The sequence below is a fragment of the Mustela putorius genome, unplaced genomic scaffold (assembly GCF_011764305.1).
Source record: "Mustela putorius furo isolate JIRA1106 unplaced genomic scaffold, ASM1176430v1.1 tig00003834_pilon_pilon_pilon, whole genome shotgun sequence".
NCBI lineage: Eukaryota > Metazoa > Chordata > Mammalia > Carnivora > Mustelidae > Mustela > Mustela putorius.
The window spans coordinates 136,822,625-136,962,143 of NW_025421987.1; the positions used below are offsets into that span (position 1 = coordinate 136,822,625).

A 139,519-nucleotide genomic window follows, 5' to 3' on the forward strand; every position below is an offset into this window, starting at 1 on the left:
ACCTTTAATTTCTCCTCCTTCAAAGCCAATTTATAATTCTCCATTTTTAGGTTCTTCATGGCAAATAGGTCCGTTCCCGTGGCTGCTGAGGAAAGTTGGGGCGGTGTGGGGGTGTCTGTCGAAACCTCCCATATTCAGTACTCATTCTTTGGGCCTCTTCGTTATGCCTGCTTGGACCTCTGGAGGTGGCCGCCCAGAGAGCAGCCCAAATCATGGTTTAAGGCCCAGAGCTGGAGTTGGATTGCTCCCTCGGTTCAAAAAGCAGCTCTCTGTCTGCCAGCACTATACGCACACAACGGTTTTTAGATGCTTTAACCTCACCAGAGAGCCACTGCCCAGAAAAACAAACAGCATTAGCTAGAGCTAGAGAAGCACTACCTCGGCTTCACCACCTGCCCTTGGCTAAAGAGGAAGGGGCGGGACATCCGCCCTGCCCGAGACACTTCCGGAAGTGACGTAGGAGTGTCAACATGCAAGATGGCGGCCCATCACCGGCAGAACACGGCAGGGCGGAGGAAAGTGCAGGTATGGGAGTCCCGCTCCTCGACCTCCAGGGTGTGGCCTGCGGCCCCGAGCCCACCTGCAGCAAGGAGATGCCTCGGGCCGCGGTCGTTCAGGGTAGCGGCTTGGGGCGAGCGGGACAGGGCGCGGCCGGCGGCGAGGGGTGGGGCCGCGGCGCTAACGGCTTGAGGAAGGGGCGGGGGGCGGTTGACTGGGCCCTCCTGGCCCAGTCCCGGGACTCTGGGGTGCGCGGTTTGGAGCTCAGCCCTGTAAGACTCTAGCTGTCTCGTAGGCTTGGGCTTGCTGGATCTGGAAGGGCTTGTTTCCCACCCACCTGGCTCCCTCTTCCCTTGCTTTTCATCAAAACGCTTTGCCCTATCCTGTCTGAGCCGAGGCCTGCGGGCACTTCCTCGGCGGGCGGCTGCGGAATAGGCCTGTGCGGGGGCGTGGCGGGGCAGCGGGGCGCAGATGACCCTGAGGGGTTTCTGGGGAGGATTCTGCACTTGGGAGCCCTCTGCCTTTTTATGTTTTTGTTTTTGCGGAAGGTTTGTTTCTGCTCAGGTGGAAACGACGTGGAAGTGTGCAGGTGTTAGTGGGAAATTATCATTTTTCTTCATTTCTTCATCTTCATAGTGCATCCTCAATTTTTTTTTCCCGTTTCTAATGATTTATTATTCAGGGTTAAAGAGTTATCTGACCCTTTCGTGTGTTCTTTATGCCTTCGTGAATGCACTCTTATTTTGGGTACAATTAAGAGTTACCGCTCTCTATTATTTTCAGCTGTACAAGGAGTAGAAGGCCCTATGGCAAGTGTTTGACTACAGGTATATTGTATATAGGAGTGACGGTTTCTGCGCTTATTCATTAAACGTTTACTGAGCACTTAATTTAGTCCTAAAGATGTGCAAAAAATTGAGACAGTATGGGACATAAGTAATACCCAAGATCTCTTTATGAACTACGTTATATGTAGTTCTGCAGATTGAAAGCGATTGTTTAATAGGTAAATAGGACAAAGTGATCCTTTAGGAAGGTAACCCCAGCAGTCGCTGTAGGCCATTGTCTTCTGGGCAGTTCACTTACTTGTTTTATTTGTCTCATTGATTCACTACAATGACCTGAGTATTCACTAGATGTCTCTGAGTGATGTCTCTGAATTGAGTGAAATTAATGAGAATCTAAAATAACTTACCTTGTTAGGTGATTTTTTAAGTGCATCAGTAACAGGATTTAAGTAACCCCAGCATTCAAGCTAGGTGGGTGAAAATGTGTGCTGTGGACTAAAATGTAACTCAAAATTGTCTTAATTGTGTTCTAGACACTAGAGTGGTACACTTCTTAGGGTAGTGAGGCGAGTTAATCAGGCATCTGTTTCTTGCATTTAAATGTAAAAGGCCATTTAAAAGTATAAGATGAAGAAATAAAAATTCGCCACAATGTGTGTGGAAAAATTGAGTCTTTTAATAAGCTGAATGTGAGTCATCGCATGCTGAATGAGGGAGATAATTCATTCTTTGCCGGTCATAATACAAAACTACAGTTTGGGGTTCAGCACTTATTTATCTTGTTCTTGATAGGTCTAGCAGTCAGATTGGTGAAGTAACCTGAAACTATTTCCTATAAAGAGCTCAAAAGAAGGAAGATTAGCCTGCTGAAGAGAAGATTTAGTGAATCTTGTTAGTTGCTTTCAGAATTTGTCCCCAAGATATAGAACCAATGTGAGAAGCTACAGAGATTGTATCTCATTGTGAGGGAGAACTTTTGTTTTTGGCAGTGTTTTTCAAACTATTCTCTGAGCACTTTTGGCATGTTGGGCTGCATGATTCTTTATTCTTTACTGGGGGTGGGGGGCGGTCCTATGCATTATAAGTTGTTTGCATTATCTTGGCTTCTGTCTACTAGATGTTAGCATCCCTCCAGTGTTGACAACCAAAATTAACTAGATACTTTGAAATGTTCGTGGGAGGTTGAAAACCAGTGTTCTATATCTCTTTGTGCATGTGTACCCAATTTACTTGATTATTTTTAAATTCTGAACAAAATCATAGTATTTGTTGTTCAGTGTCCTGCTGTTTGGCAAAATTTTAAATAACATTCCCATTGACCCAGCAATTCCAAATCTAAAAAATTGTCTTACAAAAGTGCAAATGAGGGGCGGCTGGGTGGCTCAGTTGGTTTAAGTGTCTGCTCAGATCAGGATCCCAGGGTCCTGGGATTGAGCCTTGCTTCGGGGCTCCGGGAATCTGCTTCTCTCCCTCCCTCTTTCTCTCTCTCTCTCTCTTTCTCTCTCCCTCCCTCTTTATCTCTCTCTCTCTCCCTCCCTCCCTCCCTCTCTCTCCCAGTGCTCCTACCCTGGCTCATGTTTCTCTGGCTCTTTAATTAATTAATTTAAATTAATTTTTAAAATTTTAAATAGTTTAATTTTTTAAAAAGTTTAATTCTTAAAAAAACAGCTTTCTCTAGTTGTGCAAGAGTGTTTATTTTAAGAATGCTGTTATTGTGAAAAAACTCAATGTCCATCAGTAGTCACTTAGCAGATAAATACACTTACCTAGTGGATTAATTTGCAGTTGTTAAAAAGATAAGCTTGATCCATATTATTAAAAAGGAAAGATGTCCAGAAGTCAGAAAAGCAAGTCAACATAACATAGTCCCATTTCCACAAAGGAAATAATGTGTTTTAAACGTCTGGAAGGCTATTAACAGTGATTATCTCTAGTATTAGGTTATGTGATTATGGATAAGACAGGAAATGGGATATCTTTTATTTTAAAATATATGTTAATATATATTTTCGAGCTTTTTACAAAATTTTTGTTTTTATGAATAAAATCTCTCCATTTTGGAAAAAGTGTATATGCCTACCTAAAGATTTTTGCTTCTTGGCTGTCTTGTAGCAAGAGGCAGTAGCCCTGAGCTTCATTATTAAGTTGTAGGCCAAAAAGAACCCTTGAGACTTATAATACTGATAAATAACCAGTGGAGAGGGGTCCAAACATTACTGCTTATTAATTATAGACATAATGAAGAATGAACACATGTCCTACCATCTTCGACTTCTAAGCAGCCTGAAGGTGAGTATGAGGGGGAGGGTGGATTTGTGATTGGCAGAAACATGATCAGACAGTCAAATGTATGAATTCAGATATATGATGCAGATTTTTTCCTGATAATCAAGGTACCAAGCAAGTATTTTCATTCCCTGGTGGTCCCTTACTGTTATTATTTTCTGACAACTAGAGTCTATTGGTTGATTCATACTCTTTTTCTCTCACTCTCCCACTTCCTCCCTCTCCCTCTCTCTCTCTCTCCATCACAATGGACTCTTCCCTCATTTGCTTCAGAATTCTTGAAATGAGGTTATCAGTGCTCATCCTATTCAGGAGCAGCAACCATGCCCTAGTATCCAGTGATGTTTTAAGTATATACATACAGGATTCTTTTCCTTGGAAATGACCCCCAAATCCAACTTAACCAGGCTCACATAATAAAAGACATGTGTTGGCTCAGGTAAATGAAATATCAAGAGGTAATGCTGGTTTCATGCAAATCTTGACTCTAACCTAAGAAATGTTGTAATGTCAGCTTTACCATTGCGCTGCTGCTGAGTTCTTTTCCATTCCCCAAATCCCAGCTCTAAGCCTTCACTCTATTGGAGGGGGGTGAGGGGGCAGGAATGGGCTGTCCCATCCCAGTTCTTCTGTCCTTTCACACAGTGTTCAAGGCTACAGTCTCTTAAGTAGCTCCTGTAAATTTTCTTCTAGGATTTGCTTGCCTTGAGGAGAAGAAATGGGGAATGCATGGAGAGGCAGCCAACAAAGGTTTCTTCTATCAGTACTTACCTTTTTTCTCTGCCAAATATTTAGTTATTCCAGATTTATTCAGAACTCAGTGTGGGTCTTTATTTTTGATTTTGAGTCCCAGTTTTGGGTTGGTTGTTTAATCTTTGAGACTTTTTTTTTTTAAAGGAAGTAAAGTGATGCCAAATCCTGACTTCTCAAGGAAAGACCTTTACAAATTAGCTGTATGTCCAAGATGAATTACTTTTTATGTAGGATGGGTAGTAGAACAAATTATAACAATGTGACAGCCATTGGAACAGAGGTCAGTAAACTTTTTCTCTAAGGGGTCAGATGGTAAGTATTTTAGGCCTTGCAGGCCATTTTACTGCATTATAACTACTCAACTCTGCCATTATAATGTGAAAGCAGCCATAGACAACACCTAGATGAATAGATGTGGCTGTGTTCCAATAAAAAGTTTGTTTACAGAAACAGGCTTTAGCCCGGATTAGGACCATGGGTAGTTTTTTACTAACCCCTAGAGGAGTTTTACCAACACGCCCTGACTACAAGTCACGCTAGAAGATGTCCTATTTTTATCTGCAAGAGTGCTTTTTAGAATAGTTTTGAAAATTGGCACTCTTGAAACTAGGTACAAGAAGGAAGTAATGGGCCACAGAATTGAACAGGGAAAACAGATGTGGGAATTACTGCTATCTGGCTAATTTTTCTTGGCCAGATTTAGTCTGATTTAACCTGATACCTGGAAGTAGCCTTACACTAAAAAACTGTGTGATTCCACTTATAGAATGTTATAGAATAGACAGAATTAATCTGTTTTGAAAAAAGTCAGATCTAGGTTGCCTCGGAATGGGGTGTAGAGGTTGGGAAGCAGAGGAGGACACATTTTAGGGTGGTAATAATGTTCTTTATGTCTTGGGTAGGGGTTTGTATTAAACAGATCCATACATTTGTTAGAAGTATCTGTATACACATAAGATTTCTACTTTTCATTATATGTAAATTTTACCTTAAAAGAAAGCTGTTTTTTAAAAAAGCCACAAATAAATAATGAACTTTAGATGATGATATACAAGTTGAAGTATTTAGGGGGAAGTGGTATTGATGTGCAACTTATTTTGAAAGGCATTGAAAGTAATAGATCAAGTGGTTGGATGGGTATGAGATAAACAAATACAGTGTTAATTGTAGAATAGATGTGGGTATACAGACATTTCCATGTAACTCTTTCAACTTTGAAATTTTTGTAATATAATGTTGGATGAAAATAAGCTTTAAATGTTAAAAAATGGTTAGTGATAAGCAGCAGCAGGAGGGGGAAGTGAAATTTTAAGTGTGGTGGCCAGAAAAGGATTTGCTGAGAAGTTGACTCTTGAGTAAGGATCTGAAGGAAATGAGATTGCCATGATTGCCATCTGGAAGAACATTCCAGTGAGAACATCAGATGTAAAAGTCCTGATTGGGAATGTACCTGGCTTATTTGTGGAATGCTAATGAATCCTTTGTGGCTAGTATGGAGTCAGTGAGGAAAGAGGAGCAGGAGATGAAATCAGAGAGCCAGATCTTTTAGAGCCCTATAGGTCATAGGAAGGGCTTTGGCTTTTGCTCTTGAATGAGATGGAAAGCAATTGGTGAACTTGGAGCAGAGGAATATATACAATATATGCATGTTTTAATAGGACCAGCCTGGCTGCTGTATTTAGAACAAAATGAAGATGAGCAAGGGCAGAGCAGGGGGACAGTAACTATTTAAGAAATCCAGATAATAGTGCTCCATGAAGGGTGGTGAGAAGAAGTTACATTTTGGAAGACTAGACTCACTGACAGGATGTGAGATGAGACAAACTGAAGTAGTGCTGGCGCCAAGGTTTTTGGCCTGAGTGACTGAAAGAACGGAGTTGCCATTAATGCCCATCAGTGAGAGAGACTACAGGAAAAGCTAGTTTGGAGAGGAGTGTTGGTTTGGACAATGCCACAATTAAGATGCCTGTTAGACATCCAAGTCAGGGCACACTGTTGGAGAGTAGGGGGTGGAGCAGGCTGGAGAAATAGCCCAAAGTCTTCTTTTGTGAGCCTGAAATGCTTTATTTGTCTTTTAAGGTGTTTATTTATTTATTTGGCGGAGAGAGAACGCAAATAAGCGGGGGGGGGGGCGGGGGGGCAGACAGGCAGAGGGAGAGGGAGAAGCAGGCTCCCAGCTGAGCAGGGGGCCCAATGGGGGCTTGATCCCAGGCTCACTCCTACGACTCTAGGATCATGACTGAGCCCAAGGCAGCTGCTTAACGGATTGAACTACCCAGGCACCCCAAGCCTGAAATGCTTTGAAGTATCCCTTGTTTGCTTAAAAAGTTTGTGAATTTTGTACTTATTCCGTGATATAGCATATTTGTTTTCATATAAAAAATTGCCACTGTGATTGGCAGAATTCCCCCTGCCCCCCAGCAAATGCCCATGCCTATTCCTTGGAAGTTGTGAATATGTTATATTGCATGATAAAAAGAACTTCACAGATGTAATTAAGGTTACCGACCTTAATGGGGGATTATCCTGGATTATCCCAGTAGACCCAATTTAATCATGTGAACTCTTAAATGCAGAGTGTATTCTCACAGTGGACACAGAAGTCAGAGAGATTTGAGTCACTAAAGGGACCCTCTGTAGGAGAGGGCACAAAGAAAGTAGGAGAATGACTGCATGCAGCCTATAGGAGCAAAGATGGACCCCTGGCTGACAGCCAGCAAGGAAACAGGACCTTCAACTTCTCTTAAACAGCCAGCAAGGAAACATACGGCTTGAATGAGCTTGGAGGCCAACTCTCCTAGAGCCTCTGAGAAGGAACACAGACCCACCAGTCAACTCTTGTCCATATTGGCCTTGTGAGAGCAGAGGACCCACCCTAGCTCAGTATGGACTTCTGACCTTCAGAATTGTGAAATAATAAATGGGAGTTGTTTGAAGCCACTAAATTTGTGGTAATTTATTATGTCAGCAGCAGAAAACTAATCTGATTATCATGAAATTAATCAAGGATAGTTTTTCTCCTGATTGCCGCTACCCTCCTGCATATTACCAATAATTCAGGGCTATTTAAACTTGAAATGCAGAGACAGATCACATGAAATTTAGTGGATCGTCCCCATTATCTGATTTCTTTATTTTGGGTCCCAGATAATTGTTGGAGAAATTAATCAAACAGTGCTTACTAAGCCAGTTACAAATACTTAAGAGTGTAACCTAACTGGATAATTGCTGCTGGGGCACTACCATATTCTTTTCCTTGTTCGTCCCTTTACATGTTTCTTCTAAAATGCATAGCTCCTACCAAAGGTCTGGCTTCCCATCCCTTGCAGAGCTCTTAAAGTACCCTCTGCTCTTCCCCATGCCCCCACTTTTTAAGCAATTTTAAATGGTCAGATATGACTCTTCATCTCTGCATTTGCCTATACCCTTGACTGTCTAAATAAGGTTTTTCCAGGACTTTGCTCACTCATTCATTACTACCATCTCCAGCACCTTCTGCTTTTCTTTTTCCTTTTCTTCCATCTCTTCTGCCTTCAAAGCTTACCTACATCTTGGGGTGGGGTTGGGGGAGGTGGGGAGTGGCAGCAGATTTCACTTAACTTGCTATGACTTCTTTTATATTCTTTCCACGCTAGAATGAAAGCTCCAGGGCTACCTGGGTGGCTCAGTTGGTTAAGGGTCTGCCTTCAGCTGAGGTCATGATCTAAAGGGTCTTAGGATCAAGCCACGTGTCAGGCTCCCAGCTTAATTAGGAGGCTGCTTCTCCCTCTCCTTCTGCTCCTCCACCCTGCTCCTGTGCACACTCTCCCTGTCTCTCTGTCTCTCTCTCTCAAATAAAGAAATGTCTTAAAAAATAAATAAAAGATTGAAAGCTCCAGGAAGCCTTCTATGCTCACTCACAAAATCCTCAGTGTTTAGAATTGAGCCTAGACACTGGTGGATGCTTCATCAATATTTGTTGAAAGAACTGCATCCTGTTTTTCTTTTATCTACAGCCATTTATTTTATTTTATTTACTTATTTGAGGGAGAGAGTGAGAGAGGACACAGAGGAAGAGGGAAAAGCAGACTCCCCTGCCAAGCAGGGATCCCAGTGCGGGGCTTGATCCCAAGACCCTGGGATTATGACCTGAGTGGAAGGCAGATACTTAACTGACTGAACCTCCCAGGTGCCCCAATTTTTTTTTTTAAAAGATTTTATGTATTTATCTGACAGAGATCACAAGGAGGCAGAGAGGCAGGCAGAGAGAAAAAGAGGGAAGCAGGCTCCCCACTGAGCAGAGAGCCCAATGCGGGGCTCAATCCCAGGACCCTGGGATCATAACCTGAGCCTAAGGCAGAGGCTTTAACCTACTGAGCCACCCAGGCGCCCCCAGGTGCCCCAGTTTTTTTTCTTTAACAATACGTTTTTAGAGGCACCAGGTTGGCTCAGTCGGGTAAGTGTCCAGCTTTTGATTTCAGCTCAGGTCATAATTTCAGGGTTGTGAGATCAGACCCCTCACTGGGCTCCAGGTTGGGTGTAGAACCTGCTTGGGATTCTCTCTCTTCCTTTCCCTCTGCCCCTCCCCCCACCCTTGTGCGCTCTCTCTCTCTCAAACTAAGTTCTTAATGTGATATGTCTTAGAATATACCAGCATATACAATTCATTTTTTTTTGAAGATTTTATTTATTTGAAAGAGCATGCACATGAGAGACGACACAAGCAGGGGTTGCAGCAGAGGGAGAGGGAGAAGCAGGCCCCTGGCTGAGCAGGGAGCCCGACATAGTGGTGGATCCCAGGACACTGGGATCATGACCTGAGCCGAAGGCAGGTGCCCAGCCAACTGAACCACCCAGGCACCCCTCATTTTCATTCTTTGATGACCACTTAGAATGGATAATTTATCTAGTTATTTCCTTTTTGAAGATACTATTGTTGTTTTGTCCATCATACTAAAATTTACTAAAAAAAATTCATAACAGTTAAAAAATAATAAAGGAAGTCTTACAAAAGTAAACAAAAGGACAAAGATCCATAATATAGAATGCATAAAAGATGTAGGATCATTTTGGAAGTTCCAGCATCTGATCAATGGGGGTTTGAGAAGGAGCAGAGAAACCAGATTATTAGTGACATCATACAAGAAAGTTTTCGAGAGCTGAAGTGCCACAATCTTGTAGATTGAAAGGGCTTTCTTAGTGCATGGCAAAATTGATAAAAGGACCAAAAAATAAATAAGTAAAGCAGCAAAAAAATAGAGAAGATCCTAAACACTTAGGAGTGAGGAGAGTGGGCAGGTGGCAGTACAGGTAACAATGAAAATGAGATCACTTTAGAATGAAATGAAACAGAATGCCATTGAATTCAGTAACAATGCTGCATGCTGGATTGGAAGTTGGAGCCGGGGCTTCCAGAAGCAAGAGGGGTTTTTCTACATGGACTTCTTCACCCTGCCAAATCAAATGTAGAGGTAAAGACCTTTTTAGGCTTGTAAGGACTAAAATCACCTCCCATGCAGCTTTTACTGTGTTAGTTTCTTAAGGTGCTGGGAATGGGCTTCAGCAAAACTGGAGAGTGAAGACAGAAGAAAGGAGACATTGTAACTCAGGAAACAATGGCTTGAACCCAGCCTACCCTAGAAGAGCAGTAAAGGAAAGCATCCAAGGTGCCAGCTGTGCCAGCGGACAGAGAGGGCAGGTAGCCTGGGCCAGAGTGAGGGGATGTGTGTTTCTGAGAGATTTCTGGGTAAAGCGGGGTGATCTGGGCCTTTGCTCTAATATCTAACATGGTGCTGCAATGACAGGGAGTTGAAATTAAAGTAGAGGAAAGCACTGAAGAAGGGCAGAAAGGGAGAACAAGCTGTCTTGGTTCTGATGGCTTTCCAGTGTCTGATTCATGCAACAATATTTATTGTGTCTTTTATGTGCCAGACACTATAATGAGGTACAGTGATAGAAGGCACAAGGCTGACAAGTTCCTTACCCTCTTGAAGCTTTTATTCTAAAGGAGAAGATACAACAAAAAAAGAGAAATACAGAGAGTGGTAAGAACCATGCAAGAAATAAATAGGGTAAGTGATGGAGGAAGGAGATCAGGGGATGCCTTTCAGAAGAGGTGACTTTTCTGCTAAGATCTGAAGGGCCAGGATGAGCCAGACCAGATAAAAGCCGGGGGAGGGTATTCCTTGGGGGTTTATAGAGATGGGGGATGTTCTTGGCACAGGGAACAGTTCATACTGAAGCCCTGGTATGGGTGGGCTTGATGTGTTTGAGGAACAGAACAGAGTTTGGGGTAACTCTCATGAAAGAAGCCGAGGGGAATGAGTTTGAAGTGAGTGTGAAGATGCAGGATCCAAAGCATGTGAGGAGTTTGGACTCTTAATGCTGTGAAAAACCTTTGGAAGATTGCAGCAGAGAAGTGTCATGATTTTATTTTTTAAAATGTCATATTTTTAAATATTTTTATAGTCATGACCATATTTCCTGCCCTTGGGCCCTTGTATCTTTATGTTAAATACCCTCTCTTTCTCGCTCTTTTTAATTTAAGCTGATTTGAGTAAATATCTATTACAGTTACTTGTACCCAAAAGACTAGGTCAAAAACAACAGTTTAGTTTTTGTGCATAAAGCCCTGGCCCTTTTTGTTCTTTATTTATGTGTTTGTTGGCATTTTCTTTTCTTTTGAAAAAGTATCCTCTTCATGATCTATATTCTTCTGTCTGTTAGAGAGTTTGATGACTTCTTATTGTTTTGTATGGACTCTGTAGGTTCTCAAGAGTAAACGTTTGTCTTTCATATATATTTCATTATTTTCCCAGTTAGATGTTTGCCTTTTCACCTTGCTCATCTTATTTTTTTGGCATTCAGAGTTTGGTTTGGTTTTGGTTTTTCCCCTCTAAATAACAACAGCATTATTGAGATAAAATTTGTGAACTCACCCTGTTGAAGTATAGGATCCAGGGTTCCTTTGTAAATTCATAGTGTTGCACATTGATCACCTTATTCAGAGCCTTTTGTCACCCCAGAAAGAAACCTTATATCCATTAGTATTCACCCCCATTTTCTGTCCTCCAAGTCCCTGGCAACCACTAGTGCACTTTCTCTTTCTGTAGATTTACCTTTTCTGAACATTTCGTGGAAATAGACTCCTAAAATAGGTGGCCTTTTGTAACTGGTCTCTTTAACTTAGCATGATGTTTTTAAGATTCTGTCAGTGTTTGAGCCTCTGTCAGTACTTCACTGCTTTTTTGGCTGAATAAGATTCCATTGCACAGATATACCACATTTTGTCTATCTTTTCATCAGTTGGTGGGCATCTGAGTTTTTTCCACTTCTTGGCTGTTGTGAATAATGCTGCTTGAGCAGTTGTATATGTATGGAAGGTTTTGACTTGTGTTGGTCAGAGAAGCATTGGTCTTTTTCTTTGAAAAGATTACCATTTCTTGTCATATCAGCAGAACCTTCTCTATGTAGAGATTGTACTTATTTGCCTGTCTTTTTAAAGTATTTTTATGATTAAATTGTTAAATTTCGATCTTTAGTTCATATGCAGTTTCATTTTGGTTTAAGATTTAGAGAAAGGATATAACTTTTCCCAGTGGAATCACTAGATACTCCTAGACAATTTATTAAAGAGGTTCTCGTGCCTTCATTGATTTGAAACACTACGTTTATATCAAAATTAAGAATTTGCAATAGGAAAATACGTGTCCAAATTTTGTTTTATTCTAGTAATCCTTTTACTCCATTGTAATTCTCATAGCTTTACCTTTTAAGATCTTTAAAGACTATCCTTTTGTTTTTAAAAAATGAGTGGGTATTTTCTAGACAGTGTACTGTATGTGTTTTGTCGGCTTCTAGAAAATCTGGTAGGATTCTAACCAAAGTTGGATTAAATTCACAAATTTAGGAAAGAATTATTAATTTTGAATCTCTTGTGCTATAATATGGCACATCTCCTTTATTCAAATTGTTCTTTTTTGTACCTTGTGCTGTTGATTATGTATCTTCCTCACAAAATATGTTTTTTAGTACTTATTCTTGTTCTCATTGTAAGTCATATCATCCCCCCGCCCCCCAAGTTTTTTCTTAACTAGTTACTTTGTTAGATTAGATACATTTGCCTTCAGGCACCTAGGTGGCTCAGTGGGTTAAGTTTCTCCCTTTGGCTCACATCATGATCCAGGGTCCTGGGATTGAGCCCCAAGTTGGACTCCCTGCTCAGCTGAGGGTCATCTTCTCCCTCTCCCTCTTCCCCTGCTTGTTCTTTCTTGCTCACTATCTCTGTCTCTCTCCATTGAATAAATAAAATCTTTAAAAAAAAAAAGAAAAGAAAGAAAGAAACATTTTGCTTTGGGCTGCCTTTTTATTGCTTATAATTGCTTTTGGTTGATTCTCTTGGGTTTTCACATGGAGCAGAGCAGACAGGTTACCAACAGCAAAGTAGAGGAAAACACATTGAAGGAAACGTTTAGCATATTACAGGAACACAAAACTTCATTTTGTGTAGCAAGTCGGTTGAGGCCTTTTTGAGGAAGCATCATTTAAATACATGTAAAGACTGCAAATGAGTGGGGAGGAAGAGCTTCCACACAGAGGAACCAGTGAGTGCGATGGTCTGGAGGCACAGTGTGCCAGAATGGTGCAAAGATGAGTGACAGGAGAAGAGGCCAGTCAAGGAGTTCAGATCAAATCCTGAGTTGAGAGTAAGTAGCTAAAGAGGTTTAGAGCAGAGGTAAGATACATTCTAGTTTACATTAGTAAAAAATGGCCCAGCTGTTTTGTGGAAAATGGATTCAAGACAGCCAAGAGTGGGGAGGAGTCTGGTTAGGAAGCAGTTGTAGTAAGTTAGGTTTATACCTACTAGTCCTGGACTAGGCTATTATGAATGTCATTCTTATCCACTTCTCAGTATTTCAGTCTCTACAGAATAAAATGACATTTTTATAGGGTTGAAAAATAAGTTTTTTATTGGAAAACATGGGATTTTGGATTTCACATTGGCAACTAGTAGACTGCGTTTTATTATTGCATGTCTGGTGACTTCATAAAAAGCAAATCTGGACGTATTTATCAGGTATCCTATGTTATTCGAGATGAAGTGGAGAAGTACAACAGAAATGGAGTCAATGCCCTGCAGCTGGATCCAGCACTGAACAGACTTTTCACGGCCGGCCGAGACTCAATCATAAGAATATGGAGTGTCAATCAGCACAAGGTAAGGCAGGGAGTGCGTTTTACATTTTAAATCTGTACTCAGTAAACGTCAGTCTGTCTGATATGGCACCTTTCACAGTTTCACATTTAATCTCTGAGCAGTGACTTTGGTACGCTGCAACCAGAATTCTGTAAGCCTCTGAGAAAACACCCCTAGAGGAATATTCAGAACTGCTTTAGCTAAAGTGGGGACCCTGTAAACTAGGTATGTGATAAGAGCTCTCTGGTACAAAGCAACAAAGATTGGTTTGGTAAGGAGGATTACTTTGAGCAATTTATTTTCCGGTTTTAAGTATGTTCCCCAAAAGGTTCTTGGCAGCCCTTTACAGTGCTTTAAAAAAAAAAAAGAGGGGCGCCTGGGTGGCTCAGTGGGTTAAGCCTCTGCCTTCGGCCCAGGTCATGATCCCAGAGTCCTGGGATCGAGCCCCGCATCAGGCTCTCTGCTCAGCAGGGAGCCTGGTTCCCCCTCCCTCTCTGCCTGCCTCTCTGCCTACTTCTGATCTCTGTCTGTCAAATAAATAAATTTAAAAAAAAAAAAAAAAAGAAAAAGTTGGATATGCTTTTTTTACATTTATAATTAATCTGGAACTTTTGATTTCTTTCTTTAAAAGTGATTAGGATGCCAAAAAAATCCTTAGGGCCTTATTAGATAATAAAAGGTTGATATAAAAATACAAAGACAACATGGTCAACTTCTTCAAGAGATTTCTTAAACAGGGAAAGGACTTCAATCTATGTAAAAAATTAATCCCCAGTCAAATGGAAAGGCACTCTTTTTATATTTTCTTTGAATGCCTGTATTGTGAATGAATAGGAAGGAAGATTCAGGGAAGGAGAAAGAGCATTTACTGAGCTCCTAGGCATGTACCAGATATACTCTGAGCCCTTTCCTCTCCAGTGTGGTTTTCTCACAACAGCCCTTCAAGGCAGCTGGTATGATTCATTTTCATGGATGAGAAGACGGGCTCAGAGAAACCCATGGTTAAATAGCTGGTAGGTGACAGAATTAGATCCCAGTCTAACTTCAGAACCCTGGTGCTTGACCTTGTAGTTTTAAAAGCCTGTGTCTTTCTAACAATCTGTGGACGTCTGATGTTCAGTCTGAAAAAGAGCCATTACTCCGCACAGTTGCTGGATAATGTTTCTTCAGATGGACTTCGGTCAAGTCGGCTTTAAATTTTTTAGCCAGTGGAAATAGTGGTGGCCAAGTATCAGAAACTAAGAATACGGGGGAGGAGTCAAGATGGCGGAGAAGTAGCAGGCTGAGACTACTTCAGCTAGCCGGAGATCAGCTAGATAGCTTATCTAAAGATTGCAAACACCTGCAAATCCATCGGCAGATCGAAGAGAAGAAGAACAGCAATTCTGGAAACAGAAAAACAACCACTTTCTGAAAGGTAGGACTGGCGGAGAAGTGAATCCAAAGCGACGGGAAGATAGACCCCGGGGAGAGGGGCCGGCTCCCGGCAAGCGGCGGAGCAACGGAGGAGCAAAATCAGGACTTTTAAAAGTCTGTTCCGCTGAGGGACATCGCTCCAGAGGCTAAACCGGGGCGAAGCCCACACGGGGTCAGCGTGGCCTCAGGTCCCGCAGGGTCACAGAAGGATCGGGGGTGTCTGAGTGTTGCAGAGCTTGCGCGAATTGGAACTGGAAAGCCGGCTACAGAGACAGAGCCGACAGTAAGCTCGCAGCTCGGTGTTACCTTGAACCGGTTGCAGGCTCGGAGAGCTCGGAGCGCGGCCGGAGATCAGGCAGACGGGAGTAACTGGGCGCTGTTCTCTGAGGGTGCACTGAGGAGTGGGGCCCCGGGCTCTCGGCTCCTCCGGGCCGGAGACCAGGAGGCCGCCATTTGTATTCCCATCCTCCGGAACTCTACGGAAAGCGCTCAGGGAACAAAAGCTCCTGAAAGCAAACCCTAGCAGAATACTCAGCCCGGCCCCTGGTAAGGGCGGTGCAATTTCGCCTGGGGCAAAGACACTTGAGAATCACTACACCAGGCCCCTCCCCCAGAAGATCAAACAAGAAATCCAGCCAAGACCAAGTTCACCTATGAAGAAGTGCGGTTTCAATACCAAGGAGAGCAGCAGAATTCCAGAGAAGGAGAAAGCAAAGCACAGAACTCAAGGCTTTCTCCCTGTAATTTTTCTTTTCTTTTTTTTTTTTCCCTGTGATTTTTTTTTAGTCTTGCAGTTAATTTAATTTTTTTTTTCATTTTTTTTCTCTTCTTCTGCTAAAATTTTTTTTAAACTTACCTTTTTCTAACGTTTTATAACTAGTTTATCTAATATATATATTTTTTCCTTTTCATATTCTTCTTTATTCGTTTTCCTTTTTTAAATTCTTTTCTTTTTTTTTCTTTTTCCTTTTTTTTTTTTTCTTTCTTACTTTTTGAACCTCTTTTTATCCCCTTTCTCCCCCCTCACGATTTGGGATCTCTTCTGATTTGGTTAAACCATATTTTCTTGGGGTTGTTGCCACACTTTTAGTATTTTACTTGCTCTTTCATATACTCTTATCTGGACAAAATGACAAGGCGGAAAAATTCACCACAAAAAAAAGAACAAGAGGCAGTACCGAAGGCTAGGGACCTAATCAATACAGACATTGGTAATATGTCAGATCTAGAATTCACAATGACAATTCTCAAGGTTCTAGCCAGGCTCGAAAAAGGCATGGAAGATATTAGAGAAACCCTCTCGGGAGATATAAAAGGCCTTTCTGGAGAAATAAAAGAACTAAAATCTAACCAAGTTGAAATAAAAAAAGTGCAATAAAAAATGGAGGCTCTCACTGCTAGGATAAATGAGGCAGAAGAAAGAATTAGTGATATAGAAGACCAAATGACAGAGAATAAAGAAGCTGAGCAAAAGAGGGACAAACAGCTACTGGACCACGAGGGGAGAATTCGAGAGATAAGTGACACCATAAGACGAAACAACATTAGAATAATTGGGATTCCAGAAGAAGAAGAAAGAGAGAGGGGAGCAGAAGGTATACTGGAGAGAATTATTGGGGAGAATTTCCCCAATATGGCAAAGGGAATGAGCATCAAAATTCAGGAGGTTCAGAGAATGCCCCTCAAAATCAATAAGAATAGGCCCACACCCCGTCACCATATAGTAAAATTTACAAGTCTTAGTGACAAAGAGAAAATCCTGAAAGCAGCCCGGGAAAAGAGGTCTGTAACATACAATGGTAAAAATATTAGATTGGCAGCTGACTTATCCACAGATACCTGGCAGGCCAGAAAGAGCTGGCATGATATTTTCAGAGCACTAAACGAGAAAAACATGCAGCCAAGAATACGATATCCAGCTAGGCTATCATTGAAAATAGAAGGAGAGATTAAAAGCTTCCAGGACAAACAAAAACTGAAAGAATTTGCAAACACCAAACCAGCTCTACAGGAAATCTTGAAAGGGGTCCTCTAAGCAAAGAGAGAGCCTACAAGTGGTAGATCAGTAAGGAACAGAGACCATATACAGTAACAGTCACCTTACAGGCAATACAATGGCACTAAATTCATATCTCTCAATAGTTACCCTGAATGTTAATGGACTAAATGCCCCAATCAAAAGACACAGGGTATCAGAATGGATAAAAAAACAAAACCCATCTACATGTTGCCTCCAAGAAACTCATTTTAAGCCCGAAGACACCTCCAGATTTAAAGTGAGGGGGTGGAAAAGAATTTACCATGCTAATGGACATCAAAAGAAAGCAGGAGTGGCAATCCTTATATCAGATCAACTAGATTTTAAGCCAAAGACTATAATAAGAGATGAGGAAGGACACTATATCATACTCAAAGGGTCTGTCCAACAAGAAGATCTAACAATTTTAAATATCTATGCCCTCAACGTGGAAGCAGCCAACTATATAAACCAATTAATAACAAAATCAAAGAAACACATCAACAATAATACAATAATAGTAGGGGACTTTAACACTCCCCTCACTGAAATGGACAGATGATCCAAGCAAAAGATCAGCAAGGAAATAAAGGCCTTAAACGACACACTGGACCAGATGGACATCACAGATATATTCAGAACATTTCATCCCAAAGCAACAGAATACACATTCTTCTCTAGTGCACATGGAACATTCTCCAGAATAGATCACATCCTTGGTCCTAAATCAGGACTCAACCGGTATCAAAAGATTGGGATCATTCCCTGCATATTTTCAGACCACAATGCTCTGAAGCTAGAACTCAACCACAAGAGGAAGTTTGGAAAGAACCCAAATACATGGAGACTAAACAGCATCCTTCTAAAGAATGAATGGGTCAACCGGGAAATTAAAGAAGAATTGAAAAAAATCATGGAAACAAATGATAATGAAAATACAATGGTTCAAAATCTGTGGGACACAACAAAGGCAGTCCTGAGAGGAAAATATATAGCGGTACAAGCCTTCCTCAAGAAACAAAAAGGTCTCAGGTACACAACCTAACGCTACACATAAAGGAGCTGGAGAAAGAACAAGAAAGAAACCCTAAGCCCAGCAGGAGAATAGAAATCATAAAGATCAGAGCAGAAATCAATGAAATAGAAACCAAAAAGACAATAGAGCAAATCAATGAAACTAGGAGCTGGTTCTTTGAAAGAATTAATAAAATTGATAAACCCCTGGCCCGACTTATCAAAAAGAAAAGAGAAAGGACCCAAATAAATAAAATCATGAATGAAAGAGGAGAGATCACAACTAACACCAAAGAAATACAAACTATTATAAGAACATACTATGAGCAACTCTACGCCAACAAATTTGACAATCTGGAAGAAATGGATGCATTCCTAGAAACATATAAACTACCACAACTGAACCAGGAAGAAGTAGAAAGCCTGAACAGACCCATAACCAGTAAGGAGATTGAAACAGTCATTAAAAATCTCCAAACAAACAAAAGCCCAGGGCCAGACGGCTTCCTGGGGGAATTCTACCAAACATTTAAAGAAGAACTAATTCCTATTCTCCTGAAACTGTTCCAAAAAATAGAAATGGAAGGAAAACTTCCAAACTCATTTTATGAGGCCAGCATCACCTTGATCCCAAAACCAGACAAGGATCCCATCAAAAAAGAGAGCTATAGACCAATATCCTTGATGAACACAGATGCGAAAATTCTCACCAAAATACTAGCCAATAGGATTCAACAGTACATTAAAATGATTATTCACCACAACCAAGTGGGATTTATTCCAGGGCTGCAAAGTTGGTTCAACATCCGCAAATCAGTCAATGTGATACAATACATCAATAAAAGAAAGAACAAGAACCATATGATACTCTCAATAGATGCTGAAAAAGCATTTGACAAAGTACAGCATCCCTTCCTGATCAAAACTCTTCAAAGTGTAGGGATAGAAGGCACATACCTCAATATCATCAAAGCCATCTATGAAAAACCCACCACAAATATCATTCTCAATGGAGAAAAACTGAAAGCTTTTCCACTAAGGTCAGGAACACGGCAGGGATGTCCATTATCACCACTGCTATTCAACATAGTACTAGAGGTCCTAGCCTCAGCAATCAGACAACAAAAGGAAATTAAAGGCATCCAAATCGGCAAAGAAGAAGCCAAATTATCACTCTTCGCAGATGATATGATATGTGGAAAACCCAAAAGACTCCACTCCAAAACTGCTAGAACTTATACAGGAATTCAGTAAAGTGTCAGGATATAAAATCAATGCACAGAAATCAGTTGCATTTCTCTACACCAACAACAAGACAGAAGAAAGAGAAATTAAGGAGTCCATCCCATTTACAATTGCATCCCAAACCATAAGATACCTAGGAATAAACCTAACCAAAGAGGCACAGAATCTATACTCAGAAAACTATAAAGTACTCATGAAAGAAATTGAGGAAGACACAAAGAAATGGAAAAAAGTTCCATGCTCCTGGATTGGAAGAATAAATATTGTGAAAATGTCTATGCTACCTAAAGCAGTATACACATTTAATGCAATTCCTATCAAAGTACCATCCATCTTTTTCAAAGAAATGGAACAAATAATTCTAAAATTTATATGGAACCAGAAAAGACCTCGAATAGCCAAAGGGATATTGAGAAAGAAAGCCAAAGTTGGTGGCATCACAATTCTGGACTTCAAGCTCTATTACAAAGCTGTCATCATCAAGACAGCATGGTACTGGCACAAAAACAGACACATAGATCAATGGAACAGAATAGAGAGCCCAGAAATAGACCCTCAACTCTATGGTCAACTAATCTTTGACAAAGCAGGAAAGAATGTCCAATGGAAAAAAGACAGTCTCTTCAATAAATGGTGCTGGGAAAATTGGACAGCCACATGCAGAAAAATGAAATTGGACCATTTCCTTATACCACACACAAAAGTAGACTCTAAATGGATGAACGACCTCAATGTGCTAAAGGAATCCATCAAAATCCTTAAGGAGAACACAGGCAGCAACCTCTTCGACCTCAGCCGCAGCAACATCTTCCTAGGAACATCGCCAAAGGCAAGGGAAGCAAGGGCAAAAATGAAGTATTGGGATTTCATCAAGATCAAAAGCTTTTGCACAGCAAAGGAAACAGTTAACAAAATCAAAAGACAACTGACAGAATGGGAGAAGATATTTGCAAACGACATATCAGATAAAGGACTAGTGTCCAAAATCTATAAAGAACTTAGCAAACTCAACACCCAAAGAACAAATAATCTAATCAAGATATGGGCAGAGGACATGAACAGACATTTCTGCAAAGAAGACATCCACATGGTCAACAGACACATGAAAAAGTGCTCCATATCACTCGGCATCAGGGAAATACAAATCAAAACCACAATGAGATATCACCTCACACCAGTCAGAATGGCTAAAATCAACAAGTCAGGAAATGAAAGATGCTGGCGAGGATGCGGAGAAAGGGGAACCCTCCTACACTGTTGGTGGGAATGCAAGCTGGTGCAGCCACTCTGGAAAACAGCATGGAGGTTCTTCAAAATGTTGAAAATAGAATTGCCCTATGACCCAGCAATTGTACTACTGGGTATTTACCCTAAAGATACAAACGTAGTCATCCAAAGGGGCCCGTGCACCGGAATGTTTATAGCAGCAATGTCCACAATAGCCAAACTATGGAAAGAACCTAGATGTCCATCAACAGATGAATGGATCAAGAAGAGGTGGTATATATACACAATGGAATACTATGCAGCCATCAAAAGAAATGAAATCTTGCCATTTGCGACAACATGGATGGAACTAGAGCGTATCATGCTTAGCGAAATAAGCAGAGAAAGACAACTATCATATGATCTCCCTGATATGAGGAAGTGGTGATGCAACATGGGGGCTTAAGTGGGTAGGAGAAGAATCAATGAAACAAGATGGGATTGGGAGGGAGACAAACCATAAGTGACTCTTAATCTTACAAAACAAACTGAGGGTTGCTGGGGGAGGGGGGTTGCGAGAAGAGGGGGTGGGATTATGGACATTGGGGAGGGTATGTGCTTTGGTGAGTGCTGTGATGTGTGTAAACCTGGCGATTCACAGACCTGTACCCCTGGGGATAAAAATACATGTTTATAAAAAAATAAAAAATTAAAAAAAAAAAGAAAGAAACTAAGAATACTGTGGCTTTGAAATACTTGTTCGAACTCATGTTTGAATTGGAATATCACTTTCCTGGAAATTGATAGTATTTCAAATACATTAAGGAAAATAGTCGCAAGAACTTAAGCCTCAGAGAATCTAGCAAGCTACCTGTCCTGCCCTTAGAAATCTTTTTTCCAGTCTTCATTTCATGATAAGCCTATGTAGCATCATTTCTCAAATAAATCTGTAGAGAGCTGTTCTTTTCACCCTTGAAGAGTCTTGAACTTGCCTGTGTTTGGTATCGGATGTAACTAAATGCTTTAAAAGGCCTCTCCTGGTATTTAAGCCAAGAGAGAAGAATGGAAGAATCTCAAGTTACTGAATTGAAACAGTGGCACAGGTAATACTCCTTTAACTTTGGGCTTCTGGTTCTTCTCTGAACTGCTATAGATATCATGAGGAAAACATTTAATTCGGAAGGTAAAAACCTTAGTAGGAGTTTAAGAGCGAAAATATTCATCTCCCTCTACAGTCAGGCTGGGCTTCTCAATATTCTTGTCGGCCGCCTGATCGTTTCTGGGTCTGCTCTGAGCCATTGCCACCCCCAATCCAAATCCCTCCAGCCTGAAGATCTGCTCACATGCTATCCTTCCTAGGAAACCCCTGCCTGCAGCACTCTGTGTCATATGCAGTGTCTCACCCAGATCTTGTTGCTTTTGCTAACTTAAGGCGTAAGAATCAAGCATTTGTTTTAGAAACCTAGGCTTTCTTCAGTAATGAAATTTCTGAAACAAAACCTCACTTTACGTCTGTTACATGGAAGCACCAAATGTTTGATGAAATTCTACCCTGAGGGCACCTGAGTGGCTTAGTCAGTTAAACATGGGGACTGTTTGATTTGGGCTCAGATCATGATCTCAGGGTTGTGAGATCAAGCCCTGCACTGGGCTCTGCACTATGCAATGGAGCCTGCTTAAGACTCTCTCTCTGCCCTTCCCCATCTGCTCAGCTCAGTGTGCATTCTCTCTCTTAAGTAAATTCATTCATTCATTCTACTCTGAATTCACTTGTCAGTTTTAAGACCTGAGAGCAATGTGTCACATTAATTGAAGAAAGTAAACATACATATAAATTGTAATATATTTCATCCTCTAAAGTAAACTAATGATTTTCTTAACAATTTTTCTTTTAATTTTAGCAAGATCCATATATAGCATCTATGGAACACCATACTGATTGGGTAAACGACATTGTACTTTGTTGTAATGGGAAAACATGTAAGTACTTCTTCGGATTATTGGGCTTCTAGAAGTTTTTTATTCAATTTGATATGCTTTTCATTTTTTTTGTACTTTTTAATTGAAATTTGACATATATACAGAAAAGCACACACACCTTGAGAACCCAGCTTCGTAAGTTTATGGGTGAACACCCATGTCTACATACAGATTACCAGAAGCTCCCTTGGACTGTCCTTTTAATCACTCCCTTATGCCCAAAGCTAACTGCTTTCCTGTCTTCTGAGCACTGTAGATTAATTTTTCCTGCATTTGGATTATATATAAATAGACTGATAGCAATATGTATTCTTTTAGCCTTATTAATGTGTCTTTTGTTCATGTTATGGTACAATCCATTTCTTGGTTTTGCAGTCTGTGTTAGAGAAATTTTTCTCAATCAGATTAGTTGCTCCTTCAAGTGGAACATTAAAAAAAGGTTTCCCTGCCTCGTTTAAAAAATATTTGAGGGGGACTGGGTGGTTAAGCATCTGCCGTCAGCTCAGGTCATGATCCCAGGGTCCTGGGATTAAGCCCCGTGTCAGGATCCCCGCTCAGCAGAAAGTCTGCTTCTCCCTCTGTCCCTCCCCCTGTTCGTGCTCTCTGTCTCTCTCAAATAAAAACAAAATCTTAATAAATAAATAAGTAAATATTTGAGACAAAATACAGTAGGTTCTAGGAGGAGCTTTTTGGTGTGTGTGTGTGTACATTGGTTTCCAAGTATGTTGCATTATTTTAAGTCTTTAAAATGGTGAAAAGTCTTACTACTCAGGTTTGTTTATTCTTTGCCTCTTCTAGTAATATCTGCTTCTTCTGATACGACAGTGAAAGTGTGGAATGCACATAAGGGATTTTGCATGTCAACACTAAGGACACATAAGGTAAAACAACAAATGTAATTTTCAGTGTCTCTCGTATAATACTGAGATCTCACTACTTTATGTGGCTCCTTTCCTTACTGATCTAGTAGATCATTGTATGTGTGTTCTGTTACAGGATTATGTAAAGGCCTTAGCATATGCCAAGGATAAAGAACTGGTAGCTTCGGCTGGGTTGGACAGACAAATATTCCTTTGGGATGTGAATACTTTAACAGCACTGACTGCCTCAAATAACACTGTCACAAGTAAGGTGTTTGAAAAAAATTTCTTGAATTCAAGTTGACATAAAGAATGGTTTATGAAACGTCTTTGATAGGTTTGCATCGAGACAGTGGTTCATATTTTGAGAATACTTCTACCTACGGTGTTCTAACCCCCAAGAGTATGTTTGAACAACAACAAGCTAATTCCTCACTACAGTCTAAAAATGGTAACTTCTTCAGGTGTAACCTGGTTATTTTTGTTACAAGTGCATGTCCTGGCTCCCTAGGTAAAGTGTAGGTTCCTGCAGGGCAAAGGAATCTGTCTTATCGTCACTTTGTACCTCGCACAGCATTGCCTGACCCAAAGCTGCAGTCTCAGCAGATACTGTTGATAGAGGTGGTGATTACTTGACAAAGTAGGCAGTTTCTGACTCTTAGAAGTATCACTCTGTCTTTTGAGCCCTTGAGTTGATGGAGTTGATGGCTAAGGTGAAGAACAGGCCTCCAGTACCGATTTTAGGGGACCCTTTCAGAGCCACTCTACACATTCCAGCCGATTTCAGGAGTTCAGAGGGGTTGGGTGCCTCCGGAGGCAATTCACAGACATTCAGAGCTGTTTTTTTTTTTTTTTAAAGATTTTATTTATTCATTTGACAGAGAGATCACAAGTAGGCAGAGAGAGAGAGGAGGAAGCAGGCTCCCCGCTGAGCAGAGAGCCCGACGTGGGACTCGATCCCAGGACCTTGAGATCATGACCTGAGCCAAAGGCAGTGGCTTAACCCACTGAGCCACCCAGGCGCCCCCAGAGCTGGTTAATAATAGCATGGGTTTCTCATCAGCTAAGAAGAGATCTCAGATTACCAGATCAGACCCAAACAAGTCTAGATTTGAAACTCATCCTCACAGCTGGCTCAACCTACTAGAGTCCTCTAGGCCAGGTGGCAGAATGGACACTTAGGAGCACCTTATTGGCTAACCCTGGCCTGGAAAGTCTGTGTTCAGGATCTGAGCTATCGAGATCCCTACATATAGGTCCAATTTGTTGTGGCTGTGGAATTCTTACACTGACATAGCTAAAACAGTTGTAAGATAATCTAGGATGTGCCAGGAAGGGCATGTTAAGAGACTGATGTTTATAATTTCTTGAATATTGTTCTGCCCTTTTCCCCAGGAAATATGCAAAACTGTAAACACTACCCTCCCTTTGTTCTCCTTGATTTTTCACCAGTGCATCAGTGTAGTGATTCAGCACCTGGTCCCTGCTGGGGACTGTCATGACAGATCATTTAGTTTTCTCTAGATGGAGGGTCTGCCTCAAAGAGACAGTGACAAGAGGGAACGAAGCAAAAGAAGTCGGAATTGTCCCAATGTCAGAGACCAGGAGTAACAGATTCTGCAGTAGATACATCTTGCTTAGAATTGTTTAGAGAGATTACCACACAGGTTGATTTATGATAGAAATCTGAGAGCTAACATTTATTGAATACTTACTACACTAATTTTCTAAATATGTGCTTATATTAACTACTTCACTCTTAAGTCCTCAGTATGTTTATTTACTTCTTATTGAAAATTAGGATCAAATTGTATAGACAATTTATATGCAACTTTTTTCACCTCAGTAAAACTTAGATCTGAATCAAAGACTGTGAGCATGATTCTTGCTACACATTGCCTAATGTCCTTCCAAGAGTTGTACCAAACAAGTTGTACTTACCCCACAACTAATGTATGAGAGTACCATTGTACTATTTTTGAGAACTGTTAGCTCATTGAAAATCTAAATTGGTAGGTGAAAATAATGTTTTTTGTTTTGATTTGTGTTTCCTTGAAAATTATGAGTTTGGACATATTTTTCATATTTATTAGCATATGTGTATCTATGAAAATACATAGATACTTAAATAAATAAAATATTTACGTCGATAGTTTTTAAATAGCAGTGCAATTTAGTTTGGCAAATAATTATTGAGCACCATACTCAAATCTAGAAATGATGTAAATTTTGATAAAAGTCTTGTTTAGAATGACCTCCATCATAGCTAGATTTCTTTTCCTTAGAGCACTCGCAAAGATAAGATTTTCTTTTTTTTTTATTATTTATTTTCTCACCATAGCACATATTCTTCCCGACGTCCATCGCCCAACCACCCCATCCTCCAGTAACCCCTCCAGTAACCCTCAGTTAAGATTTAAGATTTTCTAAACCAAATAATTAAACTTAAAATTTTTGCTGACTAGCTGCCGAACAGCTGATGATTTTGTTAACATTTGCTTCGTTTATCCCTAATAGCTTCTTCTTTAAGTGGGAACAAAGATTCCATTTATAGCCTGGCAATGAATCAACTGGGAACAATCATTGTGTCAGGGTCCACTGAGAAGGTAAGGGGGAGCTTAACCGGGTATATTTTAACACTGGAAAACAAAGACGCCAAAATAATTTGATCTGTGTAATTACTAAATATATAGACCATGGTTTTGCCTGGTGGGTGCTAAAGGAAGGGTTTTATTTGAACAAACAAGAATGTAACTATATAATTACTGTCGTGTGTGGTGATGGGGGCAGGGTGGATGAGTGAGGGAGGCCTATTTGTGTTTTGACATTAGAAAAGCTTCCTCCTACTTGAGAAGATGGGGCCTCAGCCAGTGTCTTTGGAGACCAATATTTCCTTCTCAGAATGTAAAGGTTGTCATTTGACTTCTAAATCATTTATCATTGAAATTTGTTCATGGATATACACAGGTTGTATGATATTTTGTTCAAATACACAGGTTTTAAGGGTATGGGATCCAAGAACGTGTGCAAAACTAATGAAGCTGAAAGGACACACCGACAATGTCAAAGCATTGCTGTTGAACAGAGATGGCACACAGGTACGTACATACACGTTTACCTAAGGACTTTGTCCAGAATTCCGGGCACCAGAAATGTCCCACTTTCTTGCCTAGGTTGATCTCAACCCAAAGCCACACATAAACTTTTAAAACCTTAAAATACTCAATTGTATATAATAGTAATCCACATTTTGAAATTACTCTGTTTGCATCACTTCTAAATAAAGGCCAAACAAAAAGTTCTCCTGGGGGCGAGAGAACTGTGGTATACTTTTAAAACCTTAAAATAATCAATTGTATATAATAGTAATCCACATTTTGAAATTACTCTGTTTGCATCACTTCTAAATAAAGGCCAAACAAAAAGTTCTCCCGGGGGCGCCTGGGTGGCTCAGTGGGTTAAGCCGCTGCCTTTGGCTCAGATCATGATCTCAGGGTCCTGGGATCGAGTCCCACATCCGGCTCTCTGCTCAGCAGAGAGCCTGCTTCCCTCTCTCTCTCTGCCTGCCTCTCTGTGTACTTGTGATCTCTCTCTGTCAAATAAATAAAATCTTAAAAAAAAAAAATTCCCTCAGAATAATACTTACATCAACAAGTATATGCAGTTATGATGTATATAGGACAAAACAATTTAAAATGTTACTTTGTATAAAGCAAAAGGAAGTTTTGGTATTGAATGCTTTGTGCTAGTGAATTAAGGAAAGATTTGCTGACGGTGGGTCTGACTTTGGGCAAATCCTGTCATTTGACTGTAGATACAGTGTATAAGTTTAGTCACCTGTCGTAATACTTAAGAGTCAGCACTTCAAAGGAAAACATCTTGGTAATTTTTGAATATGTACTGATACTCTAGTATTTTGTTAGGTGTGTAATTCTGTTTGTTCTGTAGCAGTGGGAAAATGATCTTTCATCGATGTAGATGATAAAAACAAAAACTGAGCACCATTTTCAGTTAAGACCTAACACTACCCTATACCTCTGCCTCCCCCAGCCATTTTTTCTCATGGGCCAGGGAGAAGCCCAGAGCTAACTGGGATTGATTGTGAGCAGATTAGGAAAGGGAGAGTAGGGAGGTGGCATGATGAGAGGTGCCATCACTTGGAAATTACATCATAGGAGCTGCCTCACACATGGACTAGAGAAACCTTTGTCTCCAGAGGTGAGAGAGAGGTTTGGAAAACTAGCCCAAACCAGGAACTCATCTTCAGAACCAGGCAAAGATAGGCTTGAAGGTGCCCATGGAGGTCTTTGGAGATGCAGAAGGATCTAGATGTTAATGTACTTTTTGGTGTGGCCTAGAGGAGAAAATTTCATGTTACTTGTCCTTAGTTTACTCATCTGCAAAGTAGGGACCATAACATTTGTTTGTATGGTTGTGAGAAGATTACAAATAGTAAATATATTCTTGTCTATAGGCCATGGCATTTTCTAGCATTGTTGAGTTCCTTTCCAGCCCCATTTTCTTAAGAATCTAAGAAGTCGGGGCACCTGGTGGCTCAGTGGGTTAAGCCACTGCCTTCGGCTCAGGTCATGATCTCAGGGTTCTGGGATCAAGTCCCGCATTGGGCTCTCTGCTCGTCAGGGAGCCTGCTTCCTCCTCTCTCTCTCTCTGCCTGCCTCTCTGCCTACTTGTGATCTCTCTCTCTGTCAAATAAATAAATAAATAAATCTTTAAAAAAAAAAAAAAAAAAGAATCTAAGAAGCCCAGATGGGTCAGCTCCTCACTGTTTGCAGTGTAGCTGTTGGGCTACACCTGAGATGGCTGCCCCTGCCTTGTTCTGTGAGGTTCGTTCAGGGTTTGACTGTGTCTTGTGGTCTTCATGGGACTGAAATGGGACTGTGGGCAAGATGGTTTTCAGTAGGAGGCTAATGGGCTCGGCAGACTTTCTAAAGCTCCTCCTGCTGCTATACTCCTTGCCTTGTTTCCTATCTATATAGTCATGAATGTGCTTTTTAGGTAGCACGTATGGTTACAGATGCACTTCATGTGAAGTAAGCTCCACTTACTGTAAGCAGACCATTGGAAATGCTGCCCTTGAGTGGTAGAGCACATAATTATGCAGATACCAGCCTCCTTGAGTTCCTCCTCCATCCATTTTCCTTCTTGGCAGTAGAGGTGAAATATAAACTTAACCACCAACTACACATCACACTTAGGGAATTGATCAACAAAATAGCAATAACAACTACTTGTTCAAGTCAAAGGAGAAGAAAGAATCCTTTGACTACTGATTCTCAAACTCTTGTAATATATGAGAGAGATAGATAGTTGCAGGACAAGAGCACGTACTGCATCCCACAGAGTTGCCCTGCAAGTTTCTAATGAAGGATCTCTGGTGGCATCAGGAGTCGAGAACTTGTGATAAGATATGCATAATAGGCCAGTGAATCCCATCGACATCCCCATTTGTTCTGTTGTTTATTTAGCAAATCTTACTATTTGAGGACTGTCGCCACTATAGTTGTTTTGAATAGTGCCAATATTATTGGGCTGAGCCACCTGACATTTCAGCCCTTGTACTTGCTAAGGCAGTTGCTTAAGAAACTGGGACAGTCTTCTGTCTTGGTTTGAGTCAGTGGCATTCTTCTGTGTCCCTCACAGAAGAATGATAGGTTCTTGATAGGTTCAATGATAGGTTTTCCTATCATTGAAGTTTTGCCAAACCTGGCTTAAAGTCTAGGGGTGTTTAAGCGTCAAGCCACTCCTTCCCCCAGCTTACCTTATGCACTTTGTTGCTGACTGTTGACAGTTACAATTGCATATGCATTCCAGAAACACTTGTGTTGGTCAGCAGCAGCCTGGCCTCAGTATACTGGTTCCCCCTCGTTTCTGTTGGTAAAAGCACAAAAACCTGATCAGGGCTGTAGACTCTGCCCCTAGGTCTAATGTAGTAGAACCATTCAGGTCCTTCTGTCCTAGTCCCAAGAATTACTTTCTAGTGACAGGGTCTTCACATTTATCCAGTGAAAGAGTGGAGGTTGTGGGAAATGTATGATGATTACTCTAGCTCCTACAAGGTAGCAGGCACTAGAATTCCTATAAAATAGGCATATCCTTCAACTATACTACCAAATGCTGCAAAGAAGTTGGCCAGCATTGTACTTTTATTTTTTTAAATTTTATTTATTTATTTGACAGAGAAAGAGACAGTGAGAGAGAAAACACAAGCAGGGGGAGTGGGAGAGGGAGAAGTAGGCTCCCTGCTGAGCAGAGAGCCTGATGTGGGGCTCAGTCCCAGGACCCTGGAATCATGACCTGAGCTGAAGGCAGATGGTTAACGACTGAGCCACCCAGGCGCCTCAAGCATTGTACTTTAAAAGTAATTGTTGTCTCCTTAGGGGCCTACTTTTTAGTGGTCTTAGATTACAGTTGCCATCAGAGATTATTTTGTGTTCAGTATCAGAGTTGATACAGCTCTGTTCCCTCATCTGCTTTTAGCTGTACGTTTAGGTTTGGGATTTACCTCTTCCCTACTACAAGTTGCCTGGGCTACTAGGACTTAGCTTTCCTTATCCTAAAGTTGTCAGACCTTACTCTCTGGAGATACATAGCCTAGATCTGAGTGATTAAAGCTACACCAACAAGGGCATCTGGGTGGTGCAATTGTTAAGGATCTGCCTTTGGTTCAGGTCATGATCCCAAAGTCCTGGGGTCAAGCCCTGCATCCAGTCCTGCATCACACCCTACATCTAGCCCAGCATCAGGCTCCCTACTTGGCAAGAAGCCTGCTTCTTCCTCTCCTACTACACCTGCTTGTGTTTCCTCTCACTGTCTTTCTGTCAAATAAATATATAAATAAATTTTTAAAAATAAATAAAGCTACACTAACAGCTTTGCCACCTCAGAGTAGCAGTTCTTCTTGGATGGGGGAGCCCCTCCTTGGCCTCTCTCCATCAGATTGCATGGGTCCTCCCACAGGTATGTCAGAGGTCTGCTTGTAACTTCCTCCAGACAGTTTCCTTGTTGGTTAGGCTCTTGGTTGCCTTGTCAACCAATTGGAGTAAGGAATTAAACCACTGATGCCCCTGGCAGTTTATGGGGGAGCTTCCTAGTGGGTGTTCATATAATTAAACATGTCCAGAGTTCTAAAGGCCCCTTCCTGTCACAGGGCACGCCAATAAATCCTAATATTCTTGAAGTCCTCATCTATTCAGACACTTTTTAAGTCTCCAAGCCCACAACTATCTTTTCTTCTTTGAAGCTCTTTGCCTTCTTAATTTCTTACACCAGCACCAGCAGTTGCTTTTTCTTGACACCATTTTTTTCCCCCAAAGAAGCAAGTTTTTATTCTCTTTTGCAAATCACCACAGTAACTGATAGTGAACCCCAGGCATGCGAAATATGAATGTGGTGTGGCCAGTTCAGCCTCTTTCTATCAGAGTCACAGTGTGCTCAGCCCTACTTTATGTGCCAGCATCTTCTATGTAGTTGATGCTCCTGAGCCTTCAGAAAGTGTCAGAATTGCTGTTGTTAACTCTGAATGCTGAAGGTCCATATTTTATATTAATGTTGAACTTGAGGCTCAGATGGGAAGTATGCAAGATCACAAAGAGTGAGTGATAAGCCTGAAACTAGATTTTGCTTCTTATTAATGGAATTAGTGACTCTTATTAATGGAATGTCAAGAGACCTTATTAATGGAATTAATGATTCTTATTAATGGAATATCAGAGACCTGGCAGGCCATTAGGAATCCATTGCCATGAGGGAGAGGTGAGACAGAAGTGTGACCTAGGGCTCCAAAAGGCCTTTTAGCGTAGTGCAAAGGTTGTCAACCTTAGTGTACCAGAATGACCTGGAAAGCTATCAAAACACATATTGATAGACCCTGCCAGAGTTTTTGCTTCATCAGGTTTAGAATCTGCCTCATTAGCTTTGGAATCAGACCAGGTATCTGCATTTTTAAAAAGTTCCCTGGGGATGCTGATTCTGCATGTGGCCAGGTAGGAGAGGACAGAGGCAGTTTTGCTCAAAAAGTTTCCTCTGCTTTAGCATGCACTGTTGCCTTTGGTCATTTCAGCCTGTGGTGCATGCTTATCAGAGGTCTTCATCAGAGGCAGAAATACGGGTTGTTAGATGTGGGTGTTTGACACTATAGAGTCAAGAGAGGCACCAACTGCAGAGCACAGCAAAGCAGGAACTTTTCTGGTTGGAACTTATTCTAACTTCAACTTTCTTCGTTTTCAGTGCCTTTCTGGCAGTTCTGATGGGACCATTCGCCTTTGGTCCCTTGGCCAGCAGAGATGTATAGCAACGTATCGAGTCCATGATGAAGGTGTTTGGGCTCTGCAAGTCAATGATGCCTTCACACATGTGTATTCTGGAGGAAGGGACAGAAAAATTTACTGTACAGACCTAAGAAACCCTGACATTCGGCTACTAATTTGTGAAGAAAAAGCACCAGTTCTCAAGGTATATCCCATATTTTAGTTGAGTGGTTAAGATTGTTACATGTACTAGCAATCTGGCAAAATCTGTATGAAAACATGAATCAGCTGTGGATTTGTAAAAACAAGTATTTTAATTTTCGTTAGTCACTTACAGAAGAAATTGTGACTTCTTCTGTACCTCAGTGACATGTAGCTGTCCCACTGGCGAATCCTAGTGCGATTGGCCCACATTGCTCCTGAGCTCAGTTGGCCTTCCTAACCTGTCCTTAGTGGAGGGATGTGACAAGTTCAGGTATCTATGAGCAGATAACAGGAAAGCACAAGTATGTCCACTGCCCAAGAAGGAGGATGTGGAAGAGTTGCTCCAGAAGAGAGAACAAGCCAGTTCATACTTCAAACCGTGACTGCCTCAAAGTAGTCCTGATTGCCAATCAGTCAGGGTGAAAGGGTACTCCAGAAGCCGTCCACATTGACACCTGCTGAAAGTGATGCCTGGACTGCAAAATGGTCTTGTCATCGTATGACAAGTTGCTCAGTTTCCCTGATAATCTCAGAACTACACGTTAAAACCATAGTAAAGAGATTTCCAGATTTAAAATGGAGGCGTAAGGACAGCACTACTTCCTTCTCACAGAAGTCATCCAAAAACAAGAAAAGCAAGAAACAGAACTGCGGATACCCATGGAACTAAAAGACCCCTGAAACTCAGACCACAGTATAAAAGGAAGGGCTGAAAAAAGGAATAGAGATCGAATGAGACCATTGAGGCGGTGCTTGTGGCCTAGGAGCGCACACATCCTGGCCGAGTATAGCTCTTCAACATAGGTGTCGCCCCTGGAGGACAAAACCAGTAATCTAGGGAAGCAGGGGAGTTGATGCTGAAATCAAGAGCCTGTGCAGGAAGCAGGCTGCTGGGGCCAACAACAGGGAGAAGAGACACTGCATGTGAGTCCTGCAGCTGCCAGCATCTCTTGGCTGTGGAGAAAAAGGTGCAAAAACTTAGTGGTGCCATAACTGTGCGTTAGAAGAAATATCACTTTGAAATAAAGAGGATTCCTACTTGCTAGGAGTCTACCTATCCCACTACTCCCAACCTTCAATTCCTGGCACAAGAAGAATAGTGGATGACTGACCATAGAGTGATTTCATGTGCATGCTGTCTATATGCATGGGTGTAGGGACATATTTCTGTGTGTTCTATTTTAAAAATACAGAAGGTACACAGTACAGAGATATACTATTCTTAGGTGAGGGAGGTGAATTATGTGGGTACTTGTCACTTTTGCTATGTTGGGATTTTTTTTGCTACAAACATTTTCAAAGAGAAAAGGAGACCTACTTCCTTGTTACTAAAAAAAAAAAAAAATACAAAATACAAGAGTAACAAAAACAAAATTATGGTAAGTCACCCTTTGACAGTACCTATTTGGATCCCCTAATTATTTAATTTAAAATTATGCTGAAACTTTCAGCCACTGTTTTTGGTGAAAAGTCACCCCTATTATATTTGTAAAGGCCATTTTTCCTTTAGCAGAGACACTCCCTCATTATTCTGTGCAACCCTAGCTTTTACCGCCTGCCAAGGTGTAGTCAGCATACAGTCAGCATACAAACATGGAATGAAGGAGTTGATGTTTAATAATAGGTAGCTAGTCCCGGCAGCTCAGGAGAGTCTGCATTCCACAGAGTGGTGTTTTTGTGCTTTGTTTTCAGATGGAGCTTGATAGATCAGCTGATCCCCCTCCCGCAATCTGGGTTGCCACGACTAAGTCTACAGTAAATAAATGGGTAAGGGAACCGCTGTATCCCTGACAGAGGTTTGTAAACATGTGGTTTGTTATCGCAGACCTGCCAGATACCAGTAGTAAATGCTCAAGATGAACCTGACTCTCGGCATGCTTTTGAACAGTGCAAAAATCTGAAAGCCTCTGTGAGTGCTCTGAAGGATTGTACTAAAATTAAGATAACAGTCCAAATGAAGCTTCTGACTTCTTTGTCAGGAGCCAAGATAGACATTTGGTGTGCCTAGAGTAGGCACTGTTGCCTGATAAAACCAGTAAATGTTAATACAACATCTGAGCTCACAAAAGTGCCTTTGAAAACAGGCAGCCCAGGTTCAGGTTTTCCCCACTATCTGAAAGTTTGCTTCCCACCATTATGATTACCCATTGTCTCTAACCAGAAGAAATCAGAAGAGAATTTTTGCTTTTATAAAATGGTGATTGCTTCTTTGTCTTTACACTGTCTTGGCTTATAAAAGACTTCATACAAGTGCTTAACTTTTGGATAGCAGGGAATACCATACCAACATGGCAGGGACACTGTTAGGTTTCTGTTCTTCCAAATGTAAGAGAAAATAGAAAAATTGTGCTTTCAAATTCATTCCTTTTTTCCTTATAGCATGAAGAGCAGGGATAGAAATAGAGGATAACCAAAGAAGTCATTATTTAAAGTGCTTTTAATTCTTAAATATTCATTAAAGAAGATTTAAGTTTTCTTGCTTACTCAACTATATATGGATAACAAAAGAGAGACTATATGTTCCCATTTGTTTCTGTTTATACACCAATCAAGTGGCCTTTCTCAGCTTTCTCAGTACTTGTAAAAAATGTTATATATCTTGTCTAAATTTCATTGTCCCAGTGTGAGATCAATATAACTTTACCTGGAAGAATGCCTACTTTTCCTTCCAAAAAGATAGTATTAATATTCCCATCTTAATCCTTGGTTTGTTTCTTGAAGTTGTGGTAGATAATTACACTTTATGATTAAGTATTTTTTGGTTGATGTTACTGTTTTGGTTTTTCTCATTTGTCCTTTGTTTTTCTTGCCACTTTTAACAGATTGGCAAAGCTTAGAAAGCATAAAATGATTAAAAAATGAATTTTGTTCCTTTAGACCTTGAAGGGAATTCATAATTTTAGAGCCTCTGGAGATTATGACAATGACTGTACAAATCCTATAACACCACTTTGTACGCAGCCTGACCAGGTTATTAAAGGTGAGTAAGGAAGGTGGAAGGTATTTTATCTTTTACCGAGGCTAATTATAGTTATTAAGAGATTGACAAAAATAAAGGAGGCAACCTTCCTTTCAGTGTAATTCTGATGTCAATAGAAGATACAGTGTATTGGTTTATTTTTAATAGAAGAAAAATATTCTTTAAATGCTAGTGACTTTAAAAAGCAGACTTCTTGAGGTAAACTTTTTGCCCAGCATCAGAATAGTTGTGGTCTGTGGCGGGCTAAGAACCACTTTGTAAAATATAGAGGGTTGAATGTTATCTTTTGGCACAAGTCAGATCTGGTCCCCGACTTCTCTGTGCTTCAGCTGGAAGTGGCACCTCTGACTTGAAACACCCGAGTGAGGAGTAGAACGCTGAACAGGTGTTCATCACAGTTCTGTGTCCATGCTGATGCCTCAAGAATCACATGTGCATGCAGGAGGCAGAGTTAGAGATGGGACTGATCCAGACATCTGCTGTTATCACTTGAACTTTTCCCAGTGGTTAAAACTGTTTGCCCTTAACAGTTTTCCACTGGAAGCCCCTCGAAGGAGGGAGTTTTTTCATCTATAATCTGTTTTTTAAAATCAGACAGTTTGGGGGGCACCTGGGTGGCTCAGTGGGTTAAGCCTCTGCCTTCGGCTCAGGTCATGGTCTCAGGGTCCTGGGATTGAGCCCTGCATCAGGCTCTCTGCTCAGCAGGGAGCCTGCTTCTCCCTCTCTCTCTGCCTGTTGCTCTGCCTACTTGTGATCTGGCTCTCTCTGACAAATAAATAAATAAAATCTTTAAAAAAAAATAAAATAAAACCAGACAATTTTTCTTAGGTTCACCTTAAACAGCCATATATATATGTAAAACTGTATGTGTATCTTTTGACTCTCCTTCTCCTTTGTGGTAGATTGTATGATTTCTTTTGTTACATGCCAATGAGTAATTACTGCCATATGGTGAATTTAAATGGAATTATTTTCCTAATTGTGTGGGTTTTTTCCTTTAGGGGGTGCGAGTATTATTCAGTGTCACATTCTTAATGACAAGAGACATATATTAACCAAAGATACCAATAATAATGTGGCATATTGGGATGTATTGAAGGTGAGTAACTTTTTGTATTAAATATAGATAATTGGGTCATATATCCCCTTTATTTTTTGTTATAAAATATATATATATGAAATAACCAAAGTAATAAGTACAAAATTAAGATTAGACTGCAATAATACTTTTTTTGGAGGGTGGATACTTTTTTATACAAATAATTAGATGAGACCATAGTTTATCTTTTTTTTTTTTTTTTTGAGGCCATGGTTTATCTTAAAAGCACCTAAAATTTTGGTGGAACCATTTCTGCTGTGTTATTTGCTGCCTTACCTTAAAGTAAATATATCACATTTCCTCATCCTTGACATTATTGACATTTTGGGCCAAGTAAGTCTTTGTTGAAGGGGCCAGGATAGAGTGGGATCTGTCCTGTGCATGATAGGGTGCTTAGCACCACCCTCAGCTGCTACCCAGCAGGTGCCAGTAACCACCTTCCCTTCCACTGCAGCTTCAGTTGTGATAGCCAAAACTCTCTCCAGATATTGCTAAATGTTTAGGGGGAGGAAGGAAGAAGCAGCATACAAAATCACCCCAGGATGAGAATCCTTACAGTGCACAAAACAAGTTTAGCCATTTCTTAGGGTTTATAGACATCACTGTGAGTGTAAGTTACAACTCTGGGTCATGTTACGCTGACCTGTGGGATAATTAGATGTTTTAAGCCATTCAGCCACATTCTAAATAGCACTAAAGAATTTATAGGCAGGGCGCCTGGGTGGCTCATTCAGTTAAGAATCTGCTTTGGGGGGCGCCTGGGTGGCTCAGTGGGTTAAGGCCTCTGCTTTCGGCTCAGGTCATGATCCCAGCGTCCTGGGATCGAGCCCCACATTGGGCTCTCTGCTCTCTGCTCAGCAGGGAGCCTGCTTCCCCCTCTCTCTCTCTCTGCCTGCCTCTCTGCCTACTTGTGATCTCTCTCTGTCAAAAAAATAAATAAAATCTTAAAAAAAAAAAAAAAAGAATCTGCTTTGGGCTTAGGTCATGCTCCCAGGGTTCACATCAGGCTCACTGCTCAGTGGGGAGCCTGCTTCTCTCTCTCTTCCCTGCTCATGCTCTTTCTCGATCTCTCTCTCTCAAATAAAATCTTTTTTAAAAATTTATAGGCAAGTTGAAGAGTTTGCTTTTCTTGGTGGTGATAGTATATTTGTTGTATATATTATGTATTATTTCCTGAATTGAATGAATATTGTGTGCAGAGAGCTGTGTTGAGAGTCAGATAACAGAAAGTCTGTACCGTGATCCCCTCTGATAGGGACAGAGGTAGGGAAATGGGAAACCTTACAGATAAAAAGACGAAATTACAGGGTAGTTTATGGACAGGGGCAATTACTTACAAGTAGAGAAATCAGGCGAGCGTCTTCGTGGTGGAGAAATCATTTGAAGAATGTCTTAAAGAACTCCAGCAGATGACTAATGGTAAGGCATTTTAGGAAGAGGAAGTGAGTGACAAAGGCACAGGAGGGAAGGTGGTGCTCATTCAGTGACTTTGACTCTTGTGTAATTGGAGACTAGAGGGAATGTTGGGGGGAAGCAGTAGGGGTGTAGGGGTGGAAGGTGCTATTCAAGTAATTTCCCAGAGAGTCTTGAATACAGGCCCCATGGTTGGCCTTCTTTGCTGTTCCCTAAAGAATCTAAATCTAAGATTGTACTGGAGCGGGAAGAATCCCATGCCCAGAGCAACAGTGGTCTGTGCGGTGGAGAAGAAGCTGGAAGGCCGTGTCTTCAGCATAATGACTTGGGGATCTAAAGGAAGAGACAGATGTTGGATACATGATAAGGAAGAATTGAAAAGCTCTGAGGTTTTGGTTAGGCTCCTGGTTAGAAGAAATGTCTGGATCTAAAGAATATAAAATAAACAGCTTGCTTTCTGAGAAGAAGGGACTGTCTGAATAGAAACCTTGGCCTGCCTGACACTTTCCCTCCCCATGGGCATGGGTATGGGAAGTCACATAATGAAGCAGTTGCCTGGTGAGCATGGTTGCAGAGTAAGAGCATAGTTGAGTGGAAAATGAAATTGCAGCAAACCCCAAAGTCCAACTGGTTTTTCTTAGGATAGAGATACACATCTCGGGACCAAAGACTCATGTTTGTTTCAGAGAGGGGTCCTGTGGAGACTGGGAGGGTCCAGAGCAGTCCTGAGGACCTGGTCAGCAGGAACTTAGCTACTCTCCCACTGACGCGGCCTTCGTTCTGGTCTGTGGCTGGACTTCTCATGCTGCCCAGCACCTGACCTGATGCTCTCCAGAACATAACAGAATCTAACTGGGCCAAGCTGCTCTTTCATCGTGGGCTGACTGATTTTCTGCCTGTGGATCTGATGTTCTTTCTCTCGGGCAGATTAGCCAAAGCCTTGGTAGAGTCCTGCTGTCTGGGAGGTAGCTCTGCTTAGATGGGGCACTGACCTGGCATGTTCCATAATTGGCATTTTTTGTGTCTCCAGCAGCTTTCAGTACCCAGACACTAGACCCTGAAGTGTCAAGATCAAGTGACTGGGAGTGATGGACATGACATTAAACAGAAGTTGGGAGTCGGGAGTATTTAGGAATATAGGCTCAGAGTGAGAGAGTTGCATTCTAATCTTGGTTCTGCTAGCTACTAGCCAAATGATCTCTGGAACATGCTGAACCTCTCTATACCTCTATCTTTATTCCTATAATGTGGGTGGCACCTATTTCTTGGTGAGGTTAAGGAGATGTTCGAGAAGTAGTTATCATAGTGCCTGGAGCATAATAGTTAAGAGGCTGTTACACTGATGCAGGTGAGAGATCAGATATTTATGTGGACTAGGATGGAAAAAAACAGAATCATGAGGAAGGTATCGAGACCTGTGGATAAGGGGGAGCTTGAATAAAAGGGTGTATAAACAAAGAAGCAGAGTGAGTCCCAGGTTCCTGGGTCAGATAGTTTGGTAAGTGGAAGTTATGGGCTGGGGGAGGTGATGTAAGAGGGAAAATGGATTGTTGGGAAAGGGAGAACACGATGAACAAGACAGTGAGTTTGAATTTATGTGAATATCTAGATAGATAGGTCCTCACACACCAGTAAAAGAGCTGGGCCGGAGAGACAGGCTCAGCGGTCAGCAGCTGATAGATTATAACTGAAGCAATGGGAACATCAGAGTTTCCAAGGGATATATCAGTACTGAAGAGAGAAGAAACCAGCCATCACCCTTTAGGGAACTGTTAGAAAAGAGAAAACCACAGAGGTATATAATAAAAGGGGGTTGGAAAACCAAGAGCCAATGAATGGCAGGTCAAGAACTAAGCAAGCATTTCCTGAAAGGGCTTGTGCTAGCTGACCTACAGAGAGTTTATGTCCAGTTTGGAATGTAATGTGCCTGGGATTTAACCAGTAGGAAGGATGGTGTTGGGGCAGAGGGGTGGGCGGACAGCAGTCTTGAGGGAGTCCTTAGAGCCCTGATAGAGTGGATTGTGGAGTGATTGGGAGGTAGTGGAGCAATCGTGGATGAAATTTGACTTTGGGGAGGTGGGCAGGAAGAGGATAGAGGGATGGGAGGGTCAAGCAAAGGTTTGTTTTGGTGTTTTCAGGTATTTTTGAGATGGGAGTAATGGGAGTATGTTTGCTGCTTACAGGGAGAAGCTGGGAGAGACATGAGAGGGTAGATTCCCCAAGAAGTGGGGATCTGGAGCACAGCAACAAGGGGCACTTTTTCCCTCACAGTGGGAAGAATAGTAGTACCGAGTTAAGGGGATTTTGTCAAGGCTTCTCTAATTTGGAGGAGTGGAGGTTTGTCCTGTGCTGAGGCACAGTGAGGGAGATGACAAGGCCAAACAGGAGGAGGGTAAGATTTAACCGGGGTGTCGTGGGGAACTGATTTTGGAAACAGAAGAAACCCCAGGTGGCAGCAGTGATGAGGCTGCAGACCATACGTTTATGGTGGGAATATTGGCAAGGATTTGAGAGGCCAGCATGCCCTGTGTATTATCCATGTGGATGTGGATGTTGTCCAGGATGTTTTTAGACTCTATTTTTTTTAGACAGGTGTGGAAATGTGTAAAATTTGGAATACCTAAGTCAGAATCGTTCAACACTTAATATTGATAATTATTATACTTTTTTGCTGTGTAGGCATGTAAAGTTGAAGACCTGGGCAAAGTGGATTTTGAAGATGAAATTAAGAAAAGATTTAAGATGGTATATGTGCCAAATTGGTTCTCAGTAGACTTAAAAACAGGGGTAAGTTAGCAGCTGATATTTGTACAATTGGGAATAGTTGAAAGTTTCTGATACAGCTAAAAAGAAGGTTTATTAGTTACAGAGTTGTATGTGTTTAAGTGTGGAGACAGTAAATTTCTCATGTTAATACTTACAAAATGCTGGGGCGCCTGGGTGGCTCAGTGGGTTAAAGCCTCTGCCTTCAGCTCGGGTCATGATCTCAGGGTCCTGGGATCGAGCCCCACATCGGGCTTTCTGCTCAGCGGGGAGCCTGCTTCCTCCTCTCTCTCTCTGCCTGCCTCTCTGCCTACTTGTGATCTCTCTCTCTCTCTGTCAAATAAATAAATAAATAAAATCTTTAAAAAAAAAAATACTTATAAAATGCAGTTTAAAAATGCCTTTTGGTATCTCAGTAAATTAAATTGTAGTTGGAGTGAATCACATGAAACATTTTCATTCTAAATCTGTGGCTTAGCTCCTTAGTCAAATAGTACAGATAAATAGGGCCTTAGAGGCTTATTTGGAAAATGTATTGGAATGGAATGCCACTTACAGTTTTTTTTTTTTGACAGATGTTGACTATTACTTTGGATGAGAGTGATTGTTTTGCTGCTTGGGTTTCTGCAAAAGATGCTGGCTTCAGCAGCCCTGATGGGTCAGATCCAAAATGTGAGTTTAAGTGTTCTTTCTTCCTTTCCTCCTTTCAAAAGAGAAGGTGGATCTGTGCTGAGTTGGGTTTTCTTTTTGTTGTTTCGATTTGTTTTTTGCTATCTGCTCTTTTATTTTTTTAACAATATTTGAGGTTTTTTAAAATCATATTCTCTCTTGAAAATGGAAAATACTGTTCCATTTTAAATGTTTTGTGGGGTCTTGATTTTTCTCACAATCTGTGGTTTAGCTTTAACAATTAAACACTCAACACACTCTCTACCCTTAAACCTTTCTGGAAATCTGATAGGGTAGGAAAAATGAAGCTGGGAAACAATTCTGTTGTTTTCCTTTTTTTTTTTTTTTAATTGAGATATAATTGACATAACATTAGGTTCAGTTTCACATGTACAACATGATTCAGTATTTGTATATACTACAAAATGACCACAAGTCCAGTTAATACTCATCATCACAGTACAAAATCACACATTTTTCCCCTTGTAATGAGAACTTTAGAGATCTACTCTTAACCACTTTGAAATATGTGTTACAGTATTATTAACTGTAGTCACCATGTTGTACACTGTACCCCTGTGACTTTATTCATGTTATAACTAGATGTTTGTACCTTTTGACTCTGTCCACTTCCCTACCCCCTGCCTCCGGCAATCACCAATCTATTCTCTGTATCTATGAGTTTTGGTTTTGGTTTTGGGGTTTTTTTTTTTAAGATTTGACATTTAAGTGAAATCGTATGCTATTTGTCTTCCTCTCTCTAACTTATTCCACATAGCCTTCAGTGTCCACATAAGTTATTGCAAATAGCAGGATTTTGTTCTTTTTTATGGATGAATAACATTCCATTGTACATACATATCACGTTTTTTCTTTATACATTCATCCATTGGTGAACATTGGTTGTTTCCGTATCTTGGCTATTGTAAATGCAGCTGCAGTGAACATGGGAGGTCCATATATCTTTTCAAGTTAGTGTTTTCATTTCTTTGGATAAATACCCAGAAATGGAATTGCTAGGTAATATGGCAGTTCTATTTTTAAGCTTTTTGAGGAACCCTTGTACTTTTTTCCACAGTGGCTGCACCAATTTACATTTTCACCACCAGTGCACGAGCGTTCCCTTTTCTCCACATTTTCTTGAACGCTTGTTATATTTATCTTTTTGATAATAGCTGTTCTAGCATGTGAGGTGTAGCTTGTGGTTTTGATTTGCATTTACCTGATAGTGACATGAGCATTTTTTCATATACTTTTTGGCCATCTGTATGTCTTCTTTGGAAAAATGTCTATTCAGATATTCTACCCATTTTTTTTATAATATTATATTTATTTATTTTTTTAAAGATTTATATATTAGAGAGAATGAGCAGTGGGGAGGGGCAAAGAGAGAAGAGAGAGAAGCAAACTCCCTGCTGAGCAGGAAGTGTGATGCAGGGCTCCATCCCACAACCTGAGCTGAAGGCAGATGCTTAACCGACTGAGCCACCCACGCACCCCTGGAAGATTTTATTTTTAAATAATGTCTGCATTCAACATGGGGCTCAAACTCAAAATTCTAAAATGAAGTCGCATGTTCCACTGACTGAGCGAGCTAGGCGCCCCTTTCTGCCCGTTTTTTCATTGCATTGCTTGTTTTTTTGCTGTTGAGTTGTCTTATGAAGTCCTTATATATTTAGGATATTAACCCCTTATCAGATACATGATTTGCAAATATTTTCTCCTATTCCATAAGTTGTCTTTTCATTTTGTTGATGTTTCTTTTGCTGTGCAGGAGCTTTTTATTTTGATGTAGTCCTACTAACTGACTTTTGCTTTAGTCACCAAGCTCAAAGAATTTATTTGCCTATATTTTCTTCGAAAGTTTAATGGTTTCAGGTCTGACATTTAAGTGTTTAATCTATTTTGAGTTAATTTTTGTGTATTGTGAGAAGAGACTCGTGAGAGTCAATTATTTTTTGTTGATTATATCTTTGATTGGTATTCTTCTACGAATGTAGCATGTAGACATACCTGATATATATAAATATAATTTTAATGACTCTATATGGAAATAGTTTCTTTAAGAGTGTAATTCCTGTTTTTATTTGTTCATTTTTAATGAATGTCTATATCTGAACCACCAGATAGAATGTCTATTTGCTCCATGTTACTACTTCTTAAAACATTCTAAGATAAATTTTAATAGATGCAAAATCTTTCAAGTCTTGCTTTTAAACACCATTGGCATTGGGTTTAGAATTTAATATCAGAATATGTGGAAATATAATTTTTATTCCTTTCCCTCTGTTTTTAGGCTAAAACTAATAAATGTTTTTCATTTCTTTTCATCTTAATTAACTCTTTTGCAGTGAACTTAGGAGGACTTTTACTCCAGGCACTGCTAGAATATTGGCCTAGAACACATGTGAATCCAATGGATGAAGAAGAAAATGAAGTAAACCATGGTTCGTGTTTTTGTATCAGGATAATTGATTTAAAATTACTCAGAAGTTTAGGATACTTGGAGTGTTTGTTATTCCAGGAATGTTTAAGAAACTTTAAAAAGCATTTGTTAAGTCATAACATAATAAATAACTCGGGATGTGCCCAGTTTATCCCCCTCCTTTCCACATATCAAAGAGCAGTCTTAACTGAGATTCCAAGAGCACTTTCACTCAGTGATGCTGCTCAGGAGGGGTTAAAAAATCCCTACATATTCAAATGACCTTTGCCCTTAATAGCAAGCAGCTTGGCAGCCTTCTTCCAAAGGTATTTCTGAGAGTAGCTGTGGGCCTGGGGGACTTAACCTCCAGAAACAGCTAATGAGCTGCATCGAAAGCCGTTTCGGTCCTTATCTTGTCATGGCTCACATTGGCCTGAAACAGACATTACTGAGTCTGATGATCTACCTGATCTTGTCTCTAAACATTTCAGAAGATCAAATTCCAACTCAGAAGTGTCAGGATAAGTGAACAAGTATGTGTAAGAATTAATGTCACAGAGGACATTGTAAAGCTGTGTGTGCCACAGGCAGTGGCAGCAACTTGCTCTGGGCAGCAGAGAACATTTTTGAATTTACAAATTTGGTTCAGTTTGATTGAAAAAAGGGAAGAAAAAGAACTTAAACTTTCACAGTTCATATGTTACAGTATGTTACAGCCAGTCAAAGAGTCTTTGAGTCACACCTACAAAGACTTACTCTGCTGAATATGAATGAATCTCTGAGTTCTCTGAAGATTCTGCTGAAGATGGCCCACTTGTGGTGGTCAGCAATGATGAGGACCTCCTAGTAGAGATTCATTCTGGCCAACCAACTCATCCAAAATGATTTCTGGAGTTAAAATCTCTTGTGCAAGGATGGCATGCTTCCCTTCAAGCCATTCTTCTGTTGTCCCTGTCAGAGAGGGCACTGACCCCACCCATGGTGACTTTTCTTTTATGTCACCGGGCCCATTCCCCTCCTCATCAGATGTACAGTGGGCCCGGAGCCAGAGAAACTCAATGGAAAAGTCTTTCCACAGAAGCTTGAAAAAGCTAAGTTTTAGTGTGGGCTCTGCTGTTTATCAGCTGTGTCGCTATGGGCATGTCGTTTCCAGTTCTTGGCTCATCCCTCTCCATCTGCAACATGACAGACAGGGTGCCTTTAGAGGCCCACTAAATAGACAGTAAAGGTAAAAAACCAGAAGTACAGTCAGCACCCCTGGCATCAAGGGTTTGGTTTTGGGAGTAAGGAAAAGTTAGAGGAAACCCCAGATCATCCTTAAAATCAAACTGCCACAGTAAAGGCAGAGCTCCCCTCCCCCGCACCGCCGCCCCGCTCCACCTCTCAGACAGAAGCCTCCGTTTTGTGCCTGTGTGGTTATCTTCTGTACCAGCACCACAACCAGTGGACTCTCAAGAATCGTGTACATTCTACTTGGTGAGCAGCTCAGGTGTTCGGGCGTCTGTAGGAGTTGCAGGCAGGGGTGCGCAGAGATAATTGGGCATGGACTGTATCCTTTAGGGACTGACATTGTGGTAGGGCAGAGAGCTCCTCAGAATAGACAGAACATGGTAAGGTCAGAGGGAGGATTGGTTGTTTCTCCAAGATAGGATCTGAAAGTGCTGTAGGCTCAGAAGGTGAGGTTGCTTCCAGATTCACCAGGGATACCTTTAGGAACAAGGTGGCACTGGAGTGGGGCTTAACCGTACTTGGTCAAAAGATTACAGAGAAAGCAGAGTGAAATGAAGTCTACAGAGAATAATAGAAAAGAGGTGTCGACTTCACTGAGGATTTTATTTTTCACCAGTACCTCTGCCATTAAGCATAAATTTTTTTTCTGGCCCAAGAAATTTTTCTGAGCTTGGTGTTCCACACATGCACACACATGCACACACACACACACACACGTGTGCGCACACATGCGCGCACACACACACACACACAAAAGCATATTGCTATTTATAAACAGGCTGTCCTACCCTTTCCTGTGGCTGAAGTAGAGTTCTCCTTGTTTCAAGTCTCAAATATTAATCTTCTCTCTTAAAATTCTCTAAAATTATATTCATTTCCCATAAAGTACATTACAAGTTGCTTTACTTCTTATTCTTTGTAGAAATTTAACTTTGATTTTTTTTCATCTTTATCTGACCCTGCTGACTCATCAGACTTTTAGCTTTGAAAACTTGGCAATGTTTGAAGCTTGTAGAAACAAAATGTTTACAATCTGTGTTTTTAGCACTAGTTCTGGATGCTGATGTCATCTGCATCTTTTCCTAGTAAATGGGGAGCAGGAGAACCGAGTACAGAAGGGAAATGGATATTTTCAAGTGCCCCCCCACACTCCTGTGATCTTCGGTGAAGCTGGAGGACGCACACTGTTCAGGTATGAGGGTGGAAGGCTGGAGACCTGCCTAAGAAATCATCCCCTTTGCTAAGAAGTACTGATTCAAACGTCATAACTTGTTCTAGGAGTATAAGGGGTTCAGAAGCTTTTCCACCTCCATGAGATAGTTAAGTGTCTGATGCTATTAGATCACGTTCTAATTGAGAACTGAGCCTCTTGTGTTAAAATGAGGTTGATACTTTGCTTTAAGGCAGCTTCTGTGGTGGTTTCTACAGAAAGCTGTCACTTTCTCTCACTTAGCTGACATGACTATTGGGGTCAGGAAATCCCCAGAAGTCCCTGCTCATAGAATCGCATCAGAGAAGGTAACTTCCCTCAGGCTGGGCAGTCAGTACAAGATGGGCTGGGCTGCTCCTGAGAACTGTTGTGCTCAGTGGTGCGCGACTTGAGGAATGAGGTAGTCCTTCATGAGGCCATGCTGGGAAGCTGGACTGGCTTCACCTCAAGTGGCCAGCCAGGCCCTGCTGGAATCACAGGGGAGAGCTCAGTAGAGTCTTCTGTAGGGCCAAAAGTTAAGAAAAACGCAGGCCAGAATTCTCTTTCCCTAAGCTCAGAATTCTCTTGCTTTCCGGTGGTTTCCTGAGAGTGTGATGACCAAAACAGTCCTGATCCCCATGATATGTGGAGGCCTGTGCCATGCACTGCAGCCCTGGCAGGGGATGTTTCTTGAGTATTTTGCCTACAGCCAGCATTCCTATCATCACCCGAGGACTCAGAGAAGCAGCTCTAGTATATGCATGGCCTCAAGGATGCGGGGGCCTGAGTGTTAGCACCTGCCGCCCCGCTTAGCCGAGTGAGCCATACTGCCTGGCTGCACTCCATTGCCTCAGCTGTCAAGTGGGGCTCATCCCGAATGGACGCTAGGGTCCCTCCCACTAATGTTTGTTGACCGTGATTTGTCATTTGTGCTGCTGTGTCACTGACTACCTGACGGGTTATGTTTAGGCTGCTCTGCCGAGACTCCGGGGGTGAGACTGAGTCGATGCTTCTTAATGAGACAGTGCCACAATGGGTAATTGACATCACTGTGGATGTAAGTGTCCTCCACTCCTGTTTTGCCCTTTTGTTCTGTCCAAACACAAAGGAGATTAGGAGCAGCTTTAGACTGTATAGTCATAATGTTAGTAAAAACTAGGCTGCCAAGGGGAACCCTCCTCAGCTTCCCTGCAGTCCCAAAGTTGCAGAAGAAGTACTGGTAATTAGTTATGTACTGTTTATATCCTTGTTGGATTCAGTTATAACTGTAATATGTGCTTATTAAAGAAAATAAATGAATCGGGGCGCCTGGGTGGCTCAGTGGGTTAAGGCCTCTGCCTTCAGCTCGGGTCATGATCCCAGGGTCTTGAGATCGAGCCCCACATCGGACTCTGCTCAGCAGGGAGCCTGCTTCCTCCTCTCTCTGACTGCCTCTCTGCCTACCTGTAATCTCTGTCAAATAAATAAATAAAATCTTTAAAAACAAACAAAAACACTAAAAAAAAAAAAAAAGGAAAAAGAAAAAGAAAATAAATGAATCGAATTAAATGCCCATCTCTTTCCCAGTCATTCCTCTCTTCCACTCACTCCTGTCCTTCTCCCTAGAGGGGATAAGTAGTCGTAGTTCAGGCCATAACCTTCAGGACCTTTTTCTGTGCATACACAAGCAGATACTACTGAGGTGTGTGTGCATGCACCTATGTGTGTGTACAAACACACAAATACACGCAGTTCATTATTTTGCACAAAATCTGTTATACATACTGTTCTGCAACTTGGTTTGGTTTGGTTTTTCACTTAAAAATGTATCTTGGACATCTTTTCATGTCTGTACATGTAGGTCATTCATTCCTCTTTAATGACTATATAATATGTCTTTGTATAAATGTATCATAATTTATTTAACTGGTCCCCTATTGATGGACATTAAGGTTGTTTCCAGTGTTTTCTGTTACGAGCACTGCTTCAGTAAACATCCTTGTACATGTATCTTTGTGTACTTTTTAGGATAAATTCCTAGAAGTGGAATTGCTGGATCAAAGGGTATGCACGTTTTCAATTTTGATAGATAACTGCCAAATTGCCCCCCACAAAAGCTCTAGCAGCGTACACTCTCACCAACACTATGAGTGCCTGTTTACCACACTCACCGACACTGGTTACTTTTCAGTCTTTGCTAAAAGATGGCAAATATCTCATTGTTTTAATGTGGGGTGTTGTTTTTTCACATGTAGTGAGGTTAGGCATCTTTTCATACTGGCCATTTGTATTTCTTCTGTGAGTGTACTCATTTTTCTGTTGGGTGATTTGTTTTTTACTGATTTGTAGGATTTTGTCCTATTAAATATTAACCCTTTTACTATTATATGTGTCTCTCAACCAAAGTTTTACTTTGTTCGTGGCTGGTGTCTTTTGCCTGGCAAAAAGTTTGAATTTTTGTAATCAGATTGATCTTTTATGGCTCTGAGTTTCATGTCTTGCTTTGGTATTTCCTGTCCAAAGTAGCAAAAATGTATTTCTCCTCTGGTACGTCTGTGATCATTGTGTATGTCTAGATCTGTAACCTATTAGAATTTATTCTGTTTTGTGTGAAGTAGGATGCTAACTTTCTCCAGATGGTTAGCCGCTGTGCCAAAACAATTTTTTGGAGTGCTCTATCCTTTTCCTACTAATTTGAAATGCTATCTTTATCGTATACTAAATTTCTGTATACACATGGATCTGTTTCTACACTCTTATGTGCTGTTGACCTGTTTTATATATTCCTAAAGCCATATGAAAAGAGATTTAACCTCTATAGAACTTTCAGAAAATTTTTTTTCTGTCCCAGATATACCTCCAAGAACCTAAAGCTAGTGTGACACCTGATGGATATTTTGTGCTCTTCTCTAAGTCCAAGATTCCCATAAACCACTGCTTCCTTTGAGTGTGAAAGTCACCTGGGATACATTGCTGACTTTAGGCCTGTGGCTTATTCCTGAGAGGAGACATCCAGACAGGATATGACATGGAGGCTCAGAGGGGATTAATACCCAGAGAAAAGATGACCAGTTAAATTTATTCTTTTTTTTTTTTATTTTTTTTATTTTTTTTTAAAGATTTTATTTATTTATTTGACAGACAGAGATCACAAGTAGGCAGAGAGGCAGGCAGAGAGAGAGAGAGGAAGAAGCAGTCTCCCCGCTGAGCAGAGAGCCCGATGCGGGACTCGATCCCAGGACCCTGAGATCATGACCTGAGCCGAAGGCAGAGGCTTAACCCTCTGAGCCACCCAGGCGCCCAAATTTATTCTTTATCTAAGTATGTGGTTTGCTTCATGATAGTCATCTTGATGGTTGGCTGAAGTTTCTACTCTTGCTTAAAACCTCAGACCTGAGGTCAGAGGGAGAGAAAATGGGAGGACCTAAGTGACCTTTTCATTTGGATGGTGGGTCTCACCAGGCCAGAGTGTACAGTAGAATGTTGTGGGTTTCTCTCAAGACACTGAACTTTTTGTTTGGGCCCTTAGGTATCAGCCCTAGTATTTAAGTGTGGAATTGAGATTTTTATTTTGAGAGCTTTAAGAGTTAAAGCTTATTTCCCTTTAATACCTTGAATTATTATTCAGCATCATAATGACACTGACCTATCTTTTGTCTCACATATCTTTTATTACAAAACTAAACATGACACTTTCCTGATACGTTTTCACTAAGGCTGACAAGGATAATTTGATATCTTACTCTACATTTCATAGAAAGTCAGTTTTAATTGTAAAATAACTTGCAAATCATGTTTTTCTGATGACATCATTTTCATTCATTGGCTGATCAAAATGATCATACCTTTCTTTTTACTTTCAATATTTCAGAAGAATATGCCCAAATTCAACAAAATTCCTTTCTACCTCCAACCTCATGCATCTTCGGGAGCAAAAACCCTAAAAAAGTAAGTAAATGCAGTGTTACATGATGCCTTGATCTCATTAATGGCCAGCACTCTCTTCTTCTTTATGATTGCTTTCATAGTAAAGGATAACTAAAGCAGGTTTTGTGATTCTGAAAGCTTATACAGTTGAGCGTTTACCAAATACCTCCGGTGGTAGGCCACAGATGTTCAAAAGTATAAGACTTGGTTTTTTTTCTCTTGCCATAGCATAGTTTAGGACACAATGTGTATATAAAAATTGCTTTTATGGATACTTAGGGAATCATGGGAGTAGGGGAAAGAAATGAATTGTGGGCTGGAGCTTCCAGAAAGTCTTCTTGAAGGACATGGAATTTGAGCTGGACATGTAAGAAATGGATAGAATTTCAAAAGAGAGGCATTCCACGTCCAGGAAATGGTTTGAGGATTTGGAAGTAGGAGCATACACAGGATCCTGAAAATTAGCAAGGACCGGCGTAGCTGCAGCAGAGACTCCAGAACTGGGAAAGGAAATTTAAGGTCTTGTGGACGTGTATCTGAGCAAGTAAAATCTGTTAGGGGCATTTCTAGACATATACAAACGAGATCAGGGGCATGAACCCCCGTTATCCCCTCAAACAGCTCCAGGGTCATCAACACATGCCTAAGCATTTTCCTTCACCTCTGCCTCTCCCTCCGACCCACCTACACACACATACACACCCCACATCATTTTAAAGCAAGTCCTAGATAGCACTTCAACCAGATTTAGTGACTGAAGGTCAAGATGGCTTTCAGACTTTGAGCCCAAGCTACTTGGGTAGACCATTTTGAACTGACATCAGTGATACAAGAGAAGTAGGTTTTGGGGTGAGGAAATTGATGAATCTGATTGGGGACATGTAGAGTTTGAGGTGCCCATGGGACATCCTTCTGGAGATACCCAGCCAGCTGTTGGGCTTGTGGCCTAGAGTTTAGGCAGGTGGTCTTGGCTCTAGGGCCAGGAGCCACAGGAGAAATGAGCACCTGGGGAATGGGAGCCTGGTAAACATGGTGGGCTGCCTTCCCTCCCAGGAGCATTTAGTTTGCCCATCCTCTAGGATCGTCTTTAAGGGAATAAAACCCAGCAGGCTATTAAGTTTTAAGAACATGCATTTAATTTCACTTACATGTAATCTGTGTCTTTGGGGGAACACAATGGAAATGTGTTGGCAATTCTAAAACTGGATTAAGGCAATGACCTAAACATTCTTCTTGATTTGCTTCCGTGCTATGTTTTGTCTTTATCCAATGGAACACCAAAAAATATTAAGAGATAACATCCAGTGATTCCTGATGGCACAATCTGCCCTTGCTTCTTACAGAGACAGACTCTCTGCTAGTGACATGCTCCAGGTCCGGAAAGTAATGGAACACGTTTATGAGAAAATCATCAACTTGGATAATGAGTCGCAAACCACTAGCTCTTCTAATAATGAAAAACCAGAACAGGAAAAAGAAGAGGATATTGCTATTTTGGCAGAGGAGAAAATTGAACTTTTGTGCCAGGACCAGGTAAGTGCACTTGGGGACCATAGCTCCATTTTTTCGAGTCGATGCTCAGCAAGTTACATGTGGTGTCATTATGGTTCCCACGTCTGTTACCTGTGGGGGTACTTCTGCTTTTAGGGAGGCTCTAAGGAGTGCTGGGTCTCTTCCATCTATTGGTGAGACCCTTTCTGGACGGGCTCTGCAGCCCACCCTAAAGTTCCTATTTACCCCAGGGAGATTCTTGGAAAAAGGACATAGAGATTAAAATGCACACACAAAGGGTGAATGTGCTGGTGGCTTTTTTTTTTCCTGACAAGAAAAAGACACATGATCAGCTCAATTGACAGAGCAGTGTCGGCCGTGTTGGTTTAAGATTTGAAGCAGAGGTGGGTGGAGCACTGGGGGCACTGTTTTAAAAAAAGGTGCACTCGAGGCATCTCCTCAGGGGAACGGCTGAAGTTGGGATCTCCGGCCTAGCCACCCAAGCTGCTCGTCTCTCACTGCCCAGACTCGTGTCTGCGTGCATGGGAGCTCTGTCAGCAAGAGCAAGCCACCAGGGGCAGGCGAGGGGAGGACGAGCTGGATGACCTGGTGAGAGTCCCTGAGTTTACAATAAAGGTCTTGGATATTACAAAGTAGAGGCTTTGACATTTATTATTATTTTTGGCCGTTCAGGTTTTAGATCCAAACATGGACCTCCGAACAGTGAAGCACTTCATATGGAAGAGTGGTGGCGACCTCACCCTCCATTACCGTCAGAAGTCCACGTGAAGGGTGGGTGAGCGCTCCTGGGTATTCATTTACTGACCACCCTCCTTGGCCCCGAGAGTAGTCCTAGGAAGCCCACCGAGCCCCAGTGGGAGCACGACTTCTAACGGCCGATTTGGTATGGACCGAGATTCTCTTTCAGTTGAAGTGACTAATTGCGGTGTAAAATAGAAACCAGTCTCCATGTGTAGATTAAGCTGTCCCCAGGGAGGCAGAGAGTGCGAACAGAAAACCCCACAGGCACACTGTGTCCTGTGAGATGTACAGAAGACGGACGACAAGCCAGCACAGACTGGGCTTCCTTTCATTTCAAAGGACCTTATCTTCGTCTGTTAGCACTTGTAGAGACACATAGGTAAAGCCACATCTGTCACTGTGTTTCCACTTCAAACCTACATGCTCTGTAGCTTTTATAAGAGAGTACATTCCATTCCTGCAACACCTATGAAGGCTTTTTCCAAGTCGGTCATTAAAAACAAGTTGTTCTCACATTTAAGACAGTTATTTTTAATAGGAATTTGCTGTTGTACAATTCCAGAGCCAGCCCATTTCATAATAAATTATCCTTGTTGGGCTCGTTTTAATATTGCATCTCAGATGCGTTCTTTAGGAAAACCTGCAAAACTCTGGGTGCTGGCCCGTAGCACTTGGACTGCCAGACTGGAGTATGCCCAGCAGCGCCTAGGGTTTGCTGTGCCCCCACAGTGCCCCCGGCTGTGCGGCAGCCACGGGCAGGTGCCACGCTTTCCCTGCTCCGCCGCATCCAGCTTTGTTGAGGGGCCAAGCTACGTGATGCCACAGGTTCGTGCTTTGGGTGAGCAGCGCAACACCATCGAAACTTAAGACCACGAGGAGAAAAGAAAAGGAAAAAAAAAGACCACAAGGAGATACTCACTTCATTTAGATGCTACCTGAAATTTATGGTGTCTGAGAAGGAAGGGTATCCTAGTGAGTTAATTTGATATTCCCCTCCTGGAAGTATACATACTTGTTTTCACCAGAGTTTTATATGCAGGTTTTTGTTGTGGTACCTGTATCCGGAGTTCTTTTCGTTGTTCTTTCTAACAATCTGAAGCTTTCATAGAATCATTTGAGTCTTGTACAGAATATAACTTATTGGGGATAAACACTTCAACTTTTGGCAGAAAATACTTTGGATTCTCCCCAAGGTCATTTGTATTCAGAATAGAACAGTCCCGTACAACTACGGAAGACAAGCCTCCTGTATGAAGCCAGAAGCACAAGTGCCTTCAGAGGGCAGTTTATTCCAGTCCAGTTGCCTCCCCAGCTCGCATGCAGTCTGTCCCCACAACAGCAGGGACTGGGGAGGGGCTGGAAAGGGTTGTTTTCTTTTCTACATCTTGACAGGTTCAGCGGGAAGCAGCTGATGGGCCTAAGTCCAGACCTTTCTATTTGAGATATTCTTACCTGCACAACTGTAGAGACAGGGTTCCCTCACTACTGGTCAGCTTCCTTTGGAAAGTGGACAGGTCACTGCCTCCAGCACTTTGAAGAAGTGAGCAAAGACATGCCACATTTCCAATGAGTCTTTTTCCCTTACACAGAGAGCAACCGGCTTCTTTTTTTAAAAGTCCTTTCTATCTGTTGGATACAACAGTGTGCTTTTGGTGCACATTTTTTAGCAATAGTTGTGAATTAAAGGCAAAAACAAACCCCACAACTCACTTATCAGCCCTCTGCTGTGTTTGCAGGAGGGGCCCTTGGGGTAAAGGAATAGGTTTCACTGGGCCATTTGGCACCATGTGCCGAGACTTGAGGGGTGGCTGCACTCCCTTCTGTCACAGATCTGACACTCAGCATGCTTCTACTTTTTTTCCTTCCAGTCAAACCAGTAACAGTTTCCAGAAAATCTGACAGTCTGCAATGCCAAAAGGGTAAAAATCTGTATTTCAAGTTATATAGAATAAAGGCTTTAGTTACAATATTTCAAAGTGTAGTACACCTTTATTTCTTTCACTTGTCATTTTCCTTCATAGCAGATTACAGAGAAACTTCTGGTTCCATGTTTACCCTGACAGTCAACGTCAGTACCCATTTTATCCCCTGGTCAGGGCGGGAAGTATATAAAATTGAGAGAGGAAGAGCCAGAATCCTAGGGTGAGAGAGATGTTGGGCAAGACTGCCAGGCTGCAGTTCAGGGAAGCTGGCCTCCAAACAGTCCTGTGGTGATTCTCTTCTACTTCCTGGATTCCTACAGGCAGACACAACACCTCCCTGTTCGACAGGCTTATCAGCTGCCATGACAGGCTTGACGAGGGCTTGCTTCAAATGCAGTCACAGTGCTAGAAATTTGAAGAGTTTGTTCATTGGGGGCCCTCCCTGCATATACTTGGGTCGGTGCCTCCCCCTGAGCAGACGGTCCTTATTGTGTGGGCCCAACAGAACCCTGAATGCACTGTTAAGTGCCCACATTACAGATCAAGCCACAAACATGGGACTTTGAACTGGGTAGCAGCTAGAAGACAAGGCCAGAGGCAGCTTTTTTAGCAATTAGCAAGATGTGGGCAGGTGAGGGACTTCAGGAGCTGTTCCTGCATGGAACCCTCCTCATTCTGGAGCAACCAGGTAAAGCACAAGATCTCGCCTAGTCTTAGCCACTCTGGGCACCGGGGATGGAGGGAACAGCCTCCCATACTATGGGAAAGAACAGAATGGCCTTTACCCACCGTTGTCCAGGCCCCTCATTCCCCCTTAGGGTGGGAGCTGTGTTCAAGAAGTCCAGTCAGGACTGGCTTTGAGTCTGCTTAGGTTGGTGAATTTAAATTCGCAGTCTGTATTCTCCACTGGGCAGCCTGGATGCCTTGTATATTTAGAAGAGATGGTTGTGTAAGTTTGGGATCTGACAAGAGTCACCATTAGGGGTATTGGGTCTGTGGGGTGTAGGCCCTGGGGAAGAAGAGACATCATGGTCCCAGAACAAGTGAGTCTCTGCTGACAGGGCTAGAATTTCCAACCCTCCTCCCCCAGGAGAGATGGACTAGTTCACTGCTTCTCTCCTCCAGCTCTGACTGGCAGATGTCAGTCAGTCTGAGCCAGCTATGCAGTGTAGCAGAGGTGAGGATACGAGACTTCTACAAGAGATGGTAACTGGGGCCTCAGGGGTCCCCAAGGTGTGGGGCTGCCTTCTAGTACACACAGGGCTAGCTGAGCTGTACAAGAAGAATCAAGGCAAGCCCTACCTAGCAAGTTGCAGGCAAATACTCCAGACCTATGCCTTTCTCCTTCACTCCACCCTTCAATCCTCCTTCCTCCTTCCTCCTTCACACCTGACCCTGTGTGGACCCTGCTGCTGCCTGGGCAGCCATAGTGACCAGAGCAGGAGCAAGCACTGGACGTAAGGGTACAATGTGGCCTAAAGATGCTCTTGCCGATGGTCTCCTCTTCCTAACCACTGAGGCTCTCTGCCCGACCCAAGCAGCAGAGTAGTCCTTTTCCTCTCCTACCCCAGCTCCTGCAAAACTTAATCTGGGTGCTGCTCCCAGTTCCCCACTAGCCCAAAAGGACTTGTCTGAGACTCTCAAACAAGTGCCCGACTCCCCAAAGCCAGGACCACCAGGCAGAACCAATGCTGGAAGGTCATCTCTTGGACGCCGGCAGGGGTTATGGGCACACATGAGCTCCCGGACTGCAGAAGTCCCTGCACAACAGGGAGCCACTGCCTAGAAAGCTGCACACACTGGGCCAGGATCAGGCAAGGGGCTGAGCTGCATAGTGCGGCCTAAGCGGCTCCCCTGCCCCCCCCCCCCGTCTCAGCCTCATGAAATGCCATCAGGGACCTGGACACAGCCTAGGGTGTTATTCAGGGGTGGAGAACAGGGCCTGGCCACCTGCCCCCTCAGCCTCCGCCCCGAACTCTGGGCTCTCTGTGCTTGCTGGCTCATCCTCAGCCTGCGCTTCGAGCAGCTCAGCAGACAGGCCGTCTTCCGGTGAGGCTGCCGAGATGAGGCTGTCGGGAAGAGTTAGCTGAGGCAGGTGGTCTGGTTGTGCCTGGGTGCCTGGGCTGTCCGGGAAGGAGACCTCAAACTCTGATCCGGACCATGTGGCCTCACCTGAAAAATAGAGGGAGGGGCTGAGAAGGCCTGGGGCAGCCCCCACTGACTGCCCCCCCCACTCCCTCCCCAGACATTGATGGGGAATGGGAGCTCTAGTGTCAAGATGCTTTCATGTGGCTGTATTTCACCCAATAGCCAGCCTCCCAGCCAGCTGAGAAACTCAGGGCAACCTTGCCAATGACTCAGGGTCCTTCCCAGAAAGCTTGTGCAGGTGTGGGCCACTCACCACCACGCTCGTGAGAACCGCTGCTGGAGACATCCTCAGGGCCAGAGGCTGAGAGACCCGTGGACGTCAGCTCTGTGGCAGAGGGCAGGCCGGGCCAGACACTGGCATTGCTGCTGTCCAAGAGCGAGATACCTGACACATCCAGGAAGCCTAGAAGAAGGATGCAAGTCTTTGCCAGCACAAAACCCAGACGACTGGAAGGCCCATATCCTGGGCCTCAGGGTATGTTCCTGGAGTGCCTGGCCCAGCCTGAAACTGTAATCTCAACCCATAAAGGTGCCCCCGCTCAATCCCAAAGTGGTCCCCACTGCCTGTTGCTGAGGGAAGAAAAGGACTAGCACAGAGGCAGAGGGCCCAGACCCTGCTCTGTCCCCACTATGCAGCGTGACCTCGAGCAGGCCATGTCCCTTCTGTGGACTGCAGTCCCTCCCACCAGCACACTAGACAGGCTCATCTGCAACCCTCTTGGCATCTGTGAGTCTTGGCATCCGTGGGTCTGAGGAAGGTTTAGGCACTGCCCTGGAAGCCCCGCCCCAAACCTGGGGCCCACCGCAGCACTGGGGATTGCAGGCCCCTCTGCCTCCTCTCTGGGGCCCACTCACTACCTGGGTCCATGACACGCTGCACTGGAGGTGGAGGTTGAAGAGGTGTCTCCATGGGATGTGGAAATCCCCCAAGGTCTGGAGCACCACAGCTAGGACTCCCAGGCTCAGAAAACTGTCCCTCCATGAAGGAGCTGGGTGCCTGCAGCAGGGCCTATGGGGGCCAGGGAAGAAGGAGGGAGCACAGTAGGGGCAGTTGGGGCAGAGGAGTCCAATCTAAGCCCCGGCCCACACTGACCACAGAAGCACTACTCTGCCTGATGGAGCAAAGAGCTGTAGTGTCCTGCCCTTACCCCACAGGGGATCTACAGTCTGGTATAGGGGGCCCGCCTGGCTTCTCTGTCAATGCTGACAAGGAGGGAGTGCCCTTCCTGGTCTGCTGAGGACTGAGCACCCACCTGGCTGGGCTCCTCCAATGACCCACCTGAAGAGGAACCCTTGGATGAATTCCAGCATGCCGAGGGAGCCATCCTCCCATGCGCCCCAGACACTAGGCAACAGCCGAGTGCCTGAAGGTTCAGTGACTTTCCCACAGGCATGAAGGCAGGTCTGGCATTCCTCTACAAATCTGGCCAAACCAGCCCAGCTGGGGTTCTGGATGCCCAGCCTCTGGCCCAGCCTGACCCCAGACTCCTCAAGGCACAGTACAAGGCTCTGTGTTTGAGCCTCTGTGTCCTACTCAGGAAATGAAAGCAACAACTAGTGCTTTGCCATGACGTTCACCTCCAGACCTAAGTGTCAGAACTAAACTGGGCTTCACTGTCCCAGGATTGGACCACCTGCTTTCACTGGCCCCCAGAAGCAAGAAAGGCCCCCCAAGGGCTCCACAAATGGGCCCCGGATGACAGCAGCCTTGGGTCCTCCTTTCCCAGGTGGCAGGCCCCTTTGCCCATACGAAGCCCCCCACTTCCTCTCATTGGCAGATGATCCCCACCTACCTCCATGTAGTCATCCTGCCTGGAGCCTGTCTCCAGGCCTGAAGAGGCAGGAGAGTCCTGAGGGGTGGGTCCAGGTGGCGGGGCATCAGGAAGCAGGGTGTCAGGTGGCGGGGCATCAGGAGGAGGGGCACCAGGTGGCGGGGCACCAGATGGCGAGACGTCAGGTGGCGGGGCGTCAGGTGGCGGGGCATCAGGTGGAGGGGTGTCAGGTGGCTTCTTATGGTGGCTGGGAGGCTGGGTTGGGATCCGGTGCAGATACCCGTAGCCAATACCACACCCCAGACTGCAGAAGTCCAGAAACATTCAATCCAGGGGGTTGTCCCATAGCCCTTCCTAGGTCTTCCAACCCCACCCACTCCTAGCCATGAGGGGCAGCAAGGGTGCCTCCTGGACCAGTGGTCATCCTCAGGATCCCTGGACCCTGGGCCCAACCTCCACCCCCCACCATGGGATTCTGGGGGTCCACGTCCAGCGGCCGGGTCCAGCCGGTGCTCTGCTGGGCCCCTGCCCCACCACCCTCCGCCTGAGAAAGTACCTGCCCTCTCCACCCCAGGCTGCATTGGGAGTTACAGTCACCTCCCGGCAGGAGTCGGATTCGGAGTTGTAAACCATCAGCTTCAGGGGCTTCCCCTCGTGGGACTCGATGAGCGTAAAGAAGTCCTCGGACTACGACAAAACCAGCACCTGAGCCCCACTCCCCACACTGAATTGGGAGGCCTCGACTAAACAAGGCCCCCCTCGTGGACAGCACCCATCTCGGCACCCTATCCGGGGGGCCTGGGGAGGACAAACCAAATGCTGCTCACCTCCTGGAGGATCTGGTCTGAGCCAACCACATAGTCTGTGTATGGGCGCAGGCCAGCAAGGGAGGCAGGTGAAGAGGGTTCCACGTCCTGGGGAAAAGAGAAATCACCAACTATCTGTCTTACTTCTCGAGTTGGGGATGGAGAGGGGCGGGCGGGGAGGATGGAGGGGCTCCCTTTCCAGGTACTGAGCAGGATACTTGTTCTCGGGCTCCAGGGCTAGGACAAGCCCAGACTCTCCTACTCCATCCTTCATTTCCTGACCTCCCCAAGGTGCACAGCCGGCCGGCAGAGGGCAGCACCATGGCACTGCTCACAGCCCTGAGCTCTGGAATCTCCTGTGGGTTAAATCCTGACTCAGCCAACCTCTAACCTATAACTGTGGACAAATACTTAACACCCTAGCATCAGTTTCCCCACGATTAAAAGCAGGGTATGCAGTCCTTCCTCACAGGGTTGCCGAAACAATTAAAAATAGAATACAGGTAAAGAATGAAAATGACAGTTGGCCCACAGGAAGTGTCCAACTGCGGTGCTGTTACTGGGTGCAGGCATATGGCTGAGACCCCTGTGGAGGGGCTGGAGGCTGGGCAGTGAGCAGAACTGGGTACAAGCATCATTTCCTCCCTTGGGAATCTCTACCACTCCTAGCTCCAGATCTCCCAGAGCAATGCAAAGGGATTTGCCTCATCACCCCATTGTACTGGTGGATAAACTGAGGAAGGCTAAAAGGTTGAGAAGTCTCCCACAAGAACTCATTGAGCAACAGAGAAGGCTAGAGATCAAATCAGTCCGTTTCCAGCTCAGGGCACCCTCCTTCCACTAAGCCTTGGCACTAAGCATTCAAGATTGTAGGCACCATCGTGTGTGTGTGTGTGTGTGTGTGTACAAAGACACAGCAACATCTGTGACAACTCAGTCACTGAGATTCAGGAAGACCCCAGGCCCAAGGCCCAACCGGGCTCTAAGGAAACCTGCCAGAAACGACTAGATCCCGGTAGGCCATAGAGTCTACCAGAAAAGACCCCATCTATAAAGACCAGCAACAGCAGCCTTCCGGCCCCTCCAGTTGGTGGTATCCCACCCCTCAAAATAGGAAACCAAGGTCTGGAGGGTGAGAAGGTCGCCTGGCTACCAAGCAGGGTACACAGTTATATGGATGAGGAGCGGCCCTCAGGAGCCCTGTCCCAGAAGCAGGTCATTGGCCCAATCCAGATGCCCCAAACCCAACCCTTGCCCCTCCCCCCCACCCCCCCACTCACCAGCACGTGCCACACGTGCTCGCTGGCTCTGCGGAAGTTGCAGAAGCGCACACTGGCCCCCAGCAGGCCCTGGCCGCCCCACATGTTGCTGGGCACCACCTCCACTTCGCGCACCTTCATGGTCTTCATGTTAAACACCTCCAGCTTCACGGGCCTCTCCACATTGGCCTTCAGCAGGGCCTTCAGCGTGTCATTCTCCTTGTTCTGCGGTGGCAGAGGGGCTGACGCCAAGCCCCCCTGCCCCCCACCCCCCACCCCCCAGGTTGGGGCCTCTCAGACAAGTCTCGGTCCAACGTGGGGAAGGGCCCAGGAGGCCAGGTGCCCCAGCGGGGTTTGGTGTGGGCGTGGGCCAGGGCAGGGTCTGGGCCTGCGACCACTGCAGCCCCTTGAGACCACTGCAACCCCCCACCACCCCTAAGCACCACGAAACCTGCCTCTCTCAGAAACCCTGGAAAAGACAACAGAGTGAGCGAAGAGCCTGCCTGGTCCAGAGCACTGCAGGACTCCCCTCTCTGACAGGTCCCTTCGCACTTTGACACCTCTCGTGTCCTGAGAGGCAGGCCCTTTACACCTTGTGGCCAGCTCCAAGAGCCCCAAAAAGCTCAGGAGCTGGACACTGGGCAGTGCACCAGTCAAGCTGAGTACAGGCCTAGAAGGAGGAGAGGTGTGCTGGGGCTCCCTCCGGAAGAAAAGGGAGAAGGAGCAGAGTGGGGCCTGCTGTGGGACAGGGGACACACACACACACACAGCAGCTGTAGCATGGGAGAGCCTCACCAGCCTCGAGTGCCCGATGGTGATGATGAAATCAAAGTAGGGTTCCAGGCCTGCCTGCTGGGCTGGGGAGTTCTCCTGCACCTGTCCCACAGCAGAGGCCACAGTCACAGCAGGCACCAGCCTCGTGACTCTCCGAGAAGCCCCCACCCATGTCCACAATTTCAGAGACCATCCATCACCACTTTCGGTGTCACAGCAAGAACCCAGGCCCTGCACAAACTGTTCTAGGCAGGTGACCAGTGAGCACAGTCAAGGTAACTCCACCCACTGGCTACCTACCTGGGCAAGGTTGTCCTCTTTGGGAAATGGCTCTTGTTGGGTCACACATCATACTTCCAGAGATGCCTCACAGGAGAGCCCAGGGTAGCCCTGGGAGCTTCTAGGAGGCCACACACACACAGGGCACCACAGGCCTGTGGGGAAGCTTGGGCCACTGGGAAGCTGGCAGGTTTACCAGAGAGGTTTAGATGTGGACAGGAAGGGAGGGCCCCAGAATAGATGGAACCAGGGGTGTGCTCAGAAAGACAGACAGGGTGGGCAGCCTGTGGCCAGATCCCAGAGCACAGACCCTGTGGTGACAGATCCGAGCTCAGCTGGGCAGGTGTGGGACCTACTGAGGAGTGCAGCTGAGGGAAGAAGACCCAAGGGACAGGGGATGTGCCTGAGCTGGGAGTCCTGCAAGAGGGAGTCCCAGAAGCAGGGATGAATCCCAGCCTCCCAGCCTAGTCTCCCCTTCTGTGTGGAATGGCTCCTCCTCCCTTCTCCTGAGCCCAAGGGGGCCTCCAGCCCTGTATTCTGGAACTCACTGCTGTCTCCAAAAACACAGCAACCAGGCCTCCCAGCTGGGGTAAAAATCCATCTCAAAGGCCTCATTTACAGAGCCTTGCTCAAACAATGCAGCCTTTATCCCCAGGGCTGGACCCTGCAGTGGGCCCCACACCCTCAGGCCTTTGGCTGTGAGCACTTGATGTCCAGCTGGCCAGGCATTAGCCCAGAGGGCTTCAGGTTCCGGTTGCATCCGCTTCAGCCACCCACCAGCCCAAAATTGGATTCCCCAAGCTGAAGGAGAGCTCACCCCACGCCTTGGGATCCAGGGTAATTCACCCCTGGAATTAGAATGCCCTTCTAGCTGGGTCACCACCCACTGAGGCCCTGCTTGCCATCCCCAGGAGCTTGCCATGGCTTCCAATGACAGTGAGCCCAGAAACCAACTCCAGTCCCAGTTGGCCTGCAACAGGGGAGCTCTGAGCCATGCCCCTCTCCCTCCACAGGAAAGCTGGGACAAGGTGTCTTTTGAAAGCCACTGGACAGTTACTCAGGGACAGCAAATGCGGAGGTAGTCCTCCTTCCCAGCTCAGGACCTCATCCATGCCACTCCTGCCTCCCCCTGCTCCTGAGGCCAGTACCACCCAGCTGCCAGCCCACTCCCCTCCTCAGTTACTCCTTGTCAGCTGCCCTCCAGCATTACTGAGGTCCAGAAGCTCAAGCCTCCAATCCCCAGGCCCTCTCGCCACCCTCTGCCGTACTCCACTGCCCCTGCCCCCCACCTTGCAATCACCCTCTAGGGCTCTGGAGCAGAGCTAATCTGCGTGGCTTGCCACTACACCCCCGCTCCCGCCATAAGCACTGTCCCCTGTACAGCTCTCCTTTGGGGGCTCCCAACACCCTCCACCTCGCAACCACTCAATGCTTGCTGGTTTCCCACCACCTTTCACTGTGTTCCCCATCAGGGAATCTAATGTAATTAAAGGGACAGCAGCTGACACTTGCTGAGGACTGGCTCTGTGCCAGGGGACCTGCCCTACCTTGTGTTTAACTCTTTTACTAGCACTGACTTCCCCAGGAGGAAAAGCACTCCATTATTCAGAAATCTGACTCCAGGAAGTCCAACCCAGAACCTGGACAAGTAATAACCATTTCCCGGGGGACCCTCCAGGCCTCTAATCTCACTGAGGGCAAGGACTTCTCCATCGTGCCTGGTGCACAGTAAGAACACCAGTATTTACACAAGACAACAGACATGTTCTTCAGTTTTTAAAAAATGTAAGTAGGTAAGGTCACACTTCCACGGAAAACGTCCCCCGTTTCACAGCGCAGGAGAAAATCCTGATCTTCAGAACACGACAGGCCCTGCATAGTCTGGTCTCTTCCTTTAGCACTTGTCCTCCTCACATGGACCACCCCATTTCTGGACACCAGCCTCATCTCCCGTTTTCTCAACCCAACCGTCTCAGAATGCTTTTCCTCTAAGTATCTGTAATGTCCACTCCTTCCCTCCCAGGTGTCTTCCTGACCCCTCTATCCAAAACAGCACCCACTCAGCCTCTGTATGCTCTTCCTCTACCTTCTTCTCCTCGCACTGCTCGCCGCCTAGCATATATTTCTGTTCCGTCTATCTCCCTCCTCTCTGTGCCAGCAACAAAGGATAAGCTCCATGAGAAGAGGGACGGTGTCTGTTCTGTCCACTGCTTTATCTCTGGCACCCAGAATGTGCTCAAAAATACCTGTTTTTGTGGATGGAAGACCTCCAATCTCTTGACCTCTCCACTCAGCCCCTCTCCCACATTCCCCCCACCACTGCCCCACCTCTCCCCTCTCACCAAGTCCTCAATTTCTTTGCTTTCCATCAACCTGCTGGAAGATTCTCCTGATGGGAGGCGTTCGGCCGTCCACTTTTCTGTCAGGTGCCTCACTGTGATGCCAACCAGAGAAAGCCCATTGCCAAACACGAGGCTGTCAACTCTGGGTCTTGAAGCCAAGCTGGCTTGCCTTTTGGGAACCCCCTTCTTTCACCCTCCCCTCTTGTGGTTAACAGAGCTTCAGACACCCCTCAGCAGCCAGGTACCAAACTGACCAGCTTGCCTGCCTACACTCAGCTCTGCAATCCATCCAGGGTGCCCGTGGAGAAGTATGAGGTCCTTCCCCGCTGCGCTGTGGGTTCGGAGACCCTCGTGCCCTTCTCACCTCCGTTTCAGCACCTCCTTCTCCACAGCCACCCCAGCTCTCCATCTGGCTGCGGGCCCTCTCCTCACCTTCAGACTCTAGGAACCCCGCTCCGTCTCCACTTTGCCCAGAACTGCTTGTCCAGACTCGTCCCTCTCCTGCTGCCAACGCTCGCACCCCGCCTTCTGCGGCAGTCTCCTGGCTCTCCCGCTACGGCTCTCCCTGGCTGGTTGGCACTGCTCCTCCAGCCCGGAACCGGAGGCCGGTCGGCAGGATACGCGCCGTGGCAGTCGGCGTCCACCTGGCCATCCCGACAGGGACCTAGGGTCTTGGCCTTGCTGGCTCTCTTCCCAGGCCCAGCAAGAAGGCGATCACAAACATGACCCGGGAGCACAAGTGCGTCCCGGCTGGACCTGATGCAATCTTCACCTGGGAGAAGTGCCATTCCGGGCGGCCGGACCGGACCAGGAAACGCTCCCGCTTCCTGCACGGCTGGCACTCGGGGCCGGCGCCGGGCAGACCCGGCCGCAGATGGCCCGGGGACCAGAAAGCCTCGGCGCCGCCTCCCGCAGGCGGCTCCCACCGGGAAGGAGGCACACGCCCTACCGGGAAGGAGGCACACCCCGGCCGCTCGGGGGACCCGGACCCTGCCGCTGCCGCCCTCGAGCCGACGATCAAACGTCCCCTCGCGTCCGTGCGGGCGCCCCGCCAAGGTCACCGGCGCCGCGGAGGCGACTCACCCCGTGCAGATGGAAGCCCTCGGCGCCGCCCGCGGGCTGCTCGGCGCTGGCGCCCAGACCCATGGCTGCGGCCCAGCGGCGGCGCGCGTGTCCGATACCGCGCGTGTCCGGTACCGCGGTGCCCACCCCGCAGCGCGACCCGACGCCACCAGCGCGCACTTGCCCTCTCGGCGCTCGATTGCGAGCGCCTTGTCACGTGGGTGCCTGCCTCTCCCACCCCTGATTCTGACGTTCTTAGCAACCGGCCCTTACCTCCGTTTCCAGGGACGCGCACCTCCAACTTCCGGTCGCGAGAGGCTTGTCGGGGACCCTGACTCGGGAATCCAGCTCCGGGCGGCCCCACCAGACCGGGACTCGGAGGCCCGGGAGCCTGGAGATGAGCAGCGATGACTCCTCTCTTATGGTACGTGGCCCGAGTGCGGCCAAGCCGCTCCCTCCGGGACTCTCCGCCTCCCGCCCCGAGAGCCCCGCGCCCCGCTGCTCTCCTGTCACCTCACCGACCGCCCCTGCTGTCCCTTTTACCCGCCTTTCGCCGTCCCCCGCCGGCCGCTTAATGAAGAGTCTGGCCCCCTCTGCTTCACTGTTCGTAGCCAGTGCATCTTTCTCCTTGTGTGTTCTCTGTGCACTTTGAGCTCCAAATCAACATCCCCACCCAGTCTTGTCCTTGAGCTACCCCCAACCAACGTAACCAAAACCCATCTCTTTCATTTTGCCATCATCTCCCCCTCCCTGCTGCTGCTTCTGCGTCCCCCACTTCAGTAGAGGGCGCCTCTACTGATCCTCTACTGATCCTACAGCCTTCAGTCTTCCCCATTCCCATCTCACATGTGCCTTACATTCTTGCCTATCAGCAGGAAATGTCAGCCCCTACAAGTTTCCTGACAGAACCCTCTACTTTGTACCTCCTAGTCCGGGATAACCGCTCCCCAGGCACCTGAAACACTACCACCACCACCCCACACTGGCAACACACACACACCAGCTCTCTCCTCACCAGCAGTCCCCACACCACCACCACCACACACACACACATATCTGAACACATCCCTCCTCCTGCTTTAAAACCATTCGATCCAGCTGCTTCCTATTACCCTGAGGATGATGTCTGGGCTCTTTCATATGGCTCACAAGACTGTTCACAACCCAACCACATCTCCTCCCCAACTCCAGCACCCACAAATCTTAGGAGAAGTGAGACTTCACTTTGAAATCTCAGCCCCTATTACTGCATGACCTTTGTCAAGCCATCATCTCCATAGGCTTCAGCTTCTTTAACTATGAGGGATATGGAGGGCATAATGCATAAGATAATGGGTGTAAAGCCCTTGATACGGTTTCCAACAAGTATTTAACCCAGAGTAACTTACAACTCTAACTGGTGGTGTACCCATTCTCATGATCGGCCCTCTCTTTCCCCTTTTCCCCTTCCTAAGACAAAATCTAAATTGAATCCTCCATTGTCTTTGACCCAGAATATGGTGATCGTTCCTGAATACATCCAAGCTCCTTCCTGGGAAACTGCAATGGAGCTACTCCTGGGACTAGTGAAGAATAAAATGAGGCCTTAATGTTCTCTTCCCCGCCTTCCTTTTGCAGAATGGAGGAGGAGCAAGGAATAGGGGAGAAAGTTGGTGAGATCAGAGAAGGGACTGGGGCTCTTGCCCCTGTGTCTTCCTTTCACAGGCTGGGATCATTTACTATAGCCAGGAGCAGTATTTCCGTCATGTGCAGCAGGCCGCAGCCTCGGGCCTGGAAAAATTCAGCAATGACCCCGTCCTGCAGTTCTTTAAAATCTACGGGATCCTCAGGGAAGGTAAGGATTTGCCAGCGTTGGCCTCCTGACCTACGGCACTAGCCCAGCCCTGACACTCTGGCTCCACCTGGAATGCCTCCTTACACCCCACCATGTGGCCATGGGAAGAGTCTTATACTCAGTGGCTAGGTTCCCAGGTTAATCCACGTGTGGCTGTGTAATACATATCTAGTTGACTTTTGAAACATCAGAGAGCTCACCACCCTTGCTCTGCCCCTCGGTTTCCCTATCTGGAAAACGATTGGGTGGGTAGACATGACTGCATGCTTATTGGATAAATTCTGGACTTGGAACCTGGGAGCTGGTAGTGCAAGAAAAGGAGGAAGTGGGAGGTTTGGGTAAAGGCAAGTATGGTGCCGGAGCAGGGGGAGGAGCGATCCTCAAGCAGGTGCTGACTCACTGAGGCCAGGGGCTGGCCGAGCTGCCTACAGCCAACCTCAGTGGACACGGAGGGATAAGTGGAATCTGTGGCTCTGCCCTGAGATCCTTCTTCAGAACTGACCACCCCTGCAAGTACTCACAGGTGCATCCTCCAGCCCCAGGCAGCCTGGACCCTGGTGTCAGCAGCCCCTTCAGGGGCCACTGGGGATGTTTGGACCTGTTGGCCTTATGATTCTGGGTGAAGCCAGGTGGTGCTAAGCCTTGAGTCAGCTCTGACAAGGGCTCCCATGTGTCTGCCACAGAGCCTCCTGCCCTCTGGGGACGTAATCACATGAGCTTTCCTTTGCAGAGCACATCCAGGATGCCATTAGCAACCTGGAGAGCATCCGGAATCATCCAGACGTGTCCTTGTGCTCCATCATGGCCCTCATTTATGCTCACAAGTGCTGCGAAACCATTGGTGAGTGCAGCCATGCCCGGCAAGGCCTGGACCCAGTGGGGAAGGCCGCCCCACTCCAGAGCTATAGCCGCCCAAGGGCCTGCCACGGGAGGTCGGTGCACCAGTGGCAGCACATGCTACTGGCCAGTGAGGAGTGGCTTCTGTTCCCTCCCCTTGGAGGCCTCAAGGAAGAGCCCCTGCCCATGTCCTGCTCAGTGGGAGCTGCAGGCAAAGAGCATGACAGTTGGAGGGGTCCTCCTTTCAGAGCCCAGGAGTTGGGAAGACACCCTGCTTTCCTTGCCCCAGACCTTGTGGAGACAAATCAAGTCAATATAAATAATTCCACCCATGGGGTGCCTGAATGGCTCAGTCCTTCAGTGTCTGCCTTCGGCTTGGGTCATAGTTCCAGGGTCCTAGGATCCAGCCCTGCATTGGGCTCCCTGCTCGGTGGGAAGCCTGCTTCTCCCTCTCCCTCTCCTGCTCCCCCAGCTTGTGTTCTCTCTGTCTGTCAAATAAGTAAATAAAATCTTTTAAAAAGTAACAATAGGGGCACCTGGGTGGCTCAACGGTTAAAGCCTCTGCCTTCTGCTCAGGTCATGATCCCAGGGTCCTGGGATTGAGCCTTGCATTAGGCTCTCTGCTCAGCAGGGAGCCTGCTTCCTCCTCTCTCTCTGCCTGCCTCTCTGCCTACTTGTGATCTCTCTGTGTCAAATAAATAAAATCTTTTAAAAATAAATAAATAAATAAACAAACATTAAAATTAAATAATTAAATGATTCCACCCTTAATGTCCCCCTCTCTAGAGTCAGGGAAAGATTCCAAGACGCTGCCAACAACTATTTCCCCTCAGGATGAATTGTGGGCCTGAGGTACGGGATTCAGTTTGGTCTGTCTGCTCTGCAAACTGCTGGGCACAGGGGAGACAAGAGAAAGCTCAGACTGCAAACCCAAGTACTGGCGTGGGCGGCTGCTGCAGTTTCCAGGCCCCAAGGCCCTCAGGGCCTCCTGTAGGACCCGGCAGCCCTCCTCCTTCTGACTCGCCCCCTTCCTCCTCTTGGATTCACAGACCGAGAAGCCATTCAGGAGCTGGAGAGCAGCCTGAAGGAAATCCGCAAGACAGCCAGCGCAAGGGCCATGTACTACGCCGGCCTCTTCCTCTGGCTCATGGGGCGCCACGACAAGGCCAGGGAGTACGTCGACCGCACCCTGAAGCTCTCCAGCAGCTCCAGAGAGGTACCTGCCACAGGGGACAGCACCTGCAGAAAGCAGCATCCCAACATATCCCAGTGGAGTGGCCGTTACTCCTACGGAGCACCCTGGGGCTGGAGAGGGCTGCATTGGGGCCCCAACAAGAGCCCAGGTCTCATAGGACCCCCCACCCACACTGTCTCGGGCTTTAGCTGAGTACGTGCTGGCATGTGTCCAGAGTCTAATCTGCAGACAGTCGTTCCGGGGCCTGGACTTTCTATTTTTTAAGTCTTGAATTTGTCGCCAACATTTTGAAATCAAAAGATTTTGACCAAAAAGCCCAGATTTCCAGGTTCTTTGGGATAGCCAGATGAGCTGGTTACGACAGGCATCAACCTTCCCTCCTTGCCATGGTCTACTGGGTATCAGTGGTGGCCCACCCAGGAGAGTCTCACACGTGGTAGATTGGTACTGTTGCTAGAGTTTGAAGCCTCAGTCCCGGCTCAGTCTAGCTGCCACCTCAGCAGGGAGTGACCTCACCCCCCCAAGGGGGTGAAAATTGGTTCCCCGAGGAGGGGGTGAAAAAAGTCTTGCTGTTTATGTACAAAACACAGATTTACATCCTGCATAGACAGATAGTATATCTGTGAGTTTAAAATATCTTGGAGGGAGAGGAAATGATTAAGGGAAAATATCTGAATGGTGTCCTTAGGAGGGGAGCCATGGGAAAGGAGTTGAGAAACACTGGTTTTGGGCGTAACGCTTCAGGGCAATGTCCAAGAGACCCCCGACCTCACCTGCCAGGCCTGGTCACCCATCTGCCAGCAGAGGCTGGGTGAAGACTGGAGCAGAACCCTTGAGCTCAGAATGGCCCCTACTCACCCTCCAAGAAGACATTCCCGTCTCCTACACAGTCCAGGTGCTGTGCTGGGCTAAGGCGTGGAGTGAGGAGGAGAGGCCATGCCCAGTGGCCCGCGGTGGCCTCCTGACCCCAGTGTAGAGTAAACAGGCAATGACAAGACAGGTGAGAGCATGTCAGTAGGGGCAGCAGAGCTGTGGGGGTCCCGGAGAAGGCCCACCCTCAGCCTGGAAGGTCATAGAAGGCCTCTGACAGGAGGGTCCTCCTAGGCTGAGTTTGAGAGACTCATGGTAGTTAATCAGGTGAAGAGGTTTGGTTGGGAGCGCTGCAGGGACAGCGAAGTGAAGTCCCAGCAGTGGGAGGGAGTAGGGCTGCACTGGGGTCTGCAAGTCGGTGTGCCTACTTGCAGGGTAGGCACTTGCCGGGTCTCGGGGTACAGAGTGATGGGCGGGGGGGGGGAGGCATGAGGCTGGAGAGCTGGCTGGGTTCTGAGAGGCTGTGCAGGACCAAGAACTTCATCTTCTGTCTTGTTCTGATCCCAGGGCTATGTGCTCCGAGGCTGGGTGGACCTCACCTCAGACAAGCCCCATACCCTGAAGAAATCCATCAAGTACCTGGAACAAGGAATGCAGGACAGCAAAGATGTGCTGGGGCTGATGGGAAAGGTAGGCAGTGGAGGGAGGAAAAGGATCTCTGCCTGGGCCCCTGGAGCCAGGGAGCCTCTGTCTCCCAGCCTTTACCTGGCCCATGAGGAGCAGGGGCCCAGAGAGGATCAGGGTCACACAACAGCCCAGAGCCCACTTGGTTCTCACAATCCTGCCTGCTCAGTCTGGGTCCCTGTCTCATTCTGCATGGAGTCTGCTCTGGGTCCGTCCTTTTTTCTCTGCTTCTTTCTGTCACGCTTTCTCTTCTGACCTATAAAGTTCAGTGTGCCATAAGAGAAGGGAGGTAAGTGTTTTGTGTTTTCTTTTTTTTTTTTAAGATTTTATTTATTTATTTGACAGAGAGAGAGAATGAGCACAAGCAGGGGGAATAGCAGGCAGAGGGAGAGGGAAAAGGAGGCTCCCCGCCAAGCAGGAAGCCTGATGCGGGGCTCAGTCCCAGGACCCTGGGATCATGACCCAAGCTGAAGGCAGATGCTTAACTGACTGAGCCACTCAGGCACCTGTTTTGTGTTTTCTGATCTCAATTTAAATTAAGTTCCTTTTTTCTTATGTGACCCCCTGAATCAATCCATGAAAGAAAAGCTAGCCCTCTGATTCTCTTCTCTTAGTATGTATCTTCTTAGAAAATGAATATGTACTCATTAAAAAAACAGAAGGCTAAAAAAGTCAAAAGATGACCTCCTTCACAACTCCCCCTCCAAACAGCTCACGTGGACATTTAGGACCTTGGTGTCTTCCAGTCTTTTTTACTAGCATGTGATTCAGAGGGTGCCTTAGAAGGGCTTTCTGGGAAGTGGAAGCCAGGGAGAGCCTTGTACAGCAGTATTATCCGGAGTGCCCTTGCGACCAACACCTGTGGGAAAAGGGACAGAAGCAGGACTGGGTGGCAGGAGAAATTGGGCTGTGACACAGCCCTAGCAAAGGCCTCAGCCAACTTGGGGTTCTAGAGCTGGGGTGGCCTATCCGTGACCTCCTCCCTGGCCACGTGCCAGGTGGGGGCTCCCCCTGCGGACAGGTGTGACCTGGCACAAGGCTGCTGCCTGTAGCCATGGGTGACCCAGCGGGTAGGCCTCCCAGAGAGCTATCAGCCTCCAGTTCTTCTGGTCCTGAAGGTGCTCCCATGGAGCGCCCTCCCCGAGGTGGGAGATAGTGTTGTTATTTAATTTAATTGTAATCATAAGGCATCTTATCACTCGGGTTCCTTTTCTTCATGTAAGATTTTGTCATAAGCCACTGTCATTTTGGCTCCTTCAAGCCAATCCCCTATTGTATGGCCCTCATAAAATTTGCCAACCCACATTATTTCCAGTTTACACTTATAAACTGAGTGCCTCAGTGAGCACATGTATGCATAAATCTATCTAGAACAATCCTCCTCTTGTTCTTAATAACTCTCTTGAGGGGAGGTTGCTGAAGGTCTAATGTAAGCTGTCCCTGTCAGAGTCCAGTTTCAAGTCCTTTGGGAGCATTGCTCTCTGCCCTTCAAACACCTGGGGCATGACTCACTCAGGAGAACCTGGGGGCTGGCACTGGCCTGCAGAGGCCAGAACCCCAGCCCAGTAGGCCTCAGCAGAGAAAAGCTGCCGCAGCCCCCCTAAGGAGGGTTTTGCCTGCCAGCCGGAACTGACCCTGGGCCTGAGTGAGCAGTTTTCAGCAATAAGCTTCAAGGAAGTGAATGGCAAATGAGTGAGCCCAGCACCCTCAGGTCTCCCACCAAGGGCAGCCTGCACATGGCCTTGCCATCTCCCACACTTGCTAGGCCTCCCCCATCTCCCCAAGAGCCCTTGCCTTGCCTGTCGAGGAACCCAAGCCTGCTGTGGACTTTGATCTGTGACTCTGAGGGATGACTCCTTCCCCCACACCTTACCCCCGAGGCCTTGGAAGGATTCCTTGGCCCAGCTGAGGGGACTTGCATGCCCTGTGTCAGGTTCTGCTCCTGTTCTGGTAGAGACCCAGACACCTCCAACCTCCGTCTGCGGGCACTGATGGAGGCTTTTCTCCTGGGCTTCCAACAGGCGACCTACTTCATGTTGCAGCAGAACTACTCGGGGGCACTGGAGGTGGTGAACCAGATCACTGTCACCTCGGGGAGCTTCCTGCCTGCCCTGGTCCTAAAAATGCGGCTGTTCTTGGCTCAACAGGACTGGGAGCAGACAGTCGAAATGGGACACAGGTGAGCAGCGGCTGTCAGCTGACACCACCACACCCATGTACCGATGCTTTCCTTTTTTTTTTTTTGGCAAGCCGAGGGTACTGATATGTTCCCATCTTACAAACTGGGGAGATGGGAGACATTGTGTATTTGATGGAACAAGACATAAAAGTAAATACTGTCAAGAGAGGAGGTATGAATAGTGAGTGATGTGATCATACGGGGGGGGGGGGGCCACAGGGAGGCTATGGCCTCTGATGGATAAAGAAATGGGCATATCTAGAGATAAAAGCATATTGTTGGGGCGCCTGGGTGGCTCAGTGGGTTAAAACCTTTGCCTTCGGCTCAGGTCATGATCTCAGGGTCCTGGGATTGAGCCCCGCATCGGGCTGTCTGCTCAGCGGGGAGCCTGCTTTCCCCTCTCTCTCTGCCTGCCTCTCTGCCTACTTGTGATCTCTGTCAAATAAATAAATAAAATCTTAAAAAAAAAAGCACATTGTTTAGGAGACAGGTGGAGGGAATGACCTAAGGAACCCAAAGCAACCAAGGCTACAGGGAGACAAACAGTTGCCTCTAAAGAATGGTGGGTAGGGGGCTATAAAGGGACTATTGCATTATTTAATTGTTTTAAACTATCGATATGATATACTGTAAAAAAAAACTTCAGGGGCAAGATCATTGGTGACCGGGAGACCTTTCAGCTGAGGCCGGGTCCATCAGCCAGACAGTAAGAGCTGGGGAGTTCCTGGGGCTTTGGGAAGCCAGACACCAAGTTGGAATGACCTTAGAGTACTGTCATTGTCGATAGAAATAAAGATCACTTCGGGGGAGGGATGTTTGATGGAAGGTTTTCTGAGGATGGAATTTTCTGGATAATTGAAGCTTGTCTCTAAACTCTAAGACTTGAACTACTTTTATTAAGTAATTCTAAAATGTATGCTACTAATTTTCTTCCTTAAAAGAGTTAACAGACTTTGAGTGACCATAGGGCATCACTCTGATTTGTTACTAAATTGTAGTACCATAGTTCATAGTTCAAAACCAAAAGCAAAAACCAAAACCAAAACCAAACCATAGCATAGTTCAAAACCAAAACAAAACACAAGTGGACCTCTTCCTTTCCCATGGAGGGATGGTAACTCCTCTGATGATCATCCCTGGAATTTGCATCCGAGAGAGAGGTACCTGGTAGCAAATGAACATGATTTGGGCCTGCTAAGCCCACAGGGGCCCCCTCATGCAGTGCCTGTGTGGGCCTCGGCTTCTCTATCCCACAGTTGACACCTGGCCAGTGTCCTTGGCAGGAGTTGGGTCAAGAGCTTGCTTTGAAGGCCTGGCCTTCAGCCAGCAGAATCCTGGGAGCACCTGGCTGAAGGCCACAACCATGGTGTGTGCAGTCTCCCTTGGCCAAGGCCCTGCTGCCCTGCCCACAGGGAACAGTGTTTAGTGCCAATGGGCTGAGTCCCATACCCAACTCCTTCCCTCCTGGAAGCTTCCCCAGCTGTGGTGTTCATAGAACTCCCCCATTGTTTTGTATTTTTTAAAAAAAAGTTTTTAAATGTTTTTTAAAGCTTACTTATTTACTTACTTATTTAAGCAACCTCTATTCCCCTCTACGTGGGGCTTGAACTCATAACCCCGAGATCAGCAGTTGCATTCTCTACTGACTGAGCCACCATTGTGGGGTTTTTTTTTCTTGTTTTTTAAAAGATTTTATTTATTTATTTGACACAAGGAGAAAGAGAGAGAGAGAGCACAAGCAGGGGGAGCATCAGGCAGAGGGAGAGGGAGAAGCAGGCCCCCCCTGAGCAAGGAATCCAATTCAGGGCTTGATCCCAGGACTCTGGGATCATGATCTGAGCCAATGGCAGATGCCCAACCAACTGAGCCACCCAGGGGCCCCGTTGTGTTTTAAATCTTTACCCCCTCTAAATGTGTTTCTCTTTCTATCCCTAACATTATTTATTTTTCCCTTCCCTCTTATTTTTCTTCATCTACATTAATTTGTTTCTTTTATTCATCTTTTTAAAGACCCAGTTTGAGTTTTGTTGGTGGTGTCTATCACATCTCTGTTTCTACTCTGTTAATGTCTGCTCTTTATGATTTATGGTCCTGTTCTGCTCTGGTTTTCTAACTCTTGAATCAGATGCCTGGCTCATCCATTCTCAATTTTCTTTTAGGATATAAGTTTTTTTTTTTTTTTTCAAGTTGGGAGAATATGAGTGTTTAAGTCTGTGGATGTCCCTCAAGGTACCATTTTAGCAGTATCTACACATTTGGATTTGATAAATTCAGTATCCTTTGGCTCTAAGAATTTTCTAATATCCATTCTGATTCCTCCTTAGTTCACAAGTTATTTAAAATTTTGGTTTTTTTCCCCAAATGTATTTGGTTCCTAGTACCTTCAGAATCACTATAAAGGGTTAGAACCGTTTGAAAGCTGACTGCCTAATCAATCCTATTAGAATCAGAGTAATCCTCTAGGAAGCACAAGGCCTAATCAATCCTGTTGGAATCAGAGTAATCTTCTAGGAAGCAGAAGGCCATCCCTGACCAGGATGAAAAATGGGAAGTTTCCTATAAAGAAACAAAATATTGAACATCCCATAGTATATATGACCAGAAACTGTGTCTTCACAGTGACACATGATGGAAAACAAGCGTCCTTTTCATCATATAGCTGCAGACAACCCCCCAACCACCTCTCCACCACTCTGGGACCCTAGGACCACAGTACCATGATCATGTATGTGAGAGTTGGAATATGAATAGGCTTCTGTCACAAATTACCCCAGATACATGACTTAAATGACATGAGAAGTTATTCCTCTCTCAGGTAAAAGTCTGGGTGGTTGTCTGGGACTGGACAGCAGCTTAACTCTGTAGGGTCCCAGTCCCCTTCTGTCTTACTGTTTTACCATTCCTAGGATGTGGCTCCCATAAAAAGGAAAGAGAAGAAAGAGAAGGTGAGCAGTAAGAATACAGCAGGATGTCACCTGGGGTACTTGTGCTCACACACTATTGGCCAGAACTTAATCACAGGGCCACCACTGAACTGCATGGGAAGCTGGGAGATGTAGTCTTTATTCTGGGTAGCTGGGAGCCCAGCCAGACTAGGGAGTTCCATTATTAAAAGGAGAAAGGGGGGTGCCTGCGTGGCTCGGTGGGTTAAAGCCTCTGCCTGCAGTTCAGGTCATGATCCCAAGATCCTGGGATCCAGCCCCACATCGGGCTCTCTGCTCAGCGGGGAGCCTGCTTCCTGCCCCCGCCCGCCCCCGCCCTTCGCCATTCTCTCTGCCTACTTGTGATCTCTCTGTCAAATTAATAAATAAAATCTTAAAAAAAAAAAGATTTTATTTATTTATTTGACAGAGAGAAATTACAAGTAGATGGAGAGGCAGGCAGAGAGAGAGAGATAAGGAAGCAGGCTCCCTGCTGAGCAGAGAGCCCAACGAGGGACTCTATCCCGGGACCCTGAGATCATGACCCAAGCCGAAGGCAGCGGCTTAGCCCACTGAGCCACCCAGGTGCCCCAATAAATAAAATCTTTAAAAAGTTTTTTTAAAAAAGGAGAAAGGAAGACTGGATATTTTCAGACAATCCTGAGTGGCGGCCACACGGTGCTAGCCTGGCCTATGAATACTCCCAATTCATGTGGCTCCTCTTCCTATTTCAGAATTTTAGAAAATGATGAGTATAATATCGATGCCTGCCAAATCCTAGCCATGCATGAGCTTGCAAGAGAAGGAAACATGACCACAGTAAGTTCTTTCAAGACTTAGGAGTTGGGCCTTGGGACAAACACAGCCTGGGGGAAAGCATTTTGACAACCCCCATCCCCAGCACCTTGGAGCATGCTCCCTGGATCTCCGCTCGCTCCCTTCTCCCAGGGGGTCTGCTCTGGTTTGCTCTTTGGATAGGCAGTGAGCTTGGCTCTGGTTCTGCCCTGAGCCTGGGCAGGTTCACCTGGAGAAGCCCCAGGCTCCTCATTTGTAAACTGGAGATAATTCCAACCACTTTGTGAGGCTGGTAGAAGGACTAAGTGGAATGTCATGTGGGAGAACTTGGAACAGTGCCTGATTTGGAGAAATGCCATTTTTTTAAGGAGTGGACTAGAACTGCTCGGGTATTGGCCAGGTAGATCCTAGCCACAGATTTGCTCCTAAGCCCTATAGTTTTTCCAAAGAAAGCCAGAACAGTCTTCGAGCACAGTCAGACACATCTGGAATTCTTCATGAAAACCTCAATGCCCAGACAGGTTTTTATTTTCAAGAAGAGTTTGTGTTTCCAGTCATAACATTGCCTTTTTGAATAATTGTGTTGCCTCGGTAAAGGGTGGCAAATCAGGAGTCTGTAAGGGTTTCATGATGGGAAGAGGAAGCTTCTGGTTCCTTCTGCACAGCTCTGAGTCTATGGGTTTTGTGGGGCGGGGTGAGAAAGAGGGTACACTCCATATTTGGGAGGAGCCCTCCACAAGGGCCCCAGTGCCATCTCTGGGTAGGAGCAGGAGAATGGGGCCTGTCCTCAGCTCTGTGCATCCCCAGAGCACTGGGCAGTCTTCCTGGGGCCTGGCCTGAGGGTTAATCCCAGGGGCGGAGTTAGCATTAATGCCCATCCTTGACCCCCCACCTCAGCCCCTGGGATTTACCCCTCTACCCAGGCTAACCTTGCTTATATCTACTGAGCAGAGTAGTCCAGCCCCATCCTGGGTTTCCCTTCTGGCACTTCTTTGCAAAACTCCCCACTCCTGGGTAGGGAAAGGACAGAGGCATCCACTGGAAAGAACGCAGGCTTTGGAGTCAGTCACCCAGTTGGCTGAGTGACCTCTGGCAAATTCCCTAACTTTTCTGACCCTTTGTCGGCTAGACTGGAAAGTCCAGAGAGTTCTAGTGACTTACAGGGTCGTGGGGAGGATTCATTGGAGTGATGGAGTGGCACAGTGTGGTGACTCCTGTCAACATGGAGTACAGGCTCAGGGCCAGGGACCCACCACAACCATCTGCTCTTAGAGCCAGCCCAGCTGGCCAGTGCGCTGCCGGCCTGGGCGGCTGCCCTTGTGGACACCATGACAGCTGGCTCCGGCTTTGGCTGGGGGGATCTGAAAGGGCAACTTCTCTTCACAGATCCATGAACAAAGGAGTGGTGCCAGCTCTTGGCTGAGCAAGGCTCCCGAAAGATCCACCTACCGGTTTTAAAATAATACTGGGCTTACCCCAGACCAGATGAATCCAAATCTTTGGGGCTAGCTCCTGGGTGTGGGAACTTCTCCCAGGGGATGCTAACATGCAGCAGGGTTGAAACATCTGCCCAACTCCCATTTTCTACTTTACCTTTGACCTTGTCTGTTTTGTCTCCCACAGGCTACCAACCATGTTAGAAATCTGATTAAGGCACTGGAAACAAGGGAGCCTCAAAATCCAAGCCTCCATCTTAAAAAAATTCTTGTGATTAGCAGGCTGGTAAGAAGGGTCTTTCCAGGTTTTTGAATCATGCTTCTTGCTGTGTTCCTATGGGGAGCGCTGTGGTCCCCTTGAAGCTGCCTGGGTACCCTGTCCTCCCCTCTCTGGCTCAAACTTGGCCTTTCGGGTTGATGGCCCATGCCCAGTGGCCCCTAACTGCCTCTGGCCAATAGCTGGATCATGTAGGCTCTGTATCTGGGCCCAGATGCTGCTCAGAGACACTGTAAAGATGAGCGCGATGGCATCTGGAAGTGCTTTTAGAGTAGGAGGTCCCTTATTTGGGGGAAGAGGGAAGTATTATGGCTGTTACATAGCAGAGCCATACCCAGCCGTGGCTTGGGGTCCCGGGATACCCGACTGCCATATTCTCTCTATGAAAGTGTCCTGGAAAGGCAGGCCTGCCTGTACCTCTCTGACCAGACCAGGTGCAAAAAGACCAGATTGCCAAACAATTTGCCTCTGTCAGACCCTTCAGCCCAAAGCATGATTAACTAGAAGGAATCGTTGCAAAACCTGAGGTAGCTCCGGGGCCTTGGGAACCAGAACCATGGGGTCAAGTGCCACGGGGACACCATCTTTCCCACAGAGACACAGATCTATGTCTGATGCTCTCTGCTCATTCTGCACATCTGGCAGGGAACATGGCTGCTCACAGCCTTCTGGGCAACTTCCCATATCGACGGGATACAAGAGCTTCTGTCACCCAGCTTCAATTTTTGAAAAACTTCTTGGTGACTTGGACCAATTACTGTGGTGAGACAGGAGATGGGCCCTTTGAGGGCCCTGTGCCTGGAGGCAAGTTCCACAGATGTGGCCAGGGTGAGGTTCTTTGTAAGCTGGACAACTGCACAGACCCAACTGTGGGTTGCGTGCAGCCTTTGGGCTCTCCTGAGCAGCTGAGATGTGCCCGTCTCTGATGTGGCCTTGTTCAGACAGGCTGCACTGACTGGTTTCCCTAATCCCATGTGTCCATTCCTCACAGTGTGGGAAACACCAGGTGATTCTCCGGCTGGTGTGCCCCTTCATGGAGCGTGCATTCGTGGCCACACCCTCCTATGCCCAGGTGGCCACAGAGCTGGGCTACCTCTTCATCCTGCATGACCAAGTGAGGGAAGCGTCTCGGTGGTACTCGGAGGCCTTGAAACTGGATGGGAGCAGTGTGGCTGCCTTAACAGGTTTCTGCAGGCTGGGCAGGGTGGGGGCATGGGGGCACAGAAGGCAGGGAGCAGGGTAGCATCCATGAATCCAGAGGAGAAATGCTGGGAAGCATTCTTTCTAGAGGGTGTGTGAGTTTGGGGGTACATTGTATGACAGGAGCACCTTTCTGTGACATATAAACAGATAAACCCATACTCCAACAGAGGCGGAGATGGGCCACCTTAAGAAATAAGTAGACCCATTTTTTCCCCCAGAGAGCTCCAGGAAATACAGAAATTAAACAAAAACAAAAACAAAAAAGCAAATCAAGCTCAGAGTCATTGGAGGCTGAGAGCAAAATAGGCCGTGGGGCAGTGGGGCAGTCAGTGAGATAATGAGATAACTTACTGGAGGATTGGTAGCAACTGGAGAATGCAATCGAGGAGACCCTTAAGGGGGGGGGGGCGGGGCAGGAGGTAGCAGGTGGGAGCCCCTGATGTTTCCCACCACCATCAGAGACACGAAGGACAAAAAGACTTGCTGCTCCACACAAAGGCCACATCCCCTGACATCCCCCCACTTGGCTCAGTCCTTCCCCACTTCCTCTTTCAGGGGAGACCCCCAGCCAGTCAGCCGGGAGGGAAGTCCACCAGCCTGAATGGCCATCCCACACACCAGCCTGGGCCAGTCCTGTCAGGTGTGTGCTGGAGTCACCCTCTCATCTGACCTGTTTTGGAAAATCAGTGACCTTAACAATTTGGGAAATGTGCCTTAGCTGCTAATACTCATCAGTCTAGTCCATTTGTAAATCTGCTAATGCTTTGAAAGAGGGGCCAGGTGGGACATGGAAAGCCACAGCCCTCTGAGGAGCAAAGTTAAAGCCAGTTATAGAAAAAGACGTCCCCCTCCCCCACTAAAACACCTCTCGTGTTTGCAGAGGCTTTACATACAGTCAGTACATAAAGAACAGGCTACTGTGAAAAAGGGTACAGGGAACAAAAAAGCTACCGAAAATTAAAAATATGATTGCAAAGTACAAAATTCCATAGATGAGCCAAATGGTGGGATGGATAGTAGTGAAAAACAAGATGGTATAATTAGGAGGACAATCAGGAATAAATACACTGAGATAACCAGAAAGTACCTATAAAAGAGGAATAGTAAGAATAGATGGATTTGGTGTCCCAAATCTAAAACACAATAGTACTTAAGTCAGCTTGGGGCCAATGCTGGAATAAAGAGGCAGATAAATGGCACAGAAACAGGTCTGAGAATAAGGTGACATTTCAAACCAACACAGTGGTAGGTTTCAATAAACCATGGCTGAACATCTGGCTATCCAGCATGAAAAAAGTAAAAGGAAGTTCCTATCTCACACCATACTCAAAAATTAACTCCAGTTTATTGGCTCAGTTGGTAGAACACATGACTCTGGATCTTGAGGTTGTGAGTTTGAGCCCCACGTTGCAGGGAGGGGGTGTAGAGATTAGTTTAAAAATAAGCTACAGATAAATTAGATATTTAAACCTAAAAATTCAGTTGGACTTGTCTTCCCTGGGGGAAACTCAGAGGCTGGAAGGGAAAATATGTAAAAGTTTCAATGTAATGGATGGCAAAAGACACTGAAGAGGTAAATGGCAAACTAATGGAAAATGTTGGCTACAAAGGATTAATCATCTTAATATATAAAAAGAAAACAACCCTAAAAGAAAAACAGGCTAAAGCTACTATGTACAGGAGATTCATAGTAGAAAAGAAAAAGGCCATTCAATATACAAAAAAAAAAAAAAATATATATATATATATATTCATTTTCCCTGGCAATTAAAAAAAAAGTGAATTCAAATGAATTACTGTTCACTCTTTAGACTGGCAAAAAATAAAGCATATCTGCGAGGTTGTGCAGAAAAGCCACTTTCAAGTTCTTGGCTGTAATATTAATTGAAATATCTCTGGAGGACAAGTTGGCCTTACTGTTAACATTTTAGATATACATGCCCTTTGACCCATCAGCTCAACTTCAGGAATTAGAACATGGGAATACGTTTACCGAGACCCTGCAACATTTAAGCGTCAAAAGCAAACTAAATACGAGATGAGGTGTTCTTCAATGGGACCACAGTCAAATGCTGTATGGAATCCACAGTGGCATGTTATGTTGCCATTAGGGAGAACGGGGTGGGTGTTTATACACGGACGTGTATCATGTAGACGCGAACACATTGCTAACAAATGCATGCTTAGAAAGATGGTCCAAGGACTATACTGCAAATTGTTAAGGGCGGTTACCTGTGGGGAGAGATCTGCTTCAAGCTAGTGTATGTACTAGGGATGTTTTTCCATATTGCCTCATGCTTTGACTTCTCTATCCTGAGCATGCATCACCCTTCCTTCTGTTGTCGCCTCTGTGCTCCTTGGCCTGCTGGCCTGCTGGCTCCATGTCAGTGCCGGCTGCTCATGCTCATTCTATCCCCGGCCCAGGGATCATCTGGTGCCAGATCCTGGACGGCCACCTGGAAGAGGCAGAGCACCAGCTGGAATTCCTGAAGGAGGTGCAGCAGTCCCTTGGGAAGTCTGAGGTCAGAGCCCTCTGAGGGGCATGGGTTCCTCCAGCATTGGGTCTCCCCCACTTCAGTTTCCGGTATCCAGCAGCCCACATGGCCTGGACTCCTGCTTCACCCTCGCCTACCCACTGACCAGCTGGCATTGGTGCCAAGAGCTGCACCTGCCTCCCACAGGTGCTGCTTTTCCTCCAGGCCCTCCTGGCATCCCGCAAGCACACAGGAGAGCAGGAAGTCACTGCCCTCCTGAAGGAGGTCGCAGAGCTGCACTTCTCCAGCATGCAGGGCCTCCCCCTAGGCTCTGAGTACTTCGAAAGACTGGACCCCCTCTTCCTGGTCTGCCTCGCCAAGGAGTACTTGTTCTTCTGCCCCAAGCAGGTTAGTGGAAGTTCTGTCCTCATGGTGGGGGTCAGGAGCGTTGGTCTGGAGAGAGGCAGGTACATCACCTGGCTGGCTACCAGGCAGCGCTGTGCTCTTGTGGCTGGGGAACCCCTTCTCCTCTGAACAAACTTGAACATGTAGCATGTGAACCACTTGAGAGTTGTTCCAGTGTAGATTCTGATGGGTGCAGGGGTCGGAGGAGGGAGCCTGCCTCTGGAAAGAGCTCCCAGGTGATGCCTGTGCTGTGATTGTCCACAGACCACCCATGGAGGGGCAGGGCACTGGACTGTGCCCCTGCCTTTATCCTAGAGAAAAACCAGTCTCCTTTTCTCCAGCAGTCTTCTAAGAAATCTACTAGCCTTTACTTGTTTGTCTGCTTTACTCGTTTGCCTGTTTTCCCAGCTAGCCAGGATTCCCTGGGGGCAAGGATCGTGTCGCCCCCAGTGCCATGTCATGAGTTGTCCCACAAATATTTATCAAGTGCACTAGCCACGTGCCAGATACCAAGTTAGGTACTGGGGACATGATAGCAAGCAAAACCAAGTCCCCGTTCTCTGGAGCTTTTGCTCTAGTCCTCGATGGCACAGAGTGCCATAATAAACACCTGGAATGAGGTAAAATTCCTTCACTGAAATAGTGCTGTCTGAGAGCTTTAGGTGTCTGTCTGGCATGGGGACAACTGTACAGCTAGGCCCCGTGTTCCTCCAGCCCCGGTCGCCAGGACAGCTTGTGTCTCCGCTCCTTAAACAAGTCGCCATGATCCTGACTCCTGTAATCAAAGCAGCACCAGCGCTGATCGATGCACTGTATGTGATGGCTCAGGTCAAGTACCTCTCAGGTGAGTTCCCCCTCCACACACACACACACACACACACCCTCACCAGGCCTGCTGGCATCTCTGGCCTCCAGTCCCCTGAAACCAGCCTGATTTCCCTGGCCAGCAGGGGTCTCTCCCACCCGGCCTGCTGTTGGTGGCTTCTGAGCTCTGGGCCAGGTCATCATCCCTGAACTTCCATTATATACCGGGGCCGCGCTCATGCTGGGCTCTGGGAGTCCTCCAAATAGGCAAAAATTCCCTCACGAGATTTGCATTCTAGTAAGGGGAAATCGACAATAAACAGAATAAGGAAGCACACTGCGTTGTTTGTTAGGACCTAGTAATGCCGTGGGGAAAACTAAAGCAGAGGAGGAGAGGCAGCGGCAGGATTGCAGGTGTTTTAAAGGTGGTCCTGAGGGCCTCATGGGGAGGTGAGACCCCGTAGTCTTAGGGCTTTCAGAATCTCAGGGTGGCCAGAGCAATATCCTTCCAGCATCTTCCATCTCAAGGCCAGGCCCTGGAGAGAAAGAGGGAAAAAGGGAGAAGCCTTCGTGGGAGACTTATTGTCCTCTCTGGGTACTCTCCCCTGGCAGCCTTGTAACCCCGTCTTCCTGGAAGACAAGCTGATCTCTGGTGTGCTGGGGGCTTCCGAAGAATCCCAAATGCCAAGGCATGGATCGGCCTCCGGCACTGCCGTGCATGGGTCATGCTGCACAGAGACCTCCCCACCCCTTCCTCCTCCGGCTTTCCAGTGTTTCTCTGGGTTCCAGGCTTACCCACAGTTGCAGGGGCTCCTGGGTATGAGGCAAGGGCAGGAGCACGCCCCCAGGGATGCTGGCAGCTGCCAACAAGTAGATTTAGGGCCAAAGCCAGGTCTCCAGCTGCTTCAGTTGCCATAGTGACACTTTCACACTTCTGCAGCACACAAAGAAGGAGCAGGGAGTCGGGATCCACATATGGACCCTGAGCAGGAGCTGTTGAGAGATGCAGAGGAATGCAGGACCCTCCTACCAGCTTAGTGTACCCCACTATTGGGCTTCCCACTGGGGCTGCAGGGAGACCCCGTACCCCCTAGTGCTAGATCAGAGCTCAGCCTCAGAAACCAATTGCCCTGGAGTTCAGTGCTGACTTGGTTCCTTGTAAGATGAGTGACTTAATCGTCACTGGGTTCCAGTCCTACAGCTAAAAGACATGGATAATACTTCCAATCTCACAGGGCTGGGCAAATATGAAACCCCCTTTCTAAAGATGCTTTGCAGGTGTTGGCCATAGAGCAGATGCTTTTTTTAGTCTGCTATAGTTACCATTATTGTTAGGTTTCACTCTGCTCTGAGGTGTGGGAATCAAGACTTAAGTGTTCCCCAGAGCTTCCACACAGAGCAGTGATGTGACTTAGTGGTCTCCCTGAGGGCTGCAGAGAGAAAGGAGGGGATCACACCATGGTTCGAGTTTCCTGGCTTTTGTCTGGGTCAAAGCACAAACCGTAGTTCTGATTTTAAGATGAGAACTCCAGGGGCGCCTGGATGGCTCAGTGGGTTAAAGCCTCTGCTTTCGGCTCAGGTCATGATCCCAGGGTCCTGGAATCGAGCCCCGCATGGGGTTCTCTGCTCAGCAGGGAGCCTGCTTCCTCCTCTCTCTCTGCCTGCCTCTCTGCCTCCTTGTGATCTCTGTCTGTCAAATAAATCAATAAAATCTTTAAAAAAAAAAAAATGAGAACTCCAAGTGAAACAGGACAGACCCGGGTCAAATGGCCAACTTGGGTATTTCCGGGTAACGGGACTTAGAAACTTCATTCTGCCTTTACATCCTAGGCCCTGGGAGTCCACTGGGTGCCCTGGATGTAGAGGTCTGTTTCTCATTTCTAGGAGAGTTAGAGAATGCCCAGAGCACCCTGCAACGCTGCTTGGAGCTGGACCCTACCTCCGTGGATGCCCACCTCCTCATGTCCCACATCTATCTGGCACAGGGCAATTTCACCATGTGTTCCCACTGCTTAGAGCTAGGCGTCAGCCACAACTTCCAGGTGGGGTCCTCTGTGCCCAGCTGCCCGCTCAGCACCCCTCAGCCCACCCAGCAGCAACCCCCTACTTGCCCTGGGAGGGTAGCCCCAGGCACTCCCTACAGCCTGCAGACCCTTCTGCTGGCCAAAGGCGGGGCAGGCTCAGTGGGCTTCTGGAGCTTTCTCCAGGCTGTGTACTGTGAGTCGCAGCAGCAGCAGCGTGCTGGAGCCCTGTGCTCCTCTCTGCTTCTCTAGGTCCGAGACCACCCCCTCTACCACTACATCAAGGCCAGGGCCCTCAACAAGTCTGGGAACTATCCAGAAGCCATAAAGACCCTGAAAATGATCATAAAATTACCAACTCGGAAGACAGAAGGAGGCAAGAAGTTCCACGGGCCCTCTGTACAGCCCAGCGAGCGGGTGTCCATCTTACTGGAACTGGCAGATGCCCTCCGGATGAATGGGGAGCTGGTAAGAAATGCCATGCTCTCTTCCCTTGGGACTGAGGCCTTTGGAGGTCCAGGGTCATCAACCCAGGCTCTCTGATTCTAGTTATCTGTGCTATTATTTGAGCCTTTATTCATTTTGGAGCACATCATACCCCTGCCTAAAGGCTTCTGTGGCTCCCACTGCCCTCAATGTAAAGCCCAAACCCTATTGTGTCCTGCCTGATCCATCCCCTGCCTACCACACTGTCCCTGTAAAGACATGCATTCAGAGCAGAGAGGCCCATGAGGACAGCTGCAGGTAGCTATGCAGAGGGGACCAGGTAGAGTGCCCATGGATGCCATCATCACACCAAACCTTTATGAACTCTGTCCCCTTGGAGTTTTGTGGTATACAACATGGTCAACTGTATGAGGCAGCCCTGGGGCCTTGAGGGGATGACTAGGCAAAGGCAGGGAGCACCTTAGCATCCTATGCAGGTGTAAAGGAGCATCAGAGAACACAGAGATGGATGATGGGAGCGGGGAAGCTGCCTCCACATGCTCTCTTGGCCCCGCTGACCTCACTCACCTACCCACTTTCCAGAAAGGGGTTTGTCAGCAGAGCTTCAAGACCATTTCTGCGATCCCCCAGTCCTGGGGCATCTGGCCTCCTGTGATGACCCTGCCATTGAGAAGGAAAAGCCCATGAGGCCCTTTCTCCTTAAAGTTAAAAATTGCCCTTGGAGTAAAGATGGGGATGCAGAAGCTTGTTTGTGCTTCCTTCCTTTAAATCTGCCAAAGGGATATAAGAATTGCAAGTGGAGATGGAATCTCCGTCTATAATGAAATTAGGGGAGTGCCACATCCCGAAAAAGTTGATTCAGCTGGTCATTGATTTGACTAGAGACTGAGGGCCAGCTATATGTCAGGTGCCATGTGGGAGTTGGGGATAGAAGAGAGCAGCCAGCAAGGGCCCCGTCCTCTCAGAACTTTACAACCGTGGGGGAGAGAGAAAGAAGGGTGCCTGAGGTCCCTGCATTTGCTTGAAACTTTCTGAACCAGAGATGTGGTCAGCCAGGAAAAGCAGGGGCATTTCCGCTTTTGGAAGGGGAGGACCACAAGACAAGAACTCTCTGCTAAAATGCCTCCTTCCTTCTCTCTGTCCAGACTCCTTTCTAGGAGACATGGGCCAGAGGAAAGTAAGGAGGGAAATGACCAGAAAATCAGTTCTGCCACTTGCTTTTCTAGGATCTGTAGACTGAGCCCTTCCTGTGAACCAGGGGTTCCATCCTGACCCCAGCTTCTCACAGAGTCTACCCCACAAGGGAGGACCCACAGGAAGCTCAAAGGAAATGGGCTTCTGGGCAGTTGTGCTAGGCCCTCTCCCTCTCCAGCCTTGTTAATAAGAAAAGGGAATGAGAATGGCATTTGAGATTGAGCAGTCATCAGAAGGGGTCCAACATGGTAGCTATAGGGAAGGAAGGAGGCAAACAAGGGAGGGAAAAAAGAAGAGGAGGGAAGAAGGGAGGAAAAGTAAGAAGGAAGGAAGGAAAGGATGGGAGGGAATGAAGGAAGGAGAGAAGGACAGAAGGGAGGAAAGAGGAGAGAGGAAACAAAATCACAAGCCAAAGACAAGTGAGGGTTACACTTTGGGAGAAAATATTATACAAAATAGAAGAAATATTTAAAAAAAAAATTTGTGGACTCAATGAAAATAAAAAGAACATGGACTCTTGTAAAAACTAGCTCAAAGCAGAGCACCAGAGATCCACAAAGGGGTTCACTAGCCAAGCTACAGCAAGCAGTAATCTCATTAGTCCCCCGAAAAAAATAGAAAATGGCTGAACCCTTGCTGAGGCTCTCTGATGGGAGAAAGGGTTGAGAAAATCACTGAAGTGATCTGAGAAGATGGCAGATAAGAAAGAAAGAGGCAGATAGCCAGCCAATGCAAAATCACTGTTTCTGCAGAAGGGAGATGAAACGGAACAGGGGACACATCAGAGAGGTACTGGGAGAATGATTCCTTTAGGGGAGACATGAATCAGTGACCCAGAAAGGCACTCTGTGCTGGAGAAATAGCAGTAAAATATTAAGACCAAGAAATATCCTAATAGTAATACCCTAATGAAGTTACGAGAATCAAGGATTCACAATGTCATTGAAGGTTCTGACAATCATCTGGGAAGGCAGCTGTGAGAAAAAAAGAATCAACTTGGCCTCAGACTTTTCCTCAACTATACTAAATTCAGGGAGGTAACAGAACAATACTTATAAAATATCGAAGGGGTTGGGATGTCCCCCAGGATGTCTTTCATATGTGAAAGCAATAAAGGATTCTCTAAAAAATTGAATAACTCCAGAATTATGGTGTTAATTAAAATATTTTGAAAAACCTACTTATCAATATAATGCAGACAACCAAAACACAAAATAAATGAAGTTTTTACAAGTGGGAAAAATCTGAACTGTAAAAGGACGCATAGAACTTATCTAAATAAATCTAAATATAATTACATTGAAATAATTACAGTCATTTCGACTCAAAGCCAGCATAATAGCTAAATTCTTGAAATAAAAGTTATTAAAGTCAAAATAACAATAGTATCCCATAAAAAATTCAGGGAGGAGGATGTGAAGGGAAGGTGAGGTTACTATATGCAATTTTTTTTCCATCTTTATAGAGTGCGAAACAAAAAGTTTTCACAAAATGTTTCTTGATAGAAAGATAGCTCTTGGTAGAATTTTTTTAAAGATTTTATTTATTTATTTGACACAAAGAGATCACAAGTAGGCAGAGAGGCAGGCAGAGAGAAAGAGGAGGAAGCAGGCTCCCTGCTGAGCAGAGAGCCCGACGCGGGACTCGATCCCAGGACCCTGAGATCATGACCTGAGCCAAAGGCAGCAGCTTAACCCACTGAGCCACCCAGGCACCCATCTTGGTAGAACTTAGAAGATTTACACCACATTTTTCAAGAGTTATGAAGAAAGGAAAGCAGAACCTCACATTAGGCAGAAATGAAGCTGAACACAGCAGCATGTAAAAATGAATACAACAACAAAAAAATGAAAACAAAACAAGTTGACAGAAAACCTAAGAATGTATCTGTGATAATAAAATTGTAAATGAAATAAATGTGCCTATTAAATAAAAGAGGCATTGGAGTGGTTTAAACAAGCAAACAGAAGGAACCTTTACTGTCTATATTTCAAAAACCAAAGGACCCAGAATGAAAGTAAAAACATGATACAAACATATGAAGCAAACAAAAAGAAAGCAGAGGTTGAGGAAGAAATGTCTGGTAAGACTGAACCCAAGTCAAAAATCACCAAAATAGGGAAAGGTACTTTGTTAAAGTAATCAAGGGTATAAATATAATGAAGAAATAATTCAAATGGACTTTTATATACCAAATACCATAACATTAAAGTACTTTTGGGGCACCTGGGTGATTCAGTCCTTTAAGCGTCTGCCTTCAACTCAGGTCATGGTCTCAGGGTCTTGGGATAGAGTCCTACAGGGTGGGGCTGGGGGCTCCCTGCTCAGCGAGGAGTCTGCTTCTCCCTCTGCACCCCTCATTCCTGCATGAACGTGTGCACATGCATGCGCTCTCTCAAATAAATAAATAAAAATAAAACATACCTTTGACCAAAAGCAGGAAAATACAAGATGTGTCATAGGTCTCCAACAGGAAGGAATTGCCAACGGACATTGAGGTGCTAAGAATAGGCTGGTTCTTACAGTAACGGGTTTCTGTACCCCCAGGTCTCTGAGCACCTTCCCCCTGCCATCCCCCAGGAACAGTAGTTGTGGACATTGAAGGGCTGTCTCTCCTTTCTGCCACTGGAACCTCTCTGCAGGTGGATGTGAGCCATCCTCCCCTTGGCTTCTGTATAGCAGGATGCTCCCAGCTGTCTCTGTTTCCTTTCTCTCCAGGGGTTAGGAGTGGGAAGAGGGATCACTTAAGTCTCCTCCAAGAGGTTTCAAGTGTGGTGGGTGACAGCTAACAGAGCGTCTTTTGGATTCCCATGTCCCAGCATGAGGCCACTAAGATCATGCAGGACGCCATCAATGAGTTCAGCGGCACACCAGAGGAGATCCGCATCACCATCGCCAACGTGGACTTGGCCCTGAGCAAGGGGAATGTGGACATGGCACTGAGCATGCTGAGGAACATCACGCCCAAGCAACCCTGCTACACAGAAGCCAAGGAGAAGATGGCCAACATCTACCTGCAGACCCGCAAAGACACCCGCCTCTACATAGGCTGTTACCGGTAAGCCCCAGGAGGCAGCACCCTGACAGCCGCATTTCCAGTGTTGGTTTAAGGAGTGTTTCCTCCAAATTGTGTTTCTTCCACCTGGGTCTCCAGTGCACGTCCTCCAAGTGTGTTAGATGCCAAGTACAGAATTTCCTGTGGGTCAGAATTTGAGTGTGCTGAGTCAGTCAGGCCGGCTCATTGCTGAGATCTGAAGACCTGGAACCAAATCTGTCCTGCTTGGCTGCCCTGTATGGCCCCACATTCTGGGGGGAACCACGGGAATGCACTTCTGCCCTGGCTCTGTCTCTGTCTGTCCCTGAAGAAATGTCCAGTGACTTGATGTGGCCAATGAGAGGTGCAGGAGGGTGGAGAGCTGGGGTTAGAAGTCCTATATGATTTGACAGTGGGGGCATAAAAGTACCTTCCCAGCCCCTCCCTCAAGCAAAATTCTGCCTAAGCAATCCAGTGGGGAAGCAGTGCTAGGGGGGTGGGGATGAGGGAGGCAAAGCCAGGAGCAGTGAGAAACCAATGAACAGTGGAGTAACGTGGTCACATGGAGTTTTAGAAAGAGCAGGATAGGGGTGCCTCGGTGGCTCAGTTGTTAAGGGTCTGCCTTTGACTCAGGCCATGATCCTAGGGTCCTGGGATCGAGCTCTACGTTGGGTTCCCCACTTGGCGGGAAGCCTGCTTCTCCCTCTCCCACTTCCCCTGTTTGTGTTCCCTCTCTCACTATGTCTGTCTCTGTCAAATGAGTAAATAAAATCTTAAAAAAAAAAAAAAAAAAGAAAGAAAGAGCAGGATGCCTGCTTATGCAGAGGGGTCTGGGAGGGGGGTGGGAGTTGGGAGTGGAGGCCAGAGGAATGGGTGGAAGTTCTGGCATGTCCAGAAAACAGATGAGGAGAGCCTAGACTAAGGTGGCTAGTGTGCACAGTGGGCTTTCAATGAGTATTGGGTGATGAATGAATGGATTAATGAATGAATGAATGGATTAGTGGGAAAGAAAAGGAGGAGATGGATTGAGAAACATGAAAGATGCACAGGTCTGAGCTAAGTTTTTGTTTGCTATTGGAGGGAACTCTGTGAACATCTGCCTGGTCCCCACACCAGCCTGCTATTGGGTGATGCTTTCATGAACATTCAGGAGGTGAGTGAAAGCCTCATGGCCTTGCCACATGGTCCTCTGATCTCATGTCTCCAGTGGGAGAGAAGAGACAGAGAGAGAGAGACCTCTGGATACTTTCCCCACCAGCCTGAGAAGGCCTTGGAGGTTTATGACGAGGCCTATAGAAAGAACCCACACGATGCATCCCTCGTCAGCAGGATTGGGCAAGCCTATGTGAAAACCCACCAATATACCAAGGTCAGGCTAGGTTGGGGTGGGGAGGTAGGGGTGGGGTTGGGGGAGACAGCCCAGCAGGGAAGAGGGAAGAGGATGTATGGGTAGGAGGGTCAGGATGGGAGGGGAGTTTGGCTGCATTTCCACCCTGAATGATACCCCATTCAGCAGGGAGCTGAATGGGGTATCAAGGGGAGAATTCAGAAGCCAGCCACCGTTTCTCCCCACCCCTCCATATACACCTGCCCAGCTTGAGCCCTCTGCAGCTGGGAGGGCCTTTCCATCTCAGGCTTCTGTGTTCTGCGGGGACACACAGTGGTGGCCGCTGAGGGGAACACGGTGTGAGGCACTCAAGGGTAAAACCAAACCCAATGCCAGTATTTCCCATTTACCCTAAGGCAATTAATTATTATGAGGCCGCCCAGAAGATCAGTGGACAGGACTTTCTGTGCTGTGATCTGGCTGAGCTGCTCCTGAAGTTAAAGAAATTCAGCAAGGCAGAGAAAGTTCTGAAACAAGCACTGGAACATGACTCTGGTGAGGCCATGTCTGAAAGTCTCTCCCCCAGCATACTGTGCCCCCCACCGCCTCCTACACTCTCTTTGCCTGCAGAATGATGCAGGGGTCTTGAACCCAGTTCCCTCCCTCCCCCATCCCCCGCCTCCCAGGGGCCAGAGAACACTGATTTGAGTTTCCATTTTGCAGTCAAGGACATCCCATCCATGATGAATGATGTCAAGTGCTTGCTTTTGCTGGCAAAGGTTTACAAGAGTCATAAAAAAGAGGACGTGATGGGAACTTTGAATGAGGTAATTGACGATAGACAACAGACTCAAGCAAGCTCTTTATCTGCCATTTCCTGATGGGAGCTATAAAAGTAAGGCTGGTCTAGAAGGCTCAAGAGCTGGCCCTCCAAAGAGAACCTAGGTTACACCTTAGGCCTCTGCCTTCCATTTATCCCCATACCTGTGCTCTTCATTGATGGTGCCCCAAAGTGCCTGAAGGCCAGCTGGGCCAGGCTGGAGAAGGCAGGGAGGAGGAAGGTGCCCTCGTCCTCAAGGATGCTAGAGGTGATAATACTCGACAATGCCAGGAGCTCCCAGTCACTGAATGCTCTGTGGTGGATGCTATACTAGGCTTTTTGCTTTCTTATTAATTCTCACGGTAGCCTTTGAGATACAGCACTGGGACGTTCCTGCTTCACAGATGAGGCTCCAAGAGGTTAAGAAATATGCTCGGAATCTCCCTCTCTCTCTCTCTGCCTGCCTCTCCATCTACTTGTGATTTCTCTCTGTCAAATAAATAAATAAAATCTTTAAAAAAAAAAAAAATGGGCGCCTGGGTGGCTCAGTGGATTAAGCCGCTGCCTTCGGCTCAGGTCATGATCTCAGGGTCCTGGGATCGAGTCCCGCATCGGGCTCTCTGCTCGGCAGGGAGCCTGCTTCCCTCTCTCTCTCTCTCTCTCTCTGCCTGCCTCTCCATCTACTTGTGATTTCTCTCTGTCAAATAAATAAATAAAATCTTAAAAAAAAAAAAAAAAGAAATATGCTCAGAATCTCACTGCTAGTAAGTGGTGGAGGTGAGATTGGAACCAGGTCTGACCTGATCCAAACAAAGGTCTTTCCCCACCCAGCTGCCTCGATGGGACACTTCCTGGCCATTCCTGCCATACCTTCCTCTCTCGTTCCAGCAAGGGCATGGTCTGCCACTTGTTGGGCAAAGGGGTGCATTCTGTGGGTGTAAGAGCAGAGCCCACTCTCTAACTGTTGAGATGATTTATGCCCTTGTTTCCCACCAGATTCCCACTCCCTTTTGGCCCTTAGAAATCCCAAAGCTTGACCCTGGTGTCTTTAATCCGTCTTCTTCCGAAACTCCCGGGTTACTCACTTGATCATTTTATGTCGTGGGTATTTGTGAAGGCTGCCTCAGAGTCCCTGCAGGGTAGTATGCAGAGTAAATGCATCTGTCAAAACCCAGCCTGCTCTGAGCACCTACTCTGGGGTTGTGCAAGCGCAGATTAGACAAGGAGACAGCAGGGTGTGATGGAAACAGGTAAACAAGGACAGTACACTGGAGTGTTTTGTTTGGGCGCCTTTGCTTCTACTCCTGCCCCCAAGGCAGAGCCAGTTTGACTCCTGAGTGCTCAGCCAGTGGCCTTGCCTGTCCAGAGTGACCCAGATCTGCTCAAGGGTACTTGAGATGCCCTTTCTGATAATATGCTGACACAGAAACCAGAGCGTGGAGACTGGTTGTGAATTGGCCTGAGATCCAGCACATCAGGCTCCGAGTCTCTGATCCTGACTTTACGGGTCTCCTCAGGCCATGGACCTCCAGTCTCGGATCCTGAAGCGTGTTCCACTGGAGCAACCAGAAATGATCCCCTCCCAGAAGCAACTGGCAGCCTCCATCTGTGTCCAGTTTGGGGAGCACTACCTGGCAGAGAAGGAGTTTGCCAAGGCAGTGCGGTCTTATAAGGATGCCCTCTTCTACTCGCCCTTTGACAATAAGGTGGGGTCCTCAAAGCCAGAGCCTCCCCCTTCTCTTGGGCTGTGATGCCTTGCAGAGTTTCCTGCCTAGGGGCAGAGACCAGGTCCTTTCCTGTGCCTCGCTGAGTACCTGAGGTATAAGGGCCCTGAGACCCATGGTGTGGGGAGCCTGCTCTAGCTGACCGTGGGGCCCTCGAACCAAGTCTGGGAAGCCTCACTTTGGATAGCCACTTGTGGGAGGTGGAGTGGGAAAGACCCTGCCAAAAGTCATGTTAGTCTGGCATTTCTGGGTCCCCCTTGGAGGTGGTGACACAGTGAGAGCTGTGGCTGCCTGGGGTCTTTGGGCACAAACTCAGACTAAGCTTCCAAGGAGGTTTAGGGTCATGAGGGTGGTGTGACTCTCCAGAGAGAGTGGGTGGAGTCCATACTAGGAGAACGGAGAAAAAGCTTAGTGGCCCAGCCATTCATTCATTTAACAATCATTTGGGGCACCTGGGTAGCTCAGTTAAGCATCTGCCTTTGGCTCAGGTTGTGATCACAGGGTCCTGGGACTGAGTCCCACAGGCTCTCTGCTCAGTGGGAGACTGCGTCTTCCTCTCCCTCTGCCTGATGCTCTGCCTGCTTGTGCTCTCTCTCTCTTTCTTTCTGTCAAATAAATAAAATATTTAAAACAACAACAACAACAACAAAACATGTACTCGTTTAACAGATGTCTCAAACATGCCAGGCACAGTGCTAGGCCTGGGAGACGGTGGGCCCAGACCTATCCCTGCCCAAAGACTGCCTCAGGGAGGGGGCACAGATGAGCACATTTGTAGTTCCAGTGCTACACGATATGTGCCTGCATGTGGGTCTGCACACTGTGGGAACTCAGAAGATAGGTACCTGCTCCGCGTCTGGGGCACGGAAGGCAGCCCAGAGATGGTTAGGTCAGAGCCAGAGCTGAAGGAGAGGTACAAGTTATACTTAGTTAGTAAAACACATGGTATGATTGGAGAACTGGTAAAGGAAAAGAGTAGAGCCAGAGACCTAACAGAAGTGGGTGATGAGAGCGGGAGACATTAGCCTCGGAGTTTCCCCTTGACGCTCGCTGGTCCGTTTTGTCTGGTCTTGTCACAGGTGGTGCTGGAGCTGGCGCGACTCTTCCTGCTGCAGGGACAGCTGGACCTGTGTGAGCAGCACTGTGCCCTCCTCCTACAGTCTGAGGAGCACCACGAGACGGCCTCTGTGGTAGGAGCCCCCAACCCCGAACCTTCTGCCTGCCCTCCCCAGGCTCCCTGTGACTCTGAGGGCTGCTTCCCAGCCCTAGAACTCAGTTGCCTGGCTGCCCCACACAACAAGGGCTGCCAGGCAGAGGGGATGGAGTGTGGGGCCGCTGCCCTTCACCAGGTAGGGGTGGCAGCAGGGACCACGTCAGTCTTCTGGGCCCATCCAGGGGGGTGGAGAGGGAACCACACCTATAGCTGGTGAAGGCAAGGGTGGGACAGGTTCCTGGGTTTAAAGAAGAGAGTGGGAAAAACGCTCTCCTGCCTGACTTCTCTCCTCCCTAACATCCAGGCAGCCACCAGGGCCACCCCTAGAAGAGGGAAGCCCGCATTCCACCTCTGCTGCTGCTTGCAGCTGGCAGTTTCCAGACACAGGCGGAGAGGCTAGTTCTGTTGCAGCCTGTCAAAGGGTCCTTCTGGTGTCCACTTACATCCTCTCCCTCTAACCCCAGTCAGGTCTTCCTTCTGGGCTCCTCCTGGGGCCACTTCTCCCAGTGCCTAGAGAAGCTTCCCCTGGAAGTGCTTTCTCACCAGCCCTGCTTATCCCCACCCCTGGCCAGCCTACCCACCAGGGAACTCCAGGGCACTGTGTGTTTTCTGACAGATGATGGCTGACCTGATGTTTAGAAAACAAAAATATGAAGCTGCTGTCGATCTCTACCACCAAGTCCTGGAGAAAGCGCCAGGTAACTGCCTGCATTAAGACTGGCTACAACAGTTCCCACCCTGCAAAGACTGTTCTCCCTTGAGAAGGGTGGGCCCCTCCCCTCCTTCCTGACTGGGCAGAGGAAGCCCCTTCCTCTCTGATTTGTTCCCAGAGCGGCAGGAAACTGATAAAACCTTGATGGAACATGCTGGCCCTTCCCCAGTCCAAGGGGCCAGTTCCTGGTCTCCTGGTCTCAGGCAGGGCAGCATTTGGCACCAGACCCAGGAGAACCTGTCTCTCCCCACATCACAGCCATTGGACTGAATGTGGCTCCCTTCTGAGGTCACAGCACCTGGAGGTGGCTCGAAATTCTCCCTTATGGGTAGCTACATTTCTCCCTCATTGCAGTATCAAACCACACTCTTGCTGGGGCAGGGACCATACCTGATGCTCAGACTAGAGCCCCTGGAGGCCCAAAACCAGCTCTGCCTAGAGGCCTAGCCGAGTGCAACTGTTAGGAGTGCGGATCCTGGAGCCAGATGGCCTATGTCTAACTCAAGCTCTTCCACTCACCAGCTGTGTAACCTTTGGCAGATAACTTCTTTGTGTCTCAGTTTCCTCATCTGTGAAATGGGAAGCATTGGTACCCCGTTGTATAGTTAATATATAGGCAAAGCGCTTCATGCCAGGTACTGTACAAGTGTTAGCTATTATTACTACTTTTCAGTATGATGATGATAATTCTCTCAACTGTGGAGACCAGTGGAGACATTGAGGCTGCTGGGATGTCCAGGCTCAGCCCAAACCAGGCAGTGTCTGCTGGTCCCCTCCCTTCTCCATGCCATCTGGCAGCACCCAGACGGATCTAGCTAGTGGTTAGCATAGCCTGGAGATTTCTGCTTTCTTATTTTAGACAATTTTTTGGTACTGAATAAACTAATTGATCTGCTATGGAGAAGTGGCAGACTTGAAGATGCCCCTGCCTTCTTTGAATTGGCCAAGAAGATGTCCAGCCGCATTCCTTTGGAGCCAGGCTTCAACTACTGCAGAGGCATCTACTGCTGGTGAGTGGAGGGGGGAAAGGGAGGTCAGCATGATCTCTAGCAGGGGGTTCTTCCTAGTGGACACGCTGGGCTTCTGTAGCAATTCAGCGTGCAGATCTGGGGGGGGGGGGGGGGGGGTGAAAAGCAGCGATCCAGCCCTAGTGTGCACAGACTCAGGGAGTGGTCCCTGCAAGTCCCTGCCCTCACTGGCCCTCAGTTTCTGTTTCTGGTTCTTGGGTATTTCTCTTCTCCGCTACAGGCACATAGGGCAACCCAACGAAGCACTGAAGTTCCTAAACAAAGCACGCAAGGACAGCTCGTGGGGCCAGAGTGCCACCTACTACATGGTGCAGATCTGTCTGAACCCAGACAACGAGATCGTGGGCGGAGAGGCTTTTGAGAATCTGGTGGCTGAGAGCAAGTAGGGGCCTGGCTGACCTAGGGTGGGGGTGGGGGCGCAGGGGCAGGACCCTGGGAAAGGAGGGGAGAGCCTCGTGAGCTGCGGGGTCCAGGCCAAGTGAGGGCCCCACGGGTTCCGGGTTCCGGTGTCCAATGGCTGCAGCTCCACCGACAGGAAGGGCTCAGAGCAGCATGGTGTGCGCACCGCGGAGAAGCTGCTGCGTGAGTTCTACCCGCACTCGGCCCGGGGCCAGACCCAGCTGCGACTGCTGCAGAGTCTCTGCCTGCTGGCCACCAGGGAGAAGGCCAACGTGGAGGCGGCGCTGGGCACCTTCATCGAGATGGCGCAGGCTGAGGTGGCCGGCGCGCGGGACAGGCGGCTTGTGGGGCGAGGCTGGGGGCCTAGTGCACTCACGCCAGCTTACACCCCCCCCCCCCCCCCGTGCGCAGAAGGAGAGCGTCCCCGCCCTGCTGGCCATGGCACAGGCCTACGCGCTGCTGAAGCAGGTCCCCAAGGCGCGCACGCAGCTGAAGCGTCTCGCCAAGGCCCCGTGGGCGCTGGATGAGGCCGAGGACCTGGAGAAGAGCTGGCTCCTGCTAGCGGACCTGTACTGCCAGGGCGGCAAGTTCGACCTGGCGTCGGAGCTGCTGCGGCGCTGCGTGCAGTACAACAAGGCAGGGGGCGCGCCGCCGCGGGGACGCCGGTGGAGGCAGGGGGCGAGGGGCGCGTGGGCATCGGGGGCAGAGGAGGTGCGGGTTAGAACTGATGTGAAGAGGCTGGACAAAAGAGGGCACATGCACGCTAAGGAAGATGGGAATGGAACCGGGGGCAGGATCAGGGAGTGGGACCGGGCTAGGTAAGAGGAGGCGGTCAGGGTGGGGCAGCCAAGCTAGATGGGAAGGGGTGTCAGGGTCAGAGCCGGAGAGCTGTGGGGAAAGGGGTCATGCCAACGTCGGGGTAGCCTGGAGGGGGCACACGGTCGACCCCTCGCAAAGGTGGGAGATGCTACTGGAGACCCTGAAAGGTTAGAGTTAATGCAGCTCACCACCATCCTTTGCCCCCCCAAATCTCCCCTCCCCTGTGGGTTGTACCCTGTGCTGGGATGGGGTGTGGCTTTCCCTACAGTCCTGCTGCAAGGCCTATGAGTACATGGGCTTCATCATGGAGAAGGAGCAGTCCTACAAAGATGCAGCCACCAACTACGAGCTGGCCTGGAAGTACAGTCATCACGCCAATCCTGGCATTGGTAAGGCAATCAGCCAAGGTGCATGTGGGTGACCTGGGCACTGGGCAGGAGGACCGAAACCCTGGCTCTTGGGTAGTTAGGGTGCCACTGTCTGTGTTCCCTGTGCCCCTGGACAGGCTTCAAACTCGCTTTCAACTACTTGAAGGACAAGAGATTTGTGGAGGCCATTGAAGTCTGCCACCATGTAAGCCATTGTAAGCCCCTGGGATACATTAGGGGTGGGGTGGGGGGCTGGTGCTGTGGCCTGGTCCTGGTGCAGAGATGGACACCCCCTGCCTGATGCTGCACCCCTTTCTTCCTCTGTCCCAGGTTCTCAGAGAGCATCCTAATTACCCCCAAATCAGAGAAGAAATTTTGGAAAAGGCCCAAGGGTCTCTGAAGCCTTAGCTGTGGTCAGTGGGAGCCAGGGTGGGTGGAAGCCATCAAGCTAAAGAAGTTTCTTGGAGGGGTTGGGAAGTGGGGCAGGGGAGAAGAGATTCAGAATATGATATATTCTTACCCATTTCTCTATTGTGTGTGGTTTATTTGAATCATGCCTCATCTGGTCTAAGGGCATCCCAAAGCTTTGTGTTTTTAAGGCACAAGAGGCACTTTTGCTCTGAGGAGAAGAGGGATCCACCAGCTTAACTTATGCTGGGCTCACTGGGCACCTTCTGTTGGGTTCCATTTTTATTCCAGACTCTGAGGGAGCAGAGGGGAACAAAGAGGTGGTTTGGGGAAAAAAAACAAAAACAAAAACAAAACTCCCTACATCTATTTTCATATTATTATGTTAGTTTATAAATGCCTCCCCTCCTCTATCTGGTCTTCAGACCCCCAGGGCTCAAGAAGAGACTCCTCACAGCATCCTGCCCAGCTGGGACACAGATAGGACGACCAGCTCAGAAGGTCCCACAGCTGAGGCTGTGTGAGGGAGGCCATCATCCCATAGGCTGTGGAGGCCCTTGGCTCACTCTGTCCATACATTCTGTCTCCTTCCCAGGTCCTCCGCTGGCCTCTGCTGCTCCTCACTGGTTTGGGACAAACCCGATTACCCATGACTGGTACAGCCCAAGAAAAAAATAGCTCCCACTTCAGATTTTCTAAAAGACACTGACCAACAGATTTATCCTCCAGAAACCTTTTTCACGCCTTGGAGGACAAAAGCAATGGTCCCTATTTAGAGGAATTATGTTACTTGTAACTGGCAAGAGAGTGGCAGAGGTCACTTTAGCTGCAGCTCCCACCACCTCTCTTCTTGTTTCTCATGATGCCAGTAACAGGCCCGGTTTGGCCTCAGAGGAAGGAACTCTGAACTGGGAGTTAGGACTGTGACCTTCCCAAGAGCTTCTGCTCTGTGGACTTCAGTGTCCCCCTCTGTGGTAGGAAATTAGATGAGATGTGCCTGTCCCCAAAACCATAATACAAATCCCTTCCAATGATATACAGCAAATAGTTTATAGTTTAATAGCCATGTGTTTAAAAATCATTGTTACATAATAGAGAAAAATAACTAGCATGACAAAGTCATGAATTCATGAGTGCTGTTACTCAGAATGGTTCTAACTTTTAAGTATATCAATATAATTGATATAAAGCAAAATACTTAGTATGAGTAGAATACAGCAAAATTTTCAAGAGAAGTTGTCCAGTGATGACAGTTTGGGAACCGGACAGGTAGGGGTCGCGTTTAGAACAGACAGAATTATCCTTGGTGGTGGCTGAGCCTTGTCTTTGTAACACCCCGCTGACCACATGGATGGCCTCTTGATCTGAGTCAGTCATCTGGAATGCTTTCCCCAGCTTACTACCATCCTTCCTATGGGAAACCGGTCCCCTTTACTAGCATCTGCTTTACAATCTGGTTTCTTGGGGTGGCTTGTTGAGAGACAGGTTTGTCTGTATGGAGAATGGTGCTGTAAAGGATTATACATTAATCACATTTTTATTACTGTAGAACCCAAATGGTCTTCATTTATCTTTAAAAAAAAAAAAAAAAAAAGGCCAGGAAGCGATCTTATTGCCCTAGACAGGGAGGGGGTAGGTTCAGTCCTGCCATGGGCTGTGTCCATGGTTTAGGGCCCCGTGGGGGCTTCCCGCCAGGGAACTGGAGTGGCCAGGAGTTGCTGTCCAGACCGCCAGGCTAATCAGAGCAGGGCCTCGGAGCCCTTGGAGAGACCCAGACTTTGAAATCATGCGTGCTGAAGCAAACTCTACAAAGAGTGTTCTCAGCTGAGGACCAGCAGCAGGGAGACAGAGCAATGCAATGTACCAGGATACTCTACCAGGAGAAGCCAAAGTCCTGGCTAAGCTGCTTACAGGGACAGGCTACCCATCACAGGCCAGGCACCAAGCTATGGATCCTCCTCTGACCATTGATGATGAGGCCATGTCCATGCATGTTCAGAGGTAAGAGACAGATACCCAAAGAGTAGCAGAACTGGCAGAGAGAGGATAAAACATAGAGATAGTGGCAGAAACATGAAAACAATAAGGAAGTCACAAACATGCCCCAGGTACTCTCCTAAGTGCTGCGTATATGCGAACTGAATGAGCTTTTGAGACAAGCCGTGTTATTTGCACAGTATTGAGGACACCAAGACCCAGTGGTGGTAAACAGGCAGTGTGATTTGCCTAAGTCACTTTGCTAGGTAGGAGAGCTGGGATTTGAACCTGGCATTCTGGGTCCATGTTCTTACCCCATAAGCCTCAGAGAGAAAGTTAAGGAGAGCCCAGCACAGACCAAAAGGCAGAGAATCAGAGCCAGATCTAGTCTCCTTATTTGGTCTTCCCTTCCAGCACTTTGTATAAATCGTTATTCCTAAGGGGGAGGCTGACCTTGCTCCTCAGGCCCTAGGCTGGGAGTCCCCAGGGCAGGGTGCGGCCTGCTCCTTTGGCCCACAGCCGGGCTGCTGGGGACAGGTCAGACGGGTCTGGCTGGTGCAGATGGTTGAGGTCCTGCAGCTTCCTGTGCTCAGCCTGACAGGAGGACTCTACCAGCCACATCCCACTGTCTGCCCCTAACTGGGGGCGGGGGCTTCGTTCTCTAGGCCAGGCCCCACCCAGCTCAGTGAGACCAGTGGGAAACAGCTGAGCAGAGAACCATCTCAGAAGACTATACACTGCCCCAGCTCACCACCACCCTGGGAGATCACTGGGGAAGATGGGCTCGTGGGAAGGGAAAACTGCTCTGCCTGGAAACCTCCTAGTGGGCTTCCTGTCTCCAAGGTGAGAGGCCTGCATGGGAGGAGGCCCACTGGGTTGTGACCCTCACTCCTACCCCAACATAGCCTCTGAGTCCACCATCCTGCGGGGACAGCCTCTCCCTCCCCCCACACTACCTCCCAAGGGTATACCCCCCATCTCCCAGTCCCACAAACGCAGTCCACAGTTTAAAAATAGAGCCTCTTTATTGGTACCTATAAGCTCAGGTACAAGGTGTTCCCACAAACACAGGCTGGCAAGGCCTCCTGGGCAAGGCGGCAAGCCCAGAGCCTGGGCTTCTTGGCACAGACATAGAGAAAAATGAATAAATTATAGTTCTGACGCTCAAGGACGATACAGAAATTAGGATGCAAAACTCAACATCGGCAAACAAAGAGCATAAAAGCCGAAAGGGCCTCTCCTCACCGGAGCCAACTGGCTTTAGGGCATGGGCAGGTGGCTGGGGCTGACATGCAGTGCCCAGCAAGCCCTGAGATAGTCGTCAGGAGCGTGCTATGGGCACAGAGGCTAGTCCCTTGCCCTCTCTGGGCTTCCTGCTTCCCTTCTACATTAGTGGGCCCAGAATAAAGCCTGTGGCCTTTGGGGAGGAAGACCATGAGGCAGAGTACAGGAAGCAGAGGGGGCTGTGTCGGGGCAGAAGCAGGTTTTGGTCACGGTTGGCTTGGCCTGGCCAGTCCAGTCCAGCCCAGCCCAGCCCAGCCCAGCCCCCTAGCTAGACACTGTCCCCAGTCACTTGCCCCTCATAGCCAGGCTGCTGCTGCAGTAGACTATAGGCACCCAATCCACACCTGGTCTGTACCAAAGCCCAGGCAGGGTAGGGGATGCACGACAAGGCAGAGGGACTTGCAGGGGTCTGTGCCCTACCCCAACTCCAGCACTGCCCACCAGCCAGAGGGGAGAAGCCTATACCTTCTAGTCTCCAAATAAATTATGGAAATAAATTATAGTCTTCACAGTCCAGAAAATATAGCCACCCATGGGTCTGGGGCTCAGGGTGGCAGGAGAAGCCATTAGAAGTGGCAGATTTCAGCCCTGTCTTGTTCAGGCTAAGGAACATCACATGAGACCGGAAAGGGGTCTGCAAAGCTCCAGGGGAGCCATATTTCCTCCTGTTCCTGGCATACACCATGGAAAGTGGAAGAAGAGACTGCGTGGGCTCGGGGGATGGGTGGGGGGCCCAGGTGGCTGACAGGGAAAGCCCCCTCCCTGCCCTCTCTTCAGCACGGAAGTAGTTACAAAAATAAATAAGTCAATCCAGAGTGTTGCACAAACTCAGGAGTGCCTACATGGATGAGCCAAAACTCTTAACATACAGACCTCAGGGAGCCCCCAAATTACAACAAAGCAGCAACAGGGCTCTTAGGACCACGAAAAGGTCCCCCAGTCCTCACACAGGCACCGGCTCCACCAGAGGCGCTGGGGCCGGGTCCTCAAACAACTGGCTGTCCATGAAGGGTGCCGGGGCCTCAGTGGCTGAGTCCACCAGGCCCACAAGGGACTCCAGGAGGCAAGCGCCGGTGTCCCCTGCTGGAGAAAAGGTTGGCAGGGGGAAGAAGGGGGCCTCCGGATTGTCCAGGCTGTCAGACACCTTCCGGGAGGTGTAGTGAGGCCCCAGACTATAGTCTGGCAGGGCCTGGAGCAGCTCGAAGGAGTCGCAGGAAGACAAGCTGAGGTCCACAGAGTTGCTCTGGCCGGCATCTGAGCTGGGCAGCACTGAGGCACCAGGGAAGCTGCATTCTCCCAACCCTTCAAGGCTACTGTTCAGGAAGAAGCTGGCATCCAGGTTGGCGTTTTCATCCAGGATGCCTGACGTGAGGCTAGAGCTGGTATAGCTGTGGGTCCAGCTGGCCAGGCCACCAGGCTCACCAGTACCAAAGATATCAGCTGGGTGGAAGCAGCTGAGGTTGTCCAGGCTCCCCACTCTCCCTTCCTCTTCCTCCTCCTCCTCCCCTCCCAGGTCAGAGTCACTAAGACTCAGGACCCGGGCCAGGCTGTCATCATCCATGTCGGCCTGGAAGCCAGGGCCAGGCAGGGCTGGGTGGGCGGTGCCGCTCGGGGCCTCGCTGGTGCCCGAAGCTGTGGAGGAGTCGGTCATGTCGCTGCTACAGCTGTTGTCTCCCAGCTCGCTGCTCACGGGGGGCTTGGCTAGTGGGAAAGCAGGGGCCAGGACCTGCTCACCAGGGCTGGCTGGGCCATCCTGGCTGGGCGCCTCCAGCTCCCCCAGGCTCTCGGCCCCCTGCTCCAGCTGCAGGCGGGTGAGGGTGTGGAGGAAATGGGTCTGCACGCGGGCCTGATTAAATTCTACACGGCCCTTGGGGTTCTCGCAGCCCTCCCTACAGCAGCCGCAAGGGAACGCAGTGTGGTCCATCTGCAGAGAGAGCAGAGCATAAGTAAGGATCCTGTAGAGCCCAGAGAAGCCCGAGCTCAGGTTCTGCTTCCCGGCCCGTACCTGGCACTTGATGCCCGCCAGACTGCAGCTGCAGGTCTCGGGGTCACAGACCCGATCACAACGACAGCCACAGTCCTCTCGGGACTGGCGCAGAGCCTGCAGCTCCCGCTTCTCCTCACGATCGATCCTTCGCACCCCAGCAGCCCGCAGCAGAGCCCGCCGTCGCCGGGCCGGGTAGGGCTGTAGGAAGGTCATCTCCTCCAACCGGCCACCTGCCACGGCCACGGCCAAGTCCTCTTCCACAGAGGCATCATCAATGGCGTCCGCTGTGAGTGGCAGGCTGGCCTCCGTCTCAGGCACCCCCGTCTCTGCAAGCTGTACCACAGCAAAGAGGAAGGATGTGAGAGACAGACAGGGGTCTTGGCCCCCACCTCCACCAGTCACTGGACAAATGTTCCCCACAGGCTTATTCGGGCTGAGCACCATGGATACCACAGTGAATGTGAAGGCCAAAAACACTGCCCTTGGGGCACTGGCAAAGAGATTTCCTGTTCCTGTCATTTCCCCAGTTCCTGGACAAGCCCCCAGCCTCCCTCCACAGCCAGCCTGACACCCCACCCCCAAGGTCACATCAACTATCCATCCCTCACATGGCACAGACAGACAGCTTCAGGCACCATGCCCCCAGCCACTACAGCAAACACAGGCCCTTCCACACCCCACTCTGTCTGCGGATTATCCAGGTAACAGGCCCTGATGGAGCAATACTGGCCCCAGAGGCCTCCTTCCCTAAATTAATAATGAGCATACTGGCTCCCACCCTAAAAGCCCCTCCCCTCTAAGGCTAGGTCTTCAGAAGCCAACCAAGAGCCCCTGCAATGGAGACGGGTCTCCCCTACCTTCCACCGGAGCGCCTCCAGCTTCTCCTCCTTCAAGCGTAGGCGCAGCTTCTCACGCCGTGCCCGGGCTTGCTCCTGGGTGAACTCAGCCAAGGAAAAGCGGCGGCAGGCACTGTGGCGGGGGCCCATACCCAGAGTGCAGCCACCACGGCTGGGTACACTGGTGAAGCCCTGGCACCGTGGAAAGTAGAAGACGGTGATACCATCAAAGGCGACATGGCCTGGCCGCCTCCGGGGAGCCCGCTTCAGGATGGACAGGGCTGGAAGGCACAGAGGGAAGGCACAGGACATTAGTTCTCTGTGAGGCTCAGCAAACCTCCAGGAAGATGGTACTGAATGACCTTTCCTCACTCGTCCTGCTGTGACTTCCCACCCCGAGAAAAAAAGAAATGGATCTGAATTTAGGAACCAGCCTGGCTAGGATTAGAGCTGGTAAAATTGAATGGCCCTCCTTACTATTACTTACCAGTCCAAATGAGACTGTTAGATTAAACACCTCTGTCATCTTTATTAGCCATTTATAGGTTCCTTAGGCAGTTTTCTATAGGTTTTTTTTTTATTCATTTGTAGGAACTCTATATATATGATATTAAAGACACTGATCATCTGTCTAAGCTATCTGCAAATATTTTAGTCTTTTATTTTTGTTCAAGGCATTTTACAAAATAACTTCTAAGGCCATGTAATTAAAAATATATTGACCTTTTCCTTGAGTTTCCTGCATTTTGCAACAGGCTTAGAAAGGCTCTTATCTGAAACTGCCTAAGTTATGGATTGTATATTGATTACTAAGCTATATTTGGTATATTCTATACAAATACTGGTATCCTATTGCTTTTAATTGAACCATAAATAGTTGCCTTAGAACAGCTGAATACTGGCAACTGTTATGTATTTCAACTTACTATTTTGCCTGTCCCAATCCAATACATAGAATTCTTATTCTCTCAGCAAACTGAACTGGGTAGCACTTACTGAACAATGTTAACTACTAGTGGTGACAACATCCTCATCTTGTTCCTTAGTGGGACGGCTTCCAGTATGTTCTCACTGACAGGAATGCCAGCTTTTGGGCTGAGACACATTTAATCACTTAAGGTAGAATTCACTTATTACTATTTTACCAAGGGCCTTATCTAGAAGAAACATGACATTTTATCAAGAGTTTTTCAGCATCCACAAGCGGCTCTCTTATTTTTCTTCCTCTGACATAGTCATTGGGTAAACTCTAAGACTGGATTTTATAAATATTAAACCATTCTTATATTGCCAGAATAAATCCAGTTTAGTCAACATACTGTTAGGTTTTATGTGCTAAAAACCATACTCTCTTTCTATGTATAATACACAGATACATATATTAATACATAAACAAAGACATCATTCCCAGGGATTAAAATGTCACTGCAGTAATAATTAGGAAAAATATGTCTAAAAAAGTTCCCTGGGGTTGGGGGCAGCAATAATGAAGAACAAAATTGAGGAATACTGCTTTAGGGCTCTTTGTCATTTTGAAATCAGAATGACGCCAGCTTGAAAAGTAACTGGGGACGAAACCTTTCCACGATGTTCAGGCAAAACCAAACGGCATTTTGACAGGAGAGGGACCGGCCTGACAGGCCCCGCAGTACAGTGTGGGGCGTGAGACTCTAGTGGTTCAGTTGGTAGGACAGGGTGTGCAAGCTGGAGAAATGAAACTGGAACATAAGGGAGGAGTTGGAGCCAGAGGGCCCCAGGGCGATTCTGAGGAGCTCCGTCCTGACCTGCAGGACTTCTAAGCAGGGAGTCCTGAGGTCAAAGGTGAATTGAGCCGGGCCCAGGTGCCTCTGGACAGTGGCCATTCCTCAGTGACCACTGTATTACGGGAAGTGGCCATGGTGGAGAGCCAAAGCCATTGGGACACGACCTCCAGAGGCCAGCATGGCTTTGTCAGGGGCCTCCCAATTTCATTTTCAGGAAGGAAGGAGGGGTGCGGTGGTTCTGAGGAGAGAGGGACTCACGGGGGAAACTCCGGGGGCCACAGAAGTCACGGTCAGGCAAAGGCGACTGATCCCAGGGACCCTCCTCATCGGAATCCCAGGCTGGGGAGACTGATGAGCTTGGAGAGCAGGAGCGAGAACAGCGGCCCGAGGAGGACAAAGAGGAGGAGGAGGAGCAGAGCGAGGAGTCGTCCTCATCCAGCTGGTCAAACTTCCTCTTCAGGGGCCCAGTCATGGTGGGGCAGGGGGTACTCTGGGGTCCGCACACTGACAGCCTGGAGTGGAAAGGAGAAACCTCTGGGTGGCAGGCCTGCAGAAAGGCAGCGGCTGCTCAGTCTCGACCAACTTCCCTTACCCTCCAAGGTGTCCCAGGCCTCCCCCGTGGCTCTGCATGCAGGGGGATGGCTTCGAGAGGTTTCCTGCCACAGGCAGAGTACCGAGGTCCAGACCCTCCTCCTAGCACTTACAGATTCCCACCATCTCTGCCCAAAAGCCTTCCTAGGACACCACTGGGAACCTTCCCCACTACCTCCTACAACCCACCTACACACATGCATTCACCAGACCAACAGATGGACCAACAGACCTCAGCCGGGCCTCGTTCATTCCCCGACAGGAATCCTGGGGGCTGACTCACTGGCTGGGTGATTCACACAGCTCGCATCTGTGTGCCTTTGTGTGTGTGAGGCCGTCTGCAGCAGCCTGCACAGACAGCCCTGTACAGTGGCTCTCCTTCCCCCTCCTCCTCCACCACCACCCTCAAACACTCCTACAGATACACCACCCTATGCACGGGCGCGCGCACACAGACAGACAGACAGACACACACACACACACTCTCTCTCTCTCTCCTTCTGTCTCTGGGGCCAGGCTGACCAGGGCACTCCGGGAAACAGGCTGCCTTCGACACTGGCCCCGATTCCCAGACACAGGACTTTCCGGAGCCCCTCCTCTCCCGTGACAGAGCCACTCAGACTTTCCCTCAGAAACCCCCGCCCCGCAGAAGTCCCCTGTTTCCAGGCCTGGCTGTGCTTCATGTGTCTCTAACAACTCCTGTTTGATCTTAAAAATGCATCTACATCTTGCCTCGACTCCAACATCTAGCTCTGTTTGTTTGAATTAACTTCCTATGGAAAATTATTTTTTTCCTCTCAAAACACACACACACACACACACCACCACCACCAACAACAACTCTTAGTGAAACTGACCAATCAAGATGACATCCAGGTGTCTCCTGTTTGTAGCTTGGTGACTTGGGGGTACCTTAGGACACAGCTTACTGTGTCTCCCCTTTAGGGGCTCCCACCCCTAAATGCCTCTGCTATCCCTGGAAATCCCCAAAGGACTCAGGCCTAAGGGCTGAGCTACCTAGTGTCTCTATGTCCTACAGGGCTCAGGCCTGGGCCCCAGGAGGTCACCAGGAGGAAGGGGAAACGGTGAAGAGGCCCTAGCGCTGGGGAGCCCCTCCCCCACTGCCATCACAGGAAATGAGAACAGGAAAAACCGACCAGAAGGCTGGCAATCTCCTCTCCTCAGGTGTCCTTTCTAAACACCCTTGTCCCCTTTGCCAAGCCTAGGACAGAGTCTCTGGATCCTACAGCTAGATAGAAGGTGCGTGGTCAGTAGACTTACTGGATAAAATTCATCCTGAGCACAGCCTCTCCCCACAGAGGAGAGAGAAGCAAGAGAAACTCTTCTCCTGGCTAACCCTTCACACTGGGCCAGGGGAAGAGAACGCACAGGTGCTTCCGGGGACTTCTCAGCGGGTAGTTTCTCAGGCTTGGCACCCGCAACCCCCGCCAAACCACAAACAAAAACAACCCAGCTCCCAGCTGACCTGCAGCCTCTCCTAGGAGTTGGGGGAACTCATGACCCAGAGCCAGGCGCACACACATGTACACATGTGCAGACCCCAGAGACAAACACAAACACACGCCGCCAAGCCACACACACATACCCTGCCCTACCAGCCCGGTGGGGAGACCCCATCCTCTCCCAAACTTCAGATGCTGTCCATAGGGTGCTGAATGCCTCATCACACGCCCAAGCTCAAGACCCACCCACCGCCAAAACCAAATGCCCACTTTGTATCTCTGCCTGGCTGTCCCTAAGAAACATAAAATTCCATAGGCCCCAAATCGAACCCCTTGTCTCTGTTCCCCACCCCCAACCTGTGCCATCTGTTCCTCTTCCTATGTTCCCTATCTTAGTAACGGCACTGCCACCCACCCAGTTACTCAAGCCAGAAACCTGCAGCCATCCTCAACAACTCCTTCCTCCCTCTCCCTCTGGCCACATCCAGGCCCCCAGTCCTGCAAGCATACACTAGCTCATTTAATGCACACAAGGCTAGGCAGAGACAGTAGGGACTAGGGAGGCCATCAGCATAGGATTAAGAACCTTGGCTCCAGAACCAGACTGCCTACACTGGAACCCTGGTTTGGCTGTTACTCGGCTGCGTGACCCCGGTCAAGGTCCTTAAGCTCTCGGTGTCTTCAGTTCTTTGTCTTAAAACCTCACAGGGTTGGGAGGTTTACAAGAATCAGTACGTGTCAAGTTCTTAGGACAGTGTTAAGTGCTGAGTGAACATGGCATTCTACACTGTGGGAAAAAGGAGCTCCTGGATACAACATGTGAATCTCAGTGATGTCATATGGAATGAAAGAAGCCAGATGCAAGAATACACGTGAATGAAGTTCAAGGAAAAGTAAACCCAATCAGTGATGATACAAGTCAGAATGGGAGGGGTGGGAGTTTGATATGCACTGGGGACAGCAGTTGAGGGGGGAGCCTGGGGACTTCACATTGCTGGGTGAGTGGGTTTCTTGTAATGTTCTGTGTTACCTGGCTGGTGGTTCCACGAATGTCTAAAACTAAAAACTCAGGACGCCTGGGTGGCTCAGTTGGTTAAGCAGCTGCCTTCTGCTCAGGTCATGATCCCAGGACCCACATTGGGCCTCTTGCTCAGCAGGGAGCCTACTTTTCCCTCTGCCTCTGCCTACCATTCTGTCTGCCTGTGCTCGCTCTCTCCCCCCCCCTCTGATAAATAAATAAAATCTTAAAAAAAAAAAAATAAAACTAAAAACTCATCTAGCTGTACACACAGAATTCATATGCTTTATGCATTTCATGTATGGCTCCTTCAATTTTATTACCTTATGTCTCTGTCCCCACTGCAACTGTCAATGTTCCCTGCCTCTGCTCCTGCTGTACCCCTGCAGCCAGAGTGATCTTCCTAAAGATCTCTGCTTGTCATCCCCATGCTTAGGAAAGCTGGGCCTTAGGATCAAGCCTAGAATTCCACGAGAGGCTGAAGCATACCTGGCTGCTGCCTCCCCCTTTCCCTCACTATACTCAAGCTGAACTTGCAGTTCCCCTAATTGCCATGACCTGCCCGCCTCCTGGCCTTTGCACAAGCTGGAACTCAGCCTACTCTCCTTTAACAGTCATTTCCAAGAGGGCCTCCCTGAAACCCCTATTTCTCACTCTTGACTACATGCCTCTCTGGGCTCCCACAGGCTCTGGGAATCCCCTACCCCACCCTTCTCTCAAAGTCTTGCTGCAGCCTCGCTGTCTTTCCCTCACACCAGGCAGAGGGCCTCTCTGCCTGACCATCCCTGTTCCCAAGTTTAGAGCAGAGTCTGGCATAGAGAAGGCACCTAAGGACCAGCAGAGGTGGACCTCAGTGCAACTTCCTGATCCTGTCAGTTAGTCTGGGGGTACACATGTGCAGACCAGAGATCCGCCTGTACTGGAGCCATAGGAGGGGGTGGCTCTGAGGGTAGGAAGCTCGGGCTGTGGTCCGATGCCAACATAGGCATCTCAGGAGACACCTTGTTCCCCAGAAGTAAACAGACAGATACCAAGCAAGCAGATTTGAGCCAGACACCCTGGCTCTGCCTCGGGCATGTCTACAGAATGGGAATTTAAGGTGAAGGTGTTATGAATGTCAGGAAAAACAGGGACACAGGGAAGCTACAGCCATGCTGCAGGTTCTAGTGGTGAACCCCAGGAGGATCTGCAGACCTAGAGTGTAATGAGAACTTAGCTCTTCCCTGATTCTCCTCTGGGGTGGAGGGAGGAGAAGGAACAGCCCTTGGGTCTTGTGCTTCTCTGTCCCACCTGGGAATCCAGAGACCAAGAGAGGCAGAGGCAGGAGATGAGAGAAAGACTCAGCAAGAGACAAGGACAGGCCAAGTCAGAAAAAGGAATGAAGATAGTGAAAGAGTCCAAGAAAAGTGTCAGACAGTGAGTCAGAGGAGGGGGGAGGGGCCCTCCGCAGCTACCCAGGAATCAAAATCCCAACCATGGCTCTGTTCCCAGGGTGAACACGGCCCCCTCCTAGGGTCCTGGAGGAAGGAAAAGCAATTCCCAAGAGTTGGCTCAGACAGAAATGCCACACACCCCCCAGAGGAGCCCCAGAGACAAGCCCTGAATCAAAGAGAGCAAGGCTTCTTCCGGGATCTGCCTGGGCCCTGAGATCAGGCCACCCTCCTATCACCACACACAGGAGTGGGATGGCTAGGATGAAGGGGTGAGACTTCCCCCACTCTACTACTCCCCAACTGTCTACCCACTCAGGGCACACTGAATCCCAGGAAGGTCCCCTCATCCTGGGGCACCAGGCAAACAAAAGCTCTCTGGTAGCCAGGGGAGTATCTCAAGGCCTCTGGGAAATCACATCAACTCCTTTCTGCAGCTTGCAGTCCTCATGTCCCAGCTCCCTACCAGAGCTGATACTGGAGAGAGAGCACCTTCAGCTTCATCCATCCTCCTCTGGGAATCTGAAGAATGTGTCCTTTAACCTCAGATCCCCAGGCTCTGGTCAGGCCAGCTCCCCCTAACACCTGGGGTCACATGACTTCAGACTCTCAAGAACTACTTCCTGGGACAAGGAAAAGACACCTCTGAGTACCTCTGGCCCCCACTGGCACTGGCTAGAAAAACACTCTGGGCAGAAGCACAGAGAGGGCAGACAGGAAGCCTCCGCATACCCCATCCCCCCATCTCTCAGAAAGTGATCCTGGGGGAGGGCACAGTTCCTCAGCCTTGGCCTCCAAGGCCTGGCACTGGGTAGGTGCCAGATGTTTGCTGCCTACAGGAGGCCAACTGCTCCTGCAGAAGGGAAATTGCACCTGACAGCAACTGCTTCCTCCAGCTAAGCAAGGCCTCCTTCATTCTCATTCATTCAACAAATATGGAGCTCCCACGGCATGCCAAGCACTGAGTCAGGCACTTGGGCGGACAGGGAGCAAGATCCACACTAGGGTTGCACTCTTGCAGCTTTGAATTTAGGAGCAAGGAGTATAGTTACAAAACCTTGATGAGTGCTGGGATGGCAAGTGGGAGGGGTGGGAAAGGAGGGGGAAAGCTGAGGGTAAAAAGAATCTCTAGGAGGAAGAGAGGTAGAAAGTTCCAGAGGGGGCACAGCAGAAAGCGAGCCAGAATGGTGAGGGGGAGGGGCATCCTGGGACAGGTTATGAGAGCCAGGGCTGACAGGGCAGGCTTTAGCCTGAGGGCACTGGAAGCCACAGAAGGGTTTAAGTAAGGAGTGACAATACCAGATTTGCATTTTAAAAAGATGGCTCAGTCCCCGACCGTAGGGGGGTGTGACTAGTTGGCCCCGGGCCAGGGTTAGGTGAGTGATGACAGGACAGGGAAGGCAAAGGAGAAAGGGGACTAGGCTTGCCGACCACCGGATGTGGAGACGAAGAGGGTGGTGATGTCAAGGATTGGAGGGCGAGAGGAGGCGGCCTGCTCCAGAGGACTGTGAGACATCTGAGTGGAGGTGTGGGGTGGGCAGTGGAGCTGGGGAGAGCTTCTCCAGTGTCAGAGGAGTGTAGGCTATGTGTGTATCCGTGCCAGAGAGCTGGAGTGACTAAGTGTGTGAGGGCTGCTGTGGTGGGGACATCCAAGGGTGCGAGTCTGTGGAAGGGCCCCCAGGGAGGGGAAACTGAGGACCGGGAGGAAGTACGTGCTGTAGAGGGGAGAAGTGCGTGGGAGAGAGCCTACGTGTGCCCGCGGGTGTCCGGTGGGGCTGCTGCGTCCGTGACTCACAGCGGCGGCCTCTGCGTGTGACGGTGACTGACAAACAGGTGAGCGTACGACACAATCCCTCCTCCCTCCCTCCTGCCGGGGTCCGTGACTCACGAAGCCTCACTCCTCCACGATCTTCTCTCTCCACTCCCTCCCTGACCCCAGCCGGCCGGGGGCGCCAGGCACGCGCCCCAACCCCGGCGCCTGCCCCCGGTGAGGGGGGGGAGCCCGAGGAAGGCGACAAATGTCACCTGCTCCGGCCACGCGAGGAACTTCTGAAAAGTTCTCAAGCAACTGGGTCAAAAGGAAACTCCTGTGGACGCGCGCACCCCGTCACCCCGCCACCGGCGCCAATCTCCGCTCAGCCGCCACCCGCACCCGCCTCCGCGCTCCGCGACTTCTTGGGGGTACCGGCGGCGGCGCGGGGGAGGGGAGCGGAAAACCTGCCACTCTCTCCTCTCTGCCTCCCCTCCCCGGACGCCGGCCGGCCGCGCGCAGGCAGGGGCCGAGCCGGCCCGTCCCCGCCCCGGCGCCGGGGGTGGAGGGGCAAGTGGCAGGGGCCGGAGGGGCGCAGCCCCTAGCGCGGGACGCTCCCTCCCCAAGATCCCGGCCCGCCGGGCCCGCAGCCCCTCGGCGCTCACCTGCGATCCGGGAGCTCGCCCGGGACACTGATGCGACCCGCGTCCCGGCCGGGTACGCCCCCCGCGCCGCGACCCCGTGCGCGCTCAGCCGGGCTGCCGTCGGCCCGCCGTCCGCCCAGCCGCCCCTCTGGCTCTGCGCGTCCGGCAGCGGCGGCGGCGGCGGCGGCGGCGGGAGACTGGCTGCGCCCGGCCCCGCCCGCCGCTCCGCCCTCCTCGTCAGTGGAAAACTCCGGGGCTCGCAGCGCTGACGCACGCCCGGCCTCCCGCCAGGCAGCCCGACAGCCCCGCCCCGGAGGCGCCACCCACCCCCCGCCCCGAGCCGGGTGCAGCGGCCCGCGGGGCCTCCCTGCGGACTCTGACCCTGCGCGGGCGCCGGAGCTAACCTGCGCCTTCAGTAGCCCTCGCCCGTACCCCTCCCGCAGTTTCTTGAAGTCGCCGACGCTCCCAACCGGCAGAGCGGGGTCAAAGAGATCCCCCACCTCGCAACACGGCCCCCGTTCGCGGATGGGTAGACTGAGGCCCGGAGCAGAGCGGAGCGTCCGGAAGGCCTCCTCTAGGCTTTCACCCCCGCCCTGCCCGAGGCAGTTGCTATCATCCAATCTAAACGTTCTTCCTCTGCGCCCTTCTTACCACCCACCCCCAGATCCGCCTGAAAAATAAACTGTGACTGGAGAGGAACCTGGGCAGAGAGAAAGGGGAACGAGGCGGGGGGGGGGGGGGGGGGGTGTCATCTGTGGGCCTGACCTTCACCTCTGCCCACAGGTCTGAGACCCTGCAGAAGCCCTGAGCTGGGAGTTCCTGGAAACAGCTATCCCCTACCCACTCCCTCCCTATATCTCCTTAAAAAAAAAAAAAAAGAGAGAGAGAGAGAGATGTCTTCCAAGCCAGACACCCTGGCCACTTAAAATGGCCCACTGCCTTCTCTGCTCCCGCCAAGGCCTTTCCTGACTAGGGGCCAGCTCTCCCTGATTACTACACAGGGGAAAGTGTGTGCATGCCCCGGCAGCGATCCCTGGCCAGGAGACCATCCTCTGCCCTTCTCCCCAACCTCAGATCAGACCTTACCCAGCACACATGTCCCTTGAGCGTTTCTACCTTCACGCCTTTGCTACACAGCGTTCCTCTCGCCTGGAATGCCTGTCCGCCTTCTCGCCGCTTACCAGAATCTCATCGCCTTTAAGGTCTCAACTTGCGCTGCCTCCTCCAGGGAGCCTTGGTGGGAGCTTGACCCTCCCCCTCCCAGTCCTGCTCCCGCTGCATTCTGGGTTTTTCTCTGACTGTCCTAGATGAATGCTGTTACTCTCTAGCCCAACCCTCAGGATTCCTTTCTACCTTCCCCCAGGTAGGGGTTGGGGTGATCTCTCCAGCATGGATGGCTCTGGGCTGGAGATGATGGTGAGGGCCCCTTGAGCCACAGGTGTTTATGTAGAGCCAGCCAGAAGGGGTCTGCCTGCCCTTCACCTTTGCAGGGAAGAAAAATAGGAGGAAAGCAGGTTGGAAGAAGCTACAGCTCTTGCCCATGCTGTATGTATGGAGTGTCTATGTCTGGGGGACTTGTAGGGATAGGTATCTGGCAGCTGGAGCCAAGCTTTCAGTGACTTCCCAGTGTCCTAAAGATGAAGTCTCAACTCTGTGGGGCCTACAAAGCCCAAATAATCTGGCCCTTGCCCACCTTTGCAGCCTTACCACCCTCTCCTGTGCTCCCACCCCCCACTCCCCTGTTCCATTTCAGTGTCTGTAATAGGTATATGTGTCTTTTTATTTATACTCTATGCATGTAATATTGGTACGGCTGCATGTAGTTTTAATTTACATGTGAGATATTCTGTTCTAAATCTCATTAAGTTTCTTCCAGCCTTCTCTCTGCACTCTCACCCACACCTCTTGATAACCACTCCAGTCCCTTGGCCAAGGCATGTTTTGGGGACTGTGTCCTCCTCATCCTGATTCAGACTTCCCAAGATGCTCATCTCCAGCCTGTACTTACCTCACACACAGTTGTGTGGTTTACTTGTGCATTTCCTTGCGTTGTCTGGGAGTGGTGGGAAGGCAGGGGCTGTGTTCGACTCTCCTAGGTGCTTGGTAAGAACCTGTTGAATACATTAAGTATACTTAGTAAATGTATACAGGGAGCTGAAGCTCTAGGAGTGTGCAGGGCTGGAAGTGGAGATGGAAGGGTCATCAGCATAGAGCAGAACGTTGAAGCCACGGGTGTGGCTAAGACAGCTCAAGAGGGAGTTAAAGGCTCCAGAGCTGGGTGTTGTTAGAGGTGACTCAGCCCTTAGGGCTATGATGGCAGGTGGCCACCCACCCACCACGACCCCTTCAGACATTCAGCCCTGTCCTCCCTGTAACTGCTGGTTGCAGACCGTTTTGGTTCCAAGGAATCCTTTCTTCCACTGCTGCCTCCTTCCTGCCTCAAATCCTTGGGTCAGGTCCCCAGGTTAAGGGAGTTTCTATGACTTAGAGTGTAGTGAAGTTCTAGTTGTTTCCCCTCTCTCTGGACTTCACTCTTCCAATGTGTAAAATAGAGGCACTGGACCAGAGAACCCCACCAGCTTCAACATTCCTTGAGTTACTTTCTAGAAGTCACTGCCTGCTGATCATCTGGGCAGGATTGAGCACTTGTGTTAATGCGGGTGTCTCAGGCTGCCTAGGTTTGCATTCTGCTGGCCAGTGTACTGGGAAAACTAGATGGGACAGAGACCGGGGCAGGGAGTTGGCAAGGGGTGGAGTGGGGGCTTAGAGCAGGGAGCCCAAGGGTTGGTGGGGTTTGGGGGGCAGGAAGGGAAGAAGAGAAAAAGAGAAAATATAGGAGAATAAAAATAATCAAATAAGTGATGTGTTTTCTCTAGCAAAGTGTCTCCCTGTCCTGGGATGGGCTTACCAGATGTTCCCCAGATGTTGTTGGTGATGGGAAACATCTCCCTTTGGGATCCCGACTAAGCTCTTCCTGTTCATGGAGAAATGAAGGGTCTGTTCCAAGGCAAGGAGGGTGGGGTCTGGAGCAGCCCCATCTGTGACTATGGCACATACATAGGCAGAAACACACCCACAAACCCTCAGGGAATTTCTGAATACTTAACAAGAGTCCAGAAAATTTCTCAAACATTCAGCATCCCTGGACCACCCATTTTAGGTAAATAAAACTATTACTAGTTTTAAATAAATATTTTCAAACTTAAAAAGGAATGATCCCATCTGAAAAACTAAAATTAAAAGAGGAATGCCAAATGTGGAAGATTGAGAATTAACCAGATCTGTCATACATTTTTGGTGGGTGAGGTGATGCAATCACTTTGGAAAATAACGTGGCAGTACCTAGTAAGGCTGAACATAGGTAAGCTCTATGATCATCTTAAAAAAAAAAAAAAAGTAGTAGCTTTATTCATGACAACCTAGAATTGGAAACAACTGAGATGTCCAAAGGATGAATGGAAACAAACTGATTTACCCTGCAATGGAATGTTACACAGCAACGAAAAAGAACAAATGCTTGACCCTTGCCAGGACAGGATGAAATCTTTAAAACATTATATTGATTAGGGGCACCTGGGTGGCTCAGTTGGTTAAGTGTCTGCCTTCCACTCAGGTCGTGATCCCAGGGTCCTGGGATGGAGCACTGCCTCCCCCCCGACCCCCCTCACCCCAGAGTCTGCTTCTCCCTGTGCCCCTCCTTCAAGTCGTGGGTGTGCAGGCTTTCTCTCTCTCTCTCTCCCACTCTCTCCCTCTCAAATAAAATCTTAAAAACAAAACATATTGACTAAAAGAAAGCAAGCACAAAAGAGCAGTAACTGTAATTCCATTTTTTGTATAAGTTTAAACAGTGGAACTAGATAAATAACATTACCTTTGGGGGTATTCAAGGGGAAGAGCCATAACAGAACCTTCTGGGATGCTGGAGATGTTCTATATCTTGATTTGGGCAGTGGTTGGTACATACATAGGTAAAAATTCAAGTTCCCCACTTCAGATTTGTTCAGGTTCCTGTATGTAAATTTCACCTTGCTAAAAGGAGCAGGGAGGGAGGGCTTGGCAATCGGAGTGAGGTGATTGGGACAGAAATGCCCTTTGTCTCAGCCTTCCACCAGGAAATCAGCCTACCTCCTTACCAATGAGGAATACCAGGGGCTCAAAGGTCAGGTTCAACTGTTTAGATTTCTGAGATCGGTAAGAATTTTTTTCCATCATGATTCTTAAATGGAAGAGGATTCATGTTATTTTGCACCCATAAGTTTTAAAGTTTTCGCTCTTGTGGTCAGGTCTCCAATCTGTTTAGTTTTTTAATACGGTGTAAGGTCAGGGTCTAACTTCACCCTTTTGCATGGGAATATCCAGTTTTCCCAGCACCATATTTTGAAAAGATCTTATTTCTCAACATCAAATCAAAACAGCTGAGTCCACCCAGCGACTACCTCCCTCAGCTGGAATACTGTCCAGTGTTCCAGACCAGTCTCATCACCTCTGAGCCTTGTCTGAGAAATGGGAGCACCTTTCCCCGTCCCAGGTAACCTGGCTCTCTGATTGTTAGTCTGTATTGTCTGCTTATGGCTAATACACGCTCCTTAGCACGCCTGTGGATTCACGGAGAATAGCTGCTGTCTCCAAAACAGCAGAGTTGAGGTGGGGGAGGAGTCTGGTGAGGCTGGGAACAGGACCAAAGTCCTGTCTCCTTATGCCGATCAAAGGTCCCTCTCTGGGCAGCTCACGGCATCACCTCCTCCTCTCCCTAGTTCCTGTGTTGGGGAGTCTTGCTCATCTCCACCTTGCCTCCTCCTCTTTCCCTCAAAGGAACTCACCCCTTCAGGCCCCCATCCCTCCACCCACAGCAGGCTCCACAACAAACTAAAAGGGCTGCTCCCAGACCAGCAGCCTCTGGATCACCAGAGAACTTGTTAGAAATGCAGATTCTTGGGTTCTCCCCAGACCCAAAAAATCAGGAACTCCTGCAGTGGGGCCCGGCAACCCATCTTCCAGCAGCCCTCCAGTGGATTTGGATGCACAAAGGGGCTTGGGCCCCACTGAGCTAAGGCCTTGGGAAGCAAAACCCAAGAAAGGGGACTGTCTTCCAGTACAGGTCTTGAACACTCTTGTTTGTTCAAACTGGAAGACTTTTGAATGGAGATCTGTGGATTAAAATTCTGAGCAGTGAATTCTGGGTCAAAGGATTTTGACAGATATTGCCAAACCACCCTCCCTAAAAGTTGCCCCAATTGAACTCTCTAGGGTATCTGAGTGAGCCTGTTTCCCAACATTCTCCCTGGCACTGGGTGTGATCAAATGTCCTGATCTCTGCTGGTCTGGCAGGGGTAACAGAGAAGATGCCTTAGTGTTTTCTTTGCCATTTCTTTAGTTATGAGTGAAGTTGAGACTTTTTTTATTTAAAAAAAATTTCTTTAGATTTTATTTATTTATTTCAGAGAGAGGGAGAGAGAAAGAGAGACAGTGAGAGAGAGCATGAGAGGGGAGAAGGTCAGAGGAAGAACCAGACTCCCCATGGAGCTGGGAGCCTGATGCGGGACTCGAGGATCATGACCTGAGCTAAAGGCAGTCGCTCAACCAACTGAGCCACCCAGGCACCCCGAAGTTGAGACTTTTTAAAGCCACTGCTGGTTTATATTCTTTACACATTTCATATAGGATTATAGGATTAAATCTTTGAGGACTAAGGACATGAGCCCTTCTCTCCGTCACTCATGATGCCCTCATTCCCACTTTCTTTTCTACCTTAGTTTATAGTATATTTTACACAGAAGTTTTAAATTTTTATATAGTCCAATTTCTTAAGTATTTAGGGGTACTGGGTTTTAGGTGCTCCATTCCCTATCATAATATTATCAATTCACCTATTCTTTTCTCTAGAGTTTTAAGGTCTATTTTTAATATGTAAATCCTTTATCCATTTGGAAATTATTTTGACTTAAGGAATGGAATAGTGTGCCCACTTTCTTTTTCCCCCAAATACTTAGTTAAGTTTTGTTTTGTTTTGTTTTAAAGATTTTATTTATTTATTTGACAGAGAGAGAAATCACAAGCAGGCAGAGAGGCAGGCGAGGGGGGGGGGGGAAGCAGGCTCCCTGCTGAGTAGAGAGCCTGACGCAGGACTCTATCCCAGGACTCTGGGATCATGACCTGAGCCAAAGGCAGCAGCTTAACCCACTGAGCCACCCAGGTGCCCCTTAGTTAAGTTTTTAAGCTATCTTTTTCTTCTAATTTAATTGTTACCTTAAATAGGTAAATTATCTGGTTTTCTATTCTGGTTCACTGGGTTGTCTATTTAATCTCTGGGTACCAAATTGCTTTACAAATTATAATTTCATAATGTGGTTTTATCATCTGATAGGTCTAGCCCCACCATGTTACTTTTCTTTTCCAAGACATTCCTGGCTCATATTTATTTGCCTTTTTGAGTTTCATGTCATTTTTTGGACAAAAATACAGTGAATAGGGGTTCCTGGGTGGCTCAGTGGGTCAAAGCCTCTGCCTTCGGCTCGGGTCTTGATCCCGGGGTCCTGGGATCAAGCCCCACATCGGGCTCTCTGCTCTTCGGGGAACCTGCTTCCTCCTCTCTCTCTACCTCCCGCAGGCCTCCTGCTGAGCAGAGAGCCCGATGTGGGGCTCCATCCCAGGACCCTGAGACCATGAACTGAGCCGAAGGCAGAGGCTCAACGCACTGAGCCACCCAGGTGTCCCTCATATCTTATTCTTGATTTTGAAGCTATAGAGATTTATTATAGAGGTGCACAGAGATTTTTAAAAACTAGATTATTAATGTGGATACTGCTCTCTCCTATTAGCGTCCTCGAGTCTCATTTAACATTTTCATCGGTAATTGCAGACTCAGCTCAGTATTTTCTTGTATAACTTGTTTTAACTTAGATTTTTAAGTTTCCTAAGTCATTTTGGTAACGGTACATCTCTTCTGTACAACATACAATAGAAGATTGTTTTATGATTCAATGTGAGTCTTTTTTCTGTTAAAAGGATGGGTTTATCCTATTTACATTTGTTGATATAACTCATATATTAGTCTTAATTCTGTCGTCTTATCTCTGTTATGTTTTCCATTTTAATGCTTCCTCTGTTTTTTGTTTTATCATGTGTATTTTTTTGTCTTCTTTGATATGTATGTGTGCGCACACATGTGTTTGTATTTTTGTCTGATGATTTGAAAGTTTACAGTCTGTTTCTAATTTTTCTAGTGGTTGCCTGTATATTGATTTCTTTCTCTGCCAAGAGAAGAAAATCTTCAAATGTAAGGGAAAGAGTCATCTCAAAGGCTGAGCCTTGACACCACAGTTCTGTCTTCAAATTCTTGATATCTTAACCTCAATGTGAAAAATGGTTGTAGTCTTGTCCTGAAGCCAACGGTTCAGAGTGATCAAGATATTGACGGTGCCTCCCAGAGCTGCCAGTGCCACAAAGACAGTATTTGCTGTATTTTGCCTTATTTTCTCTTATTTCAGAGCCTCATGTGAATATTTTTCCCCACTAGCCCATGTACTTTGTTCAAAAGTGTCTTGTACTTGCTGTCCATTTCTCTGCACAGTAGTTGAAGAGACACAGAGAGACCATGAATGGAGTGCATTGACTCTTCTTGCTGCTTGTTTTCACACATATCGAGATCAGGAGCCAGATTGTTGCCTGACAGCTGGTCTTCATGAATACAGTGGTGTGTGGTTGGTGTTCTGATGCAAGTTGTGTGTGTCTGTTTGTGTGTTTTCTTTTAAGTCTGTGGACTGATGTTGGTAGATCAGTCAGTGCACCAACAGATAAAGGCACGCTCAGAAGAGGATGATTTTAGGAAAGCTTGTTTACAAGGACTGTTTAGAAACATGTAGGTGTAGGAGCACCTTGGGGGATGTTGCAATAGCCACAACACAGAAGAGCTGTTACCATCAACAGGCCTGAAGGGAAAGGGGATGGTCACCAGAACCGAGAGCTGAGCAGAGGAGGCTGGTTTCCGTGGGACCCCCAGCAGCAACCCCACCAGTGAAGAACAGATCCAACACAGGGAGACTCACAGGCAGGGAACCAATGGGCTAAATGCCCATTTTCACGCTCTTCTCTCTCCTTTTCCTGCTGGGGTTCCCATAGCTAACCCCACCTGGAAGCTAGAAGCTCATTCATTCATCTTACAAGGGAATTTGGTGATAAATAGAACAAAGAGTCATTGAGTACGTCTCCCTCATGTTTTTCTGAAAATATGTGGAGAGCTGACACATCAGGGTACACGCATTAGGAATGCTTTCAACTACCAGTACTAGAGAATCCAAGTTACAGTGATTTTAAAGTAGATGGTTTACTTCTCTTCGGTAACAGGAAGGCTGGATGTAGGCAACCACAGATATTCAGTAATGTCAGTGCCAATGTCTCTAGAATTCTCTCAGCATTCACCTCGTGCTGGTTGCTTCATATTTGCAAGATGACGGCCGAGCACCAGGCATCATGACCACGGTTAAGTTAAGAAGAGGGGGAGGAAGGGGAAGAGGGGTACCAGAATGTACAACCTTTTTATTCAAAACAAAACCAAAAACTTTCATAGATGTACCCTCAGCAGACTTCACATCATATTTCATTGGCCAGAATTGGTTTCGTGGTCTCACAGCAGCCAGAGAGGCTGGAAAAGTGGGAAATGGGCTGGTCGTGACTGATTTAGACTCCTTATAATTAACTGCCTGTGATTGGAGACGTTGGTGCATGGATCAAAATCAGGAATCTGTTATCAGGAAAGAAGGGAGGGGATAAATTCTGGGTCAACAATGAACAAGGCTTGCCACAAGTGGTTTTAGTCAACAATAAAGCCAATTGTCTGGAGCACTCACTCAGGACAGAAATTGCTCGTTCACACTATGTGCTATTGATTTTATGTGACACCCAAAAGTGTTGTTTGATCAAGTAATTTTGCCTAAATCTTGCTCTGCTCTGAGCCTATGATTTAATTTACAAGCCACAGTTTGAATCATGTGTTGGTGTTTGCTCTAAGTTCAACAACTTTAAGGGTGCTTCTATGGTTTTGATCTTTTCTCTGTCTTTGCATCATTATCACACAGACCTGATATCACCCACATTCTGGAAGGATTTGATTGGCTTTCTGCCTAGACTGCAGGGCCTGATGTGAGGATGATGCAAGTATCTCAGTGGGCCTCATGCCAGTATTGGACAAAGTTTCATAATAGACGATGCCTCAGGGACTAGAGGAGATGGATTACCAGCTAACAAAATCCTATTTTCAGAGATCCATTCCCACATCTGTCCTTTTTTTTTTTTCCCCCAAATTTTATTTATTTATTTGACAGAGAGAGAGAGAAAGAGATCACAAGTAGGCAGAGATGCAAGGGGGGGGAAGCAGGCTCCCGCTGAGCAGAGAGCCTGACGAGGGGCTCAATCCCAGGACCCTGAGACCATGACCTGAAATGAAGGCAGAGGCTTAACCCACTGAGCCACCCAGGTGCCCCTCACATCTGTCCTTCTGATTCACACTTTTTTTTTCTACTTGTGTAAACTCATCCCCTTCTACACATTCGTCTACCCTGATCACATTTGATCCCACATATGATCACCTTTGATATTGCACAGTTTTGTTACTGTTTCCCATACTCCTTTTTTGCTTAACGAACTTCTTTTGAACTACTGTTCTATCTTTATGATTTGGGGCCACACTACCATAGTGTAGTAACAGCAAAATGGAAATATGACGAATGTAAACAATAACATGAATGTGGTTGAAAACATCTTAGGGGCACCTGGGTGGCTCAGGGGGTTGAGCCTCTGCCTTCAGCTCAGATCACGATCCCAGAGTCCTGGGATTGAGCCCAGCACCAAGCTTTCTGCTCAGTGGGGAGCCTTCTCCCCACCTCTGTCTGCCTCTCTGCCTACTTGTGATCTCTCTCTCTCTGTCAAATAAATAGATAAAATTTAAAAAAAGAAAATAATTTAGCAAGTTGAATTATAGTTAATGGCATTCTCTTTACTAAATATGAGCTGAATCAAATAAGTTCTGGTACAGGGACACCAACAGAACTGTGATGATTGTCTCAAGGTAACGGATTTGTATGGAAATGGTCACTTGTTTCACATTTTTAAAGAAAGATGTATTTATTTATTTGAATGAAGTTGGGGAGGGGGAGAAGGAGAGGGAGAGAGAATCTTGAGCAGACTCCATGTTGAGTGTGGAACCTGACGCAGGGCTCCATCTCAGGAATCTTACATCATGACCTGAACCAAAATCAAGAGGCAATCGCTTAACTGACTGAGCCACCCAGGCGCCCCACTTATCTCACACTGATAAAATGTACATAAACCAAATTGCGAGTTGTCCTATAGCAATCCCAATTCCCACACATGCTCACGGCACCTCGCTGCAAACACATGTGACACTCCACCTGGGTTATTTCTCTGGTCACAGGATGGTGCTCAACTGGCACACGGGGCAGGCTCGGAGTGCCAGGGAGCTAACGCCCAGATGCAGACCTTCACTTGAGGGGACTAGGGTGGGGGGCTCTCCAGAGCATGTTGCACATAGCATCCCAGAGGCCCCAGCGACACTGAGCCACAGTTGCCCACAGCAGCAGGCACACATCAACACACACTGTGGGGTGGTTTCCTTCCCTTCCCAACCTCCCCTTCTCTCCATTGGTACTTCAGGGGATCATGTCCGAAGTGAAACACTTCTATTCAGATCTTTGTCTCAGGGTCCTCTTCTGGGGGAATTGAGACCTAGGCTATTTTTTCTCTGAAATTCCCTGCTGGCCATGAGATTCATGAACCCCACGTTAGGAAAGTCTTCTCTAGACGACTCTGCTGATTTTACAAATGCCTGATGCCTGGAGCCAGGGGTCATTCTATGGTCACAGGCAGGCCAGTTCCCTGTCATGGAACCAGCGCAGGAGGAGGCCCTGATGCCTTTGGTGGCTGCATTGGAGGGTCTGGCCCGAACTCCTGACCCAGATGTAGCACATAGGGACCTTGAGGAATATGGGATGGGGCGGCTGAGGGCCTGGGTCTGACCGCTCTGCTCCTCTACGTTTCCCTGAGCCACTCCCAGTTTGGTCCAGCCTCTGCTTCCTGACCCCAGCATTGAAATGGAGGTTTTTCGGGTCTTTCTTTCCTGAAGAATTCCTCCCCAAACATCCCATACATCACATGCATGCTTCTTTCTGGGATCCCAATTCTGTGGAACTCAAAAGATACAGTGAGATGGATTTACATCCATAGCACAAGGGGAGAGATTTTTCTCTGCTTTTTCCCCCTTTTTCCTATCAGAGAAGCTTGTGACCCTGGCAACCATTTTCAGAAGAAGAAATTGGCTTCTAGGAATGCCTAGGTGGCTCAATCAGTTAAGCTGCTGCCTTTGACTCAGGTCATGATCTCAGGGTGCTGGGATCGAGGCCCACATTGGGCTCCTTGCTCAGCAGGGACCCTGCTTCTCCCTCTCTATCTGCCTCCTCCTCTGCCTACTTGGGTTCTCTTTCTCTTTCTGTCAAATAGATGAGTGAAATCTTTATTTTTTTTTTTTAAAGATTATTTATTTGACAGAGAGAGATACAGAGAGAGAGGGAACACAAGCAAGGGAAGTGGGAAAGAGAGAAGCAGGCTTCCCACTGAGCAGGGAGCCCCATGTGGGGCTCGATCCCAGGACTCTTGGGATCATGACCTGAGCTGAAGGCAGATGCTTAACAACTGAGCCACCCAGACACCCAAGTGAAATCTTTAAAAAGGAAAAAAAAAAAAAAAAGAAAGAAAGAAAGAAAAAAAAAGAAATTGGCTTCCAGCCCAGCTTTCTAAATAATATGATCATCATTCCAAATGCCCAACCCACAGACCTTTTCTTATTTCCATTTGACAGGCAGGACACCTAAGACCAAGATGGAAATTATAGCATGAGCCCAGTGACTTTCAGACAGTGATTTGCCATTCCATTTCCACAGCAGGCTTGTGAGGGAGTCTGTTTAAGCCACAGACTTACCCTCAGGATCACCCACAATACCAGGATGAGTAGAGGCCGTTGGAGTCATGGTTCCACTGGTAAAACCACCTGCTCTCTGGGCTGTGCCCTTTCCAAGTCCTTCACCTTGGTTTCTGTGGGACCAACACGGGTGTCATCCAGGGGAGCACAAATGTCCAGGGCCAGTTCCTCTGCAAGAAGTTCCCTTCTGTCACATTCAATGAACTCTGCAGCAAACAGGGCCCTAGATTCACTTGGAGAGCAACAAGGGAGAGGGATCTTAATGAATCCAAAGGAGTCCTGCCCTCCCACAGAGAGCTCAGAGGTTAAGAAGTCAGATAATCCACTCAGGAGAAACTAGAGTATCCTAAGGGCCACAATAATAAAGGTTGTGATGGTTTAAAAACATGGTCATACAGGCACCTGGGTGGCTCAGTTGGTTAAGCCACTTCTTTTGGCTCAGGTCACGATCCCAGAGTCCCGGAATCGAGTCCCACATCGGGCTCCCAGCTCCACAGGGAGTCTGCTTCTCCCTCTGACCTCCCCTCTGATGCTCTATCTTACTCTCTCTCTCTCAAATAAATAAATAAAAATCTTGAAAAAAAACCCCATGTCCAAAAATTCTTTCACACTCTTCTTATTAAAAGGAGGAATTTAATTCCTTTCCCCTGAAGTATGGGCCAGCCTTGGTGACTTGCTTCTCATGAATCCAATGTTGAGGAAGTGATACTGTGTAATTTCCAAGGTAAGCTACTGCCTGCCTGTTTCCTGGGACACTCACCCTCGAAAACCCAGTCACCGGACTCCAAGGAAGCCTGGAGTACTTGAAAAAACCATACGTAGGTGTTTGGATCAAGTCCCAGCTAAGATCCCTTACAGCCAGCCTTAAAGGCCACATATATGAGTGAGCATGGCTTCAGATGATCCCAGCCTTTGTGCCTCTCCAGTTATGGGCTGTCTTTACTAAGTCCCAGCCATCTTATAAATTCATGAGCAAAATAAATGCATATTTAGAGATTAAATCCCGAGGGTGGTTTGTTAGGCAGCAATAGCTAACCGGTTCTATATTTACTAGAAGCCAAATATTGTGCTAAACCCATTACAGAATGATATTCACAATGAATCCTCCAGACAATCCTATTAGGCAGATACTATGGGATCTCCACATTGTGGAGGAGTGACGCACAGTGATCATGTGACCTGTCTGAATCATAGAGCCTGTAAGTGGCAGAACCAAGACCTGAGGCAGTAGTGTGCTGGTAAATGTTTACCAACCAGGGACGGGTGTGTGTGGGGGGGGAGGGGATCAAGATCCGCAGTGTTTACCAATTTCCACAGTGTAAATTCTCCCACTGTGGCTGATTTCAAGCAGCACAATAGAAGCTGAGAAGAGATGGGCACGCAAAAGGCAGCTCTCCAGGAGGTTTGGGCCTGCTCCAGTGTACCACTGAGTGGAGGCCGCCAACACCAGGAACCGTGTCCTGAGATGAAAGGGATTTTAGTGAGCACCGATCAGGGGAATCTTCTTGCAATGTAGGTAGAGCTGTGGAAAAGTCCTTTGGGGCATTCACGCATGCTATTTACCAAACTATGCCAGACACTATTGTAGTCACTGATCATTAGTGGCACATTAACACAGACAAGGTCTCTGCTCTCATGGAATTTTCTTCTCAGTGGGACAGAGACTGAGAAACTCAAAAGTATAGGGCATATTGAGAAGTTTCAGTTATTCTAGGAGTGGGAGATGGAGAGGGAAGTGGAGCCCAGACTTATCATGCCACAGCCGGTTCCCAGGAGGGGAGATGGGTTGGTGGCGCCCTTCCTTCTTCTGGCCCTTCCCTTCGGGGAAAACCCGAGTCCAGAAAGTCTCAAGTCTATTAGATTGGGAGTAGCCCCTCCTAGCCCAAGGAGGCAGCTCCAGGAAAAGGAGGGGACACAGGCTTCCCAGTGTTACCTCCACCAGCCTCCCTCCCACAGCCATCCCTCCAGGTATTATGAGAAGTTCCCTGAAGTTGGCCTTGAAGCTCCTCAGGCTGGGTCCCTGTCCCCAGGATCTGCAATGGGGAGAAGAATCAGTGCCTGTGCACTGAAGTAATATCCACTTGAAGCTGATCTTTTTTTTTTTTTTTAAGATTTTATTTGACAGAGAGAGAGCACAAGCAGGGGAAGAGGCAGAGGGAGAGGGAGAAGCAGACTCCCCGCAAAGCAAGGTAACACCCCCCGCCCCCCCACTCCCAGCCACCTGCCGCCATGGGACTCCATCCCAGGACTCTGGGATCACAACCTGAGCCGAAGGCAGTGGCTTAACCAACTGAGCCACGCAGGTGCCCTGGAGTGGATTCTTAACTGGAAGAAAAAAAACAAATGCTTCTAATCCAAAGGATTCTGTACTCTGCAGGGAAGGAATACCTTGTCCAAGCACAGCTTCAGCAGAGAGAATTATGAGGACTCAGTCTCTTCCAAGATGACTACATCCAAGCTTGTGTGATTTCTTCCAAGGAAGGGGACTTACTTATTTTTTTAATATACAAGATTGAAAATACTTAAAGCATGACGTGTACAATAATGAAAAATTTACTAAAATGTGGGGAATTAAGTTTTCCTGAAGTCTTGGATTGTGCAGAGTGGGGGCTGGGCAAGTCCCTGAGGGGATTACCGTGCAAACAGAACATAGTTCAAACCAGATTTCCGAGGTTGCTGCTCCTAAAGGCGGTGGCTGGACTGACACAGGAAGGAGACCCTTCCAGCAACACTCTCCTCAGCCCCACCCCTCTCAGGCTCCAGTCACTTCTCTTCAAGTCCCAGTGCTACCCGAAGTCTGTCTTCCAGTTTATTAGTGAAAACTATGGATCTGCTCTTTCTGTAAAACTGTATCTCTCCTGCCACGGAAGATTCTTGCGTCAGGCTCCCTGGCTGAGCAAGGAGCCTGCTATCTCCCTCTTTCTCTGCTGCTCCCCTGCTTGTGTTCTCTCACGCTGTAAAATAAAATAAAATCTTAAAAAAAAATTAAAAGATAAAAACCTTAGAAAATATATTCAAAATGGAAGAAAATACAAAGTTGGGCCTCATCTGGTGTCTACCAGAGGCACTATTATTAGGGCTTTTTCTTTTTGTCTTTTTCTAGAAGCAGTCTAAGTACATGATACACAAAGACACACACACACATACCCCACACAGACATATATATCCCTCATCCTACCTGACCTAGAGGGAGCATATATCCCAGCCCACCTGCTCTCCCTCTTCCCTCCTTCTCAGTGCACTGGTGTCGCTAGACCTTGAGCATGGGTCTCCTTGTTCTCCCATCTCAATCAATGCAGCTTTGGAATATCCTTTCCTGGATCCATTTTATTTCTCAGTCTGGTAGGAGGGCTCCCCAGTAGTGACCTTTGCCTCTTTCCTACCTACACTCACTCCCTAAGCAGCCCCTTCTCCAGCCACAGCCTTGCAGAGCACCCTCACCACTGACACTCTCCCCCCTCACCCGCACTGGGTTCTCCCATTCTTCCATTTGCTGTCCCAGACCCACTCTCCACCCTTCTCCTCCCAGCTCTGAGCCTGGGGACTTCCCTGTCTGGCTTTCCATGGGGTTTGACAGCTGGCCAACACAGACAGGAGTTCAGAGGGTGGAGAGTGAGGTCAGGATATATGTTTTCCATGTACAGTGGCCAGGGATAAGCTACACTTCTCCACTGAAGCTCTCCACTTCTGCCTGTGTGCAACATCTAAACTTGTATCTCAAAAATAAGTGCCTTCCCTTGGAAGAAATCACACAAGTTTGGCTACTGTCCTTGCCATTTCACTCTGTCTGTCCCCAAGTACCAGCAACTCTCACCTTCCCTGCATCTGAACTAAGGATGGTCGACATTTTCCCCGTCCCCCCGCCGCGCATTGCTACTAGTCCCCGGGTCCTACTTTGTTCTGGAGTTTTCTCTACACCCTGCTACCCTTCTACCCTTCTGTGAAAGCCCCTGTTATTAAACCCTCCTCAAATTTCTCAGTCCAAATGCACCAGCTGTTTCCCTCTGGAAACATCTGTGCTACAAATTCCGAGTAATCTGAGATTTCTATCACCCCTGAACTCCTGACCCACGTAAGTAGCTCAGACTACTGATCCCTCACCCCGCTGGCTAAAAGACGGGTTCCACCCAGTCTTCCCCGCCCCGGTAAATGATAACTTCATACTGGTAGGTGCTGGCACTCTTACTCTTCCCCAGTCACGTCTGGTCTATCAACAAACAAAGCTGCCACAAGCCACCTTAGGAATTTATCCTTGCCGTCCTGTCTGTAGGGCATATCCCTGCGTGCGCCACGGTTAGGTTAAAGGCTATTGCCGAGTTGTTCTCCGACCTGGAAGGCCCAGCCGGTTCCTGTCCGCCCCGCCCCCATCACTCCCCCCCCCCAACGGTGGGTATCGCTCCGGTTTTCCCACCCGCTCCTCTACGAGACATCAGAGGTTAACACGGTTCGGTGTGTTGGTGTCTAACCGGCAATTCTACCCCGTGGGAGAAGCGAGGCCCTTTTTCCCCCGGGAACCTCCCCGGGGGTTTGCTGGAGCCGAGCGTGGGACCCCGCCGAGTCAGGCGCCCCGCCGACTGCGCCCACGGCTTCCCAGACTCCCTGGTTCTCCGCGCTTTCCTCCCCCCGCCCCCTCCCCGCCCAAGTTTCTGATTCCTGGAACCAGGTTCGGTGACCTCACGCCAGTGACTTCACATCCGGGACCTTCTGGGAATTCTCAGAGGCACTTTTTCGTAAGAAACCTAACGCGGGGAGCCGGGAGGAAGAGGGCGCGACGGAAGGAGGAGTGCTCAACTTTTGAGGAAGAAAAGAGGGAACCGCAGGGGCAGCTTCCTCCTTCCGATCGGGGACGGTTTGGAGCTGGCAGGGCCGTGTGGCCAAGTGGTAGACTCCCGAGTCCCCGCCCCCGCGGCCGCCAGCCCGCACGCGCGCGCCCCCTCCCTGGGCCGCGGACCCCAACCCTGAGCGTGACTGGTTTGGAACCAGGGCAGGATTCCCGAGGGCTCCCCAGATTGAGCCTCGGCTTGAATTTTCTTTGGAAGTTAGATGTTCGTCCAACGTGGCAGCTCTGCCACAGGTGGGGCGCAGGTATCTAGAAGGAGAAAACGGAGGTGGAGGTGGTTATTGACTTGCGGGTACTGACGGTGCAGTGGGAGAGAGATGCCCTAAACCAAAGGGTTATAATCGGGTTTCCCAAGCTGCAAAGCTGCGTAAGATTGAGAGGTCAAAGAAGGACATTCTTAATGGCTTTTGCTTTCTTGAAAAAGTTGCCTCAGAGCTGAGTCTTCCTCCATAAAATAAGTATTTAAAAATAGATTTTACAACTGTGGTGGCATAAAGACGAATATGGTAATGTTAAGTGTTAAGACAATTTCTTCTTAAAAATTCCCTTTTTACCCCATTCTGGTTTTATTAGAAGTTAGCGCATTTTCATGGGCCCTTGAAAGTATTGTGGGCCCCAGGCTCCCTGCCTGCAGTGCCCAATGGGTAAGCTGGCTCTGGGCAAAACCAGGGGTGTGTGACCTGGCCCAGATAGAATATTATGGAGGAGTGGATGGAGAAAGGCAATAAAAACCGGTAGCCGCTGTACAGGAAGAGCCTTGAATGACCTGAAGGAATGTGAATTTTGTGGTGGAGCTGGTAGGAAATCGCTGCAGGGCTGGACTGGAGGACTGACAGTCTGGAGGTGGCACTGGAGGTGGGGAGAACATCGGGATGGCTGTTGATGTAATAGGACATCCAAAGTCTCAGCCACAGCGGAGATGGAAGGGTAGGGAAAGGCAAAGAGAGATTTGGGAAGCTGGCAGGTTGATTGGTGTGTGTGTGTGTGTGTGTGCAAGGATATGCCTGGGCCGATCCTCATGGAAAAGGAGCAAAGAGCAGAAACTGTATGGGTTTCAGGACTCTGGGAAGATGGAATGGAACGTCTGTCACCAATAACAAAGGAGGGAAAATGTGCATACCGTTTGGGGCACCTGGGTGGCTCAATGGGTTAAGCCTCTGCCTTTCAACTCAGGTCATGATTTCAGGGTCCTAGGATCAAGCTCTGCATCGGGCTCTCTGCTCAGCAGGGACCCTGCTTCTCCCTCTCTCTCTGCCTGCTGCTCTGCCTACTTGTGATCTCTCTGTCAAATAAATAATTATTAAAAAATATACGCATATCATAACAGGCTTGTGGGTGGTTTCTTCCTGCCCAGATCTCTTCAATAGCTCCCTCTAGGCCGTCCAACCCCCTCCCTGCTGCCCGAGGCCCCTCTCCAAAGTTTTATTTCCATTGGGTCACTTTCCTTCTCCCTGTGGACAAAACTGCAGTCCTCTCCCGGATAGTTCCACATTTTGAATGAGAAAAATCAGATTTGGTTTTCAACACCCTTACAGTATAACAGTGTTCCAGAACTTCACTTGGCTTTCTCAATCTTCAATAACTCACCCTTCCCGCCAAGAAACAACAACTATACTTGACTCCCATCTTCCAATGCAAACACTGGACTTCCTCCAGAGCAGACCAGGCTAAAACCAAGGGCTGGAGCAGGAAATACACTTAATAGGGAGAAAATAAACCTTCATTTATTCACTCTAAAACATGGATCAGGCACCTACTAAGTGCTTTTGTACCATTCTGGCAGGCACAGGGGATGCAACAATAAACAAATGAGAAGTGATTTGTCCTGGAGATGATATGCTGGTGGCAGAAGACCCCATGTGGACACGGCACCCTCCAAAAATGGCCACATGTTCTTCTAGAACTTTACCTCTTTCTCATTAAAAGGTGGTGTCTAATACCCCTTGCATTCAATCCAGGCAGACTTGCGACTCGTTTGTAACCAGCAAAATGCAGCAGGAGTGATTTCGTATGATTTCCAAGGCTGGGTCAGACAAGGCAATATAGTTTCTGCCTTGTTAGTTGGGATGCATGCCTTTGGAGCCTTGAGATGAAATGTAGGAAGTCAAACTACCTTGAGACTGCCATGCCATGAGGAAGCCCATGCCACGGGGAGAGGCCGTGCACATGTGTTCTGGCCGATATCCCAGCCAATAGCCAACATCAGCTGCCAGACATGAGTGGATGAGCTTTTAGATGTTTCCAGACACTAGCTGTTAAATTACCTCGGCCTTCAAGTCTTCCCATACATCATGGTACAGAGACAAGCCATCCCCACTGTGTTCTGTCCAAAATCATGACCCACAGAGTTCATGAGTGTTATAAAATGGTGGTTGCTTAAACCACTAAATTTGAGGTCATTTACTATACAGCAATAGTATTAAATTGAGAACACTGCCAGTACGCAAATCCGTGCACAAGATAATTTTATATCGTGGGAGGTCTCATGAAAACGAAACAGCATGATAACTTGTTGGAAGGCTTCTTTTGATGGGGAGCAGGGTGGGGGGGCAATAGGCAGGGGAGGGAGGGATCAAGAGGGCCTTTCTGGAGAGACATTCGAACAGGATCTTAGTGAGAAGGAGCCCAGCCACTGAAGATCTAAAAGAAGGGACATCCAGGCCCAGGGTACAGCAAGTACAAAGGCCCTGAGGCAGTAATTGGTTTGGTATTCTGTGAAGATCAAGGCCAATGTACCTAGGGAGAGGCATATGAGGAAGAGAGTGGGAGAGACAAAGTTGGGAGAGGAGAGCAGAGAGACAAGTCATTCTGGTCTTAAAGGTAGAGAAGAGTTAGATTTAAGACAGTGAGCTGGGAAGCCACTGGGGAGTATTTACACGAGAGCGACTTGATCTGGTAAACTCTGTAAGCACTTTGGCTGTCAGATGAACGTCAGATTGTTAGGACAGGGGGAAGCAAGGAATACAACTTGGGAGGCTATGGCAGTGGCCCAGGAAAGCAGGGAATGAGTGATGGCCCGAGGCAGCGTGATGGCACTGAAGGTGGGGACTGGTGGACAACTCGGGACACAGCGGCAGTAGCAGGGAGTGACGAGAAGGGAGGAGGCACCCGGCCCGGCAGGTTGGCCCCGGGTGGGGCTGCCACTTGGGTGAGGACCGGAACCCGCACCCGCCTGGAATCCCGGAGGGAGGCTCCGAGCAAGGGCTGGCCTGGACGGCGCGTACTGGCGTCCAGCGTCTGCCTCCCTGAGCCGGCCCTTGGCTGCGCGCCTGCCCGGCGTTTCCGGGCAACGGCTGCAGCTGCCGGAAGGTCCCGAACCCGGCGGCAGGGGTAACTTTATCGTCACTTTGGAGACGGCGGGAGGGAACGCGCCCCTCCTCTGCCTGCCGCCGCCCCCGGCCCCGCTCCAGGGGCGTGGTCTGGGCGGTGCGCGCTCCACCTGCGGCCAGGCCCCACTTCCAGCTCCGCCCACTCCAGGCGGGAGGAGAGGTGGAGCCTGGGTCTCCCCGGCAGGTGTGGTGTGGCAGGTGTGCAGGGCTGTAGGCGAGACCTCAACCAGCGGCAGCTACTCTCCTTGGTGTACGCTGCCGCCGGCGTGCTCACCACTCACCCACCTATCTCTTCCCATCCTTCCCCCTCGGCTGCCACCTCGAGTCGTACGGACCCGCTCCAGTGCCGTTAAGGTTACCTCCGCGGAGATGATTTTCCCAAACTAAAGTAACAGCCAATTCGCTTCTCGTGATCTCGTTTTTATTTCCTTAACAGTATCGCTCCCTTCCAGAATTATCTGTTTATAATATATTGTCTTCCCTCTTTAAACCCAGGCTCCGTGAAGGCAGGGATAAATACTGCCTTGTTCATATCTATCCTCAGCATCCTGAACGGAACGTGGCAGGAAGTAGGTGCTCAATAAATGTTAGTCGGATGAATCACTGAATTCACGTAATCATTTCGTTCATCTGTGCCTTCATTTATTTGACATTTACAGAGTGCCTTCTAGGCAATTTTGATAAGCACCAGTGGTACTAAGATGAACAAGACCGGAACTCCACCTGGAGGTGAGAAAGAGATATGAAAATTAATGGTTACCAATAACGCTAAAAAATGAACATGTTGGAGTTCCGGATGCTAGGCATATAGCTCCAGGCACTCTGCACATAATAATTTGCTTAATCTTCACAAGAGTAAGTACTGTAATTGTGCCCACTGTACAGATGAGAACAATGAGAACAGTCATGCTGTAAGCTGCTGGGCCCCTGCAATCAACTGAGAGTCCCCAGAGGGCAGGGGAGGGGGACATGTGGCCAGGGTCCCAGAGAGTTGTAGGTATTAGCCCAAGTGTGTAGATTCGGTATCTTAATTGCTCTCACACACCACTGTCTTCCAGTTCAGAGCCCAGCTGCCCCAAGGGAGCTCACCGTGTGAGAGCAGGCAATGAGCGGGCTGTGACATGACATGTAGAAGACTGATTCCGGGGCTGGTGGTGGTAGGCCAGGATCCTACCTGCTCAATGAAAGCAAAGTGTGGACAAGCTCCCACATAACCTTGTTGTGGGGGAAGAGTGGGGGGGGAGGTAGACAGATGGAGGGGTATCCAGAAAATTGAGGGATGGCACTCATTCCCATCTCTGGATTTTTGCATGTCTTCTTTTCTCTCTGCCTAGCATGTACCTTCCCTTGATTTTCACATAACTGGCTCTTATTCAGATCTCAGGTGAGGTTTTTCTCTTGGAGAGGTTTGCCTTTGCCATATGCTCTAGGGCAATTACCTGTCATTATCACACCACCGTATGTTAACACTCTTCCCCTAGAGTGGAAGAGTGACCTAGTCAGGTGCATTATCCTTATTCCTCATCTGTTCTTTCCTGTTTATTCGTGGTCTGTCTCCTCATTCTAGAAGGTTACTTCCCTGAGAATGTGATCCTGTAAGGCTTCACCTCTGTGTCCCTGCTGCCTAGAATAGACCTGGCATGCAGTAGGCACTCAGTGCCTTTTGAAAGAGGGTAAAGGGGCCTGCACTAAATCATTCTGGCCTTCCAGGCCATGCTTCATGCACTTGCCTTCCCAGGAGCCCCCACTCTGCATGCAGCACCTGGCCTGAGCAGGGGAGAGGGCCCAGCCATCTTGGCCAATGGTGTTCCCCTGGGGTGTGACCCTCCCTCCTTCCTAGGCCTGACTGGGCTACTTTCCCACTCTGGAGCAGGATTCTGGTCAGACTCCACTCCAGGATGATGTCCAAGAACCTCCAGGAGGAGAGACCAGAGGTAGATGGGTAGCAATGTGTGTATGGGCTGGGGAAGGGGGGAGGGGGGAGCAAGGAGAATGGGGGGATTGTGTGGGGCCTCTTTGTTTCCCAGCAATGGTGGTAGAAGAAGGGGTGGCTTTTTAGAGATCTCCAACACTGCTCTTGCTAGGAAAATGGGGCTTTCACAGTGGTGGCTGTTCCTCCTCTCACGCCCCAAAGTGGGAGCCCAGACTCCAGAACAGATGCACAAACGACAGACATGCAGAGATGACAGAATAAAACTTGGGTTTATTTAGACTGTATCCTTTCCATTTGGGGTGCAGAGTGAAGGGCAGTGGGGGTGGGGAGGCAGTATCCTTGGCTTTAGGGACATGAATCAATTCTGAGCTTTTCCGTGGAAACTTTGGGCTGCCAGACTGACCTGCTGAATGGTGGAGATAGTGATGAAGGGGCTGCAGCAGGGCCCTTCTGGAGCCTTCAGACCAATCCCAAGAGAGACCAATCCTGCTGTCCAGTTGGCCCTGTCCTCTCCAAGAGTTAAGGAGCTGGTGACTGAGAACATTTTGACTCATAACAAAAGAAATAAAGGCTGAGAGGAGAGGGTCCCTCCAGTCCCAAGGGGGCTCCTCTTAGGCTCAGCCTGTGGGCTAGGCCTGTGCGAGGAGCATGTGTGTCTGTGTATGTTCCATCCTCCACCAGCTGCTGCTGGCAGCCATGCTTCTCCCATGTCCGGGCTACTGGGTGGACCTCATCCCAACCTTTCTTCCTCGCCTTTTGCAGGAGCTGGGCTTACTGATGGAACTGAGGAAAGGGAAATTGCTCACATGTCCTGCAAGATGTCCTTTCTTCTTGGTCCTTGCCTCACATGCGTGGGAGGTCAGCGCCCACCTCGGGCCCCGGAGTGCAGTGCTGGTGGGAGGCCGTGGTGGAGGCAGAGGGGTTCACTGGGTTGCGGGCTGGGAGTGGCCATAGGGGGCCTGCATCATCCTGGCTTCTGCTGAGCCTGGCTGGGCTGTGCAGGAACGGCCGGAGCAAGGGGGAAGCATGGAGCTCGAGGTGGGGGCCTGGGCCCCTGGACAGCTCTGCCTGCTCGGTGACCACAGTGGGAGATGAGAGAACTGGGTTCCTGCATGTGTCCACCCCTTCACACTGCTAAGTAGCCGTTCTTGTGGCTCTGTAGCACTGAGAGCCACTGGGTCCAGTCTGCAGCTCCAGAACACTCTTCTGCTGCCCAGTGGGCGGGGCACTTGCTGAGGCAGGGGCAGGCTCGGGCTGCCCAGACCGCTGGGTGACCTCCTCCTTTCCAGCCTTGTCCTGGAGACCTTTCTGGTGGGGCCTTGCCTGGTCCACTTCCTGTGTCAGGTGAGTGCTTTTCACTGAGACATCAAGGATGCCTGTGGGGCTGGGAGCCTTTGGAAGCATCCTTACGGCTGACTCAATAAAGATGAATGTTGCCAGAAGGCAAGACTCCAGGGAGGCCTGGGTCTTCTTTCAGTGTCTCTGGCCTCCTGGTAGAAGGGATGATTGAGGCTGCTTGACCTCTGGCCTCTATGTGATTTCTGACCTTGGCCTGATTCTGGATCTCAGAATGGCTTGTAGCTTGGGTTTGGTTCTTGACTGCAGTTTGCCCTCTGACCTTCTGGCCTGAGCAGTTAGGTCTGGCTTTACTTCTGTCTGTGTCACCAATCTTGCAGGCACTGTGGGCCTGCGGAGGTCCTGGGGCATGGCCTCTGATGTTGGTCTCAGGCTGGAGGTTGGACATGGAGCTGAGAGCCTTGTGCACAGCCTCCTCAATGTCCAGCAGCCTGGCCAGAGTCTGTTCCCTCAGCCGGGCCACCTCTGTGCTGACCTTTGTCAGCTCCCCAAAGGCCCGCTCCACTGAGGGCTCAGGTTTATGGGGGGCGGCAGGAGCTTGAGGGGCCACTGCCAGCTGGGGCACAGTTTCAAAGAGCCTCTTCAATGCCTGCACATCCACCCTGCTTGCGGCCTCCTCCCCTAGAGCTTGCACCTGGCCCAGGAGGCCCTGGAGTTCTTGCTGGCTTCCCTGCAGAATCTCAGTGCTCTCAGGGGCCCCGTGCCAGGAGCCTGCTGTGGGCTCCTCTCCTGGGGGACTGGGACCCTGCTGTGGTGAGGCGGGGTGAGTGCTGAGAGCTGAGAGCCTGAGGGGTTCAGGGTTTTGAGCACTGCTGCCTGCAGCCTGGCTCTTGGTGAGTCCGGAAGCCCTGGTGCTGGGGCCATGTTGGGGGCTGGGCTGGCTCTGTTCATGGGGGAATCCAGCCAGAGTTCTGCATCTCTGGCCTGCAGTGGTGGGGACGCTGGCTGGCGGAAGGGTGGTTGCATCTTTCTCACCTGGCTTGTGTCCTCCTTGCCCTGCCCCTTTGGAGGAGTGGGGAGAGAGGGCTGAGGGTGTGGGCAGCCTCCGAGGAGGCAGGATCTGGCTGAGGTATGCCGGTTTAGGAGGCACCTGAGGCTTCTTCCTTGGGGGTATTTTGGGCTCCAGTTTTGGGGTCCTTGTCTGTGACTCCCCAGGGTTTCTCTGGCTGGCAGGGCTGCTGTGGGAGTGGAGAAGGGGGTCCTGCAGGGACTCGGCGTCCTGTTGGATAGAGTCCTCATCATGGTGGGCGTGGGCTGGGCAGTCCGGTCCTGTCACAGCAGCTGGGAGAAGAGGAGGAGAAGGAACAGAGGCATTATGGGAGTGCATACAGGCACCTGCAGGCCGAGGCTCAGAGGCCAGAGTGTGGTGGGCTGAAGAGGCAACCTTCAGGGGGTTCTCTGCAGCTTGGAGGCCTCCTGGGCCTACTCTTGCCATTGCCTTCTCTGGAGCTCTCTGGCCCATCTGTGTGCAGCCCCCAGGCTCCTCCCACCCAGGCCTCAGTCTTTGACCTGGGCCTTCCTGAAGTGGGGTGGGAGCCTGGGCCGAGAGGGCAGTGTCCCTGCCCCGCTGTGCGGGCTCTCTTTCAGAAGGCTGTACACCCCCATGGGGCTCAAAGGTCCTCACACGGTGAGTAGTGTAGATGCCATCCTCAGTAGTCACCCACCCCTCAGGCAGCCCTCCGGGCAGTACTTTCTGTTCCCCACTGACCTTTCTGGGGTGTGCTGGGGTCCTGGGGTCACCTCCAGCCACAGGTCTAGTATTGCTCTGGGCAGCCACGGTGACCACGGCCGATGCTTGCAGGGGACCATCAGGGTGCCGTGGTGGCTCCGGAAGTGCTGAGGTGGCTCCAGGGGCAGAGTCTTGCTTGTTCTTATTGAGAACTTGCTGGCTCAGGCTTTGGGCCTCCGCTGTTGCCATCCGCAGATTTTGCATGGCAGCCTGGAGGTCTGGGGCTCCAGACCCCGTGGGTGTCACTGTGGTTCCTTCAGACTTTCCCAAAGCTGTTATCCCTTTCTGCCCAGTGCAGCTCTCTTTCTGCTTTTCTTCCCCAGCCAGAGGCACTGCCTTTCCAATGACCTGTGGGAGGTGGGGGGTGCCCCCTGGGCCTCTCAGGTGCCCCATCCCCATACTGGGGTCCAGTGGGGGAACATGGATGATGTTCTCCATTGCGGGCAGCTTCTGGGGCCCCTCACTGGCTGGCACTGGACTTGAATCAGCTGGTGGCTCCCACCGCAGACTGTGCAGGCCACTCAGGTCTCCTTTGTCTATGCAGCTGGCCAGCAGCTGCACACTGCCCCTTTCAGGGGCCCTGCTAGTCAGCCGGGGCTGCAGAGAGTAGGCAGTCAGCGAGACCAGGCCCTGCTCTGTCTCCTGCATCACCAGCCCAGTCCGTGCTACTGAGGTCCCCAGGCCACAAGCCAGCACCTGTTGGAACTCAGGGTCCATGTCTTCGAGGTTCCCGCTGCTGCCTGGAGCTGGCAGCTTCAGCGGCTTAAGGCAGAGCTGGCCCACTGGGTCCTCCTGAACCAGCATCCCCTGCGGGTCCACATCTGGCCGGCGCAGTACTTGGCGGACAATCCTGGGAAGCTCGCCAGACACCAACTCCTCCTTCCGTATGTGGGGTACCCCCTGCCCCGGGCCTGGCAGTACATACTTGGCAAGGCAGAGCTCCCCCAGGCCTCGGGCCTCCATGAGGATGCCTCCGTGGTGCAGGAGGCCAGGCATAGTGTGCAGAGTCCTCAGGGTCCCCTCCGCTGTGGTCTCCTGCTTCTCTGGCACCCTGTTGCCGGAGGGGCCCACGGGCTGCTCCTCCTGGAGGTTGTCCCCTCGGATGCTCTCAGCTGCCAGGGAGCCCATGGGGCAGTTCTCAAAGAGCCAGGTGAACTTGTGCACAGAACCCGCAGAGATTGGCTGGGGGAGTACCCTGGACCCCTGGTCTTCCCTCTTGCCTGTCTCCAGGGCCTGGAAAACCTCCTTCTGCCGAGACACCTGCCCAGAAGGGATCTCCACTCGGCTGCAGTATCGCATAGGCCCTCTTCCGCAGGGACGGCCCGAGGCCTGCAGAGGCTCAGTTTCGAAGACATGTCCATCTGTCTGTCTTTCCCCAGGCTGGATCTGGCTAACCTGCAGGTGCTGCTCCCTGGAGCCTTCTGGCCTGTCCAGGGTTTGGGGCGCAAACATCCAAGTGCAGGACCGCGCCTCCGCCTTAGCTGTGGGTTCTATGACCTCTGACCCCTGCTTCTCGGCCAACTCACTCATGGGGCACGTCTCAAACAACCAGCGGATGGTCTGCACATCACCCTTTGGGAGTGACTCAGGCTGGGAAACTGCCTGGCTCTTTCCTTCTTCCTCCTGGCGTTCTTGCCGTTCCCGCTGGTGGATCACCTCCAGGGGCTGGGTCTCAAAGAGCCACCGGGCAGTGCTGACATCTCCGGCCACCACTTCCTGCCGGGTGATGCCCCGTACCACATCCACAGTACTAGGGCTTCGGCCCAGTTGATCCAGGGGCTGTGTCTCAAACATCCACCGGTAGCCCTGCACATCACCTCCAACTATCTGCTCTCTGCTGACAGAGGTCAGGGCGTGGAGATGGCCTTTGCCATCCTGCATAGCGTACACTGGGGACCCTGTGTCCTGGGACAGCCCCATAGAATTAATTCCTTCGGCTCTGTTCATACTCCGAAGGGCCAAAGGCTCACCCTGCCCAATGCTGTCCAGGGGAAGGGTCTCAAAAAGGTTCTTGAAGGCCTTCACGTCCCCCTTCACCCCATCCTTCTGGGGGGCACTCTGAGAGTGGGACGGTGCAGAGGAGCCATCACTGCGTGGATATTCAGCCATGAGCCCCTCACACTCCCGGGGACCCACTCGCTGCAGGTGGCCCACTTGGACTTTGTCTCTAGGAGTGTCCAGGGGCTTCATCTCAAATAGCCACAGGGTAGAGCGGACATCGCCAGGGACTAC

The 139,519-nt window shown here is 48.2% G+C and overlaps 5 protein-coding genes across 27 annotated transcripts in view; 2 read left to right on the forward strand and 3 right to left on the reverse strand.

The window, feature by feature from the left end:
* Positions 1 to 445: 445 nt before the first annotated feature.
* WDR48 (WD repeat domain 48) lies at positions 446 to 53,605 on the forward strand. Of its 8 annotated transcripts, XM_045089165.1 has the most exons (22): positions 446 to 525; positions 3,520 to 3,575; positions 4,266 to 4,322; positions 13,381 to 13,521; positions 22,300 to 22,378; positions 23,177 to 23,259; positions 23,375 to 23,504; positions 25,756 to 25,844; positions 26,235 to 26,336; positions 31,486 to 31,710; positions 33,402 to 33,476; positions 34,587 to 34,689; positions 35,691 to 35,788; positions 39,881 to 39,988; positions 40,540 to 40,636; positions 42,985 to 43,080; positions 45,375 to 45,480; positions 46,447 to 46,534; positions 49,328 to 49,404; positions 50,727 to 50,916; positions 51,568 to 51,666; positions 53,505 to 53,605. In XM_045089165.1, exons 1-21 carry the CDS (start codon positions 471 to 473, stop codon positions 51,661 to 51,663), a joined length of 2,151 nt encoding a protein of 716 aa, XP_044945100.1. In that variant the 5' UTR covers positions 446 to 470; the 3' UTR covers positions 51,664 to 51,666; positions 53,505 to 53,605. The 8 variants fall into 8 exon arrangements, with proteins under 8 accessions (XP_044945100.1, XP_044945099.1, XP_044945104.1 ...); XM_045089164.1 differs by having other exon boundaries at positions 51,568 to 53,605; XM_045089169.1 differs by lacking the exon at positions 39,881 to 39,988 and having other exon boundaries at positions 51,568 to 53,605.
* On the reverse strand, positions 53,606 to 64,292 carry GORASP1 (golgi reassembly stacking protein 1). Of its 8 annotated transcripts, XR_199958.3 has the most exons (11): positions 64,022 to 64,193; positions 60,339 to 60,419; positions 59,565 to 59,768; positions 58,306 to 58,392; positions 58,035 to 58,165; positions 57,500 to 57,782; positions 56,565 to 56,715; positions 55,960 to 56,109; positions 55,509 to 55,730; positions 54,348 to 54,481; positions 53,606 to 53,963 (listed from the first exon to the last, which is right to left on the reverse strand). XR_199958.3 is itself a non-coding variant. In XM_045089175.1 (10 exons), exons 3-10 carry the CDS (start codon positions 59,691 to 59,693, stop codon positions 54,426 to 54,428), a joined length of 1,209 nt encoding a protein of 402 aa, XP_044945110.1. In that variant the 5' UTR covers positions 59,694 to 59,768; positions 60,339 to 60,419; positions 64,274 to 64,292; the 3' UTR covers positions 53,606 to 54,425. The 8 variants fall into 8 exon arrangements, 7 of the variants coding, with proteins under 7 accessions (XP_044945110.1, XP_012915350.1, XP_004759383.1 ...); XM_045089175.1 differs by lacking the exon at positions 64,022 to 64,193 and adding an exon at positions 64,274 to 64,292 and having other exon boundaries at positions 53,606 to 54,481; XM_013059896.2 differs by having other exon boundaries at positions 53,606 to 54,481.
* Positions 64,293 to 64,294: 2 nt separating this feature from the next.
* TTC21A (tetratricopeptide repeat domain 21A) lies at positions 64,295 to 98,916 on the forward strand. Of its 8 annotated transcripts, none has more exons than XR_006609304.1 (30): positions 64,300 to 64,424; positions 65,705 to 65,834; positions 66,565 to 66,675; positions 67,721 to 67,887; positions 69,244 to 69,366; positions 71,382 to 71,539; positions 75,195 to 75,279; positions 76,879 to 76,977; positions 77,960 to 78,152; positions 80,596 to 80,693; positions 80,853 to 81,053; positions 81,765 to 81,894; positions 83,739 to 83,896; positions 84,128 to 84,343; positions 88,336 to 88,574; positions 89,631 to 89,703; positions 89,809 to 89,919; positions 90,294 to 90,432; positions 90,601 to 90,704; positions 92,215 to 92,403; positions 93,501 to 93,611; positions 94,251 to 94,332; positions 95,206 to 95,356; positions 95,595 to 95,756; positions 95,898 to 96,090; positions 96,185 to 96,409; positions 96,861 to 96,981; positions 97,098 to 97,175; positions 97,291 to 97,373; positions 97,794 to 98,916. XR_006609304.1 is itself a non-coding variant. In XM_045089159.1 (30 exons), exons 1-29 carry the CDS (start codon positions 64,398 to 64,400, stop codon positions 97,366 to 97,368), a joined length of 3,942 nt encoding a protein of 1,313 aa, XP_044945094.1. In that variant the 5' UTR covers positions 64,300 to 64,397; the 3' UTR covers positions 97,369 to 97,373; positions 97,794 to 98,916. The 8 variants fall into 8 exon arrangements, 7 of the variants coding, with proteins under 7 accessions (XP_044945098.1, XP_044945094.1, XP_044945096.1 ...); XM_045089159.1 differs by having other exon boundaries at positions 97,098 to 97,165; XM_045089163.1 differs by lacking the exon at positions 97,794 to 98,916 and having other exon boundaries at positions 64,295 to 64,424; positions 65,618 to 65,834; positions 97,098 to 97,165; positions 97,291 to 97,483.
* A 1,435-nt stretch (positions 98,917 to 100,351) lies between these two features.
* On the reverse strand, positions 100,352 to 112,304 carry CSRNP1 (cysteine and serine rich nuclear protein 1). 2 transcript variants are annotated; one of them, XM_045089172.1, is made up of 5 exons: positions 112,133 to 112,304; positions 105,474 to 105,727; positions 103,474 to 103,733; positions 102,635 to 102,949; positions 100,352 to 102,553 (listed from the first exon to the last, which is right to left on the reverse strand). In XM_045089172.1, exons 2-5 carry the CDS (start codon positions 105,685 to 105,687, stop codon positions 101,573 to 101,575), a joined length of 1,770 nt encoding a protein of 589 aa, XP_044945107.1. In that variant the 5' UTR covers positions 105,688 to 105,727; positions 112,133 to 112,304; the 3' UTR covers positions 100,352 to 101,572. The 2 variants fall into 2 exon arrangements, with proteins under 2 accessions (XP_044945107.1, XP_044945108.1); XM_045089173.1 differs by lacking the exons at positions 105,474 to 105,727; positions 112,133 to 112,304 and adding an exon at positions 104,449 to 105,466.
* A 22,148-nt stretch (positions 112,305 to 134,452) lies between these two features.
* Positions 134,453 to 139,519, reverse strand: part of XIRP1 (xin actin binding repeat containing 1) — a 9,085-nt gene continuing 4,018 nt past the window's right edge. Inside the window, exons 2-3 of the mRNA XM_004759317.3 lie at positions 137,267 to 139,519; positions 134,453 to 136,839 (exon numbers count right to left, since the gene is read on the reverse strand). The exon at positions 137,267 to 139,519 is cut by the window's right edge and continues 1,158 nt beyond it. Coding sequence (XP_004759374.1) covers positions 136,831 to 136,839; positions 137,267 to 139,519 — 2,262 coding nt within the window. The 3' untranslated portion in view covers positions 134,453 to 136,830. The remainder of the gene's footprint in view (positions 136,840 to 137,266) is intronic.

Excerpts from the sequence above, each read along its gene's own strand:
- GORASP1 (XM_013059896.2), bottom strand. The coding sequence starts at position 64,084 with ATGGGTCTGGGCGCCAGCGCCGAGCAGCCCGCGGGCGGCGCCGAGGGC. Across the intron at positions 59,769-60,338 it reads CCATCGGGCACTCGAGGCTG|AACAAGGAGAATGACACGCT; the intron begins GTGAGGCTCTCC and ends CTGCCACCGCAG. Across the intron at positions 56,110-56,564 it reads GCAGCGTGTCATGGACCCAG|GCTTCCTGGATGTGTCAGGT; the intron begins GTAGTGAGTGGG and ends TCCTTCTTCTAG.
- WDR48 (XM_045089164.1), top strand. The coding sequence starts at position 471 with ATGCAAGATGGCGGCCCATCACCGGCAGAACACGGCAGGGCGGAGGAA. Across the intron at positions 23,505-25,755 it reads CTCAAATAACACTGTCACAA|CTTCTTCTTTAAGTGGGAAC; the intron begins GTAAGGTGTTTG and ends TATCCCTAATAG. Across the intron at positions 40,637-42,984 it reads TGATGGGTCAGATCCAAAAT|TGAACTTAGGAGGACTTTTA; the intron begins GTGAGTTTAAGT and ends ACTCTTTTGCAG.
- CSRNP1 (XM_045089172.1), bottom strand. The coding sequence starts at position 105,687 with ATGACTGGGCCCCTGAAGAGGAAGTTTGACCAGCTGGATGAGGACGAC. Across the intron at positions 102,950-103,473 it reads TGGAGGCGCTCCGGTGGAAG|CTTGCAGAGACGGGGGTGCC; the intron begins GTAGGGGAGACC and ends GCTGTGGTACAG. Across the intron at positions 102,554-102,634 it reads TGGCGGGCATCAAGTGCCAG|ATGGACCACACTGCGTTCCC; the intron begins GTACGGGCCGGG and ends CTCTCTCTGCAG.
- TTC21A (XM_045089159.1), top strand. The coding sequence starts at position 64,398 with ATGAGCAGCGATGACTCCTCTCTTATG. Across the intron at positions 65,835-66,564 it reads CTACGGGATCCTCAGGGAAG|AGCACATCCAGGATGCCATT; the intron begins GTAAGGATTTGC and ends TTTCCTTTGCAG. Across the intron at positions 67,888-69,243 it reads TCTCCAGCAGCTCCAGAGAG|GGCTATGTGCTCCGAGGCTG; the intron begins GTACCTGCCACA and ends TTCTGATCCCAG.